General features: G+C 44.7%; 2 protein-coding genes across 3 annotated transcripts; one reads left to right on the top strand and one right to left on the bottom strand.

Annotated features, from left to right (window-relative positions):
• Nucleotides 1-73,033: 73,033 nt before the first annotated feature.
• FN1 (fibronectin 1) lies at nucleotides 73,034-120,521 on the top strand (the record flags this gene model as incomplete). Its single annotated transcript, XM_079539385.1, is given in 46 exon segments — nucleotides 73,034-73,196; nucleotides 73,358-73,486; nucleotides 74,876-75,013; nucleotides 76,736-76,867; nucleotides 76,952-77,089; nucleotides 78,662-78,820; nucleotides 80,035-80,235; nucleotides 80,718-80,897; nucleotides 82,396-82,572; nucleotides 83,406-83,558; nucleotides 85,372-85,500; nucleotides 86,924-87,067; nucleotides 89,085-89,206; nucleotides 90,332-90,509; nucleotides 90,642-90,818; nucleotides 92,014-92,142; nucleotides 92,248-92,337; nucleotides 92,862-93,056; nucleotides 94,443-94,715; nucleotides 97,767-98,033; nucleotides 99,462-99,556; nucleotides 99,796-99,964; nucleotides 100,225-100,311; nucleotides 100,879-101,070; nucleotides 102,148-102,420; nucleotides 103,432-103,614; nucleotides 104,585-104,674; nucleotides 105,070-105,339; nucleotides 105,515-105,631; nucleotides 106,059-106,223; nucleotides 106,885-107,040; nucleotides 107,817-107,930; nucleotides 109,405-109,674; nucleotides 111,210-111,397; nucleotides 112,417-112,504; nucleotides 112,681-112,860; nucleotides 113,390-113,479; nucleotides 113,689-113,873; nucleotides 114,700-114,781; nucleotides 115,603-116,069; nucleotides 116,605-116,743; nucleotides 118,182-118,346; nucleotides 118,955-119,080; nucleotides 119,628-119,734; nucleotides 119,974-120,084; nucleotides 120,447-120,521. Coding segments are annotated over 46 exon segments (7,458 nt in total).
• Nucleotides 120,522-125,212: 4,691 nt separating this feature from the next.
• Nucleotides 125,213-142,003, bottom strand: ATIC (5-aminoimidazole-4-carboxamide ribonucleotide formyltransferase/IMP cyclohydrolase; the record flags this gene model as incomplete). 2 transcript variants are annotated; one of them, XM_079538754.1, is made up of 16 exons in its annotated part: nucleotides 125,213-125,332; nucleotides 125,690-125,845; nucleotides 126,576-126,758; nucleotides 130,814-130,906; nucleotides 131,673-131,801; nucleotides 132,842-132,931; nucleotides 133,745-133,830; nucleotides 134,420-134,527; nucleotides 134,679-134,804; nucleotides 136,045-136,201; nucleotides 136,318-136,469; nucleotides 138,393-138,481; nucleotides 140,331-140,397; nucleotides 141,264-141,340; nucleotides 141,718-141,844; nucleotides 141,982-142,003. In XM_079538754.1, the coding sequence occupies 16 exons, from the start codon at nucleotides 142,001-142,003 to the stop codon at nucleotides 125,213-125,215; spliced, it is 1,782 nt and encodes a 593-aa protein (XP_079394880.1). The 2 variants fall into 2 exon arrangements, with proteins under 2 accessions (XP_079394880.1, XP_079394881.1); XM_079538755.1 differs by lacking the exon at nucleotides 130,814-130,906.
• Nucleotides 142,004-144,179: the final 2,176 nt, after the last annotated feature.

Here is a 144,179-nt window from a genome sequence, read left to right as displayed (position 1 = left end):
CCTACAATAGATGGCAGAGGTATGAAATTATCTCAGCTGTCATCAAAGGACCCCCAGCAGCAGAAGCAAACAGGTGTTCCACCACAGCCGAGCAAATGGTGTTCTGGGGAGGTGCATGGCACACTGTAAAGCACAAAAGAAGGTAGAGGGGATGAGCTGCTGGCCTGTGGGCTGTTTATCAGCCTTGCTCTCACTTTTCTCATGCAGCTCTGTGGGAGGCATTTCTGTGGGACGTGGTAATAAGAGCTGGGAAGTTTTTCCACCCTTTTTTCTTTTTTTTTTCAATGCTTTGCTCTTGCTGTAAATCCCAGAGACCAGATGTCTCATATTAAAGAAAGAATAACTCATTTAACTTCTCTTTGGGGACCTACTGGGGAAGGAAGGGAGAAAGAGCTCGTTCTTTTTGAAATGAGAATTCAATTGAGGCGTAGTGGATAAATAGTAGGCAGAGGCCAAGCACGTCGTTGATAGAAAAGAGGATAACTGTACAGTGAGGTTGGTCACCACAGGAGTTGAAGCTGTTTTCTGAAAATGACTTTCATTGGGTCAAGCTCTGTAGTTTACCTGCATTAGAATCTCTCCCCAGGCCACTCCTACTCAGCATCCACCAGTAAAATGTGCTCTCAGCTTACCTAGCCAGTTCCAGGGATTTTTGTATCTTTTCAGCTTCCTCCAAGCGTGCTGAATTAAAACACATCCCATATGCCGTGGATTGAAGAGAGCTGCAGAGCAGCACTCCCTTGTCCCTGCCTATACGAGCAGATGCCATGCAGATGGAACTGTGCCCTGCGATGCTCCTGAAGCCATCCTATGCCTAGAAGAGATCCAAGCTTGGTTTTCCCAAGGACTTTTATCACAGAAAGCTTCCTTCGCACCTCCTGCATTTCCAGACCCCTCTCTGGAGCAGCCTTGCATGGAGCAGGGCATGACATCGTGAGGGATGATGTAACTTCATCCATGCAGCTGCCTTGGCTCTCACAGCAGCAAACCATGGCAGTGCGCTGCAGTGCCTGCTGATTACAGACACGTTAGTCATCCTGCTGTTATTTGGGCTTCTGTGTCTGGCCGGCTTCATCTGCTGGTCCTTGTAACTCATTGACAACATAAGCCATCATCTCACACAGCAAATCCCCGTGGTTAGCAAAGTAGGACCCCAAACCCCAATTTGAGTTTCTCGCTGTTACTTTGTGCAGATGCCATTATTCGTGGAAGAAGCGGCGCACAGACATTCATCCCCTTCACAGTGCTTGGAGAATGGGATATGGATATCACCGACTTCCAGCTGGGGCACTGAGATCACTGCCCACAAATCCCAGAGGTGCTTAGCCCAACTACAACCCACAGGACATCCATTCCCCACTCACCACAGCCATGAGACAGACCTAAAAAAACAAGGCTGAGAGCAGAAAAGACAAAACCCTCAAAAACTTCACTGTGTTATGGGAAGGGAGCAAGACCTCAGGCATTTTGGTGTCCTAGTGGACAGCTGGTATGTCCTGAAGACTACAGCTCATGCTGCAGAAAAAGGAAACAAGGGCAATGATCCATACCAATCTGACACAGCAAACCGTTCCCTAGGCTTCTGTGCTGGTGATGGGCATAAGCACAAGCAGTGAGGGATCAAACCAAGCAGCTTCCCACTTGGAATCCATTAGGTATGGAAACAACAGGGAAGAGGCACAGGAAAACCCTGTAGATAGCAAAGATCACAGAATCACAGCATCATCTAGCTTTAAATTAATTTCAAAAACAAATTTTAACAGCAGATAGAGGGAGACTTTCTGTGCTGCCATGGTAAGCAAACGACAAGAGTAATGATGGAAGCAGAGCATCCAGCCTTCCAACACCAACACGCTGGTGGGACTCCATGCAATTGCCTGGATCGAGGTAATGGGATGGACAGGTTACTTCAATGCCAAAATCAGCCACGGTCAAAAAAGATATGCAGTGAGAGGAAGGCAAACAATCAAATGAGAGTGCAGGGGTACCATTATGCATCATTAGCATGATCACACAAATAGGCTGCAGCACATTTCAGGAAGAATTAGTTCCTGCACTGTTGGGCAGTAACAACTACAAGGCACCACAGATTACTGCTGAGCTCCAGGTAACAAGGCTTTCCAAGAAGAAGCACCTAAAATAACCCTAACAACAAGTCTTGAAAAACATCAATTCGTTCTCCCTAGTGCCTGGAAGTGTCACAGGGCAGAGCTGAGCACTTCACAAACACAGGTTTTTGGGATCACTGAGAATATGGGAGATGTAGACGTCTTGTGTGGGTTGGACTTACAGTACTCAGGACCATAAACACACTTTCTCCAGAAGAAACACACCAGCTCTTCCTCTCTGTTTTCCTTAGATGTCTACAGAAGCTCTGCCACCAGAAAGAACATCTGCCAATACCAAAGCAAGGGCATTTCAGTGCCTGGTGGCACTGACACATGGTAAAGCAGAGATTGCTGCAGCTACAGAAGGGTAGAACAGCTGAAGAATCACCACATGTTCCATGCAGGGCTTCTTTTAGTCTTCTAACTATGGTATCCTCAACCAAGGAGCCTCTTTCCTCCACCTCTACTGGAGACATGAAATGTCATCCACACCATTAGGCTTCATCAGTCCCCACTGGGAGAGAGGAACAGAGAACCAAGTGAGTCATTAAGTTTCAGTCCTGCCAGCAGGATGGCCATGAAAAATTATACTGAAGAAGGGTTTTCATTGGCACTGCTGACTCGTTAAATGCTTATAGTGTAATTGTTAATGGGAAAATGGCTGTTTTTTAAAAAGGCAGAACACCAAAACACACCAAACACAAAATTACTCCATACAACACTGATAAACTCCAGATATTTCTGCAAATTATTTATGCTGGAATTGGCTTTTCTGCTAAAACTTGTCGCAGGGATCAGGTATTCTGTGTCCTCAAAAGAAAGATTATACCAGAAGCTTGTTTTTAATTAAAGGGTGAGCAAAAAAACCCTGACTGCTGTCTGCTGCAGAGGCCATTAACATAAAATAGACATGGTCAGAACTTTTTCTTGGAATATCCCGTGTGGCATAAAATGACAAACTCAATGGATGCTTGGGTGAGCTTGCTTTTTAATTTCATTTGGCCCTAGGAAACCTGAAGTTTTTAGCCAAAAATCGTTTGGCTAAAAAAGCAATAAAGCATTTGTGCAATCTGTGAATGATTTTTTTAATTATTATTATTATATTTTTTTTACATTCTGGTATTTTGATTGGACCTAATGAGAACATAACAGAAAATGATTCTTAACATTAACTCTACCCATGAGCTCCTTAAATCTTTCCTTCTCTTTCCTTGCCAGAATTGAGGGCCAGACAACAGTCCTGTTTGATTTACTGAAACAGAAATAGGAGGACTGTGGCTGGCAAGCTCTTTGTGTAGGCTGATGTGGGAAATTCACAGCGTGTGTATGGCACAGTCGTGCTCCATGAAGCACAGGAGGTTGGTGTGCAGCTCTGGGTTCCAAACCACAGGTGCTATTCCTTAAGGTATCTCTTCTGGGGTGCTACTGCTGCACGTCCCTCTGCTGCACAGGTGCAGATGAAGAATCCCAAGTGGGTTTGAGAGTGGTCTAGGCACAACCCGTTGGTCATATAGAGTAATCACAGAGAGAATATCGACCCCATTACCCAAACCCTAGAGGAACTGGTTTGAGCACCTGAACCCTCCGTACAGCACGTAGCTTGAAACCACTCTGCCACACAAGCACTGCTTTGTAACATATGGAGAAGTGTGGGTTCCTTGGTGTTTGTCTCAGCCAGAACCATCAGCTCCTGATGGCCACCTAAGTGATGCTACCAGGGCAGCAGGGGAAATTTGTCATATTCAGAAAACATGCTATAATTAGAAATGGGTTAAAAACAGCTGGACGGACCTCATTGCTTGTTTTTTGTTTGCTTTTGCAAAACCAATACCAAGAATGGTTTGGCTTCAGGCCTCATTTCTGAGCTCATAATATTCATGGGTGGATCTGGGACTGGAGAAATGGTTCCTGTTAAGAGCTGTCGGCAGAAAAATAGCAAACTATTACCCGTTTCAACATGCTTTCACATTTGTATAGCTGAACCCTCTCTGACCATCATCACGTGTCACTACTGGTTTGAAAATTAAATGACTGAATCAATCTGTGCTGGATTATCCCCTCCGCATTCAGACTGGGACTCTGCAGAAGATGCACCTGCTCCTCATCCTGGGATCAGCAGCTCTGCAAGGTATTTGCAGAGTGGCCTGGGACCAACAAATATAGTTGACAGGAAACTCTGTTCAGGTGTGAATATGGGGCTTTGATCACACAGGATAAAGTCACCTCCCTGCTCAGCTGGGAAATATTGATGATAGGTGGACGGTTGGACTGGATGATCTTAGAGGTCTTTTCCATCCTTGGCGATTCTATGATTCTAAGATGACAGAAAGAGGATTTAGTGGAGCTGGTAATTCCTGTCTCCTTTCCTCTCTGCTACTCACATCTGTACATGTCTTCCTGTAGATGAGTGTCTGACCAAAGCACTGCCAAGTTTTTTCAAAAGATAACACCACTGAGCTCAAAGGTGTTGCTTGAGCCACATCTACATGACCTGACATTCATACGAGCCCCCATATTTCAGGAGCCATATAAGTCACTAGTTAATGTGGAGGAAGACAGTTTTAAGCACTGTTACTGCTGCAGAATTTATTAAAGGTCCTGCAATCTCAAACTAATCCAAGAAAATACTTAGTCACAAATTTATCTTCCACACCACTCACATCCGTTGGTCTACGTCTGCATCAACGCAAAGCTTTATGAAGAATTAACCAATAAAAAGCCCAGTGTTTCTCAGTGTATTAGCTTTTATGGAAAACGACTCCCAGCTGTTTGCCATTTTGCCATTGTAGCATCAAGTGATGGAACATTACTATTCAGTGTTGCCTCGGGTCTTATCACTCTCACAGTCAGACACCTTTTTAATGGTTTTTTTTGTATGGAAACATTGAAGTCTTACCACAAGCACGGTCTTGTTTTCAGTCATTTGCTGTTCTTCCCAAGCATTGGTTTCAGCTAAAAGATCTCCTTCTCCCTAAAGCACATGTACAGGCTGATCTACAAAGAAATAATCTACCAGCACAGCTACTGCTACAGAGAAGCAGTGGCACAAACACCGGCACATTTCAGTCATCAGCAAGACTGAACCCAGATTTATGGGGATCATACCAGGGTGTAAAAAGGTATTTCAGCCTGCAAGCCAGTCATTCCTTTGTGATCCCTCCAGCCAGGGTGTGAATTCTTGTCAAATGAAGTGATTTCCAGTCCTACATCCTGTCCACAGTGTTGCAGCAAAGCATCTTTCTTTGCACAGAGACACAAACAAGCTGTTGCAAGCTCTCTGGCTTAACTGGAGATGGGAGATTCAGTCAACTTTCTGTGTGCATGAAGCACTTCGTATATTTCAACTCCATCAGGAAACAGAGTTGAAACTCATTCAGGCAGTGACTGTTGCCAATATGCTGCACGCTTTGTCGCACTGTCTCTAACTTCTTATTTATTGCATTTTACTTGGACTCTGGGGCTAAAAGTGACCTTTTTGTAACTATAGCAAGCAAACGTCATCAACTCTTCTCTCCTCCCATTTAATCAGCAAGTTGTGCTATCAGTGGTGTTAGACCAAGTGTTTGCAGCTGCAACTCAGCCAGAGGTATGCTGATTTTCACTAAGGATCGAATAGCTCCATGTTCCTTTGCTTGCTCAAGCAAAGCTACAAAGCCTTAGCTGTGATTCTGCCAGCTTTCATCGGCTACATTGGTCAAGACTGGACTCTTCCTGGATGAGAGCTTTCCAAGAAAAATGCAGTGAGGAGCCAGCCCTCAGCACAGTTCATGGGCACGGTGTTGTCTGAGGAGCCACGTTTCTGATGTGGTCGTACCTAGGCATGGGTTCAGGATTGACTCAAAGGGAAGAATACCATCTCCTGAATCACCAATAGAGCTTCCTGCAAACCTTGAGGTTTCCTGGCTGTGCATCAGAAGAGATCGCTGTTCCTTCTGACATCCGTGTTTATCCTGGGTAGTTTTCCACTACACCAGACATGGTGGATTTTTCTCATTGGAGCAAGACAGACAGTGACCCACCTATTTGTGTGGACATACGATGTGCCAAAGGCCTGGTGTCCCTCCAATGCACACTCAGGTGAGGAACATGGCAATGGATCACCTGCTCTAGCTGACCCTGCCCAAGAGGGAAGGTAGGACTTGATGATCTCCAGAGGTCCCTTCCAACCCCATCAGTCTGAGTTCCTAAACTCGGCATGAGAGAATCTGCCTTCCTTCATTACACTGCCCTAGCTGATCTTTTCCATTCATTGGGAGGTTGCAACAACCCCTAAGTTCTTGAAGGTCCTCAGGAGACATAAAATCTCTCAAGAACCCTGAACTGAAGATGAAAAAAAAACCGGCATGTCTTCTTGCATATGCCCTAGACTTCATAATTATGCTCAGTAGAGATAAAGGAGCTTCTTTTGTTATCTCCTTTACCTGAAACTGATTATTTCCCTGACCGCAGAGTTGGAATACAGTTTCCAGCCTTCTCTCCAGGGTAATTTGGTGCTTCTAGAAGCCTGGATACTTCCTTAAGCCTGTGTGGATTCGTCCACCCAGCCAGATGAATGCCGGGTGGTCATGAGTCAATGCTGCCTTGTTGCTACCTCTGATGGTGCAAGACCAGTCATGTGTGACACAGCTACACTGTCCTGTCTGTCCTCCTCTTGCTGCAAGGATCTGGGATGGAGAAAGCTAGGAAAGGGATGGCTTCCAGAGAAGCACAAAGAAAGCAATTTCTAGGTGTCCAGACTTCAGGGAGGAAGCTTAGAGGGATGAAAATCAGAAATTGTGTCTGACCTGCACAGTGCCTGAGAGAGAATATGAGTGGGCTACCGGCCCCACGAGATGGGCAGCGTGTAGGTCATAAAGCAGGAAACTGTTTGGAAAGAGGTAAGCAGAAATTACATGGGAAAGCACCTTAGTAGGAAAGCTCTGATAAGGACTCAAGGGACAAACAGATGTAATGTTTGCAAATGTTTGCTTCTCCCAGGTGCTTGTTGTTAGAAAGCATTATTCCAGTAAAGGAAAAGTAACGGCAAATAGAGGCAAGGGAACAACATAAGGTGGTGCAAGTCTTGTAAGTCTTAGAGCTAGCAACAAAGTTGAGTTTCATACTGTGAAAATCTGGGCTTCCTGAGATAATTCCACAGCAATATCTGGTAAGGGAAACAGCAAATCTGGTCTGCTGACCAGCTGAACTGATCCTGTGCTGGAGAGATCTGCAAGTCCAGATCATATCTAATCCTTAAACCAATTTCCTTTCATTTCCATCCTGTAAAAGACATTGCAGCCAACTTTCACGTGCTTCAGTTCTTCTTCAGTTCAGCAGGGACTCTGCTCCCCTTTCATAGAATCATAGAATATCCTGAGTTGGAAGAGACCCAAGAGGATCACTGAGTCCAGCTTTGTCCACTTAGAGCAAAATGGCACATTCCTATGTTTTGCTAAAGCCAGAGGGGGCTCCTTTACTCCTACACCTTCACCTTGTCCATCACCAGGCCAACAAGCCTCTGTGGGTGGGAAACACCCTTCCTTTCCACCTAAGCCACCATTAACGAGACCAACACCCTGGGACTGACCTGGGACATACTATTCAAGATCGTATTCTTGAATGAAGAGAGGAATATGAACCCTGATGGAAGCGGTTATACTTTAACACACATTTCCTCTGCAGCCTTTCTGCTCCATCTCTTTGTTTTCAAAGCAAAACAATGTGACCTTGCCAGTATTTCCAATAAAACAGATTCAGTGTCCTGAGCTGTGCAAAATTCACAGATCATTCAGCTACAGAGTGGTTTTGGCCATGCCAAGGTCCCATTCTCGTGCCAAGCCCATGACGGGACTGAGGCTGGGCAGTGGTTCCAATGGAAAACACTTGCCTGGGCTGCGGTGCTGTCTGGGCATCTCTCAGGCTGTGTTCATTTCCCACCTGTGAGGTGGGAAAACACTGCTGTCTGTACTTTGTGAACAGGAGAAATCAGGCGGAGAAAGGTCACTGAAGAGCCTTGCGTGCCCCAGTCCAGCCACTTACGCAGAAGGGCTTCCTTCCTCTTTTCTTTGCACTGTTTAGAGCTGACCTGGGGGAAAAGGGCACTGCTCCAGACAGTCTGACAGCACCCCAAACATCACAGCTGGGTGCATCTTCGGCTCTGCTGTTTATTAATAAGTCCAAATGCTCCTATGGCGCTTTATCCTCCTGCCCTGGGTCATCATCATCGAAAAAGGAGCTGAAATGCTCACATGTGGCTATGGCTTCCTGCTCCAGCTCCCCTTTCAGGGCCTCCCACTCCTTTTGCAGAGCCTTCAAGGGCTGTTAGGATTCTACCCGGAGGCTCTGCGGAGCACAACAGGTCTGGTGCAGGCATTAGTAACCCTAGAGCCTCTGCCTCCTACCGCAGGCAGGTATCGAAAGGAGGTAAAGAAGCATTGCTACATGTCAGGGCTCCTGCTTGTGTACTATATATTGTGTTCTCCAGCATCTCTATCCAACAAGGGTGTATAAAACTGCGTTTTCACACATCTCTGCTACATCCTCTCATGCACTCAGCATTTCCAAGCTTTACGTGCCATGGGAACACAGCAAGACTCGGGGCTGGAAACTGCTTTTAAAAACAAAGCCTGGAAGCACAGCTGATTTTGTATCTGCACCACTTCAGAGGTGCCAGAGCACAAAAATGAGCTCAGAGGATCAGACCAACAACTGAGCATTCCAGCTTCCCCAGTTCATTCCAGTAGGTAGTTCTGCACAGTTCCAACCTATAATCAGCTGCGTCCGTAGGCTATGAAGAAACAAATGCTGCATTTTTTCCCCCTAAGAATACAACACCAAAACTGCCCCTTCTTTTTCTTTCGCCAGCTTCTGCATCTGTTAAACAAAGTACTTTATGGACATGCAAAAACAGAAATTCATTGCTTGGGTGTAACTAGCTGCTACTTAAGGAATTATATAATAACTTGCAGTGAAAGAGAGCCTCCCAGAAAACGAAAGTTTCTGCAAAGCCCTTTTGTTCAGTGGAAACTCGTTTAAAACTTGATTTATGGCACGCTGGAATGTAAAGCTTGGGATGAGATTAATGGTCTGTTTTCTGGTTACGTCACCTTCATGGATTGTCAAGACAAGCCTACACTGAAATCACAAAGGAAATCGTGGTTATGGTCCCCTGTTAAAACACTGCTCTGACTGCTGTTTCTAAGTAACTCAACTGGATAACATAACAGATAGGCTTCATGAGAAATGCTCTTGGAATTTCCACTGTATTAGTAGAGCGAGCTGCAGCAATGTTTTACATTACAGGTACAGGCCATATATTTTTAAATACATCAAACATGACTCATTCCTCAGTTCATGCTCGGATTGGCTGAGAGAACATTTTTCCCCCATTTTGGACTGTATTTTTTTGTGGATTTGAGCACTATAGCAACCATTTTTAGTACGCTTAGGTTGCAAGTAAATCAGACAGCACTCAGCTCCACAACATGTTGTTGTGAGATTCCTTAACTAGACAGGGGACTCCATCAGCCATCATAACACAGAGATATTGCACAGAGAGCTGTGGCCGCCCCATCCCTGGAGGTGCCCAAGGCCAGGTTGGATGGGGCCATGGGCAGCCTGAGCTGGTGGCGAGCAACCAGCCCATGGCAGGGGGTGGAACTAGATGATCTGCAAGGTCCCTTCCAACCCAAACCATCCTGTGATTCTATGATTACATGCAAGTATGGAACAGTACAACTGCTGGACACTCTTTAGTACCAGACCTGCAAAGACCGTATGCAGCCCCCGAGGGCTCCAGCGTGCACCCAGAGGCAGATTGAATTCCATGCTCCCAGGAAGGTGGCCCCAAGCCAGCAGATAAATAGCTGAGTAAATACAAGGTGCAGGGAACAACAGTTCAGGTGCAACCAACCAACGCAGATAGCAGAGCAATTGGATTTGGCTCCGTTTCCACACAGTTTCAGTCCCTGGGGATGTCTAGTTCAGAAAGCAAATTTCTTTACAATGAAATGTATTTGGCAGCCCGGCTGCAAATCAAGTTCATCTTCAGGGCAAAGGAAAGAAAACACCTCCAAACCTTGCTAAGTAGTTGCTGTGTAATTTACGTCAAATTATTGGTCGCTAGGAGGAATAGATCCAGATTTGCCTACATTTACTACAGAAAAAAGATATTTCCTTTAGCCCAGCAGAGCTCCTATTCATTCTGCCAAATGTCTGATAAACGACCTTTGGGGGTCTTTGTCCTTAGGGGTTTTGTTTCTTTAACAGCCTTGTTTAAACCAAGGAGAAGAATAATAGCCAACTAAGGCTGAGCCATTTGTGGAGCTCTTGGATGTCCAATAAAACCAGAGTATTTAAGGCCATAAACATCTCAGATTTTTAAATCTCCAGAGGGGAAGGTGTGAGAAAGCCCAATAAAATCAGAAAAGTTGATACTTCGTGAAGATACAAACCACCAAAAAATAGAAAAGGAAATGAAAACAAACTTTAAACTATCTGGCACCGTAAATAAAAAAAAAAAAAGTTTTAAAACTACTTTTAGGGTTTCTGGTGAACTAGCACTACTTCCTATTCTACTACAGAGAGTTGACATGCAAGCAGGAGATAGGAGTATCAGGAGTTAGTAGCACTGCACAAATTCCTATAGAAGCATTGACACTTGCTGCATCTCAGATCTTCTCTGAAGGAATTATAGGATCCTCCTGAATAAATGGAAGCCTACTATAAATACAATCTTGTCTTTAAAGGAATGGCAAACGGATGCATTTTTCCAACAGCCAGCTCTCCAAAAGGATGGAGCTTTGTACCACGAGAGCCCCTACACTATCTAGCACTGATGTATTTTCTTTGCGTGGGTTGAAAGTACGCAGTAAAGCAGCACAAAGGTAATTAAGACTCTAACTGAAAGCCAGCACATTTATGGGCCCTAGTAGATGTTTTTCAGTAGTTCACAGGGCTTATCATGAAATTAAGTGTTTGTTGAACTGAGACCGTTCACTGGATGGGGTTTTTATTCTGCTTTTATAGATCATTTTTCTAATGTCAGAAGTTATAATTAATGTAAAACCGCTGTGCTGCAGTGCAGGATCCCATATCTCTGCTTGGGCAGAAGGGCTGGGGTGCGGAACGAAGCCCAGAGAACATCCACACACTCTGCTGGTACAGAAACCCCTCATCTTGGGGCCTTCTGAAACATCAAACCGGTATGGTAGGAGCTGAGGAACCACAAGGGTTCTGTGCTTACAGCAAGCTGGAAGCTGCCAAAGCATAAAAGGTCACCCTGTTTCCGACACGAGCAGGAGACAGAGCCACTGCATCGCTCTGAGCAGGAGGAAGTCGGTCTTTGGATAACCGTTAACAGGAGCTCAGTGTTAGCCAAACAAGCCCTCTCCCCACCCTGTCCTCCGAAACGCCACGCTAGTGCAAACCCCAGCAATGAGTAGAGTTAGTGGGATATATGGCTGACGAGCCTTTGGTACTCTTCCCTATTGCCTCCACTTTGCTTGGCATACAGCCCTACATAGTACAGCACTCCATGGATCTGATGCCCTGTGATGGACAGGAGCCTTTACTGAGCAATGCCCTAAGGCCATAGTAAAGACTATGAACACATGTTAGCTTTGTGTTATGCATTTATGCGTCACTGTGATATCTGGAAACCTTTGAAGATTTCAGCAGGTGGATCACATTATATTGATTACAAACTTGAAAAACAAATGCAGTTTTTTAAGCTCGTTTTCTTTCCAACTTCAATTTCCTAGCTCTCACCTAGAGATAAATCTTACAGCATGCTGCCTTGAGTGGCAAGTCACTAGGAGCTAGTGGAAGACAGATGGGTATGCATGGAGAACTAGCAGGAAAAGCTGCAGGGCTACCTACTATAGCACACAGCAAGCAATACACCTGGATTCAGGAAGTCACATCAGCTACTTTTACAGATCTAACAACTGTTTCCTACCAAATAACACAGGGTACAAATATAACAAATATTAACTGGGTACAAATATAACATCAAAGATGTTATATACCTGCTGATCTACGAGGCTGTGTGCAGATGGTCGGATGAAGCTTTGGAATTTTTGGTTGCTCTTACTTTGGTCAAGAAAAGCCATGGGGACACAAGACACGGCCAGCTTTGAAAGACAAGGTAAAAGATTCATCTGAAGCATGCATAGTTCTTGAACTTGTGGGTCCTTTTGGAAAGGCCAACTAAATTACCTCCTCTGCAGCATGATTCTGTTCTGAAAATAAAGGAAAGATACCACAGGCAGGCCAGTCTATGTAAAGAAATTCAGTTAAAAGCAGAAGACCTGCAGATGCACTTATGATAAACGTTCTTTCTGTTAGATGTATCTGGTATATCTCAGGTTAGATGTGGCCAGGGATTTATTTGCAATTGTCTCAGATTGATTTGGTGCCTAATTTCTACACTACCTTAATCTCTTTACTTATCTTTCTTTATGATTTCAATGCAATCCCCTGATTTTTATTCTTTTTTCATCCTTAATAAAAAGTAGAAAATTCCCAGCCTTTAAGTTCCTGCTGCTCAGCTCCAGACATTGCTGCTGCACGCTTCACGCATTAACGTACAGCTGGCTTCATCCACAAGCCTCAGTGCGTTCTGTAGCGTAACAGGGCCAGATTCAGATCTGGTGCAAACAGCTGGGGCTCCATTCACACTACATGGAGCTCAGCCTTCTCGTGAGTGTCGCTTTGTATGGAAAGCCTTCAAAATCTACAGCAGATGGAAAAAAAAAAAAAAAAAGAGAAGTTTCCTCCTACTTCTTCCAACTTCAACAAGTTGCATTTTTTTTTTTTCATTCATAAGCACCGGAGCTATTAATAAAATTTGCTGAATGAGAACGGTTAACCCCCAAAAGTGACACATACGTTACGCTCTGCCAGCCAACATGACAACAGTCAAAACAGAAATCGGCCTTTCGGTACATCAGCACGTAAAGCTGTCTGCAGTTTCCAGAAAAAAATATCAGACTATGTCCTATCAGCTGCAGACAGATGAGTCACTGGCAAGCTGGAGGCGAGCAGACCTAAAGTCACCTCCAGCCTGCAAAACACTTCCCGTCTTCAGTAAGAAGTGCCGGAGGATTCCGTCAATGAAGCGAAATGCCAGGCAAGCAGATGTGTGGTGTGAGCACACTGGGTTCCTGTCCTCTTCCAGGGCACTGGGGGTGGGGTGGTGAGGAGCAGGGGTCAAAGGGAAGGTGGGTTTCTCCTGCAAGATTTGCCCCTGAGCACGAGAATGAATAGCCAGCCGTACCAAGGAAGACACTGGATGATACATAAATGATTGGGGCTGGAAAGTGAGAAAGACTTGGTCTGGTTGGGTTTCTTTCTCTGATTTCATCAAGTAACATGGAGCACAAGTCTTATGAGGAGAAACTGAGGGAATTGGGATTTTCAGTCCAGAGAAGAGGAGGCTCAGGAGAGACCTTATTGCTCTATAGCTTCCCAAAAGGAGGTTGCAGTGAGGTGGGGGTCAGCCTCTTCTCCAAGAGGAAAATTACTCCCATTGCTACATTGCCCTCTTTCTTATAGGCTTTAAAGCAAAAAGGATGGCATAACCTCAGGTTGCTCCTTTCTGCTGGACCCCAGTTGCACCCCATTGCTATCCAGGTCTCACCCCATCAGCAGCTCGGCCCCATAGCAGCCATCTAGCTGCGGTGCTTCCAGGGTGGAGCAGGTAGGGCACAGCTCCCAGCTCCTGGAAAAACATCTCTGAAGGTTTGGCTGGTTGGCCAGCTTTCCAGCAGATCCACACCCAGCTGCAGATGGGCAGAGCTTCAGGGCAAACCAATGCCCAGCCTAAGGATGGGGGGAGAAGGGCTGGAAGCAGGGTACACTGCAGGGCAAGAAGAGAAACGTGGCATCTGCACCACAGCCAGGTGAGCTCAGGGCTTGTGTTGGTGTCAACGTGCTGCTCACATGGCAAGTTTGGAGCTGTTGGCATAAGCCTGAATTTCTGTTGGGCTTTTGACGTGGAAGTTATTTCCTCTGGACAGCTTGCCATGCTCAGAAACATCTGCCCAGGCAGGCGAGGAGGGGCCAGCAGTGATGTGAGGGCATTACCTTCTCCAAAGGCTGGCAAGAGGGAGAAGGGCTGAGCAGCTCCACAGTCTACAGGGGAGGGAGAGGTCACATACCGAAAGAGGAATGTCTGCTACCCTTCATTTAAAGCTTGAGGCACAGGGAGGTATTTTTTTCACCCTGAGATGATTCCAAGTTCAAAAAAGCCAGATGCAATCCCTAGGTTTAAAACATGAATCAAATCTGAGTACTGGTGTTTGTGCAAAGGACCTCTTTTGGTGATCACATCCCAGATGGTGGTTCAGTCCTGCTTCGACTCTCCGGGAGTCACTAATTACCTCACATGTCTCCCATGCAAAGAACCTTCCCTATCACCTGGAGATGAGAGGACAAGAACAGAATGAAAATGATCAAAATGAATTTCCTTTCCTGTAAAAGGTTTCTTGTTTCAGGAGCTTTTGGTGGCTTTTTGCCATAACGCGAGCAAAGCTGGGGAGGCTCACCATCCCCAACAAACCTTTTCCCTGCCATCTTTCAGCTTCCTGGGCTCTCAGTGAAGCTGAAGGCATTCAAAGAGCCCTACAGACCGGAGTTATGCTTCTCCGCACGTGGATTTGTTATCATTCCCCTCTTGGCTGAAGGGATTTCCCCACAAGGCTCAGGTGCCAAATGGATGAGTAAGGAGCAGGGTACTGGTTTCTCTGTTCCTGTGGGGTTGTCTGGCCACATTGGCTCACCTCTGGCCACAGGGTTGCAGAAAATGGGGTAAAAAACAAAAAAAGTGACCAGAGCATCTTTTGCATGCACTGCTGGCCCCCCACAGCCACACCGTGCCCTTTGCCAACGGTCAAGTTCCAGAAAGGAAAAAAAATCCATCTTTCTCCCTGTGAAAAGCATCATCTCACACAAAATTGTCTTTAGCCAAAATACAATTTCTTGACCAAAAGAAAGCAAATATTGAGCTGGGTTTTTTCCTGTCCCTCAGCCAGGTGAGAGAGGGAAATTCCCTGTCTTAACTCAGACCCTAGCATGGTGAGGGATTTGCCCTAAAGCTTTAATGCTGGGGCACACACATTGCCCAATGTTTCTACTTTCTAATAACAGAAATACTTTGAGAGCTGTAATGGTCATCTCTGTGTAGTGTTAACAACACCTAAAGAAGAATTCTATATAGGAAGAGAGGCAGGGAATGCTAATGGTGTAAAGCTTTAAGCAAAGATAGAAATACTTCATTAAATACCACGTGCCAAATGCTGTAGTGCCAGTGGACCTTTGCCAAGCAGGAACTGGCTCTGTGTGCTCCTTTGTCCATTTCCAAAGTTCCTTTAAGCCTTATTCAGGCCTTGTTTCAAGATATTCCAAGGAGGTGTAAGATAGCAATGCTTCTATTAAATATTTATGAAGACCATTAGAGTGTCAAGAAATAAATACGCTTGTTCCAGTCCAGCAAAGTACTTACAAAGAATTTAACATCTAAATAAAAAGGTGTTTTGGTAAAGCAAATTTAAAAATCATTACTTCCTTTGTCCACAGCCTATTATTTTCATTAGCAGCTTATTCTCTATCTACAGCTCCATCAAACAACAGAATCTCCCCACTCAACTAGATGAGCTCCCAGCAAGGGATATGCATTTAAAGTCCCTTCAAATACCTCACAGTTAGCAGGACCCAAGCCAAGCTACTCCATACGATTGCCTTCCTCGCTAATGTAACTGCAAAGCAGACCAGAGACTTCACGTGCCTGCTCAAGTTAAAACTAGAAAATAGACCAGATATATTTTGGATGCCATATATAACAATAATCAATTATCAGAGTAAAGGATCGGTGCCAAACCTATGAAGTCACCCGTGTCTGTTAATATGTTATTAACACCAAGCTCCTCTCATTTTAACTCCTAGCCTATTAGTAAGGCCACCACTGTTTGCTGCAAGCCAGGTGTGAATCTCAATGTGGTTTTCAGCAGCAAATTCCAAGAAGCCATAAAGACGTACCAAGATCAGCAAGACCCCTGTGGAGCAGGAGGATCGATCCCACACGGGGCAGAGGCCGTGAGCACAGCTGAAGGGTGGCCATCCCTGTAGTTAATAGCATAAGCATACAATCACCGCTCACTCACCGGGAGCACAGGTACACCTACTCAGTTTGAGCATTCAGGTGGACGCAGACCTCTGTCTAGACATACATCCAAATAGGGCAGGTGGAGGCAACACACGTCCAAGAAGAATGTGGGTGGCAGCAGGAGACAGCGAAGGGAGCAGCGTTCGACAGCACAGCAGATGGCTGGGCTTTCCGTTTTCTGACCGATGCCAGACAGCCTCAGGGGGATTTTACTTGGCAGACAATCCTTCTCCTTGGTCTTGCTTGAGGCCACATCCATCACAAGCCTGTGTACCATTTGCTATCCGCTGTCAAGCTTAGAAATGCAGCAACACAGGCACGTACCAATGAATCCATTTTAGCAGAGACCTGGCTGTAACAGATAACGTAGGGATAAATGCAGCTTACCCCTAAACTGTGGGGTTTCCTCACCGGAAAAAATCGATGGATGCTTAACTAATTGGAGCCTCATCTCCTTGTTGAGGAGTCAAGAGGAGAAATAGCACAGACACAGCCAGACAGGGCACAGCAGGTCAGATGGTCAGCTACATCCATCAGTATTCAATTTCCCAAAAGAATTCAAACCTGCTCAAGTTATTTGAGGTTTCATGATCACGGAGAGAAAGGAGTTCGCAGTTAGTGTGCAACAAGAGAATCTTTCATTCTCGTCCCACATTCAAGCAGGACAGATGGTCTCATGCAGCACTGAAAGCTCAGGCTGGGCAGATCTCAAGCCATTGCTTAGTTTAGGATTTACCCATCAAGATACAACTTCACAGCAAACCCTTCCTGGATCATTGCAGCAAAGCATCCATCCACCCAGATGGACATCTGCCTAGCCCACAGAGCTGTTCAAACAGCACTGCTGGAAAAGTGAGCATCCCAGAAGTCTCCAGTCAACTTTTTTAGACTTATTGGTAAGTCCTGAGTCTCCCAAATGCTTTATTAATTAGAAAAAAAAAATAAATGACTCTGCAAACAGCCATTTGAAAGAGGCAACGCTGTGTCAGTGACCAAAGGAAATGGCAGGTCTCTTGCTAGTTAAAGTAATTACGCAGCTTGTTTGTGAAAAAGTTTCCCTGCCAAAGGAAACAATTTTTAATAAATTTTCTTTAAGAGGCCACTTTTTAATAATCACTATATAAAACAAGCTGGGAATATAGGCCCACTAAAATCAGATATAGAACTCAATATTGAAGTAAAAACAAACAGTGAGCTGAACGTGGTAAACCTTCCCCTTCTGTGTTCCCAGACCCCACAGAGCCGTCTTGCTGTGCGGTGCCTTTGCTATGCTTTCAGGAGTTCCCATCCCCACTAAAACCTGGCTGCAGACTAACCTAAGAGCTGAACAAGCCAAGCTGTCCAATGTTAGCAAGCCCTGTGGCTTCTTGCCAGATTAGCTGGGTCTTTAGCTCTCATCTCATTTCCCTTCTTTTCTCCCAGCCCTTGCGTGTCTCATTCTATTCTGAAAGAAACAAAATGTGGAACAGTCCTTACACATAAACTCAAGGCCCAGCATGGCAAAAACACACAGGTACAAAAAACCCCAACTCATTGTTTCGTGCTCATCAAGCAAATCTCCATGAGTGCTGAGATACACCTGAGGACTTGTCACCAAATAGAAGTACAGAGGTCTGGACAATAGTGAACAGGTTCCCACTTGCCCTACAGGCAGTGCTCCCCTGGGACGGCCTGTAAAGGTGCACACATGCAATGCAACCTCAGCCTTGCTTCAGCACCTTGTGTGGCTGTGTAGTGATTTCAGCGGGGACAATTAGAATAAGGCAAACTGGAGTAGCAAAGGAGGTTTTTTTACTGACCAAAATACTGCGGATGTACAGCGGTGTGACTCCCCCCATTCTTTTCCCTCCCCTTTTATTAAGCCTCCCAGTGCTTCATGCTACTAAATTCACCAGGTCATCTATCAACAGATGCTAGGGCAAAGCCATCCCACTTGAGTCAGCCTCAACTATTGCCCATGAAAAAGTGTGAACACATTGTATTTGCTTTAAACTCAAGTAGAGGGAAATTTTAAGTATAGACAAGCTTACTCTTCTTCCATCCATCACCCTACTTGTGTTTCAACAACACGTTTGTTCCACAAACACTGACACTGAGATTTCTTACTGGACCCATGTATTTCAGTTAATCTATCCATGCATGCATCTGTATGCTGATGTAGGATAACCCTAGTTTCCCACTTTGAAAAACGTGAGCTGAGATGCTATAGCAGTCATCAAGAAAGCAAGCTGGGGGACCTGCACTTCCATAGATGCAGAGCTCATGGCAGGAGCTGATGCCCTCTACATGCACCTGAGACTCCAGGAGGAACCATGCCTCCTTTGAAGTAGGCTTACAGCTGTGCAAATAATTACATTTTGGTTTGCTGGCCGAACATGAAAACATGCTATTTTGTTTCAGATCCATCCAAAACGCATTAAATTTGAGTACACCAAAAAACAGGATTCATACACTCCCTTTCTGGAGTCAAACAAAACATCGCATTCAGCCCAAAAAGATAAAACACTATTTTCAATGTACAATTTTAGCCAGCAACACTAAAATATACATGACAGAAACAAAACAGCTTCATCTGAAGGGCTTGCAAATCAGTGTGCAAGGGTATGGCACCTTCCAGAAAGTGTCAGAGTGAAAATGTTGGCTTCGGCGCCTTCTGTAATGTAAGAGCTGGGATTAGGTGAGAACACACTTCTCACCTTCTCTTCGGGTGGGATTACTCTCTCCTGCTGCTAGAAGTGCTCCATCCACAGACAGAGTCCCTAATTGCAAAGATAGCACCCTTCTGAGCTCCGTTTGGCCAAGGAGATCACAGAAGCCAGTGGGAGCCCAAGTAAGTGAGAACCTGGGGAAGGATCAGGGCTAGTCTGGACAGGTAAAAGATGAGAGAATGAGAAAAAGCACTTGGTTTGTACTGCAAAAACAATTTCTCTTCCCTGGGCGCTGCCGTTATCCCAAATAATGCTGCATGTAAGTCTCCTTAAAATAGATTGCCTATAAAGTGCAACTGGCACACTTTGGCAAAGCAAAGCTGTACCAAACAGAGGACTGGTTTAAAAATGCTTGGCTGTTGCCAAGAATATTTCACCAAATCGGACCGGGCGCTTGGCCAAGCTCTTGCTGTTCCAGATGAGTTAATGTTCAACTCTATTTGGGAGTGACTCAGTGCAGAGCCACGCTCCAGGCTCAGCTCAGGGGGTGGAGGAAGCAGGCTGGTCCAATAGTGACATGCAGTCAGCAGGAGTCTATGTATTGTACTGAATGGCCTCAGACCCAGACCTGGCTGTGTTTGTACTCCCAGCACACGCTTCTTTTCCTCACTGATATTCCAGTGCTGCTTACAAAGCCAAGGAGACCTTCCCCAAACCTTCCTCTATCGTCTCCTACATTTAGCTCGGAGATCTGAAATCAAATCTCTCCCACCTGTCTTTGAGTTCTTTTCTCTTTTATAGCATGGGATTGTCCCCAAGATTAAATACAAAGTTTTTCAGTCTCTGCAGACCTAAGTCAAAAAGTGAGAGTGAGATTATTTAATTGCTCATCTTCCATTCAAATCAAAGTTCCAATGTCATATTGGAAGTCACTTCTCTTTACTGTTGTTACATTTATAATTATCAGTCTGTTATCTGCCTTACATGTTCAACAGAACGAAGAAGAGACATCATGGAAGCCCATACTAAAAAAAAACTTAGGGACATGGCTGTTTAGAAACTGGTGATTTAAGGTCTAACTGCCACCCAGCTCCTGATGGTAGTTGAGGACTGGAGATAAATAGTCTTGTACACAACAGGGCCCAAGGCAAACGTGATGCATTAGAGAAGCAGAAGGAACAAGATGGAAGATAAGGCTCAACTGAAAGAGGTCAGGAAAGAAGCCATGACTCCAGACAGCAGCTCAGTCATCCTTTGGGCAGGAGTTACCCTGGTTTACGATGCCAGCAGGAGCTCTAAGCCCAAATTTTGTGCTGCTGAAGGGATGTGAGGCTGAGTTTGCATTCAGATTTTCACTTTGTCCAAATATGACAGGCTGATCTTGCCATCATCATGATGCATACTGGGGTATGCTTCACTCCTTTAACTGAAAGTCTAATCAAGTCTCACAGCAACAAACACCATAGAAGTAAATGTGCCTGTGGTTCTTGGAAACCTAACAAAGTTAAGCTTCCTAACAGCACAACACAAGCAACTAGGAAATTATTCAATGCATTGTGGCGTTTATTAATATTAGATCACCCATACTCACTGGCTGCTTTTCTCTTCTGAGCAGCCATCAGAGATTTACTTCCTTCCAGATGATTTCTCCCTTTGTGAGTCAGAAGAGACCTACATCAAAGTCACCTCCTGGAAAAATACAGTAAAAAGGGAAAAAACCCAATCCTTAAATTGCTCCTTTTCAGCAGTCTGAGTTAATAGCTTTCAAGAGAGAAGCAGTATAGCTCAACAGACAAGGCTTCCTTTCTGTCACAGAAGAGGCAAGACAGACTTAAAACTGTGTTTGCATCCCCTTCTAGACAGAAGGTTGCTTTTCTTTTCCAAACAAGATGTACACCTGGCCTGCCTTCATGGACCCAGTGCTGATACTGTCACACTTCAGTCCTCTGAAAAAAATCCACATTGCTTTTCCTAGCATATCAAGGCAGCCTACAACCCCAAGTCAACAACTTGAGTCATTGCTCAGCCTTTGAAAACCCAGAAGGAGCTGCAGATGACAACACCTGACCACAGCCTGCTAGCACCATTACTCATGATGGTTTGCCATGACTTCAGCAGTGAAACTGCTGATCAGTTTTCTGCTAAACAGGGCGAAAGTCCTATACTGCCCATTTACAGCTTCCTCCATAAATCCTGCTTCTGTCAGGGCTCGAGATGTCCATCAACATCAGCACGAGTTGGATCAGGCCTGAAGCAACTACAAATGTAAGCTTTCTTTGCTTCTAAAAGGACTTGGGAGCTTCTGCGCATGGAATTTTGCACTTCTGGATCCAAGCTCATCAGCCTTGCGCTCCATTTCTGTAAGATTTCAGAAATGTTCCAGGGAGTTTCTATGCAGCCTTTCTAGGGCTTGCACTTATGTAAGTTACCTTTACATCCAGATGCTAAAGAAATAAGCACCATAAATAAATAGATCCGCAAATTTTATTTCACTTCAGCATGTTATTCACTTTTAAGTGGCTCAGACAGCAGAAGGCCATAATCACAATTATGATATACTTCCCTCAACTGATAGATCACAGCTCTGATTTTTATTAGGTTGACTAAGCCATTTGCAGGGGATTTCACTTTATTAAGGCAGGAAATCTGCCAGCACACGTCTGGGTTCACACTGAAAGCTGCATGTCCATGTCATGTATTTACATAGGGCCTGTGAGCCTGGTGAAGCTTGGAAAGGAGTCTTTCCAAGGACTTCGCAGATTTTGAGCTCAGCTTCAAGCACATGAGAAAACTACTGCCATTCATGTTGTTCTTGGAACATCTCTTTTCCATAATATCAATCACAGAGAAACATTTATTTGGCCCATCCGCAGCACTGTAGCTCAAGGTTCATCCCCACCTTCCTGTTTCCTTCTACACCAGTGGCAATTAAATATAAGTAGGACATCATCATCTTCTGAAGTATAGTTAATGCCTTTCACAAAGCAACGGCTCCATCACAGCCCCCAGATTAAGGGGGTTCATTTTACAAACCCAAGAGAGTTCAGGCTGCCATCCAAAAAGGTGATCCATGCACAGTAGTGCATTTCCATGAATGCCAAACACGCTGAAGTTACAGCTAACGCAGTGTTTCCATAAGGACTCCCTATAACCACTCTCCATAAACACAAAGATGAATCACTCTGCACAATGAGACACTGCAGTGTAAACACAGTAAAGTTTATGTGAAGATGTGCACGAAGGTCATACACAGCACAGCTGCTAATTAGTGTGTATTAATCAGAGACACATGTACTTCTCACAAGCAGCACATTTCACCTAACTGTGAGTGGGCATGTCTATTCACGTGAATATTGGCAGAACATGATCCTAAATGTATTATTTACAGTAAGTGGATACTTCAACGAGTGATTTTTCTGCATTTCAAATTCTCATTAAAAAAATCCCATCATAAGCTAAAATGCTGACAACTCCCCAAATACTAAAAGTGGGATTCTCACCTTCATTTAAATGGGACTCCTGTGCGTAAGCAAATAGAAAGACAGAAGAGGAGTTTTGTTCCTTGATCTGTTGGTCAGATAGCAAGAAGCAAAACCAACACATTAGTTCAGATTAAGGCTGGAATCTGGATTGCAGAATGCAAGAAAGCATGTGGAAAATGGAGAAGGGAACAGAAGACCACAGGCTGAGGGTCTGCTGCACAGCCAAGCTATCTACAGATTCCTCAGAGGGCTGCTACAAGTAGAGCTCAAGCAAGACATCAGATGCCTCCATTAAGTCTTAAAGCACGAGAGCTCTGATGTAGTCAAGCTGTTTGTAAGCTAGCAGAAGCTCCTGGTCTCATTGGATCAGTGTATCATGGTGTCATCTTGACGTGCTTGAGGAACATTTACTCTGAAAATTTAAATAGAGAAGGTTAATGTCATTTTGTCCTCATAAGGACCTCCAGGGTCAATCCTTCCCACATTTTATAACAAAGGGTCTGGATTTGCAGTTAATTCCCATCAGTCCAAGAAGCAATTTACAGAACTCAAGACATGTAGGATCTCAATGCACGTAGTCAAGCTATAAGCTGCTTATAGCAAAAGCATGCTCTGTTGCAGCACACACAGCCTGTTCATCCAGACACTCCAAATGATATGTTACCTTGATGATTAATAAAAGGCACTCAACCCCTCTTTGATTCACAGACCTGCACAAACACTACATCCTCAATTCCATAAAAGACATATCCTGAAAGTGTTGCACGTCAGGCTATCTCGATAGGCAAGAGAGAATATTTTTGGGCAGGAATCATAACTCTTCTCTGACTGCTAACATCTGTTTGCTAAAGCCTACAGAACTTCCCTGGAGTTTTGAGGTTTAAAAACATTGCTTGAAGATGACATACTAAATATTACGAAAATGTGCTTTACGATCCACACCCAAAACCCCCCAAAGAACATTTCATATTTTCAGACTTGGGTCAACAAAACTTTTGGACTGTTTTTAGTTCCTTAAATGATGGGTGTTAAATTAAAAATGAGCCCAACTACCAGAGTTGAGAGGGACCTAGACAGCCATAAACCCACAAGGCCAACTTTGAACTAGATTATGATGGGAAAATAGTGGTTACATCCAACACCACCACCCTATTGAGAACTGGAATCACTTGTAAACACGCTCGGAGTCACCACATATAGGTAAACAAACATTAGAAGGATATTTCCCATCTCAGACACCCTTGAAAGGTCCACAGTGACATGGTATACTTCAGTAAGGTGTCATCATTCAGATGAGTGCTTAATTCAATTTTCAGGATAGTTACATCTAATGAGTGGGTAGCACTTCCTGCAGCCATCACTTCTTCTCCTAGATAGGGATTTACTGACACTGACCTTCCAGAATTTTTCAGCACCGAATTTGCTATGTTTTCTCATTTTCCTCCTTCCCGCAGCATCAATCCTCTCCACAGCTGTGACATGGTAGCTTCCCCCACAACCCTTCCACCCTTCGTTAGCTTTTTCTCACTGAATGTCTTGCTCAGATAGGTGAATCAGCCATTCCAAAGCTCCCAAGTAGGAACTTGCATGCCTACAAATCCAGGGTTGTGCAAGTCCTAGTGAAGAAGGAGGCCTCCACGTGTGCTAGAGAAGTAGCCAGAGAAAGGTACTCCCTCCTGCCAATAAAACAGGGCATGGAGGAAATAGGCATGCACATCTATTTAGATACAGGTAATTCCTTCTTTGGAAAGATGCATAAGGATACACACTCCTACGCATATTAAGGAGAAGAAGAGATGTCCAAGTATCTCTTGAAATCTAGCCCTCATCTTCTGAAAAACAAAGCCCAGGATACAGAGGCTAAAAATCCAAATGGCTCATAATCCTCTCATCCCAGGCTAATTCCACAGAACTGCAGCTGGCATTCCAGCCTTAGCCTATTGAAATGGGAAAGTTTTGCCTGTCTTGGAGGACTGGCTTAATCACAGGTCAGAACACGAGACCATCCAAGCCCAGCAACCTCTCTCCAAGAGCCAGCTACATAAGCAAGCACACGAGGACAGGCATTTAGCACCACCTCCCACTATTCTCTATGTTTTTTTGGCTCGGAATTCCTGAGCCTTTGTTTTTAGCAACTCCCAAGAAACCCTCTTTTCAACAATTTCTAACACCTTTTTTGGATTTCAGTAGTTGTCTGGCAATGACTTCCACACTTGACTCACGCGTTATGACAAGATACCTCCTCTCACTCACCACTGTCAGGAATTTAACTAATAATTTGATGTTTCTACTGTTGGAATCACAGGAGAACAAGCCTTTCTTACTGACCTTCTCACTGCAGGTCATGAAGCTAAAGAGAGTTTCTTCTTGTTCCTATCTCCCACAGTGAAAGTAGTAACACTCCTACCTCTTGCACAAAAGGCATTCCAGAGCATTTACCTATTTTGTCTCTGTGTATTTTTTTTACTTCAGGGTCTCCAGTTTTGTATGCAGTCCTGAAGTGAAGTACATTCTGAGGACCTACACCTTGCCACAGGCTCATTTTAATTTTTCCCTTATCCAAGTGATTCCTCAACGCAATTTAAGTTTTTCTTCCCCCAGCTGACTTCATTTGCACATGATCACCTACCCTGGGCAGGACTTTTAGGGACATAGTTAAAGGGCAATATCAGTGGTAGGTGGGTAGTTGGACTAAGTGATCTTAGAGGTCTTTTCCAACATCAGTGATTCCATGATCTGTTTTACCTAAGAAAATGGCTTTCAAAACATTCCCACTCGTAAGAAGCAAGACTTGCACATGTGCTGAAATAAAAGGTCACAGAGGGAAAACTCCCACATCAACCAAGGCAGTATGGTACTCTAAAGTGATGGTTCCTCTCCAAGCTCAGGATTTAACAGAGCAAGCCTAATTTATTATCTCAAGACCTAGATGTGAAAATAGTCATAGCAGTCAGACACCATCCAAAGGACAGAGCACTATTTCAACCCTTTAAGCAGGCAATGAGCAAACATCAGCTTGGCTGTAATGTATGTTTATACAGGTATAATGTATATGTTTACATATACGCAGACTTTTTTCCTACTAAAGTTGATTTGAACTTTATTTTTAGGGCAGCAGACAGCCACAGATGAGAAGGCCTGTTCTTTGGCTGGGATCCAGCCTTGCACATTATCAGAATCTGAAATGCTGATGAGCATTTCAGTTACTATTACAGTTACTCTATTACAGTGAACTCCAGACCACTCTGCTGTGCCAGCTCCCTGAAACAGCAGCCAAAGAGCACTCAACGTAACACTGTTCATAAAAGATGAAAGGAGAATTAAAATACCTTTTAAAGCATCTCTCCAAGATCACTTTCAGGATCCAGTACACTAGAAACTGGCAGCAGGGAGGTATTAACATTTGTAGGTGGTACAGAGAGATCAGAACCAGACCCTTAATGAAGTCAGCTCACGCTGGTACAGCTCAGCATCATCTCCAGTGCTCTGCAGGGTTTCTCACATAACGATGTCTCAGCAATCTTCATACCAGACCTAAGTAGTACGGCCTGCCTAGACAGAGCAGCTAAGTACTGGGCTGAGGTCCTTGCTTGGCTCTCAGCTCTGCTGTAGGCATGCCCTTTGGGCACTGATCTCCACAGGTACTTTGCACACCTTTGTATTTTCACATTTGAGGCAGACTCTACAAGCGTGGATCTTAGATTCACCTGGAGTTTCCCTGCTGTAAAATGGACCCAATTTCTCTTATTCTCCTCCGATTCTCTCTTGACCTTGCCTGGTTGGAGCAAAACTTTTCGAGTGGGAAGTACACTCAACTCTTAAACTCAGACTTCCATATTAACTTAGCTACCAAAAAAGAAATCATCAGTATGTTCAGAATGCAGTAACTGCTTTAACAATAGGCAGCGACATAAAGCATTAAATTAAACTAGCACAGATAGTCAAAATAAAACATGTTGTTCTAAGTAAACAAACCATTCTCGTTCCTGTTTCGAGACCTCTGAAATCCACTCTGTTATTAAGCCCATTTGTTGCTGTTTCTTACTGCCAGTTATTTTCCTAAGCATTCATTTGGTGAATGCCAAAACCCATCACTTCTTCCTATTCAGCACTGAAGTCTAAGCACAATGCTTGAGTATTTTCAGTCTGTTTTGATTCTTCACATTCTGCTCAACTGCTAAATAGACACTACAGCAAGTTAAAAATTCAGAAGAACAGTTGATTAAAAAAAAAAAAGACTCCACAGTGTGAATTTTAAAGGCAAAATTCTCATTTTGACTAGACTGTCAAAGAACGGAAAACAAGCACCCCACAGAAGTGGGCTCCCTTTTCCAACTATAGAAGAGTTCTGATAGCATGTTTTTTGTCAGTGACCATCTTCCACTCCCTGTCAGTACCTATTTCTCATATCCTTTTCCCTATCAGAGTAAACTGGACCAGTTCGATGTCGGTGCCTTCAGTTCTGGCAGCCCATATGTAAGTGACTGAACCATCACCAAATGGATGCCTTTAAAGATTGCTGAGCACACAGCCAGCTCTGCAGTCCTTCATCCTCACTCCCAAACCCCAGCAAGTGAAAAAAAATCCTGCTGCAACCAGAACAACAGATAGAAAGGGAAAATAAATCCTTCGGCTTCCCTGGGTACACTATGTGTAAGTAAGACAACTTCCTCATTATCTGACACTGGAAAGCCTGGGTACCAGGTCACTGCTGGCCTTCACAGCTCTAAAAAGCTGCACAGCACCCAAGTTATAGAAATCTTCCAGGTACCAATTAATGTACTTTCTCTATTCATCTGCTACCTTTGAACAATCTTGCTTCCATTCTGATTTTTGTCAGGACCTCAAGTGATGCAATGCTTCTTGTCCATAGGTAAGAAGACTAAAGGGGATCAGCCTCCCCCCAAAAAGCATCTGATTTGAAAAGTGAGCAAAAAACCTTTTCCAGCTAAGTGCTGAGCATAATCCTCTTAACTCGGTGCTTTGGAACACATTGGCTTCCCTAGCTGCCCTCACAGTTTTCATTCACGAGACTAAACACCACAAAGCATGCTTGGTGCAGCTGTACAGACTGCCTTGTCTCCAGCTCATCTTCAGTCACCTTCATCCTTTCCTTAAGAAAGACTGCCTGAGTTCCCTGCAAGGCACAGGGATGGAGAAGGGAGGCAGCTTCCATCAGCCGTACTCCTGAAGCAGGAGGGACCAACATGCTACAAACCAACTGCAGACACCCAGCTTCAGGTTAGTTCTTCCACAGCTCACATACAATACACTGAATGCATTCACCGTAATTGAACACTGCTGCTTCAGCTTAGCATGTAATTACATACCTAAGAGGCCACAGAAAAGGAGGGGGTTACCCTCTTGCACCCACAGGGAGAAGAGCCCATTTCTTTCACTAAGTTACAGCAGCAGGTTAGGCTGTTTTACTAAGAATATCTTCCCCAATTCCATTTCCAGTCCTATTGACAGGAATTCCTGAAACTTCATCCCAGCACCAAGACAGCCATCAAGCACAATAAATATTAACTTTAATAAAATCTAAAAACTGGGTCTGTCTAGACAGGAAAGGATGAGTAATCAAGCTCTCCAATCAATCCAGCTGCATAGGTTTGTGAGGGTATTTGTTTTAGCCAGCATCCCACTTCTTACTGGCAAGTTCTACCTTATTGCTGATACTCCTATTATTCAGCTTAATTTTCTAACCTCAGGCTTATGAGACCCCTTACAAGAGGTTTTGTCACTTCCAACTGTCAATGCCTTCCAGCTTTGCACAGCTCCCATTTCTACTGGGCCAGAGAACAGAGAAAACCTTTATAAATAGTTAAACTCCAATCTGATGACCTGTCTAAACACATACCTTGTGCAAACGTAATACTATTGAAGTCAATAGGGCCATCGTATGAATAAGCCCATGCATTTAAACACTGTGTGGTTACAAATCTAAGACAGCCACAAATGATAGTTAAAAAAAACAAACAAGCAGTGATCTTTAACTGCCACCGACCAGTGTTGGGGAGAGCTGTGGTGGTGGTAGTAGTAGAAAGTCACTAATGAGTTTTGTAAGATCAATAAATTGATGAGGCTTGGCTAAAATGGCCAGTTGGGCTCTGCTTCGAATCACTGGTGGCTAGAGGTCCCAGGCTACTGAAGGAAGGGTTTTCAGCTGACAGCAGCACATTATCAATGCCTTTTCAATCTTACAAGTCCGCTTATGTTGAGCACTAATTGGTAGATACTGGCAGTGCATGCATTATAACCTAAAAGCCATATTCTAAATGGACAAGGCAAAGGAAAATCAGAGGCAGCCACATCAGATGAGGGTCATGCAACATAGCTGTGCTCTTCCTCACTAATTCAGATTCTAAGTCGTTAGGGCTCTCAGCGTGACAGCCATTAAAATGTAACAGAAACAGACTGAGCAAAAACAAGGAGCCAAATGAGTGTAAGGCATGAATTGCTCTTTGTACAGAAAGTGAGAATTTTAAGTAGTTGCTGAATTCCTTGGACTAAGCTCACCACTGCAGTCAGGAACCCCGTGCCATGCTTCAGTCTGTGGGAGCTGCTTCTACACACAAGATTTCATATAGGAGATTAGGTGGATCACCCAAAGTCATTAACTGTTCTTCTCTTGGAAGCAGTGTGCTCTAATACTTCAAAACTCAACAAAATGTAATGACATCCTCTGGGCAAAGGGAGCCTCAGCTTGAAAACACTCAAGCTGAAACTCAGTATTTTTTAAGTAATTTAAGTACTAGTCTCAGGGCACACAGCACACAAGAGATTTTAATCTGCTGGATGCTGTTTCCAAATTTCACCTAAGTCACCCCATTTGCGGCCATCTTTGCTGGCTCCCTCCAGCTAGAGACAGAAAACATTGGTCTGAAAGAAGTAGGCAACGCTTCCAGGACTGCTAAAACACCTCCCCAGATCAAAAGGCTCAGCAGCTTCCAACAGCTTTGGTTCCCAGAAAGGGACTGTCAGAGTGGGTGGCCAGTTGGTCGAACTGCTCAGAAAGTGAAACCATTGCAATTCTCTCCACAGAAACGTATCTATATGTGTATATTACATAATACAGGAACTCTTGTGTAAGATGATGATCTTCCAAGGGTCTTTTCCAACCTAAATGATCATATGATTTTACAAGTTCCAACACTTTTCCCCCTATTACTTGTGGAATCAGACTACTCAGATCTGCAGATATTTGGGCAGCATCCCAGTTCCCCCAAACTTTCCGTACAACGAAGCCTTTGTCTGAGAATTCATTACCAAGTTGATTATTAATTGCACATAACACTCCCACGCAGCAGTGCCAGTTACTCAGCTGAGGTGTAGAACAGTGACCAAGGGCAGAGGTGACCAACTACAGCTCCCTTGCCTCTCTCACATCCAAGCTGTCTGACAAGCATGAAAAAACCCACAAGCAAATTCATGTTTGCCCACCTACCTACGTGGGCTTCAGCACACTGTGGGATAATATTGCACTTGCCAAATACCAGTTTGGCTGATTGCTTTCTTCACAGTATTCCACAATCTCCTTTTAGCTCCTTTGGAGGAGTCCAGTTTTGCTCTTTGAAAAGGATTTTGGCTTTGATAAGCAGAGGAAATAATGATAAAGCCCATCTCTGTTTTTATCTGAGGCTTATGTGTTTCAGTCTGCGGTAGATTTGAAGCCAGTGAGTTGTTTTGTATAGCAAAGGTGTTGGGGTTTTTTTTAGCCAAGGCAATTTTAGGCTCTACTTGAATGGGATTCAAGATAAGAATAGCTAGCAGAAATGAATGGTCAGATAAAAAGCTTTGTCTGGAGGGTTTCCAATACTGCCACCTATGCAGACTGAACCCTGGCACAAAATCTGGAAAAATAGCTGGCTTGGATTTCTCATATGTTCCCTTAGCACTGTGGGAAGCCTATAACTATAGCAAGTACTATTATCATTTCTGCTTTAAATACAGCATCCAGCCCAGTTTAGTTATGTCTGTCGTGATAAACGACGGCTCAAAATGTACGCTTATACCCCAGCTTTGGCAAGGAGAATACCTGGTAGATGTAAAGGATGTCACACCACAGGTGTGAAAGCCAGCACCAACATTCAGCTGATATCTTCATCAGGCAGTGGCTCCCACAACAGCTAACAAACATACAGCATACATCACCCTACAGACTGCTCACTATACTCCCAATGTCTTCCAGACAAATGACATTTTAACCAGTGAGCCAGATGCTCCAGTTGTTGCACTTAAAGAATTGTTGCTACATCCCATACTGTTTCTGCATCTTCTTCCCCCATGCATATATACATCATGTGGCTTCCTTTAGGGAGATCCTCTTCAAAAAAATATTTGTCAATGCAAGAAGCAGCTTATTCCTCACCACTCAGAGCAAGAGGCTTGATAAAAAGTCAGCTCATTTATAGTTTCATTTTATTCCAGTGGCTTTTCATGCCATGTCCCTAGATAACACTACAGTAACGGCTGCCTTATATGCCTACTATAACAAATTGATGAGATTGACACCTCTGCTGCTTCCAACATCTCATCTGTGGTATCCTGTGTCTTCAAGGATCAACAGCCACGGTGATGCAAGAGAAATTTTCAAGGTAACTAAAGAGACTTAAAGGGCCCATGTAGGGAATGGGACACATCAGCTTCACTGAGTGCATCAAGCTTTAAGTAAGATGCACTGAAATACTGAGAAAGCAGACCTGGAGTGATGCCTACATGACAGCATGGATGAAGTGGTATCTTAGTAGGGGCACTGAGGTACCCACACATAGCATTAGGACAATAGGGCCATGTGGCCAGTACTGGAACATTGCTGTGGTCTGAAGGTGAGTTGGGGAGGCAAGTACACAAAGTCAACTACATCTTGACTTTCTGCATATAAGCACAGTCAATATTTTAATCAGAGACTAGACTGGGAAGCAGGGGAAATGAAAGATACATTGCACAGAGGCACAACTTCCAACACTTACACCACTTAAAGCAAGTGTTAAAAATAGGCAGTTCATACCCACACAAGTCTAGCTCCAGAGTTGGATGAGTAGAAGTGGAACTAGGTTTCCTGTTCAGTCCATTAAGGTTACACATCTAAATGAACTGAAGCTTGTGCAAAAGCAAGGCAGTATTTACACAAAGAGTTTGGGTTCAAAATTCTTGAGTTTAAAGGTGAAAAGCTGCCTGCTGGGTTAGACTCACAGCTCTTTACACAGTATAGGTAGCATAAGAGGGATCTGTCCAATGACCCTACGTAGAAGCATACAGAAATGATACATCATGAAACCTCAAGAAGGTCTCCAGTTTCAACACGTGCATTATATCGATATATGGAGACATCTACCAACTATTTCAGCTTTCCCCAAAAAATACACCATGAAAGTGATTACAGCTGACAAGACCTCTCCATCATATTTTCAACAGCACAGTCACAACTGATGTTTTTGTCTACACTTAACATGCAGAGCAAGGCTCACCGGTAGGTTCTGGTGACCTTGCACTGTTCTGGCACTAAAAGTGTTCATAGCACTACTGTAACACCTCTTTGCTAATGGAGAGAAAACAGCCAAAATAGACTACTAGGCTAGCTGAGATTATGTTACACAAAAAAAAGAGAATGGAAAATTGCTGGATAATGAAAAAAGTTCATGATAAATAGGAAAAAGCAGTAAAAAAGTCAATATTAGATAACCAAATCAACTACAGAACTGAAATACCAATGTATCAGCACTGAAAGTTTACTTCTGATAGAAAAGAATAATTGCTGGAAGTTATTGGTTGAGCAGCTGCCTGTGCAATTAGGCACCTCTAGGCACCTAGCTAGAAATTGTGGAGCAAAGGACAAAGAGCTTTAGAATGGCTTGGGTTGGAAAGGAGCTTAAGTATCATTGAGCTCCAACCCCCCCCCAAGGGCTGGTTGCCACCCTGCCAGCTGCCCATGATCCCATCCAAGCTGGCCATGAACATCTGTTGGGATGGGGCACCCACAGCTTCTCTGAGCAGCTACACCAGGGCCTCATCACTCATGGAGTAAAGAATTTCTTCCTAACATTTAACCTACATCTCCCCTCTTTTAGTTTAAAGACGTTCCCCTAGACTTACCACTACCAGACTGTGTGAAAATCAACTCTCCTCCTCGTAAGCTCCCTCCAAGTACTGGAGGGCCACTATAAGGTCTCCCCTGAGCCTCCCCTCCTCAAAGAGCTACTCCAGGTCCTTAAAGCAACACTTGGGATTGTTTTTGTTTCAGGGCTAGCTTTCTGAAAAATACATGCAACCTTTAAAGGCTCTTATGACTTAGAAGATTAATTGATTCTTAATACATCTGCAGTTTTAGTTCTGCTATGTTGTATGAATACTTAGAGAAAACTTAGTTCACTTTGCTCATCAGCACTTCGGAACCTTCTTCCAAAGAACACAATTACTTTGGAGTGCTATGTCTGATCTAGTTTAAAGGTCAGTGAATGTTAGGCATAATCACAGCTAAAAATAAATTCTAAGCATGGCCCACAGCTCAAAAAAACATAGTAACTCCACCTAAAAACAGAGTCCTATCAGAATTTAGCATGCTTGCACTTCAAATCCCTACGAACAAGCTAGAGGAAAGAACTAGCCCTTCATGAAGAGAACTGGCTGTATGCAGAGACACGGTGAGATGCTACGAAGATTAGAGCTGGAAAGGCTACAGCATGTCCTCTTCCCCACCAGCAATACAGAAATACCCCATATACTTCCATGCATGCAGCTGCATCAATTCCTACGCAAAGAGAAGCAGGAAAAAACTGATCAACTCAAATAAGCAGGCCCTGCAGCTGCTCACAACCATACTTTACAGCACCATGAGTGCATTATAGCAGATGCAGGCAATAAGCAGAAAGCATCCATAATGCCTACAAGCAAAAGAAACCACAGCCATTTTCATTTACTGACCTCTGGCTATTCAGCACATCTGAAATACTGCCAGTCATCAGGATTCACAGTTGCTTTACAGCTCCCTAATTTATAAAGAGCTCAGCAAGATGTGAAAGTGGTCAAGGATTTATCAAAAACTTACACAGTAGCCTTTCATCACTAGCCTCTCAACTTCATAGCTGCTTTTTTTATATACCTTCACAGATCTTTCCTTTGTCCCACTGAAGTCACTGAACACTGTCTTTTCATTATGTAATAGCTGGTCTTTAATTAGTCTGAAGTGACTCCACACCTATGTGCTACCAGATGGATGTGGCACTGAGAACTCCTAACCCACCTCAACACCTTCAGCAGGTTTCACCGTAGCACTTGCTTTCAGGACCCCATTCCCCACACGTGCACATCCACCATGCCCAGGATGGACAAGGGGAAGGTCCAAGCAGCTGGCTGCCCTGCAGCAGCAGTCAGACAGGGAGTGGCAGCAGAATCTCCCCCAGCATGCACATCCCTGTCTGCAGCTCAGGGAGGAAACGGCTGGAGCCTCTGGGCTGACACACCAGCCTTTCTGCCTGAGCCACAGCATGGACAGGAGTCCATTCTTCAGCCTGTGTATTTAAAGTCTCGGTAAATAACTACTCAGCGGATGGTTTTTGCAAACATACTAATGATATTTTCATCAAAGACCACTTCTACAGAAATAGATGAAGGAGGAAAAACACTTCATTCAGAGTGTTTCATGGAAGCTCTATTAGCTGGCCTTTCACAGTAACGATAACAGCATCCTGGAGACAGACAGGTCTGGTGGGGCAGGTCTGTCCCTGTTCAACTAGCACAGGTGCAGGAGCTTGTGCCCTAGGTAGACTTTGCTTCAGAATAGCCCACTGGGAAGGAATTCTGGGTGGTCTCTTTTGCATTCGGAGAATTTTCCTCTAGTTCTGCAGTCAGTACACTGTCCTTAGGTCTGCCTGCCACAGCAGGCAAGGGAAAGCAGCGGGAAAGGAAGGATCCAGTCAGGCAGCACTCAGTGGTGTTCATACCAGGATCTTGCTCGTAGTTTCTAAAAAAGCCTCTCTGAAAGAGGAACCCCAGAAAGTCAGTTGTCTATTGTGTTCATTGCCACTAATGCCTCGTGTCCCACTCGTTTTGGAGTAAGGACTCAGGCTTAGCTTTCTACCTTCATCACTCCAAGGATGCTTTGCTTCAGTGCAATTCAGTTGAAGAGGGCCACCACTAAAAAGCTCCCTGGAAGTTCCACAGAAGTTCCACCAAGAAGGAACATCGCTTTAAGTCCAGTAGCATGGGCTTGGCTTCACAGGTTGGCTCTTCAGACACGGCTAAATGCTCCCGGCTTTGTAAATTACAAGTGACATTTACAATAGACACCCACAAGTGTTCATATCACATATATTGTGGGTTAAAGCTACAAGCATAACAAGGCTTCCCTGGGTTGCAAGCAGCTGCCACACCACCAGGCAAGGCTTTCTCACCTTTAAAGAGGTCTTAAACTGACCATAAAAAAAAAAAAAAAAGGATATTTTTCCAACACACCACCTCCATACCCTGAAATCACTGACATTAATGTATTACGTATCAGACAAAGACAAGCCTGTGAACTGTACAGTTGACCCTACCTCCTTCCACGATAAGATAAGGTAATAGATTTGCAAGTATACAACAGCTAAGCTGAAGTAAAGTACTGCACAATGAACACCTGTTTGCTTTTTTGTGCGCCCTCTCAATGCCTAAGGAGGAAGTCCTCTGACCTCTCAGTTTGTTGCTGTGAAACACAAATTGTTTTATGTACTTAAAAGTCAGTGGGGGTGAAGAGGCACATTCAGGTCCAGGCAGTGACCAACAGTTTCTTGTAGCTGGGCGAAGTTACAAGTGCTGTTTGTTGGTTCATGCCCTACAGAACCCATCAAGGCAATTAGGCATAAGGTAGCCTTCGACCACATATGTACTTCGCCATGTGGTTCTTGTATGTAAGAACTTGCCTTGATTAATACATCAAGTAGAGTTGCCTTCTTCTGGGAAGCAATGAGAATCTGCTTAAGAAAGTGTTTCTGAGAAACAGGGGGCCAAAGCTTTTCTGCTGGCCCCACTCCACTGCAGCCAGAGCCCAGAAGATATTGCAGCCATACATTCCTAGAGCATGACTGCTCAGAAGTCTCTCCCAGAGGGGAACAAGAGAAACATTCTGATTAACAACTAATTAGAAAGGGTATCTGGTCAGAAAACAACATTCAGCCACCTAGTTATCGCATAAATATAGTCATCTTTCCCAAATCATCAGCACTGCAATCTCAGAAACCTCTGAACTTTAGAGGAACTGGGAAAGAGAGAAAGAAACAAAGGGATGGGAGGTGCTCTTAAGTGGGGAAGTTTGTTTTCCTCAAAGCTAATATTTATGAGAACAAAGTGATCATTGTTTCATTCAGTTTAAGCACCAGATAAAAGGATTTTTAACAGTGATGTTCCATGAAGAAATTGCTAACACAACCAAATTGGCATGACCAGTTAATTGCAAGAAACAAAACGCTTTAAAATTAGCGCTGCCAATTAGCACACAATACCCTCTTAGTCAAAGTGCAGCAACTGACCACGTCAGTCCTGCTGCTCCCTGGTAGGAAATGGCGTGAGCTGAATTCACCTCCCTGGCTCCAGCAGAGCGGTGTCATTTCCAGACAGAGCAGGACATTCCCAGTACTACCAGTTATTTTCAGTGCCTGGCTCGTATCTTAACTACAGTGTTGTGTTAACAACTCTCCTGCAATTAAATTGCGTGGTATTCAGGTAAAATCCAACCCCACCTCTGAACTATTCAAGCCTCATTCTAGTCCCCAGGAGGGACAAACATTCATAGCATCTAACAGCCAGCTTGCCAAGTGAGAACCAAGAAGCGTTCCAGCAAAGATACGTGAGGACTGAAGGTAGCCATCCACAGCCCTGTGGCCTCGAGGATTCAGGATAGACCCATGGATTATGACACCTTGTTCCTCAAATCTGTGCTGTCCTTCAAAAGGAAGAGGCTCTAGACAAAGATGTAACTGGAAACAGAATGTCATAAAATGAATTGAACAACTTCTACTTTTCAGTAGAAATTTAGTAGCATTTTTTAAAAAAGACTTGAGATTTAAGAGGGGCAACCTATTCTGCTGGAATTGTGAACAAAAATAGTTCTCCCTATTTGAAATGAGGGAAGATAAGCCAAGCATTAAGATTTACTGCTAAACTAAGTTTCCTTCTTCCACTGACCACTGAATTTCCATCACTACAGAGTTGAATTCATGCTAAGCTGCTTTTGCTTCAAATCAACCCAGATATCAAGTCTCTCAGCCTACAATACCTACCTTGCAAAGCATCTAATCTCATCTTCACTACCTCAAAACTGGGATCAACTGTAGTTGGATGGAGGCTAAGCAAGATGAGATTCATTTCTCAGTTCAGAGAAAAGTTCTTTGGATGAACTTAGGTATTTTCAAGACAACTCCTGTATCCTCAACCAGATGGGCAGATTGCTTCCATAGGCTGTACCACATTGTAGCTCTGTGCAGCCTGGTCTGATGGTTGGCGACCCTGCGCATAGCAGGGGGTTGAAACTAGATGAGCATTGGGGTCCTTTTCTACCCAGGCCATTCTAGGATTCTATGACTCTCAGAGAGCTGCCCTCAATGTAAGAGTTTATTCACTCCCTGTTCTCCTAGACAAATGCATTTTCTCTTTATATTTAAAAGTCCCCTAAAAACTGAAACAATTACAAAGCTTTCCTGCAGAGCCATTTCACCAAGTTTCACCTCACTCAAGTCTTCTGCTCTGCAATCCAAAGACACTAAAGCCTCCCAGACAAGACCTCATTTCCAAGCCTATCTAAGCAACACTTCAGCAGCTCCTCTGCTTGCTCCCCAGATTAGAAATTCAGTTTAAGGACTGAAAAGTAATGGAGACTGAAATCGAGGCTTCGCTTTAATCTGATACTGCATTCATTGGATATGTTATTTGACAATGGCATTTGACCACACTAAAAACTGTCAAGCTAAACTCTGACCTCCCAGCCACATCTTATCACAACTGAAATCAAAGTCAGTTAAGCTGATGCCAATCTGGAAGTCTGCCACAACAAAACAGAAGTGGTTTCAGATTTGAGGTCCCGGCGTTGTATCATCACACGACTTACTTGTAACTTCCCATTGATGGCTTTGTTTCTCACATGCAAAGCCTGATCACACCTGAAGATATCATGCAGGTTTTTCTTAATCATCCTCATTAAAAGGTTTTGCAAGCCAGTAGGTTAGACAGCATCCTATATCACCTGTGAGCTCTCATCCTCCCAGACTCAGATCAATTAGAAGACAGCTGAGAGATAATACCCTATAGATTCCAAGTGTACTCATGGTACACAAGTGTACTACCACAATAGTTCTTCTCAAAAATGTGGGGATCTGGAAAGTGGATGCTGCTCTTGCACATGGACCATTGATATCCTGATGGAAAAGGACATGGTGAGGAGAGACACTGCCCTGCAAGAGGGATGTAACAGCTGCATGGCACCCTGGGAATCCAAACGTTTTGAAGCTGTGGCAGACAGCTTAATCCACCGTAGTCACAAAAAAAGACATTTGCCATCAGAAAAGTCATTTGCATTCAGGAACTCCCACGGCCCAGCTGTCTGAATGGTACAGCAGTCTCTGCCGTGCTCACCTTGTTCCATCAAGATCTGATGCAGCTTGCTGTAGGACCATGCTGGCACAGAATGCTGCGCTGCAGCAAACTGAGCAGCACAGCTCCTTTTTCACAGCCCAGGCAGCAGAAAACTGGAGGGGTGGAAGAGCCATACACAGCTATTTAGCCCACCTGCTGACAGAGTTTTCTTTGGAAGTAGTATATCTAGGCAGCAACTCTGACAGCACTTACTGAAAGAACATGCTATTTTCCCTCTTAATTAAGAGCTGAGCATCAAACAGGGATTTATCATTACAGAGCTGCTATAAATAAAGGCTACATGCTTGGAATGTGGCAAGAGCACAATTCATCTACCAGAAGTGCTACAAGAAAGGCCTGTCTGCCGTGAAAACACAAAACAAATGAGTGCAGTTACTGCATTTAGCACATGGAAGTAACCCACCATGTAACCAGGGGTTCTGCAGCATCCTTCATGAAGCCTAATCCCGAGTCCTTCCCTGATTATTTCATATAGTGGTTGGAGGGGACTGTAAAGATCACCCAGCTCCAGCCCCCTTTCCTGGGCAGGGTGTGCAGACTACCATCATGCTGTCCAACCTGACCTTAAACATCTCCAGGGATGGAGCACCCACAGCTTGTCCAGGTAATTTGTTCCAATGTCATTATTTATTATTTAGGTGGACATTAATTTGGACTCACCCATACCAGTGATCACAGTACAGAACTGATCTTTGAAATTGAAGCAACAGTTTGAGAGTATTCAGAAAACAGTGAAGACAGATGCATGTGCAGTATGAACTATTTTACCTACTGTCCCCACATGAGCGTGGAAGCATCCTCACGCTAATTATTAGCTTTGGAATCTAAAAGAGAAAGTGCAGGCTTCAACTACAGCTTTTGCTCAGCTTATATCACTTGCAGGGAGTTCTTGGTGGGAACTCCCAGATACTGTGAGTGAGAAGTTACAGTTACAGCTCATTTGCTCCATGAATAGTGAGTAATAGTCAAAGCTCTACAATAATAGCACATACCAAGTACGTTGATTATACAGGATTTTAGAACTGAGGTCCTTTAGTCATTAAGGATCTGATAACAAACAGTGTACTTTACACCCAGGTGAAAGAGGAAGAACATTTGGAGATTGGGGAAGAAAAGCAAGAAGCTTTGAAATAGGACAAGAAGGGGTTTTCTAGAACAAATGGAAGAACAAGAGAAACACTGGCTGGAAGAGAGCAAGGAGAAGTGACTGGAAGAGATTAAAGTGGATTTACCATTTCCCAACAGCATCCCTACTGGAAATTCACTGTTTATCCACAGGGACAAGGGATTACTTGACCACAGCTGAATATAAATTCAAATCTTAATGGAGTACTTGCAAAAAAGCAAGTTCTAAAAAAGCAAGACAACTCAGGTTTTCCTACTTGTCTCCTTAAGTAAATTTGCCTTCTAAAGAACGAACCCTCTGGACTACTTACTGAAAGCATGGATTATTCCTTGAAACATTCAGAGCCATAGGAAGACTCTGAACTCAGTATTTAATGGCCAGTTTGAGAACAAATACCAGGATATAACAGAGGAGAGCAGCATTCAGGGGATAGGCAGCTACATCGCAAGGTCTTAAGCAAGGGTGACTCAGGCTTGTGAAGCAGGACAAAAGGAATTACAGGATTAAATCAACACTGATGGTCACCCAGGAGCAAAAGAACTTGTGTGCAGAGCATGAATTCTCATCTGTAGAAATAAGATGCTCTTCCAGTCACACAAATCCAGATACCCACCTTTTCCTCTATATTAAACTATTGCCCCAAAGTAGAAATAACAAGAAGGACTGATAACTGTACAGTTATTCTTGCTGTTCCTTAGGGTATGTTGTGTTTATACATCAGAAGATTCAGGGGGTTATTTTGGAAATAGTACTTCAAAAGGGGTGAAGTGTTTTTTTCCTGCAGGAAATCCATCATATCCAAGTGGAGTTTGAGATGAACCATTTCTTGAGCATATCTAGGGAACTCAAATTCTTTCTAATCAATGTAAAACGGTACTGAAGACCCAAACAAAATTGCAGTGAAACAAAATGGCTAGTTTGCAATGTGCACTGTCAGAAATACACATGCCCATCACGGGATACGTGGGGAAAGAATACTGTGGTTATATATGATTCTGCATGTGTGTATTTGCTGCCTTTAGAAGAAACTTCATATATTCTCCATCATATCATCCCCACTTTTAGGGTCACTGTGCAATGATCCCCTCCCCAGTGAGGATCACATGCTCTCTGAGCTGGAGACATTAAATGTAAATGGGCCTCCCTCTTCACTTCATTATGTTTGATTTACAGCTGTTCCACAAATCCTGTATATTAGCATTCCTAAATTGTCAGTCACATATCTATACATAGTCAATAAGCTTCTGAGGTAATTTATATTTGTTGCTGTTTGGATGTGTCGAGGAGGAGATTGTGCCAGATCCAACGGAATCCACCATCTGGTCACAGCCAACAGCAACTCTGGAGGCACGGAGATGGTTGGGCCGAAGGAGAATCCCACTGCACCCTCCAGTCTTTGATTGCCATAAACACTTGACACTTCTGCATTCGGCACGTCTTGATAAATTGTTATGTGAACATACACCAAAGTATTGCATATGATTTGGTTTCAGAAATATTCCAGAAGAAACTGTCTTTCCTTCTCCAAGCATCCTATTAATAAGACTTCAACATACAGGCTGTCTCCAGAGGGAGATCCCTTCTTCCTCCTGAGGATATCTGGGCATTGTGCAGCATCATGCTCGTGCACTGCTTCCAAACTCATCCCAGCCCAACGCACGGCACCTTTTTTGCAAGCACTCTTAGTGCAGTCTTTCATCTGAGTTCACTTTTACTAAAGTAACATTTTGCCTTTCATGCAGTTCTCTTGAGAACTCCAGTTTCCAAGGCTTTCTATTTGTAAGTCTTTCATTAGAACAGAATTTCAAAACACCAGGACTTCCCAAATGAGAAGAACTCACTACTGCCCACTAAGGTCTAACACTGTAGCACACATCCCAGATAAAAGTTACCTTGAAGGTGACAAGGCATTCCTTGAGCCTTCAGGACTGCCTCTTGCAAAACTGCAGTCTGAAGGGTAACTACAGACACTGGGGTGGATGACTGCATCGTGCACTCCAGATATAAAATTTTTGCTCATGTTTACTTACGACATTCGTAAGAACTGCACTGTTGATAAAACACTTACCATGGAAGAGTATCTAAGATCAAGTGGATAAAAGTAGCATAGTCCATGAATGACAGCGGATTTAAAGCTGCTCAGTTCTCCAGTCACGCTATTTCCAGGCACATATTAAGCACAACTATACAAACCCCATTTATCATCGCCTTAAAGTGCATTGCTTTAATTTCTCTCCTGTCCAAAAAACCTTACCTACAATTACTTCGTGAAATATCTAAGCATAGCACAGAGGAAGAATTGAGACAGGCTTCTATTTAGTTTGACACGCAGTGCTGCTTTCTGCCTAATAGTTTGCCTGATGGCATTTAGTTTGCTTTGCTGTTTGTATGTTTCTCTCTTAGCAACAAGGAAAAAAAAAATAGTGCTTTTTAACTATAGGCAACTGTACAATCAAAACCAGAGAAGAGAGCAGGATATCTGAAACTACTTCTAACAAATCATTTACACTGAGCTACAAACTGAAGGCATACCTTTAACTTTGAAGGAATGCAGTTGTGTGAGCACAAAAAAAGCATTCGGAATCATGATTTGTACAGAAGCTTTCTTCCCAAAGAGCTTCACATGTGGAGCAGATTCAAATCCCAAGAAACGCCTGGGAATTGTTGTTCATAGGAATATTCCCAATTCAGTGAGATTATTCATTTATTTTAAATTAGTCACTACTTCACTTGCAGAAGCGAGCCTGCATTAAAAAGATTTCTTACATACTGCTGAAATAAAGACAAGATGAAATTTGGCAGCTCTACTCCATTGGAAGAAAAGTAATAAAGCCATCATCTTTGAGTAAGAGTTCAAGGAAGAGACAAAGGCAGCTTGTATAAGACAGAGTTAAAACATGACCAGGCCTGGAGCTTACATCACTGGTTTGAGGACCCCAGCACCTCTTGCAGATAAAGGCATCGTGCAGTAAAGCTCAGAGAGCTAGAAGGGATCACTGCAATATTTCATAGCCTGGAGACTGCAGAATAAACTGGAAGGGGCAAGTTTTCACTGAAGATGAGGTATTACCTTACAGCTGGAGGAAAAAAACCTCAATCTTATCCCACAAAGGTGAGTCTGATTTATGGCCTGTCAAATGCATTTCATGCAGCCTCCAGGTCTTCTGAGCACTTCACAACAGACCGGTGCTGTCAGCTGTCACCAGCTGCTCAAAGCCAATGAGCAGCCCTGATCTCAGATATTGCAAACATACTCATTAATGGTGAAGAATTAAGAAAATATGATCAACTTCACTTTTTCAGCACAGTCGGGAAGTCAAAGAGCTGTGAGCTGGCAGCACGCCTTCATTGGTTTGGAGTGACTTCAGTGGACTCATAGCAAGGTAGAAAACAGGAATTAAACAAGAGGCTTCTCAGAGCATTGAGCTCTTCAAATTCCTTCTCCTTAATCTCCATTACTGTATAACTAGCTGCTGTTTGAGTTTTCTGTGGGAGGGGGAAGCTGGCTCTTATCAGATGGGGCAAGTCAAGGGTCAGAGCAAGAACTCAGCACTGCTTAAGCCTCCCTCCAGTTTTCTTCCCTCCACCATCTGTATGTTAATCACAGCCGGAATATTGCCCAGAGGTAAGAGCCAAGCTCCCCTGCAGCTCTAGGAACAAAAAGGCGCAAGATTATGATCTGAAAACAAGATGGGGGATGCAGGTGTTATTCACTGCAACACTTTGGAAGGTCAGCAAGGCTCTAGCAGGACCAGCCATATGCTAAGTGATTCTGCTGACAGTCAGGATAGCCCTTCCTGTTTTTGTATAACATCAGGTGTCAATGGCTGCCCACCTCCATCGGGCTTTCTGAACACCACAGCATCGCCACTATGCGCTGACATCAATCAAACCCTGGAGCTGCAAGCTAGTTGTGTATATTTTGCATTGAACTGCATGAGACCAGTTTGCTGGTATTTTAAGATCTGCCTTCCCAATGCCCTGCTGAGACAAGCAGGTGCCTTTGTGCTGTCCCAGGCTTAGCACTCAGGTGCGTTTAAGTATTTGTGCATTGTGCCACACACTGGCTGTGTCCATGTGGCTCACACTCAGAGTTGTCCATTGAGAATCTGACCCAGAGATTCTGAGGGCTCAATGGGCTCAAGCCCACAGGAGAACTATGTGGATTTGAACTATACATGCTTATGGGAAGTGGCAGGCTCTGAATGGCTGGCATCTCTTTGAGTTTACAAGGAATGTTGTTATTTTGGGTCTTGTCACATCCAGGTGACTTTGAAACCAAGCCTCTCCAGTTCATACCACCTCTAGCAGGCCTAGTAGGACCCTGTTTAGGTGAGCCCAGCGTCAACGCCACCTATCAAGAACAAGGGGACACTAGCAGACAGAACAGCCTATCCAGAACATTGAAGCATACATTTACTGGAGGAATGTAAAGAAATTAAAGTTGAGGTTGGGTTAATATAAAGATAAGATCCCTCCAAACATACCACTCCCCATGTTACACTCCCTCAAAGCAGTTACAACAGCTGGGTATGGTCAGTCTGGTAAGCAGCTATACCTCATCCCCTCTTAATGCATCCTGGAAGTGATCTGGTCAGGGAAGAATTTGAGACAGGAAGGCAAAGAACAGGCAGCACAAGAACTGGCTCCACAAACTACGGCCAGTCTTTGAGTTCATTCTGGGGGCTTTGGTAATGGAAGGGACTTCAAAAACCATCTGGTCCCAGCACCTCCCAGCACCCTGCTGTGAGGCAGGATCGCCAGCCACTGAATCAGGCAGCAGATCAGGCAGCACAGGGCCCCATCCAACTTGGCCTTAAATACCTCCAGGGACAAGGTGTCCACAGCTCTCTGGGCAGCTGTGCTAGCACCTAATGCCCTATCCAGTACACAGATACTCTGTGAAAGAATCATCTTAGGCTGCCATGGAAAGCCATACGAAGGAGCCTCATGGGGGCAAGGCTCCTGCCAATTAATGCTTTGCTTGCCATAGGACTGAATGTACAAGTCTTGGTGTCAACAGGAATATAGCTAAGTCAACCTTTAAGTTAGTTACATAGTCTGAGGTCCTTACATAGCAAAGCCAAATGCAGTTTAAGGGAAAGTTCAACAGAAAGTATTACATTTGGGCAGACAGAAAACATGATATATATATATATACATATAACTTCTCTGGTACCAAATAAGCCTCTTCATCACAAAATGTGAGCTGTTAGTATGTGTGGGAGCAGCCTTTTAAGCAAAGAACATGAAGCTTTAAAAATAAACTGTCTGCATATCTCAATTAGATAGCTGAAAGAGAACCAGCCAGATGAATCAGAAGTTGTTTGAAAAATGCTTCCAGGACTTACCATCGACAAGGCTGACAACATTTTGGTTTCTTTAAATGATTGCATGGCGATTTGAAGGAAAGACAGCCTATAAAAAGAATTCACAGAGAAAAGTAAACACTCCACCCTAATAGGAAGTCTCTCATCCCTTTGGATCAGACATTCTGTTACGGTTTCAAGCCTGAATATCAAATCCAGCATCAGAATATGTCCAAGCCTAACATCTACCAGACACAATCTGAGCACCACGGAACAGGGTATTGATTCTAAGCAGTGTCCTCACCAAAGAAAGGAGTGCTCTGGTTTTCACTTCCATAAGCTCCTGATAAGATGCACTGGAACTTTTCATATTCATCCTATTGAACATTTCCCCCTTTGGGGGAACACTTAACACCTTTGGGGCACTCCTGTTGATGTACCTGCCATTTATTTCCACTGTTGAGCCCACTGTGGGTTACACAGCTCACTGCACGTTCAAGGTGATGATTAATTTACAGCTGTAACAACAAATGTTTCCCCCAGCAGTAGTAAAGATAAGTCACTTCAGATTGCACAGGGCAGTGACAGTAAGAACACACTTGTACCAGTCAGGTAAATACTCTGTACCAGTCATCTAAACTCTCAGATAAGCTTCTTCACCTCAGATACCAACAATTTCTAGAACAGAACGGGTCAAACTTTTTGGAGGTTCACTAACACTGAAACTGAACATCCCCTCCCATTTCCTCATTTGGAATGGGGCAAGACTACTTTTAGCTTGAAGACTGTGTGAGAGTCTCCAAGTCTTTCCAAGAAAAAGAAATAGGAGAAAAACAAAAAAATCACCTTCATTAACAAACATACATTACTAGAACACGATAACATTGCACAGAGACTGCCAGAGCCAGATCCTCATTAGTTCTTCGACGAGCAGAACCAACCTGCCTTCTGAAATGGGTACATTCACAGTCATGAGGCCAATTGTCTTTTGCCCAAAGAGTTACTTCACACTTTCGGTAACTGGCTTCACATATACTTGAGAAAACAGTCTTAAGTTTCAAAGACTTAAAGTAGGAAGAAGTGGCTTGTCAGATGAGTAGACCAGCATGCGTTGCATGAATGTTAAGATAACAAACCACCATTACACCACTTAGAAATAATATTTATCTACTGAAGTTCTGTCTGCTGCAAAGTCACCCATTTTGAACAGTTTGAAAAGGTACTAAATTAGAGTCAAATGCTTAAATACACATCTTTATCTACAAGGAATTTGCGTGAGAGTTTTGCTCTTAGCAAGAGCTGATGAATGAGGAATTAGCCTGGCACCGAGTGAACTGTGAGTGATGTGACCATTTAAGGCTTGATCTAAACAGGTTCTGGCCATTTATGACTCCATTCAGTACACTCAGACACTTGCATCCACTCTTGCAAGACCAGTCCCTATAAGCCTTGGTGCCATTTCTTTTGGAGATCTGAACCCATTCAGAGCCAGGCAAGCGCTAGTCCTTTGAACAAGGGAAAGTGCTTGAGTAGCAGAGGACTGGCATCACTTGCTACCTCACCCTCAGAGTTACCACACAGTACTCATTTCAGGGCAAAAAAAGGTAAAGGATGCTATGTTTCTGTACAAGTATCATCAGGGGTGTTGGTTATTGGAAGCACTCCAGCCTTACTTTTGTAACACATAGTTCCATAGCAGACACAGGACACTGGCTTGTAAAGCAAGATTTCAAGTCTAGCTCTGGGTTTGCAACTCACATTGTTACTAAAAAAAAAAAAAAAAAAAAAAAAAACCAAACCAAAAAACAGACTTTTCTCCCTCTGCTTCAATATCTCTTATCTATTTCAAGCTCCTTTGGAAAAGCCAGGGACAGGGAGGATACAGCTCATGGTTTATTCATATGACCCAGAGGTAGAGGATTTAGCCCCACACACTGACCAACAAGACATCAGTGAGATGCATTAGAGTTGCCTTCCATTTGTTTGAAAAGCCTGGCATCAGCAAGAAAGCAGGTGATGAACATTGCTTTAGGTGATAAACTTCCCTGGGTAAGAAATCCCCTCAGCATGCTGTTCCCAGTGCAGAACTGTGATCTTAGCTTTCTAGGGACTGCAGGGAAAAACAAGACTAGCCCCAAACTGCTCCAATTTGTGCTAGTAACCAGGCTAAGTCATGCAATACTGCCTCAAACACAAGGAGGGACACAAAGATCTCTTCTGCTCCCACTCCGTTTACATTTTCGTCACTATTAACTGTTTCTTGTCTGGGGGTACTCAAAAGATCCAGTCTTCTATGAAAGTCCCTGAGTGCCGTAAGGCGAGCCATAGGGGAAGACGACCAGTGTAGATGAGCCAGGAATTACTGTTGAGACTCAGAGAGAAAGAGTCTACATCCTCTGGAAGAAGGGACAGGCTACTTGGGGAGACTACAAAGAAGTAGCTAAGGTATGCAGGGAGGAAGTTAGGAAGGCGAAAGCCCAACTTGAGCTCAGGTTGGCCTTTGCAGTAAAAGACAATAAAAAATCCTTTTATAAATATATCAATGGCAAAAGAAGAACCAAAGATAATTCTCATCCTATACTTGATGCAGCAGGGAATGTGGCCACTGAGGACAAGGAGAGAGCTGAGGTCCTCAATGCCTTCTTTACATCTGCCTTTAATAGCCAGATCAGTTATCCTCTGGGTTCTTTATGCCCCAATCTGGAAGTCTGGGACGCTGCTCAGAATATGCCCCAGCAATTCCAGTGGAGACAGTCAGAGAGCTCCTCCTCCATCTGGACTGCCACATCCATGGGACCAGATGGGCTGCACCCTCGGGTGCTGAGGGAGCTGGCGGGGGTGATTGCCAAGCCCCTCTCGGCCATCTATCAGCGCTCCAGGGTAACTGGGGAGGTCCCAGAGGATTGGAGGCTTGCTGATGTGACTCCCATCTTCAAGAAGGGCCGTAAGGAGGATCCGGGGAACTATAGGCCTGTCAGCCTGACCTCAGTACCAGGGAAAGTTATGGAGCAAATCATCTTGGATGAGATTGCACAGCATGTGCACAGTGTCCAGGGGATCAGGCCCAGCCAGTCTGGTAGATGAGGGAAGGGCTGTTGATGTAGTCTTCCTAGACTTCAGCAAAGCCTTTGACATGGTCACTCACAGGCTTCTTCTAGGGAAACTGGCTGCCTGTGGTTTGAACAGATATACACTTCTTTGGGTAAGGAACTGGCTACAGAGCCATGGTGAATGAAATCCAGCTGGCAACCTGTTTCAAGTGGTGTCCCCCAGGGGTCAGTAATGGGGCCCACCTTGTTTAATATCTTTATTGATGACCTAGATGAGGGCATTGAGTGTACCCTCAGTATGTCTGCAGATGACACCAAGCCGGGAGGGGATGTCGATCTGTCTGAGGGTAGGGAGGCCCTTTAGAGGGATTTGGATAGGCTGGACTGCTGGGCTGAGGTGAAGGGGATGAGGTTCAACAAGGCCAATTGTCAGGTCCTGCACTTTGGGCACAACAACCCCATGCAGCGCTATAGGCTTGGGGATAAGTGGCTGGATGAGCACGAAGAAGAGAAGGACCTGGGGGTGTTGGTTGATGCTCGGCTGAACATGAGTCAACAGTGTGCCCAGGAGAGCCAACAGCATCCTGGCCTGCATCAGAAATAGCGTGGCCAGCAGGAGCAGGGAGGTGATCATCCCCCTCTACTCAGCACTGGTGAGGCCGCACCTCAAGTACTGTGTTTAGTTTTGGGCTCCTCACTACAGGAAAGATGTTGAGGTCCCGCAGCATGTCCAGAGAAGGGCAATGAAATTGGTGAGAGGTCTGGAGCAAAAGTCTTATGAGAAGTGGCTGAGGGAGCTGGGATCGTTCAGTCTTGGAGAAGAGGCGGCTCAGGGAAGACCTCATTGCACTCTGCAACTTCCTGAAGGGAGGCTGTGGTGAAGAGGGATTTGGCCTCTTCTCCCAGGCAATGGAGTAATGGCTGCAAGTTGTATCAGAGGAGGTTTAGATTAGACATAAGGAAGAACTTTTTCTCTCAGAGAGTGGTCAGGCACTGGAATGGCTGCCCAGAGAGGTGGTGGAGTCGCCGTCCCTGGCAGCGTTCAAGAGGCGTCTGGACGATGTACTGCGTGATGTGGTTTAGTGCTTGTGGTGGCAATGGTGATGAGGAGACGGTTGGACTAGATGATCTTATAGGTCGTTTCCAACCTTGTGATTCTATGACAGCATCCTCAATAGGCTTCATTCCCTCAAATTGAGGTGTCATTTGGGAGCCAGCAAAGGTATTTACTTTATCAAACCCTACATGCAACTCCCAGAGAAAGCTGTCTAAGGGGGAAGAAACCTTTCCACTAACACCAAGCAGAAAACAGCACATTTCTTGGCCAAAGAGACAGATACACCCTACAGAATATTTTGAACCAATGAAGGCATCACATCTTCAGCCGTGACTCAAAATGGCTGTATGGCAGCAGGAGCATTTTTGCAGACTCAGTATCCTGCCTTCTCCATACTTACCAGAAGTGCCAGCACTCATGATTTTCCAGTCAACACAGCTGTAACATTTGTTTGCTCTTCCCCTATCAAGATGCCTTGGAACAAAGGCAGCTGCTCTGGGATGAGCTGACAGCCAGAGGCTTTGTCCTGCAGCCAGGTAGGATTCCAAGATTAAAAGCAGATGTCACCTCACCAAATAGCTACTGGAGAAGACTTCTAAAGGGAGCAATCTACAGCTTCTCTTCTGCCACAAACTTGTAATGGGTTCCTGTGAACTTCCCCTAGCATTATGATCTATTGTCATCAGCCACACAGGTATGTGTTTATGAAAGTCATTCCTGGAGTAACATTTAGAGCAAGATTTGGTATTTCCCTCACCCTGTCATTCTGAGTTGCCTTGTAGGTGTTGGACAGACAATTCGCAGTTAAAGACATACAAATGGACACTTGAATATTACTGAAAGCCTCCAAGTCAGTTCTCAGCCCAGAGTTTTGTTTCAGCAGTTAAATTACCCTCTCCAAGTTTTTGGAGTAAAAAAATAATTGTATTTCAATAAAAGGGAAGGCTTTTCAAACAGTGTTTTGAGATACACATGTACCACACTATACCTAAAAATGTTCCCAGTGAAAGCATTCTTCTGAAAGAAAACCCTTTCTCTCCAGTTGCTTATAGTGAGAAAGCTACGGTCATGTCAGCATTTTGCCAAAATAATTTGAGTACGTTAAAGCACTACGTGGAATCTTTGTCAGCAGATTTCCTACCCCATCTGCTCTCAAGACCCAGTTGTCATTGCAAGCCTGTGTTGAGGAGGAGTCTGAATTAGAGCCATTACCACCAGCAGTGAGCATCTCAGCATTAATAAGAAGGCACTGGTTTCACCAGCAAGTTTTCAGCTTTACATCCCTTGAATGTCACCCCAGCTTCTCTTTCTTGCCTTTTGCTTTAACCCCATTTTTGGGCAGCTACCCCACCTAATCATGTTTTCACATGCACAGGTGGTGAAGGAAAACTTACACCTGTAACACATCACTTGTAACAGCTCCAACCCCAGTTTCTACCAGTCATACTCTGGGATGGTAATTATTTTGCTAACCCCTCCACTGAAGCCATGAGCATTTCCCATAGGTGTTTCAGCCAGGTAAGGAGAAACTATCTATGAGAAATACAAAATCCATGCCCTGGGAGAAGGCGCCGAAATAATTTTCTAAGCAATTAAAAATAGCTAAACAAATTGAAGGCCTTGATGTACATGACAAAATCCCTTGTCTTTCCTACCATATCCTACGCTGTGTTCTAATGAGAAGGAAGATATTTACAAGACAATGCTTTGCTTTCCTCCATCGTCAAGTCAGAGGTGGGCTTTCCTTATTTATATACATTCTCCCCACACTTCCTGACTTCATATCATGCTCTTACAACTTTCCATCAGCACAGAAATTGTGCAATCTCCAATTCAATGGGATGATACTCTAGCCAGCTAGCATCTGTGCTGAAGAACCTCCAGTGTCTCAAACCAGGCCAAGCTCTCAGCTAGTTAGGAGTTACTAATATCTCCTCCTATCAAGCTACAGTCTCCCTAAATTGTTGGCCAAGCGGTTGTTTGGATAGCATAAACCTGATAATCCTCCACCACCATCCTGGCAGCCTGTCAGAGGGTTCCTTTCAGCACAGCAGAGAACAGCAGGCCGAAGCCCTTAAGGCGCTCATAGTCACAGTTGACTTAAAGGCAAGCATTTGGATTTGCATGTAATAAAAGTAACAGCCCTTGATATTTCAGCTTAAATAGGTGAAACCCAGCGGGGCCATTTGTTTCATGCATCATTGCTTGATCTCTTGACAGCATCCTTTTCTCTTACTCTTAAAGAATGGCTCTGACAATTGAGCAATAATCACTTGATGCTGATGCTTAGCAGAAGGCTAAGGAACAGACTTGCCCCAAGTTATCAACAAAACCTGCAAAGAACGTGGTTCACATATCCAGGAGCCCCCAGCATCAGTACCTGGCTTTTAGGAACTAGCATACAGGAAAGAATACATTTTGTAATGGACACAACCAAGAGCACCAGAAAACCTTCCCACTTAGGTTGGTTATAAGACTAGAAAACAATGAAGTGAAATTTTAAGGTCCTTGGGGAGGGAGAAGTTAGCAGTACCAGCATCACCCACATTTTGAAGAAATTCTCCAGGACTACAGTTTTCCCAAGCCATTATCTATTTCAGTTTAGCATACACTGTTCCCAACACAGACTCTTGCTAACAATAACAGAAATAAGTAGTGGTGTTTTAGAAGGATACCTTCCCCTGCCTGTCCCCTAGGGATAAGGAACATAAGAAGGTGGGTCTGTGTGGGGAAGAGAGCAGCTAGGAAAGGATTTCTCTAACACTTAACTGCTTGCAGCTGCTATCTGCACTGTACTCCATAAACAAGCCAGGCTTTGTCTCTGGCTGCATTGCTGTGCAACATCCAGCAAGAAGGGAAATATCACTGTCTAGACCCCCTTACAAAAGGACCTTCAGTATTTTCTGCAGGAATATTTGCACTTCTCTGAATAAGAAAACAAGTCATACCATTTTCCCCCATATAAGAATGAAGAAACTGTTTTAAAAAGCACTGAAATTAAGGTAACTGACAGAATAAACCACTTTTTCACTGCCTACATGTTTTCTTAGCTGAAATTTGCTTCCTTGTCCTAAGAGTTGCAAAACTGAAACAAAGTCTTTTTTTAGGACAAGGTATATTTATTTTCCTTTGTTTTTAACAGGAAGCTTTTCAACACTGCATACCTGTCTGAAGTGCTCAGGAAGATGTACTCTAACAACCACACAAAAAGAGGAAAAAACCAGTATTTGTGTTGCTGTTTATCACAGGTATTATGGGCCATATCCCAGATCTGTCAGCATTTGGATCAGCATCTCTTCTCCATGGTTGTTCACCATCCATTAATTCATTTCCCAGGAGGTATCTGTACTATGAACAGCCCTGGTTTTCTCCACATGACAACATGGAGAGCTCTTTCAGAAAGCTTGAATTCCTACTGCTGCTTCTTGCTACTTGTTTGCTTATCAGCTCCAAGATAGATCACCTTCCCTGTAAAACAACGTGGGCTTGAGGAAGTCTGGCATTTTCCATTAGATCACTGCTTTGGCTAGAAGTTTCCAGCCAGCTTTCCTTCACCCCAGACCTTTTACAGGTAAATGACCACAATGGGAAGGGGCTTTCCATTTCAAATCATGCTCCTCATCCAATTCAGAAGTTATGTTTAACAACCCATCCTATTTGCTTTCAATCCAGATTATTTATCTTTCCAAAGAACTAGATTAGAAATAAGTTTCTTTCTATTACTATCTCAACCCATTTTAAAACTGATTTCAATCACCACTCAGTTGAAGGAAGCATATTGCAAAACCAAGTCATAATTCTGGAACCAACAGCTCTCATTTATGAAAGAAAACAGCAAAACAGTCAGCTCCTCCAAGTTACCGGTCCAGGAGAATCCTATCTCTTACATATATGTAATCAGGCATGGATCAGGAACACCCTAGTAGAGCATCCTACTGCTACAAGGAAGGGTGATAAGAAAGGAAAAATGGAAGTCTTAAGTATTTGTAGATTCTCTGTGGATCATGGAAGTTTTCAAGGTTTGCTTGCCTTTAATCTTCACACAAGAGTGATACAGGCAGAGTTTGCTGTAAGAACAGCCAAAGGAAGGCAGCATCCACAGAAGGACGCTGAAAGAAAACACATCCACACATCTGTAACAATGGCTGCTTCCAAAAGAACCATAGGAAGTCATATGGCAAGACAACTGAAGCCAGTGACTCATCTGGTGTGATGTGCAGTGGTACAAATCAGCAATTAAGTTCTGCTGACTTAGAGAAACTGGTGCATTCTGTCTAATGAGAGTGCACAGAAAAGTCTACTAAGTCAGCTCTCCTGAAGGCCACCAAGAGCCTGCCTGCTTCTCCACACCTTATGGAAGGGTCTGTTGTTTCAACAACACACCCTGCACCCCAGAAAAGAAGTTTGAAATTTACAGCAGAAAGGCACTTGCTCTCTAGTGCAATTAAACCATTACAGGTCCTAGTCAGCAAAAGAGACACTTTAGAACCCCATTTGTCACACATCTTACAGACCAGGAAAAACAAATGCCTATTAAAAAGAAAGCCACTAATACTTATCATCCTTAACGAATCTCACAACATTTCACTTTCCTTAAGACTCCAAACTTCTGCATACCATCTCAGAAAAAACTGAACTTACCAAACTGATGAAAGAGCTCTGTGGCCATGCAGCAGTCCTTCACAAGAAGCCCCAGCACCAAGAAATGCCCTCCCTTCCATGCAAACACTTTGCCTGTGCCTTCACCAGGTGCTCCATCACCACTTCAAGCCCTGACCTAACAGCTCCCCTACACCTGCTTTGGAACAGAGTGACATAAAGCATAAAAATCACAGTTCTCAATATTGGACTGCTCTGTCAGAAATAGCTGACTTTCCTTTTGATGATTGCAGAACTTGCAAACAACTTGAAAGGATGTTCCACCTTAATTCAGCAGATAGATTTGGGCTGAGGAGTTGTAGCATTGGACTGACAGATCAATACGTGTAGGAGGGGGCTCCTGGAGGTCATCTGGTGCAGCCTGTCCCCTCTTCTGACAGCAGACAGCTTTGGTCAGGCTGTCCACAGCCTTGTCTGGGCAAGTTATGAATGTATCCAAAGCCGCTTGTGTTATTCCAAGAAACACAGAGGGACTTCCAAGTTAATCTAGGAAGTCAGCAGAATAAACTGGTTGACGGGAAGGCAGAGGGAAATGAAACATGTATATGAAGGCCAATCTTATTCTATCACTCCTACCCTGCATAATGGTCATGAAATTGTTTTCTGACAGTTCATAGATTAGTGGAGTTCCTGTGGCACGTCAGGTCTGGGCCTCCATACTTTTATAATATGAGAATCTCCAAAGATCTCTACTGTGCCATCAACACTTTTAATTTTACCATTCATCTCAATGTATTTGGCACTTTTCTTAACAGCTCAGCTTCTAGAGACACAGAGCTGTGAGACAACATCGACTTTTACAGCAAAAAAAGCCCTGCTAGACTGTAGAGAAAAGCAGAACAGAGACCCTTACAAATTCAAAGGCCACGAGTCAAGAGCGCTCCCCATTAATTTTATCCGTTCAACACGCAGTGAAAGCTGCTTTGCTACTGAGCCACATCGGATGTGTGGATTCTCAATCATTTCCCCATTAGCAAAGCTTTCATAACATCCCTCCTGGGCACGTTCAGACCCACTCACGCCTGAACTCACTCTTCAATCTTTCCTTTCAGTCACAAGATCTCTCTCTCTCCTACTCAACAACTTATTGCCAAGATGCTTACAGGAACATAATTATCTCTGACATTTCTCCCCTGCTGGTGAAGTTGGTTGGCATCAGTCAGTGGGTTCAGAAGTTGAGGCGAGAGGAGTATGGTCCTGTAAGGGAACAAATTTTAGGCAACGCAGCTAAAACGACCTTACCATTTGTAAACCATGCTCACTGATCTCAGAGACCTGACTTCTCTCTAAGTGTCTGTGCTTGTGAGGTAGCAAAGCTAAAACCGTGAGCAGAATTTATCACACAGAGTGTCAAATGTGAAACGTATTACAGTTTAACATTATGGCCTGTGTATATAGAGAGATAATGTCAAGTTCTGTGCTAGGAAGTGGGAGGCACAGAAAGCAGCTGCTGAGAGCATGACTACTTATTTAATATATTAAGTACAGACATGCCATAAAAGCAGACATTTCCATGTACTACTGAATTAAAAAATAAATATTATGGTGATTTATCTATTGGTTTCCTGTTGCTAAAGAGTTTCTTGTCCCCAGCTTTCCAAGGAAGTAGCATTTTGTAAGCAGCTATGTAAGTCTAGCTGCTGTGTCATGTTTTAAAATGACTTTTTTCAGCTCTGCTGGGCTCACCACCTATTTGTCTCTGCAAAAACGCTCTCCTTTTCTCTCTGCTGCTACTGCCCTTTGTGTCTGAATGATGTCTCACTGTGCAGAGTGAGTCTTTCCTCTGGTCACCTTACTCTTTTTATGAATAAGACCCTACTTGCTTCTGTGGAGCACCAGCTAATTAAGCTCTCTGTTTCATCTCCTGTGCTTGGAAAGTAAGGTATTGTTACCTGGGATTGTCTGTTGATTATTTTTTTTCCTTCCAGCAATTCTGTCCATCTTCACCAACCGAAGCGTTTAGCATTTGTCCTTACCTTGACCCTGCCTTGTAACAGACAAATCCTCAAATCCCTGCTTTCAGAAACTTGTGCCAATCCCAGATCCACGAACAGAGCGATCCCAAGCTGCAAGAAATGGGAGTAAATCTCTCTTATTTTCAGACACATTGACTGGTTTTGTACTCTTAAATATTCATCCAGCATTTAATCCAATTAAGTGTCCCTCCCTGGATTTTCGGGTTCTCTAGAGTGTTCATCTCATCCTACTGCTCTGATCTCATACTAACTTAGTCCCGCAGAGACTCATCTGATTCCTCTCATTTGTACTTCTGCTCTCCCTCATTCATGCCGTCGGAGGATTGCTATTCCATTGGTGTGGGTACATCCCTTCTGGATGATATCCACTGTTATTGAATCACTTCCTTTGTAAGAAACTCTTTTTCTAATCAGTCTTTGTAAGAAGTGATGGTAAAACATTTTACAATGTTAAGAAGACCCATAGGAGGAAAAAAAATAAGGTTTTGTGACTGTTTCTGAATGAGCTTGTGCTATTCTGCAAAGGCTCCACTTAGAAATCACGTTAATGAAAATGCCCAACTTCATAAAGCCAGTTTTTAAGACTTGGTGTTCAAGTGTAAATGAATGGATTCCAGCCTTAGAATAGCAAGTGGGCTGTGTAAACAGCTTCTGACCTGCTAAATTACATGGCATTGTTTTTAACTGAATGATTAAAACACTCCAACACCCACAAAAAACTTCCAAAACAGCTAAATAAATGCTTTCAGAGAGTGCCACACTTTTTCCTTTCTATATTTGACACCTGCTCTTTTTCATGAATATATTTAAAAATATATGGCTGGACAGATGTTTGCAGAAAACAAAGAGAAAAGGTCATAAAACCCATTGAAACAAAATCAGCCCTGCTTTGAGCTGGAGAAGTGGCTCGTGATTTCCTTTAGAGAATAAACAGATCCATCTATCTTTATCAGAGAGTTACAGGCAGCATTGGTTGCACACTGTCTTTTGAGCAGAGTGAAGGCCAGCATAGCTGTGCAACACCAAACTGCCACTGAGGGAAGGGAGACTGCAGAGAAAAGCACTAGAACAGAAAGGCCAGAAAGCTTGCTAAAAGCAAAGGGCATCATTAATGGGAAAACAAAGCGAGACGAAACAAAAAACCATTCTATTAGACATTCTCTAGTATCTGAGGCAGCAGTGATCACTTTGGTCTTATCGTAGCATCACAAGGCTTGAAATGGTGAACAAGAACTGTAACGCAGAGTAATTTGTAACGAGTCATAAGAAAGTCCTTGCCTTGAAGTATTTACTGCTTCGGCATGGAAGGCAAGAGGCACAGAAGCATCAAAGAGTTGTTGCAAAAGGTATGGGTGCAAGTGCTCCCCAGTCTCTTTATTTTCTTGGTGTATAATATCTCTGTGGCACTGAAGAACTGTTGATAAGCCTGAAGTCTTAAGGGCTATTTTGTAAACCCATCGGCCCAGTTTCTTGCTGGTGGTACCTTCTTATTAATAAGGCAGCAGGAAGGAGGTAAGGAGAGGCTATCCCCATACACAGGAGGGGCCTGATCTACTCGCATTCCTGTGCTTAAAGGGATTAAAGTCATACAACACAATCGAGTCCAAGAATAACAACAAAATAAAGGGCTACAGAGTGGAGTGGGGACATTTTGGAAAAAAATGAATCAAACTTCAGGTTGCTCCAGGGCACTATACGTGCCCCAGCATAGGATACACGCATGGTCCTCTGCCCGCAACACCGACCAGAGGTTAAAAATAATCAGCAGCACTGCGTCATACTGTTGTGCTGGGCAATCAGACACCTCTGTAAAAGGAACCTTTCAAAGCTACGATGCTGATTTGCAGCAGTCCTGTCTGAGGGGTGAACAAAGATCACTTCAGAGATGTCCCAGCTGAAAACAAGGAAAGTGAATTCATTCCATGGACATCATCTCCATCAAGTGCAACGCGTGCACACTGGAACAGCTCTGTGCAAGCAAACTCCCACCAGCTGAACACCTTGACACTAAATACCTGACTTCAGTGAAAAAAGATTGAAGGGAGCTTTGGTATTCATATGTCTAGCACGAAAGAAATCCTTCTTTGTACCTATACACAGCAACAATCCTCCAGTGCAACAACTATGGCCAACCCAGGGTTGTGTCAACAAATGACTCAGAAGAGGAGGAGGAGAGGATGGAAAAACAGGCCAAAGAAAGGCACGACTGCTGGAAGAAAAGCAAACAAAAAACAGCAGTCAAAGCAGCTGTGTTCTGGGGGGAGAGTACACAACTTGGAAATAAGTGAAATTAAGGAGAAATTCACCTTTCATACTTCCTAATATTTAAAACAAGCTGGTGTCACATTCTCAAAGGCGGCAGGGGAATGAAAGACATACTTTGAGATAATTAAGCAAGCATGGGATGATTAAGAAGTTAAAGTTTTTCTCCTTCCAATCCAAACCAACATCACCACCACCCCAGCTCAGAGCACATTCCATCCTTATTTTTCAAACCAGCCCACCCCTGACCTGCTGGCTGCTTCCCGGAGCAGGGAATACAGCAGGTTTAGCAAGTAACCTGGCCAGGCATGTGACCGTGCACAAAATGCAACAGGAGCCGATATACCCCACGCAGGTATTTACAATCAGAAGTATAGAGGGAGGCAGCCCTATCCTGCATGTTAAAATTCGTATTTAATACAGCGTGGAATCACAGAGAACTGAAGACTGTGAAAAAAAAAATAGGGGTAGGTGTTTGTTTTCATCTGGTGCTCTCCTGGGAGACACAAAAGAAGCAATTAACAGACATCATGGATATAGTTGTGCAGAGAGGTGAAGTTAGAGGATTAGTACAGACCTGTGCTTGAGCTAATAGACCTGCGATCCATCTTTCACATCAGTATCTGAAAAGAGAAACAGATTCTTAAAAGGCATCCAAGCCACTGCGCAGCGCTTTTGATGACTGTCACCTAATGACAGTGACACAGAATGAAATTCACTGGTGATGTAGTGTGTATTGATGGAAAAGAATCCCATTCCTTCTTGCAGGAGGCATCATTCCAAACTTTGACTGTATCACACCATTAAAAACCCCATCACACTTGCCACAAGAGTAGGAGTGATAGCCCACAGCTCTGGCTCAGTTTCAAATGGGATTTCGCCTACTTGTAATTGCACTTGTGGTTTCAACCAGGAAAGTTGCTGTTTCCTTTTGTTCTCGTAAGTGCTGTGTGTATGGATGTTGTGCAGATATGCTGCTTCACTCCTCCTGAGTAATTATTTCCCTTGAATAAGTATTTCCACTGACTAATTATCCTAGTGAACAATTCAAAGCCCTCCAGGATCTCATAGGACAAAGATGGCTGACCAAAGTCCTGATAATCTGTTCCTCCAAACATTGGATTAGTAAAGAAAAGCTTAATGTAGGAAAAAAAAAAAAAACAAAAAAAACACCCCAAACTGTAGAGGACAATATGTGAAATCCACTAAATACCTGGGGGTTTAATTTTGCATCATTCTGCTTGCTGTGACCCCTCCACTGATACTTCTGCGCAGCTCAAAATGCTGTCTGTCACCTTAAGCTTTTGCAAATCCTTCAGTCAACTGTAGGAGTGAGACATGCTGTCTTTGTCCCTCACAGCCCAGTATAGCCTCTGTTATATCCTCCAAAACTGAAAGTTAGGACACACAATTCAAAGGGAGCAGGGAATGATGCTACAGTGTAGCTTTAGAGACTGGACAAAGCATGATCTCATGGCCAGAGGTGGCTGGGGTGAGTCAGGTGATGGAGGTTTTATCACCACAGCATCCTGGTACAAAAGAACCCCGCAGGATTCCTGGAGTCCAATTCTGGAATTCTGGTCTCTACAGGGGAGAACACTGATAGAAGTTCATAGAATCACAGAATCCTTCAGGCAGGAAAAGACCACTAAGATCACAAGTCCAAGTGTCCCCACCACACCCCCTAACCATGTCAATACAACGTCTGCCCTTTTCCTCAACACTTCCAGGGATGCTGATTCCACCACCACCCTGGACATCCTGTTCCAATACCTCACCGCTGTTTTGGAGAAGAAAGCTTTCCTAATATCCAACCTGAGTGTTCTTGCAAGTGAAAGCTGTCACCCCATGGAGGATCTGCCAACCAGTCCCTCACTCTTCATGGCTGCAATACGGAGGATGGCCAAACCAGCCGCGCTTCTGGATCTATGCTTTAAAGTCTGTTGATGGAAGAACACCATCGACCCTCGGTATACTGACAGGAAGGCAGAAACAGACACAACAGGTTAGGAACACTGAGTGAGTGAGAAAAAAACTGATTTACACAAGTGAGAAAACAATTGCCTTCTCAACCTGCCTGCCGGCAATGGATTTTTCCACGAGGCTGCGGTTCTAGGGGCTGCCAGCATGTGTCTGTGAAGCTCTTCCAACAGGATTCACTGCAGCTTGTTTTCAAAACACGTACATATACACAAGCACATGTACACAAGGCACTTAAAGGGCAGCTTGCATTAGAAGCAGAATTGCTGCTTTCTCCAGAAAGAAAGGAATTCTTGTTGGATGTTGTTCCATCTGTTACTCTGTACGTAAACTTTGTATATTTATCGGGATGTTACATCCACAGTAGTCAGAATGTATGGAAAAAAAGCAGCACTTGCCACATATTCTGGTTTCCACTTCTCTTCTGCCACTGCACTTTATCAGCATATCCCGCATAAATGCCCCTGTTCATTTACAAGGACTGTAAACAAATCACTTCTCTGATCTCTTTCGAAATCCAAGAGAAGGAATAGATAAGGTAGGATAAGGATTGTTTTAAATAAGAGTACGTTCAGAATTTCTTCGGTCCCGAATGTTCGTCTTTCAGGGACTGACTTTAGACTGAATGTTCAAATTATTCCAGTTAAAACACGGTTCTCAAGTATAGATGTCAAGAAGAAGATGAACCTAATTAGAAAATGTTTCTGGCCAAAAGTCACAAAAACTTCCAAGAATTTCAAGGGTGGTGTCAGAGTCTACAATGACTTTGACGTTAGATCTGAAATCTGATAGAGACAAGTAGTGGTTGCCCTAGGATAAAGGGAGCCTGTGTGGTTTGGCAGCAACAACTCTAGCAAAGAACTAAGGGGTAATGGAAATTTCAGATTAAAAACAATCAACTGCTGTTGGAGAAAAAAAAAAAAAGTCTCATTTTAAGCTACATTAGTGGGGAAACACTTATTATATAGAAGGCAACACTCAGAGGACAAGTTCCATGCTCTGCTTGATCACTGTGATGCCACCACTGCTACGGTGCTCCAGTGTTTCAACAAGTTGGCAAGAGGCTGGGAAGAGGCTCAAAGGGAGCAGTAAGAAAGCTTTAAAAGGTGATCAGGTACGAAAACTGAAGAGACTGAAGGATCTGCTGTGCAAGTTTTTATGAATCTAAGTACACTAGAGACACTGAATGCTCTTTATCTTCTGTACAGTAATCTATTAAAAACAAGCTAGCGTGTGTTTGCATACTGACACATTAGCAGACTAAGTGGCTGACTTAAAGATCTGCAGAGCTGACATCTCTTCCATCTCTTCGTTCACTTATTCTCCCTGATGTCATTCCCACTTACAACATCCAGAACAGTTTTGATGGTTCCTTAATAGACCTTGCAGGAAACTATCTTTGCATTAACAGATCTCCTTCTCAAGTTCCCTCACTACTGTTTTTCAAGTCAGTATCAGGATAATAGAAACCTTTGTGGATATCACACTGATTTACAATCTGTGCCTTCCAGAGAAATGGTTAAGATGCTCAGCCTGAGGTTCCTACAAATGCACTTTTTCCTCCAGCTTGGTCTTTTGCCATAATATGTCGCAAACAATCCTAAGTTTCAAAGTCCTCCTTGACCCAATATCCAAAAATGCCTTGGTGTGGAAGTATGTTTCCAAATTGCTTATATTTGTCCTTTTAATTCCCCAGATCGTCTTGACAGCCTGTAGTATTTTTCAGATGCCATGTACGTGCACATAGGTAAGCACACTCTCTGTTAGAAGAAATCAGACTTGCTCTCAGGAAAAGTTTTCCCAAGATCTAGTTGTCTACAAGTATTAGATGCAAGCTGTGTTAGAAACTGCCCACCCGAGCAGCATGGAGCAGTAATACATCTGTTAGCAGATAAGAACAAACACCTTCTTTCTGTATTTTGCAGTCATAAAATCCACTGCTTCCCTCTCAGGGTCCACTACAGCAAAAGGGAGCATTTGCTAAAAATGTCACAGCCTTAATTCTAAGTTTTGCAATCCAATATAGCAGCAATTTTATTTGGAGAGGCATCTGGATTTTATTACATTCGTACACAGTTGGTAGGAGTTTGGAAGAGGAGAGAGATAAAAAATGCTCTCTTTGGAATATTTCAAACCAGAAGCATTTGTCATGCTCAGCATACCCTTATAACATAACAAGGGGGTTTAGGGTGACTCTGCAGTTCACTGCAGAGCTATTGCTACCACAGTGAGTTATTGTATTTATATTTTCATTGCCTCTGGAAACTTGCAAATGGTGACAGGTGAAAAGCTTCCTTTCTTCTTTGTGGGATCGCGTATTTGCTTGAAGCCTCACTCAGATTCCCTCTCAGCAGGAGGGACTGAGGACTGATTTCTGTCATCCCCATGCAGTTATGGCCATCAGTGGAGTTTTTCCCTTATAAAAATCTTTCTTTTGGGAAACTTTCACTCTCACGCTTGTGAAGCTATCACTCTTTCTGGATGTCAGAAAGCATTACCTCCCAGAGATGAATCTTTTCTTTAAGCACCTGGCTTATATTCTACTTAATAAAGAATACCTGGTTAGAATTAGATATACAAACAAGAATATGCTTATCTAAGAAGTACCCAGTGACAGTCATAGTGACAGTGTTTGCACTGGTGAGAATGTCAGCCAGGTATCACACAGGCGTGCTCAGTAGGATGCGAAGGTGTCATCTTAACAGGGAAAGACCATTGACACAGTCTACCTAGACTTCAGCAAAGCCTTTGCCACTGTCTCCCACAGTTCTCTTTGAGAAGCTGGCATCTCATGGCTTGGACAGGTACACTCTTTGCAGGGTTAAGAAATGGCTGATGGCCAGGCCCAGAGGATGGTGGTGAATGGAGTTACATCCTGCTGGCAACCAGTCATGAATGATGCTCCCCAGAGGTCGGTATTGATGCCTGTCCTGTTCAATATCCTTACTGATGATTTGGACGACGTTCACCCTCAGTAAGTATGGGACATTCATTTTATCTTCGTATACTTTCTGGTTTCAAATGTTATGATTTGGGAACTTTATCAAGTGCATGCAACATTAGAGAAGCACCGAAGTGTGTGGTGAATGCACTGGCATATCCTTCCACCCCTAAAAAATGCAGTAATGCACATAGCAGTAATAAATAAACAGATTCCTGGAAGAACTCAGTGGCATTGAAACCTGCTTGTGGCACTCAAGGAAAACTGCAAATTAATCACTTAAGATCATACCGAGGATGATTAGGCTCAGGCCATTCCCTTCACCAGCTTGGATACATGCACCACTGTTGGAAGACACGTTTTCGGTACTCGAGGACCGGATCTAAAAAGCCCTTTAGTAACACTCATAAAAACCAGCTCTTAGCATAAATACACAAATATTAACTCATGATGTCTCACTGATTCTTGGTATAAACCCACGCAGACAACTGTAGCTCTCCTGGGAGAGGACTTTGAACAACATGTTTAAATCATGGGAGTGATATCCTCAGCTGCCAAAGGCTTTAAGACCGTTTTCATCATTAATCAGGCATAACAGAAGGATCCATAATGTCCTTGCAAATTGTCTCCTGGTGTTGGTTTCAATATGAAATCATCAGATGGGCTGCATTCTCCAGTGGGTCCATAGCTGTTCCTTGCCTTCAAAAGGCTGCATTGCCTCCAAGGACAACGAGAACTCTTACTAATGGGAGAGAGCTTAATCAGTATATTCATAACAAATACGGCATTGTGGCTTTCACTTCTTGTTTTTTGTTGATTTTTAATTAATTTTGACATTTATACATAAAATAGTTGGTTTTCAAAAGGCCACTTGGAAACCCTCTTGTGGATTACCTCATCTAAGCACATATTTTTTGTGTGCATATTTGTAATTGCTTGAAGGTTTTCCAAACATGTCCTAAAGTCTCGCTACAGTTTTAAAACACAATTTGAAGGGATTTTGGTTATGACATTTAAAAGAGAAGAAAAGAATTTTGCACAATAACGGTGCTTGGACTTTGTGATGGACACAAGAGATTGGAAAAATACTTAGGCCTGCATTCCATGAAAGGTCACATGGATTTAAGGATAGAAATGCACCTCGTGGACTTAGAGACATGTGTGTACAGTATACATGTTTTTGGGGGATTGATGTGATCTCCTCAAAAGCTGATTGCTTTTTATAGTTTCAAATGTGACTTTCCATAAGGAAAGCAGAATTTCTAATGGTTTTAAAGCATCCATCCTTCCCTGAGAGGTTAGACAAAAAGAAAAGCATTTAAGAAATCAGGAGACCAAGCCTGCTCACAAAGAAACCAAGGTCAGAAATGGTCTCATTTCAACGGAACAGAATCTAGCAGTAAAATTTCTACTTTCCTCTTCAATATTACTCTTCCTTTCCTTTTCTTCTCATGTGTCTACCATAGCTCTCGTCTCCCCAGAAGCTGTGATCTGCTGCCAAGATTTGTTCTGCTCTCTGTGTTATTTATGACCCTGTCGTGCAGCTTATCCATCCACGCTTTCCCAGTGGCCGGGCTGAGGATACTGATGTACTGAAGTGCTGCTCACAGAGTGCAGGGGGGCGGGCTCTGGAGGGACAAAGCACAGCCCTAGTTCTATTCAGGTGACAGCTGAGGTTAATCAAACGGTGGAATTATGGCAGTGAGTAAAGCAAGAGGCTTTAATTAATCTTTGAAAGATCGGGATTAGAATTTCTTTGTCTTAAATATTTTTTTGCTCTGCACAGATGCTCCATCTTCTGAAAAAATATCCTATCAAAGTTATGTTCTCCTCCTTACCTTCTTGTTTTCTCCTTCAGGTCTTTCCATATGAGAAATGTCTCAGGCTGTTATATTTGCCAGAGGAAAAAAGAGTAACTTTTAGAAGCTACGTTCCAGAAGAGACTGTCCAAAACATTATCCAAAGACAGCAAATGTACATACATCCTTTACAGTCTCCATTTCCACATCCCTAACTACCTATGAAACAACATAAGAAGAGTGAAGAGTCAGCCAGGAGAGAAACGCTCTGTGTAGGATTTACTTTCAGTGTTACACGTGACGTCTCTGATTACAAACTAATTGAAGAGACATTCTGTCAAAAACTTGCCCTTTATTTAACGGGGATATAATCTGCATTTGATACTAACGCACTGTATGGAAAATATGAATGCTGTTCCTGGAAAGTAAGTTATGATCTCTCTCCAAATTGTGAGTAAATTTAGAGAGTATAATCAAATGCAGAAGTAATGCGTATCTGCAGACTCTAAAGATTCTACCTGCTTCTACAGATCTTTCAGTTCAGCTACAGACAGCAAGTGTGTTTAAACGAATTTAGCCACATTAATACCCCAATTAGATGATGCATATTTAAGTGATGTTTGTTTTAATTTCTGCATGATCTGGCTAAGGAAGAATGTGTCTTCAATAAATACGGCTGGCTTGGGACATATTCAATGAGAACAAATGCCAGATGCATCATCAAGAGCTTTGGGATATTTGTTTTTAGCATATGACCACAAGATGTGATGCATCTTAGCAAAACTTCCTACTTCACTCAACAATTATGCTCAGCTCTTTTGGTGTTGAAAGAAGCCATTCTGGACAGCATAATGGGAAACTTTCCTCCTTAGACTTGTGTCAAGCTACTTCAGGTTTTCTTTCCTCTGAAACCCCCTTTTTGCTTCTGTTTCTGTTAATATTTATCCCACTCAGAACATAGAATCCTGGAATGGCCTGGGTTGAAAAGGACCACAGTGCTCATCCAGTTCCAACCCCCTGCTATGTGCAGGGTCGCCAACCAGCAGACCAGGCTGCCCAGAGCCACATCCAGCCTGGCCTTGAATGCCTGCAGGGATGGGGCATCCACAAGCTCTTTGGGCAAAAACCATCCTTAGATCAATGTGCTAACAAGCCCAGATGCTGCTCCTTTTACCTGCCTAAGTGTCTATCCAGTGACTGCTCCTGTGCCTGTCCAGGAGACGTGGAGGCAGGGAAGTGTGGGTTAAATTATGAGACCATCCCATTCCAACACACCAGTCAGAGGTGCTTGCTGGGCTTAGGAAGAGACTTCTGTAGGGATATGTCAGAATTGCTTCCTTTCTGAGCTATGATGGACAATCTGGAAAACACACTGAAGCTTTGAAGTAGTACCTAAGCACTTGTAGGAGGTGAGAGGAGTTTCTGAAGCACTGGATGTCACTCCTTGCTCTGGGCAAAGCAATTCATTTTCACTTTTGAGATCCTAGCAGTTCTCTCGTAACGTATCTGCTAAACCAGCTGTATACATATCAGTGGCTAAATGCTATCAGCAACAAAACGTTTGCTTGCATATAGAAGCACCTGTGCCTTGGCAGTATGAGCTCGATGCAGATGGCAGAAATATTATATAAAACAGTTCATGGAACAATTATCTACTTACTGTTACTGCAATAATTCATCATTTCAAGAATGAGGATCACTTTAAATTCCACACATAGCATTAGAAAGGTAAAAGAAATAAGCGGCGACTGTTGGAAAGCATCAGCTGCAGATCTGTATGACTTCATGGATATATAGTTCAGTACAGGCTAAAAATATGAATTCCAAGGCAGTCCAAAAGGCAAAGCAACCCCAAAACCAGAACAAGGACTATAATCAAAAAACACATGCAGACCATTAACAGTTTTGAATGCCAGCAAAAATAAAAAATAAAAAAGTCCAGCTCACTATAATCAACATTTGAAAGAAAGGAGTTGCTCGGAGGATTAATGACAGAGCAGAAATTGTGTGAGTCAGTACAGAAAGTCCTATACATGAGATCCAGCATTCAAACAGAGAAAATGGAGAAACGAACTGGATCCAGTACCATAAGTCACCATGCTTGTTCAAGAAAGCCAGAGAAGTAGCTTGACTTGGAGACTTGTTTTGCAAAGCCTCTGAGACAAGGTCGGCTAAGCTTAGGTTAGCATGCCTCTAACAGAAGATATAGATTAACGAGGCAGAAGTCACAACAAATTGGGCAGGAGCAACCTTCTGGCTCCCTTTCTTTATGTGCAAGCAAATCAGCAGTTGTAAAATAAAAAAATAATCTAAGCACACTTAGGTTTTAACACAGAGCTGCACCAGAAACAGCCAAGCAGTGACTCCTTGGCTCTGAGAGAGCTCTGAATTCCTTGCACCGACCTGAAGTTAGCCACACACCAATCCACTGTGAGTGAGTGGAATTGACTGACAATGATACTCCAGCCCTGCTTCACTAACATTTCTTGTTAGAAGCAAGATAATGCAGCTTTGTCTTCCAGAAAGCGTTTGAGTAAGTCAGAAAGAGCCCTTCTTCCTCATTCTGGGCCTCTCTCTGGGCTGGATTCCCACCTACAGAAGAGAAATAGTTGGGAAGTCCCACAGGAGAAGTGACACTATTGCTGGGCCACAGGAAACGACCAAGTTAAAACAAATAAACCAGAACCAGGGAGCATCTTGCTATCCGGGAGATCTGGAATAGCAGAGGGGAGAGGGTGGAAGAAGAGGGAAAAAGAAAACGACAATGAAGGCAGGGAGCAGACCCAAGATCTTCCCCAGAAGCTGGAAAGTAGAAAAAGCAGCCAACAAGAACTCCTGGTTAGGGCTGAAAAACAAGTGAAAGTGAGAGCTTTTCTCATCCTAGACTGCAGCCAAAAAACCAGGTTACCAACAGTAAAAGAAAAAATTAAAAAACAAAACAAAACACACAAAACCCTTCAAAATTGGCAGCAGAGAACTATCCACGCTCCTTGGCTCCATGTATGGCTGGGTGGAAGGGGTAAGAAGGAAACAGGGGACAAAGTGCAGCTTGGAGCCAAAATATTTTCCTTCTGAATGCTGCTAGCTCAGTGCCTCTGTGACTCTCAAATTCAACCCGTTACGCACTCCCCCATATAATCATCATAATAAATAGCTGTTTGCTTGCTCAATGTATTCAACTTCCTTGCAGCAGGCCAAGCTCAACCCAGCACTAGCATTTCTTTCTGGGTTTTAACCAGGCTCGCCTAAAACCAAAGAAGCGTTGGTGTGATTTGTTGAGAAAGAATAAAAGCAAATGCACTCAAACCCCACAGTTTGTGGCTAAGTTCACCTCATGCTGTTGCTGGTGATATCACCATTACTTAACTTTTTTTAGGGCTTTCAAGATTGCTGTGGAAAAAGGAAGGGTTTCAATTCTTCTGCTGGGCTTTAAGGGAGACACAAGTTATTCCAATAACATTGTCCTTCCATTAAAAGAGAAAATCAATTGTTATTCAAAGATGAAATTGTTGTTAGAGTTCTGTAATGGCAAAGTAAAGGCAGCCACCATAATTAGGAGCCTTCCCCCGTTGCCAAAAACAGTGGGATTTTGGCCAAAACACAAAGATTGCAAAGAAAATAACAGCCATGAGAAACTATGCTTTTCCAGCTGTCGTAACTTCTTTCCCTCCTTCATCCATGCCTTACATGTATAGGTTTGCACAGGATCGTGGCCTCTCAGCAATCCTCTCTTTGGTGCGTTTTGTCCCAGTAGCCCCACTTCTGAGCCTTTTCAAGTTCTCTCATTTTTGATCTGGGAAAAAGCTGCAAGATCCCATTTCCTTCCACGTGAGGAGCATGACAAGTTGGAGGAAGATAGCAGGAGTGTCACTCATTCTCTACAGCAGTCTCTGGGGACATCTTACCTCTAAAAGCAGGAAAATAAGTGAGACAAGCAGCCAATTAGAGGAGGATTTCCTTCAAGTGGAGTAGACATCAACTGCAGAGATGGAACATCCCTCACTAAAACAAGACTGTTCCAATGCTGCCGAAAATAACATCTCTTTCAAGAGCTGGCAACACCACACTTCCTTTCCCAAGCCACATTCAGCAGTACTCATAGCTCATCCTGAAAGTGCAATCATATTTCCCGAGATGCTCTGAGAAGTTCCCCAGAAGTGCTACAGAAAATCCCCAGCAGGGGTTGACACTGGGATTTTCAAAGATTTAGGCAACTTGAATAGGATTTGAGTATCTTTGAAAATGTCTTCTTAGCATCTGAAAGCATTATCGGGACCCTCAAATGATCAAGTACCTGGAGTACTGTGTCTAGATGTGGAGTCCTCAGGAGAGACAAGGACCTGTTGGATACTGTCCAGAGGAGGGCCAGTAGGATGATCCGAGGGCAGGCTGAGAGCTGGAGCTTTCAGCATGGAGAAGACAAGGCTCTGTGGGGACCTGAGAGAAGCCTTTCAGTATCTAAATGGAGGCTACAAGAACTCTTTAATGGGGTCTGCTGTGACAGAACAAGGGGAAATGGTTTCAGACAAAAAGAGGGGAGATTTAGACTGGATACAAGAAAGAAGTTTTTTTATGGTAAGAGCACTGGCACAGGTTGCTCAGGGAGGTGGTAGATACCTCCTCCCCAGAGAGACATTTGAGGTCAAGCTGAACGGGGCTCTGAGCACCTGACGGAGCTGTAGGGGCCCCTGTTCATTGCAGGGGAGTTGGACTAGATGGCCTTTAAGGGTCCCTTCCAACTCAGATGATTCTATAGAGAAGAAAAAGCACAGGAGAGCCTTTTCAAAAAGAGTGTTAATGCACTGGCACAGGATGCCCAGGGAAGTGGTAGAGTCACCACCCCTGGAGGTGTTCAAGAAACATGGGCACGCGACACTAGGATTTGGTGGGTATGGTGGGTATGGGTTGACAATGGGCTAGATGATCTTAGACATCTTTTCCAACCTTGATGATTCTGTGATGCTACAATAAGTTTTCAGCTCTTCTAAAGCTGGTATGAGCAAGCATAAGCTTGCTCTGTGGATGAGGGTCTGTCGTGCGCTGCTTGTCTGCCACATGGTCACAGGCCTCACAGAAATTCTCATTTTCCTTGAAGTGCTGGCATCGGGAAGCACATCAGGCTCTCAGCTACCATTCTTGTATTGCTTCATATGTGATGTAAATCCTCCTTGCAGAATCAGAAAAACAAACTGAAACTTCAAAAGAAGCCTTGTAACTGAAAGAGAATGAAAATCTTGAATCCTGCCCTTGGGCTCCTTACCTGATTTTCCAGGGACAGAGTCGTGAATGGTTAAATGCCTGGAGCTGACTGTTCTGCAGAACCAACTGCAAAGCAAGAGCCATAGCTATGAACTTCTCACCACTGGTAAACTACAGTAGTTCAGGTGACCAAGCAGAGTAACATAATCCACAGACAGCTACAGGAAGGAAATGCGTTTTCTGTGTTGATGACACCGAACGTTTAGTTATGAAAGACTGGGGAGGAGGGAGAAGAGCAGGGAATTTCCATCGAGAGTGCCAAGATGTAATGAATGCCATGTTAGGGACCATTTATACACGATGAAATTCATTCCTACGCCGAGAGCTGGCATAAAGTTACATACCACTGAGTTTGCTGGTAAGCAGCAGAAGGAATGAATTTCATTTAAGGAGTGATGTTCCAGATTCCTGGATGCGACTCGCAGGACGGCTGCACTCAGGAGTGAATGAAGCACTGTGCAGCAGAACCTCAGCAAGCCTTGAAATGAATTCTGCTCTGACCTAACTCAAACCACAGACTTGAAATTCTGATGATTCAGAAATTTTCAGCTCGCACCAGGAGTTCTTGCAAAATATTTGGAAACTGCAGGAAGCGTTTAATGGTCTCCCTATGTGAAGGAAAGGAATCCTGACCTGTTGTCTTTATGATTCCTGTTCTTATGAGTGATAATTTTAGAAGGAGATAATTAAGCCCATGTGGCCATTATTCTAAGGTTGCTAAAAGAATAACAAGTGACCTGGCTTGGTGCTTTCTGCGCTATCAGGACTTGCAGGAGAATGCTTTCAGGGCCAGACCGTCCTCCCAGGCATATCCACAGCCCCCCAAGCCTTGTGTGCAGTAGAGGAAATTAAGCCAATCCACTGGAGAAGCTTATCTGCAGAGCAATACATGGAACAAGAGAAGTCAGGACCTTATAAGGACATGTGCCTTTTCTAGCCAAGAGTGAAAAGTTAGGATTTCAAAGAAGACCAAGAACATGAATCAGAATTGAATCAGAATATCCATGGCTAAAGCAGAGGTTTAGAACGTCCTTGCTCCTTATTGGGATGCAAAAAGCATGGAAAGGTTGTTATAAATTCAGGGTGATCTCATCTTAAGAAAGACTTCAGGTGAATCTTTCTTTCATTGCTGTTAGCTCAAGGGATGAACGAACAGAAGGACAGACAAAAGAGTCACATCCATTTCCCAAAATAACTTAAGAGGCATCTCAGAAAGTCTAACAGCATGCAATATAATGACTACTGCATGGTTGTGTCATAATTACTGTCAGAGATTCCTTTAGAAGTGAAACCAGACTGTTTCAAATTTTGTTGAAATACGACTCCTTGGATTATTTCTGGCTGCTAATAAATGATGGCTGTGCAAGAAACTAATTTGAGAATCACTGAAAATTATTACTTTGTTTTGTACGCTTCCAGTAATGTTTTCTTAAATAAGATTCTCACATTTGTTCCTCTATTTGTGTAAGCAGTGCTGTGGTAAGCATTAGACACAGTCACACACTTGTTAACACTATTTCTCAGTCTTCAGACTGAATAGCGTTTTCATTTTTGTGTAAGCACTCACATTGTCCTGGAAGACTTAGGTGCAATGCAGGATGACAAAAGACATAAATGAGGTCAACGCTTGACCATGCAGAGTGTATCCAGTATATACACACTATGAATGCCATTATAAAAATAGTTTCTAAAAGCAGCAGGCTGGAAATTGGGTCACTAAAAGCAGCATGCTGGAAATGGATCTAGAAGTTGCATCTCTTTGGAACAGTGACCCTTTCCTTATGCTTGAGGAGAGCTGGTAGGTGGCACGTACCCGGGCCTTCAGAGGTCAGAAACACCCCAAAGTGCCCTTTGGTTCTGTTTGTACAGCACCTAGCACCAAGGGGGAGTCTTCCTCCACAGGGAAGACAGCTGGTTGCACCCACATGTTTGTTTGTTCCACCACAGCCAGTTCATTCTGGGTTACCTTCCACTTTAAGAGTATCTCCTGGAGTGATTTTTCTTTACCATAATCCTCCTGGGCTTGAAGGCTCCTCATCACCTTTTCCTTCATCACATCAGTTGTGCTTAATTAGCAGCTCTCAGCAGTGGGACTTGCTCACACACCCTGTCCATAAGCAGCACATCCCAGTTAGAAACGATCATACCTTCTCTCAGTGTTCTTCTCAGGGTGGGTTCATCAAGAATTCCAGAGCTGCTTTAAGCTGTCATTACAGGACAACACTTCCTATCTCCAGTCTCAAAAAAGCAGGAAAAATCTCTGAAAGCAGGTTCTCATGATGATGATGCGTTCCATTTCTAAAGCTCTCCCTTGCTATGGTGGCACTGGTTATGTGATTATTTGGAGGGGTAATGTGTCTCTGACAGCTAAAAAAATGCAACACGGTAGATTTAAAAATAAAAATTAGACAAGATGGGAATTGGCTCACCACAGCTCACCTCAATCGCCAGGTCACGTTTCAATTTCCAGGAAGCTTTCAGCAGGGAAGCTTGCGTTAAAGAACCTGTGGACATTTGTCATGGAGAGGAGTAGAAATTTCTTTGAGAACACACAACCTGCCATTCCAACTCAGGGCTTTCTGGGAACAAAGCATGTTCTGGGGATGTGCTGCCTATTGAACATCTTCATCCCTATTGAACATCTTCATCCCAAGCAGATTATGACTTGCTTTTCAGTGCAAATCATACAATCAGCATGCTTTAAGAGGAAGCTATTTCGAGCTCGGTGCCCATTTTGGTGAAGAACTTTCATGGAGATTCAGGAATGTTCAGCGCAAGACAGTACTTCATGTCCACGTTTGTCAGAGTTGTTTCAATAGGTTGGGAACCAGAGGAATGTTCAGTGCAAGACATGTTTGTCAGAGTTGTTTCATTAGGTTGGGAACCAGAGCGGACTATTAGATCAGTAACCCCTTTGTAAAGACAGAGGGTATCACGAAAACAGTCAGCAGAACAATCTTTCTATATGATCTGAGCTTGAGCTCTGGTCCAAGCAGTGCACCAGGACAGGGTGTGCTGTAGTAGTGCCATGCGGTGCCCTCCCCACCAGCAGCTTCCTGCCTTTAGGGCCACAGTTGCACACTCTGCTTTGGGACTTCCCTTCGAAGCAGGGAAAAGAGACACTCCTTAACGCAGGAGAGATGGCAGTGGGAACGAGACGGGCAAAAGAGCGTGACAAAGTTTGTATGCAACTTGCTCAAGTGAGATTGTAACGGCGAAGACCCCGTGTAGTTCAAAGGGGTGTAAAAACCTGGCTCTAACAAAAGAAAGGCTCTCAAAAAGAGGGGGGGGGAAGCCATTTTGTCAGCGCAAACGCCCCGCAAAACGGCACGGCCGCTCCCCCTCTCCGCACCCCGACCCTTTGTGGCTGCCGGCGGGGCAGCGCCTCGTTCTGCTCGGTGGGGCGGTGGCGGTCTCCGTCCGTCCCCCGGCGGCTGCGAGGGCCAATGGGCTCCGGGGCGGCGGCGGCCGCTCACCCCCCCGCGCCGCCCGTCCTATATAGCGCCCGGGCGGCGGCGCTGCCCCGACCGTCGGGCTGCTTGCGAGCGGTCCCGTTCCCCATTCAGATCTCGGCGCCGATCCCCGCGCCGTTCTCCGAGCCGTGCCGAGGATGCCGGGCCGCGGCGGTTTGCGGCTGGCGCTGCTCGCCCTCTGCCTGGGGGCGGCGGCGGCGGCGGCTGCGGGAGGGGGCGAAAGGCAGCGGCGCGGAGGGAAGAACCGGCGGCAGGCGCAGACCGCCTCGGTGCCGCAAGCCACCCCCGCGCAGGGCAAGCGTGAGTACCGGCACGGGCTGCGGGGCTGGAGCGGGGGCTGGCCAGCTCCGTGTCCCCGACGCGGGTGGGGGTCCGCGGTGCTGCTTGGGCTGGTCGTGCCCTGCCCGCGCCCTCGGTGAGACCAAACTTTGCTTTCTTTCTCCTCCCACCCCCCTCCGCAGAGACCTGCTTTGACAATGGACGGTACTACCAGATAAACCAGCAGTGGGAGCGCATTTACCTGGGGAACACGTTGGTCTGTACCTGCTACGGTGGAAGCAGAGGGTTTAACTGCGAAAGCAAACCCGAACGTAAGTTGGTGTTTTAGCTGCAGTGGCTTTTGGTGCAGATTGAGTTACAGCGAGCAGTCCGGGTTTGTAGCTGGAGTTTGGTCCTTAGGGTCAGCTAACGGATCTACTCTCAATTACACTGAAGATCTGGCTTGGGATTTTAAGAAATGCTTTTCATTAGAGATGGGCCTGCCACCAGAACCCCAAGCCAAACATCACTCATCTCTCTGGAGGATTGGATCTAAACATTAACTTTGGAGCCAACCTCTTCCTTATAATGAACTGAACCGACTCCGCTCGCACGGGGAAGCTCAAATCTGGAGTCGCTTTGCAGCTCTGGCTCCGTGCAGTTTGATCGCTTCACCCCAACTTCTCATAGCTGTGCGGTGTCGTCAGCCTGTTTAAAAATATTTCAGCTTACAACTTTCCACAGCCCCCCAGCCTGTGCTGTGAGCGTTCCATCATTGAGTGTAAAATGAGATTGTTTAGTCTTCTGCAGTAAAAGTTTAGGTAACTGAAAAAACTTTAAACGCGACGTCTGCTGGAAGATGCGTCTCTCTGGAATACAGCGTGGTTTAGGTAATCAGATGCGTGCTATCTGTATTTGGTCTCGAGCCATTGGTTTGCTGTAATTCCTTTATCTTGCTCTGGAGATGCAAGAGAGAAACTGGCTTCCTGGCTGATAACGTTCATGTAAGACAGATGGGAGCATCTCAGAGATCTGTTAGGCGAGACTTGAGTAAAGCACTGCTAGGGTATTTCAAGGAGTGCTCGGTCCCCTTGCTCCTCCATTAAAAAAGAGTTTATTCTACATTTTCTTCCTCTCCAGGTATTCCCAAGTTTTACGTTTCCAAAGTCCAGTAGCGCACTTAGCTTCATTTGTCTGGTAGTGAGGTCCACAACATTGTTCTGTTGGAGACCTCAAGTTGTTTGACAGCGCTGCTACAACCCTTCGGTAATCACATAGGCTTGGGCAAGTGTGAACAGGTCACAAGCGGGCCCCTTTGACTTCGGCGGGGCTGCTGCAGAATTCAGGATTAATGCACTCAAAAGAAGTGGATTAGCATGTCAAAACCCACAGCTTCTGGGGAATACTTGCTCCCCTCTGAGTACTGTACTGTTGCACTTCAAACAGTTGGGGTTGATTCTTTAGGGCGTGCCAGCCCAAGTGCCATGCTCAACCCCTGGCTCACTGTGGGAGGGAAGCTGTGGTTGTTCAGCGGCATGGAGACCCTGAGGGGGTTAATTTTGCCCCAGTTCCTTTCTGTTGTTCCACCTCAAGAAGAAAGAGGAGGCTGATACTCCCCCAGCAAAAGAGAGCGTCCATGTGAGGAGGTGAAGAACATGCATTTTTGTTGACAGTACAGTTACTAAAGTGGTTTCATGAAGTTCATTTTTCTTCTTTTATAGCTGAAGAGACTTGCTTTGACAAATACACTGGATCCACTTACCGAGTAGGGGAGACTTATGAGCGCCCCAAGGACTCCATGATCTGGGACTGTACTTGCATTGGAGCTGGACGTGGGAGAATCAGCTGCACCATTGCCAGTATGTAACCAAGAGCCTGTTACTAGAGCTCATTCCTTTTTGTCACATTTTCCAGAGCCATTTTCACAATTCTTCCAGTGCCTATTAGCTAGAGTTAGGGGGATTTGATCCAGAGCGCATTAAAATCTTGTAAGTGAAAGTCCTTGCCCCATGTATGTACACTTTAAAAACCAAACTCCTCATCTGCTTAAGAGGTGTAAAGTCCTATGTGTAAAAACAGGCCAGGATGACTGCTAGTGTCCAGCCATACATGTTAGTACATTTAATATACACAGGAATGTCTTGCATCTTCGCAGACACATTTTTCCAGTCAAAATATACTTGCATAAACATCAGGGTCTAGTCTGCTATCGAGTCGAAATTACCCTGTAAACATTAATAGGGATATTCAAAATATTGAGCACTTGGAAGCCATTCTCTTTAGCCTCTAAAAACATCATGCCAGCCCTGGTCTCAAAGGGAACAAGGGCTTGATATCCGTTGAGTCAGCTCTGTGCTTCTGCAATTTTATTTTTACCTGTCTGCCCCATGCTTGTTTCTTTCTGCACAGCTTTCCCTTTCACATCTGTCTCTGTCTGGAAATCCTTTCCGTATTGAGTCACTGAATTGTTCACAATTTCCCTTCAGTTCATAATTAGACTTTCTCTGAGTGCACATGAAGTTTTCTGTGTGTCAGGTCCTTTAGTCTGAGATTTCAAAGTCCCTTAGGCACCTTTGGAAAAAGTCTTTCTTACAGCTATTCAGTTTCTTGTTTAAGACACAGTGCTGAGCCCAACAGCATTGCCACAAAGGGCTCAAAAGTCAGCCATCATCATAGCATGGAAAGAAATGCATCAAATATAGCTGGAGCCCTTTGGAATGTACTGGCATTTTATTGAGCAGGGATGATAAGTGTTGTAAGAAAAGAAAGAGTCAGTAAGGAAATTGCAAACATAAGAGCAGTCTCATTTCTTCATCATCAGCCTGGTTTAGGGCTCACTGGAGAGTCTCATTGACTGCGACTGGTTTGGAATCAATCTTTACAACTCTTAGATTGCCTGCTTTCATAAATGAGCCAATGAAACATTTTAGTGGCTTCTAATAAACGACCAGACGTGTGCTTCTTTCCTTGGAAGAGGATCTTGTTTGCTAACTGCTGTTCACTGCATTTCCCTTCCGGGGCCTAAGCTGAGCAGTGGGACCCAAACACCTCAGGCCCACGAGGTGTGAGTAGACTGGGAATTGGCCTTTTGGGGGCAGGATTTTTAAACCCAGGAGGAGCAATGTCACCAGGGCATTACCTTTTCCTCCGCACGCTGGCCTGGCTGCCGCATGCCTCATGCTGTGTGAGGATAGCTGTCAGTGTGCGTCTCCCTGTCTGCACAAGATGGAGGCGAACCCTCATGAGGATGAGGCGTCTCCTCAGGCCCTGCTAGCCCCGTTTCAGCAGTCAGTCTTGTCTGTGGTTTGAAACCTGGCAGTGCTTACCTGAGGAGAGAGTACAGGGCTTGGGTGGGCTGAGGTGGCGCCAAGGGAAAAATGGCGCCCTCTGAGGAAAAGGGCGGCCGCCATTTTGCAGCATGAAAGAGGCAGCCGTGATCGGCCCTTCTCCTCACCTTCTTCCTCCTTCCTTCACCTCTGCCGTGATCAAACCTTTTCCTATTCCCCGTGAAGGCCCCACGTCCCCGTGGTGCTGGCTGTGGCGGTGCTCCTCACCTCAGCTCCCCTCTCTCCCACCCTCAGATCGCTGCCATGAGGGCGGCAAGTCCTACAAGATCGGCGATACCTGGCGTCGGCCTCACGAGACGGGCGGCTATTTGCTGGAGTGCGTGTGCCTGGGCAACGGCAAGGGCGAGTGGACCTGCAAGCCCTTGGGTACGTGATGGCTTTGTCCTCCCTCAGCTGGGCTGTCTCCGGTTCCATAGGGGGCACAAACACTGACCCTTTTTTCTTCCTCAGCCGAGAGGTGCTATGATAACACGGCCGGGACGTCCTATGTGGTGGGCGAGACCTGGGAGAAGCCCTACCAGGGCTGGATGATGGTGGACTGCACCTGCCTGGGGGAGGGCAGCGGCCGCATCACCTGCACCTCCAGAAGTAAGATGAACCACATTACTGTCGATATGCTGTTGCTTTAGCACTTGCAAAGCGGACTGGCCTTGTAAAATCCAAAGTCTCGCTGCTTTGCCTGGCTTCTGCTTGAATTTTGCCTGGAACGGGCTCTGCTGTGGAGCTGTCAGTTTACAGCAGGCTCCTCAAGAGAAGTTGAACTTTGTACCTTCCACCTCTGTTGGGCAAGTTTTGAGGAGCTCTTTAAATTGCCTCCCATTCAGTTGCCTTGGGAAACACAGATAATAGCTTTCTGCTGATGTAAACAGCAGACCTGTAAGGAACTAAAACTCTGAGGAGGCCTGGGATTAAAACTGAGTATCTGGAGAGCCTTGGTTGAGAAACAAGCCATAAAAACCAGACCAGCCTTCCCAATATCAAGTCTGTTAGAACACATGGGGAAATATCATTAGCTGTCAAACAGGAACGAATAAAACAGAATGCGTTGTTTGTGAATTTGAGGAGATATTATGACTAATAAAAATGATTTGGCAGTATCTTTCCTCCCATAACTCAGGTCTGCATTGCTGTGTTGTAGGGAAATTGTAATATAATGACCTGTTCATTTTTCATTTTATTTCTCGAATGTCATTAAATATGTAAATTTTAATCTGCGTATGTTAGATGATAGCTGCAGCCCAGAAAGTGTCATTATGCTTCAGAATACATGCTGTTAGGTATCTTTTACGGCCAGAGTTTCCTAGAATCACTGCTGAATTCTGAGGGGACATTTCAGCTTTTCATTGTCTAATTGGAAAATCTGGATATCTGTAAGACAGGTTGCATCCCCAGCCCCTTTCCCACACACACATTTGCTGAATTACTTTCTGAATACTTGACACCAATTTTGTGATAAATTACTCAGTTTTTGGTCATTTTAAGCAATGAATTAATAACGTGTTCTCCACGTTGATATTTTATTCTGAGTGCTGTTTTAGTGGCAGGCTGGGGTGATGCATACGTCCTTCCACAGTTCTTCATAAATCCATGTGCATTGATCCGTGATTATATTTGAGCCACTGTATCAAGTTCTCCTTGAATGAGAGCATAAAACACGGTAATGGAAGAGGTAGTTGATCCTTGTGTATCTGGCATCCAGACAAAAGTAGTTTGTTACATTGTCCTTTGAACCTGTTTATTCAATTCAGTGGGGGCTGCGAGTTAATAAAGACAACGGGGAGATTTAGGAAGTCTGATATTGCTGTTCTGACGTGAGCAGCTGGTATTAACTTTACTGACAGCTTTCCAAACACTTCTTTTGGAAAAAGTGGTATTTAACATGTTGCCCTCCAATAGGTTCTGGTTTATTCCTGCTGAGCAAGGCATTGAAACAAGTTGATTTATTTTTACCATCAGGATTTTTGTGGTCTCTCAGCCTATGCAGTTTAACACAGGTTTTAGAGTATATAGGGCTTGTAATAGTGGGCTGCAAGAAAGGTTGGCTCTCAATAAAGGCTTTAAACTATCGGCACGTTCGATGGTGTTGATGTTTCAGTACTATCAATGGCACAGTGAAGCCATCCAATGCAGAAATATCTAATAATCATGTTCCTTGTACAGATAGGTGCAATGACCAAGACACCAAGACTTCCTACAGAATTGGAGACACTTGGAGCAAGAAGGACAACCGGGGGAACTTGCTTCAGTGCATCTGTACTGGTAACGGCAGAGGTGAATGGAAATGCGAAAGGCACACATCCCTGCATACAACTAGCACTGGTAAGTGGGACATGGAGCAAAGTAGGGTCAGGAGCAATGAATGGCATGCTTGAAGTGGCTAGGAGATTGTGCTGAATTGCAGTGTCCTACCTTTGGCATGTAGCAAACTTGTCAGAGAAAGACCAGCAGCACAGAGGGTTAGAATTCAGGAGATGCTCCTTGTTTGTGTGTGTGTAGGTAAAATTAATTACACTTGGCTTCCTTGCACAGCTGGGGCTTGCACATACAGATGTGATTGCCTGCACAATCACTGTGCAGTAAATCACATGTAGAACTGTGCATCTACAGGAAATATCTACTAGCTTTGTTTTAAAAACACGGCATTTTGAGTTAGTGTTTGAACTTCATGTATTTGCCTCAGGGTAACTGCCTTGAAATGCCCTTAATTTAAACTCCACTGAGACCATCTGGTTTCTTTGACAAGATAAATGCATCTACTAATGGTTAGGCTTTAAAAAACAGAAATGCCAAAGTATGTATACAGTGCAGTTTAGTGCACATAGATAGTTTGTAATTTTGGTATGAAATATTACCTGCTTTATAGATAATCTATTTCCTGCCCAAGGCTTAACAAAGTCTTTACCTTCTAAGTTCTTTTTGCCATTTTCTTCTGGTGTCTGCAGTAAAGCTTCTGTTTTTCTACAGAAATGACACTGACATTTTCTTGATTAATGACTTTTAACTCATTAGCACCAGCAGGTTAGCTTCAAACTCTCAGAAGGTACGAACTTCAAAAGGCGTATCACTTCAATGGTGTCAGTGTTCTGCTTGCTGCACCTCAGCAGACCTGAATTTGTGAAGACTGCTGTGGGAATCTTTAGCAAAAACATCCATAGTGTAGGCAGACAGCCAGTGTTACTTTTCTTCTTCAGTGAAAAAATCAAAATGAATCCTGCCCTTGTTTGTTTGGCTTTTTTTGTGTTCTCTCCCTGCTGTATCAGTAGTTCTTTGTTGTCTGAGCAGTTGGCCATCTTAATCCTTTCTAAAGCAACTCAAAGGTGGTAGAAACCAGAGGCTATCGTTAGCAGGAGAGAGGGTTGTTCTTTTAATTTTGAAGTTTACCAAATGGAATAATTAAAATGTGTCTAGGGAGGTCAAGAGTGATGTCTTCAATCTGATGCAGCGCGCAAGAGTTTGTCTCAGCATTTAATTGAAGCATTCTGTTCTTCAGCTCTGCATGTGACGTCTCACTTCTCTCCCATGTTCTACTGCAGGATCTGGCTCTCCCAGCTTCACAAATGTACAGACAGCGTTGTACCAGCCTCAGCCTCAACAGCCCCAACCTCAGCCACATGGCCACTGTGTAACTGATAACGGAGTGGTGTATTCTGTGGGTATGCAGTGGCTGAAGACGCAGGGCAGCCAACAAATGCTTTGTACTTGTCTGGGCAATGGAGTCAGCTGCCAGGAAATAGGTATGAGTTTTTGTTCAGTGCCTGTTCTGTCCAGTGAGATCTGTGGTTTTGTTTTGATGGGGAGTCTCTTTGTATGCGTATCATAGGTCTGCTAAAGAGGAAAAAGATGAAAAATACTGGAAAAAGATGCGAGAGGTGAAGAAATAAATAGTTGCTTTGGTTACTTGCAGCCTGATTCTGTAGGGCAGAAATATTTCCCAGTGAGTTATATATATAACACTGCTGAGGCCCATGGGGAACAGCATTCATAATTTTATTCAAACCAAGCTGCAGTAATATATGTTTAGAAAAGAATGTAGAGGAATGACACAGCTGTGGGACTAAGTCTTCTCTTGGTGTGTATTGGCCCAAGTCCATGGCAGTCATTGTGGGTTCATAGCAGCCAGTGATTTGACCCAGAGGGGCTGTTGCTGTTTTAGAGCCCTAAGATTTGGGGATTGCTTTAAGCTGGAGTCTAATCCTGTACTTTGTTTATTTCAAAGCTGTGACCCAAACATATGGTGGCAATTCTGATGGAGAACCCTGTGTTCTGCCTTTCACCTACAACGGGAGGACTTTCTACTCCTGCACCACTGAAGGCCGCACAGATGGGCACCTCTGGTGCAGCACCACTTCCAACTTTGAGCAGGACAGGAGATACTCCTTCTGTACTGAGCAGAATGGTGAGTCCTTCTCAGAGGGTCTTCACATGCATGTGGCCTTCGTGGAGGAAGGAACAAAAGCATGTAGCTGTCTGAACAGTCCAGGCAGTTTGGAGGGACTCGAGGCATGGTTTAACAGCAAGGCAGTTACGTGAATGGAGGGCTGTCTGGACACAGAGCATTTTTACACTCTTGGCATCGTTGGAGGGTTCTCAGAGTGACGCAGGTGTAGCCTTTGAGTCATGTCCTCTGTTCTTCAGGCTGACCATAGAGCATGAATACTTAGTCAAGACAGAGCTTTGGCTCGAAGGATATGTGGACTTTGTCTCTACTTGGCTGAATTGCTACAGCATTGCCCATATTAGGTTGCAGAGAAGAGGGTATCCATAGAGTACAACTTGTGCAGTTCTCTGTCACTGCCTCGCTAGTGACTATCTGGCCAGGTTGCCATATATAGCAGCAATCTTAATGTGATTTGTGATTGCTGTGATCAAAAGCTGGTGTATGACTAACGCAGCAGCATTCCTGCATCTGTGGATGGTCAGTGTTCCCTTTACAGCGCAAATCTACCTGTGTGGTTGTACTTCCTGGAAAGCCCATCAGGCATCTGTGGAGCAGTATCCAGGCAGGCTTCTCTGCAGTCTGACCTTAGAGAGAATTTTTCACATTCCAACACAAAATTACTGCTTCTTACGCTGTACAGACTTTTAAACTGCTCTTCTACCTCATTTTTTTTTAATGACAAGCCTTTCTGCACAGCACATACAATACTCTTTCTTTTTGAAAAACAAAAGAAACCCAACAAATACAAAGCTAAAAAACCTGGTCCCTTGTCCACATATGGACATGCACGCACATTCTTGCTTTAACGAGGCTTCTTGTGGTATTCTGTGGGGATTAAGAAATATTGATATAGCTAAAAACCTCAGCAAATGCCTCCTTGTTTTCTATTATTTATAAACCAGAGTTGTACAACAGATGAATAGTTTACATAGATTAGAGCCCTCTTTCCACTGATGGTTGCAAAACACGAAGCTTTCAACCTGCTGAGAGTTTCTGACTTGTCCTGTTGCTCATAAATGAATTGTAACCCTTTCCTGACATCCAGGATTTTTCTTTAAGCCAAAGGGCACAGTTGAGTAATAGTCTCAGTGAGATAATACAGATATGCTGAGAACTGTGGGGTTATTTGATTCTCTAGACTTTGGTACAAAGGGTCTGCAAAGCCACTTCCCAAACACTGTGAGCTTTAGTTTTCCATATTCCCCAGGAAATCCCATGGCTGAGTCCAGCAACTCTTTCCAAAGCAATGTTTGAACTGAACTGACCTCGTGCAAGGCTTATATTTCCAGATCTGAATTAATTAAATCCAATAAAAGAGGCTAGTGAAGAATACCATACAGAGTACACATGGGAAAAACAGTGCTAGCGGTTTGTTTTTAAAGCTGTTCTCTGCATGCTATGGGAGCTCTCCCATAGCAGTAGGTTTGATTTGCATCTGTTTCCTTTTCATCTCCAGTTTTGGTCCAGACACGTGGTGGCAATTCCAATGGTGCTCTGTGCCACTTCCCTTTCCTGTACAACAACCGCAACTATACCGACTGTACTTCTGAGGGACGGAGAGACAACATGAAGTGGTGTGGAACCACTGAGAACTATGATGCTGACCAGAAATTTGGCTTCTGCCCTATGGCTGGTAAGAATGAGAACCGTAAAGGGATTATAATTGCTTGCACGTAGCTCTTTGAGCTGGAAAGTAAGGAGCTTTCTGTCATTGGTCAGTTACTGATGACTTCCAGTGAGCTTGCATCCGGGCCCAAAAACCTTGAAGGAATTTTTGAAGCTTTTTGTCCTGTTTTCCTCCCAGCTAATCACTTCTAGTGAGGACTCAGGAAAAGGCTATTTTTGTTCCTCATTTGCTGCAAGCTAGGCATGTTTTTCAGCTGGTGCAGAGTGTTGTAAGTCCATTAAGAAACATTGAACTATGTTGCTTGATAGCAAGTGATTTTTTTTTTATCATGCATCTGCCAAAGCTTCTCCTTCATGGCTCATCACTTCCTCTTACCTGATGTGTGGTTAGGAATATGTCTGCACTATGTTGTGGTCCATTTCTCCAGTCCATGCACATCTCTGATCTCCCAACACGTGCGAGTTCTGAAATGAAAGGCGTTGTGATTAACGGCAGTGCAGCATCTGAGCTCTTAAACAGCTTGATGAACACTCAGCTCTTCCAATGGCTATGTTCATATAACAGCAGACCTGTAATGAGAGCTGATCGTTTCACACAGCACCCTTTGAATGCCATACAGAATCTCTGTTGACTTTCAAGTGCAAATTAAATGAATGAACCCCTGCAAGGGAATCTACACTCATCATCATCCTGCAAAAATGATATTTGAAATTTCATAGATGCCTACGACGCTCTTGTTAAGATGCAGAAACCAATACATGGCATGCAAATGATATAAGCCCTCAGTGCCTTGTTAACTATGACCTCATGAAGTGTTTTCTTGCTTTCTTCCCAACCAGCCCATGAGGAAATCTGCACCACCAATGATGGTATCATGTATCGTGTTGGGGACCAGTGGGATAAACAACACGACATGGGCCACATGATGAGGTGTACCTGCGTAGGAAATGGCCGTGGAGAGTGGACTTGCATTGCATACTCCCAACTCAGAGGTGCTGCTTTTCGTGTTGGTGTCACTGCTTTGGTCTAAGCGCTGGGGATACAGAAGAAATAGGTTTTCTTTCCCATCACGGGGAATTCAAGCCCAGACTCAGTTTTATATTACTCATCTTTTCTGTGGAATCCAAAGGGAATCAGAGGGGATGTGTAAAGCTCTTGTCTTGATTCCATGCTGTGAAAGTACCATTTCAGCCTTTGTAGGCTAGCAAGCCAGGAAAAACGTTGACTAGTTGGATCAGTATCTAGCTCTACCTATTGTCTATTGTTAGCAGTCAGTGCCACTGAGACTTTAAAGGGATCTCAGCAGAAACCTCTCAAGAACAGACACAACCCCAGATTAGTCTAAAGTTTGAATGCAGAACCATCCTGTATTATCGTTCTGCAGTGAAATGCTCGGTTCCTCTGCTGGATGAATCCCTTTACGAGCTAATCTATATGAAAAGTTGGCAGGACAGCACTGACATTACTCTTATTTACTTGTTTAAATAAGAGGCCCGAGTGGAGAAGTGCTGAAGCAATACCAAAAAAAGACTTAAAAGCACAGATATTTGATCATCCTTCAGCTAGCTCACGGCATTGGCTTGGTATCTGGAAAAGGCAGGGGGGTTGCTGACAAGCAGCCAAGAAAAAACTCTTAATACCACTGCTGAAATGGGATGTAATTTATAGGGAAAGGTCCATTCAAGGGCTTTAGGAGGGTTTTTTATGTGTCTCCTTCAGAATGATGAGAAATGCGCTGCTAGAAGTTTTTCTGGTCTGTGAAACTGCTGTTTGCTTCTCAAGTTTAATGGGTCTTTCTTGTTGACGATGACATGGATATTGGTTTTTTTTCAAAAGGCAAAGGTTATCTAAGTAGAACTTTTAAAGCATAGCAACTGGAGGAGGTCCTTAGCCCCCATTGGTGGATGTGACCCGTGTTTGGTTTATCCTGACGCCATGCTTGTGTTGTGGGAAAGTATGACGGGGAAAGAAGGCCTGGGATTAACTGAGTCACTTCCCCAAGGACAGATGGTCTGTGACTGAATCCAGAACTGAACTTGGGTCTCTTGGGTCCTGGTTAACAAAACAACATGCTTCTGGGGTGGTTTTATCATTTGTTTTGTCTTTGTGCTCCTTGCTGTGATTAGGCTGGCTTCAGGAATTCTGGGCCGTGTCACAGGTTGACATATCTCCATTAAACCTAATAATTAGCATGGAGTCTGGTTACTGTGCTTTGAGGGAGTAGTAGATTAGTAGGCACCATTAGCATCTTGTATATATAATAGTCTTTCAAGCTTCGGTCTTCAGCTAACTACGAGGTATAGCAGAGAGATGCTTATGATGTTTTCCTGTTGCATATTTGTAGCTCAGCTTGACATTTTCTGAATTTGGAGTAGCCCTTTCCTTCTTGTGCAGTTCTAATGATTTCAGACAGTACTTAACAAAGTTTTCCAATCTAGACTTCCCCAAGAGATAGTAGTGAAGGAGTGTGATGCTTTACATTCTTTCACGTGTGGAATCTGTTGTAAGGCAGTTTCATAGTGAGTAATGGGTTCTGCTTTGGACTGAATCCTATGGACCTTTTTTTCTGCAAGTGGTACTTGTTTGCACGCCGCTGATAAATGAACTCAGGAGCAGTGAGGTGTATGCAGCACTAATCTGCCATGATCACAGATACCAGAAGGGCTCCGTTTTGCATGGATGGAGCTTGTCAGGGTTACTCTCTGCAAGCTGATCAAGAGGAGGGAAATACGTGCCAAGCAGAAGGATTTTGTCTTACTGCTTAAAGCTGTTGCTGACAAAACATCTCTGCTCTTTCTCAAACAGATCAGTGCATCGTGGATGGTATCACCTATGATGTGAACCAGACGTTCCACAAGCGTCACGATGAGGGGCACATGCTGAACTGCACGTGCTTTGGCCAAGGCCGCGGGAGATGGAAGTGCGATCCCGTTGGTAAGTCACAGCTGTCCCCACTTGCACAGCCCGTGTTTGACAAGAACTGACTGCAGTGTGGTGAAACTGGTGTGTGAACGTGGACTCGGCCTTTGCCAGTTTCCTGCCTTCTGTTGCACAACTGTGAACGTAGGAGTAATGCTGTGTTTGTTGGAGGCATGCAAGATGGCATTCGTGGTTTTCGGGAAGTAAGCTTGTGTTATCAGACATGCCCTACAAGAATTCCATCATGCAGCATGTCTTTTAAAATATACCACTCTTCAAGCTGAGGTAACAGGGCGCCTGAACCCCAGACTGGGCTGAATTGGCTGGAGTCTGGTACCTTGTGCTGTTAACAGGCAGGGTGCTCAGATTGAGTACTGATAAATCAATGTGCAGGGAGCTGGTGATGCTAGGTGCGGTTTTTCTCTATCTTGAAGTCTTTAGGTCTCCTATTGAACTGAGAGAAGAACATGAACGGCGTATATTCACTTACCTCAGACTAAATTGATTTTTTTTTTTTTGGATGCCCTTTGTTCTGGCAAAGAAAGCAAGCTCAGGATGAGAACATGTGCTAATAGCACTCTGGAGGTTAGCTAAAACCATCATGGCTCTGTGCAGGAATGAAGAGATTCCATCTTTTCTGCCTCTCCTCTTCTCTAGTGAATCAGGGTTGGAAGATAAGATATGACTGTTTGACTTGCAATTACTGGATCTAGGGAACCTGGGGCTATTGCCAGGAAAATCTGTTAGCAAGTAGCAGTGGTTAAAATCTATACAATTTTACTGGAAGAATTTGGATTGTCAAGTCCCTGAAAATCAGTACTTTGAAAGAAGGGGAGATGATTTCAGTTCTCTGTAAAGGTGAAATTGGTTTAATTTTGATGCTTTTCTCTAAACAAGACTCCTGTTAACTAAGGAAGCATAACATTAGTTCTCACTGAAAACTTGCATGGAGCCAGAGACACGGGCAGGGGTCAGACTAGAAAGAGTACTGAAGCATTGCTACAACATGGTATTCCCACTAGCTTAAGTAGATTTCAGATTTGTTTTGTCCTTCTTCAGTTTACAAGATGATAAACCTAGAATGACTTGTGAATATTAATGGATCACTTCAGACGTACATATGACTGAATGGTGCTTAAGCTAGTGGAGATTTTGCCACTGATTTCCTGGAGAGCAGCACAGTTTAGCTTTGGATTAAAGAACTCAGTTGACTGAAGCCGCCTGATACTTGTCTTCAAGCATGCAGATACGTATCAGGAACCTTGATTCCAGATTCAGTTTGTTGCCATTTACTCTTCATGCAGCAATATTTGTAAATAAACGTGGTTGCATTTTCTGTCAGAAGATTTCTTCTGACCTACTCTTCCGTTTGATGTAGGTTTTTCACAATAGTTTTGATATATCACACAGTGGTTACCTGTCTATTTTGTGCCTTTAGATCAGTGCCAGGATTCTGAAACCCGTACCTTCTACCAAATTGGAGATTCCTGGGAGAAGTACGTCCATGGTGTCAGATACCAGTGCTATTGCTATGGTCGTGGTATTGGAGAGTGGCACTGCCAGCCTCTGCAAGCCTATGCTGGTAAGAAACCCAACAGATGGCTCTTCTGCTAAGACATAAGGAGAGCAATCTCTCTATCCCTGACCTGTTCAGGTTCCTGTACATTATTGTACATAGTTGTCAAGTCCTATTAAGTGGAAGTGATATTCACTGTGTATCAAAGAAACAAGAATTTTATTTCTGTAGTTTTCCAGGCCTGCTTATGGTTTATAATCTGCAGGTACTTCCAACCTTAGGGAGGTATTCTTTAACTGCTCAAGAGATCCTTTTGGTTTCCTTTTTAAACAGAACGTTTTCCCCCCACCTTCTTGGCAGACACAAATAGGTGTTATGATTATAAAGAGAGTGCCAGATTGTTAACAGCTTTTCCTGAGGCCAGGCTTAGCTGAAAGCATGACTATCACACAACAGCTTTGCTTTTCATCACCTCTTAGTGCTTAGCAGTGTCACATCTGTAACCTTCAGATTCTGCTGCTTAAAACTTGCATCTACAGCCTTTCCTTTTACACTCACTACAGTAGCAAAATCCACCAAACAATGGAGTGTTTTCCCTGATCAATGCCCTGAAGAAATCAAATACTTGAACTTTGTTTGCCTGCTCAGTTCCAGGAGGTCTTCATATAGATGGGCAATGCCTCTGTCAGTTGGGCTGTTCTTTTCCAGTTCTCTGAAACAAGGGGAACCTCTTCGCCTGCCTGTTTCAAGTTGCACCTGTCGTTGCCTCCATCTGAAAAAGATGGAATATTAATGTTGCATTGCTCCTACTCTGTTGGGAGGAAGCTGTGATCTTGTCATGGGTTCCCTAACACGTTTCTAAGCTTATGTGTGGAGGAACTGCTTAAGAATTGCATGTACCAGCTTCTGTGCGAGCTGATTCTCTGTTCTTGTGCCAGGATAGATTTAGAAGTATCCGTCCACACAGTAACTGCAATGTATTTATCTCGTAAGTGCCCTATAACAGCAGAAAGGGAATTTGAACCTCAAGAGAAGGGACTACCCCTTTTCTTATTGCCTTGTTTCTGGCTTACTGGCTGTATGGCAGTAAGACACCTGGCAGGCAGACCTAGGAGCTGCTTTTCTTTGGGGCAGTGAACTAAGAATGGCGCGAATAGGAAGCAGGCTGCTTCTACTCTTATTTCCCCTCCTCCCCCCCCCCTCAGTTTCTTATTCAGGATTGCTGAGCTTCATTGACTCTTGTCAGACTGCTTAAACAAACATCCCCTTGAGCTATGTGAAATATGCATGCCTCCAGACTGGAGACCAGGGATTTAGGCTTTCTATAGACACAAGAGTGACTGCAAATGTGTAAATAAACCAAATCTAATGTTTCTGAATGTAGCTTTGGGGTTAGGGGAGCTTTGAAATTCTGTGTGGGCACAGGTTTATTTGCCTGGAAGTCCTGTTAAATATGTAGCAGGTATATATGTCACACAGTTGTCCAAATAAATTATAAATAGAAATGCTGGGAGTGAGGGAAGGCTGTAGGTATTTAATGGCTGAAACAGCACACTTTGTTGCAGATTCCATGCTGCTCTGTGATGGGATTTTCTGAGAACTAACCCAAGTGCAGTGTTGCTGAGTGTTCAGTGAAACCTCCCCAGCAGGGCAGGGAGGTACTGAAAAGAGAACCAACAAATCCTAAAACCTTTTCTTCTCAGTTAGAGAGCCTTGTGAAGAGGTTTTGATGGAGCCCGATCTAACTAAATGTGTTAATGAGAAGTTGGCAGCCTTAAGTGTTAGAGCCCTGCTGAACTTGTATGTTCATGAGCTTATGGACCTGATCCTTTTTGTATGTTGAGTCGTTCCAATTCACTACTTCATGACACAGGAAATGAACCCAAACAGCAATTGCTGACTTCTCCACAGAATGTATTCTAATTCATCCATTTTCTAGCTGAAACCATTAAAGAGAGAAATACAGTCTGACTGGTTTTCCACGTATTAAGTAGTATGCAACCCATGCCTTTTTTGTGACTGAACAACAAATGTGGAAGAAAACCATCTCAGTTATGTTAAGAATGGCAAATTTGTGTTTCAGGAGCAACTGGACCTGTTCAGGTGATCATTACAGAGAGTACGAATCAGCCAAACTCCCACCCCATCCAGTGGAATGCTCCCAAAACATCTCACATCAGCAAGTACATTCTGCGCTGGAGACCGGTGAGTGCTCCATTCAGCTGGACCTGTAGATACATTCAGAGCTCCAGGAATCCACAGCTCCAGGCTTTTCCTTGGAGAGTGCTCTTACTGTAGAGTGCTAATTCACTGTCCTTGTCCTGCTGAGGTCAACTGTTAACAACCTGTGCTGTATAAACACTTGATGTTTTCCTGCCCAAACATTACTACTGGTCACCGTGCTTGTGTAGTGTCATATTAACAAGAGCACTTGTTAAGACAACTTTATGTCCTTCCTCACTTTAAGCAATGTAAACCCTTGCAAAAGCTTTCTCAGTGTGTTAGTGCAGAGATGAGAACTACAATATGTTACGTGCTGTTAATGAGCAGGTAATGAGTCGGATACAAAGATAATAATAGCTAGGAGAGAATTAAATAATTAGTCATCTCCCATCTTCTGCAGTGTCTAAGCAAAGCTGGTTAACCACTGCTTGTTGGCTCGTTCATCCCTCAGGAATAATTCGTTCTGATGAATGATACAGTTAATATTACAGTTCCCCAGAGTATAGCTTCACAAAAGACCACTTAATGATTAAGTACACTAGTACCTCAGTGCTGCCTGTGATTAAGAGAACAATAAAGGCCTTGATCCAAAGCCATTAAAAGCACTCGAGTATTTTACTAACTGCAGTGTATCTTGGATCAAGGCCTGAAAGAAATGGACTTTAATGCACTGGAATACAAACCTCAGAGGATGAAGCATTATTATAGGGCTTCCCATAAAGATCAAGCATAGGGAAGAAGGGACAAACTTTTTGGTATATTCTTTTCAGACGATGGCTTGGAGTTCTCTTGTGAACAAATTTCAGATAAGGATTTCTCAGCCATTCTCATGCCTTCCTGTCTTTTTGATAGAAAAATGATTTTAGTTTATACGTTACAAAGTTCATTTTAAAGGAAAAAAAGTTCAAAGCTAGATTGCTTTTTGATTTACCCCAGTTGAATTTATAATCACCCAAGAAGTTATTGTCTCTGCTTCCTGGCACACCTTTCTGCTTTCTCTCTGTTCATGAGGCATTCAAGTCATACAGACCTTGAGTCACTAGATAGGCCTGCTTGCAGGCCATGGAGTCTTTCAGTGTATATCAACAGGTATCCTTGTTCTTGCAGAAAAACTCTGGAAGGCACTGGAAGGAAGCTACTATCCCTGGTCACCTGAACTCCTACACCATCTCGGGCCTGAAGCCTGGTGTGGTGTATGAAGGACAGCTTATCAGTGTTCAACAGCATGGACCCAAAGAAGTCACACGCTTTGATTTTACCACAACTAGCACTACAGCAGTGACAAGTGAGTTGAACAGTGGGACTGGACTGGCATCCAGAGAAACCTGCCATCCTTCTGCGAGAACTATAGGCTACTTCCTGCATCCCAGTTAACACAGTGGCAACGGTTAACCAGACCTCTTTGTTCTCTTTTCAGGCAACACTGTTTCAGGAGAGACAACTCTTCTTCCTCCCATGGTTGCTACTTCAGAGTCAGTCACCGAAATCACAGCCAGCAGCTTTGTTGTCTCTTGGGTTTCTGCTTCTGACACAGTTTCTGGATTCCGTGTTGAGTATGAACTGAGCGAGGAGGGTGATGAGCCACAGTATCTTGGTGAGACAGTATTTGAGTCTATTAGATCCGAGCGTCACTCACAGCATCACTGTTTTCTGTAACAGTCAATATAGCTGGTGTAAATAGTGAGGATCTTGCTGTCCTTCAGTTAAGGTGTGACAGTGGAGGGCTAGCATGGGTTACAAACTCAACTACTTGACTGTTCTTTGTCCACCGATGGCCATAAGGTCAAGCCCAAAGAAAAGTGGAAGAAGGCATGTATATAGCTACACCCCCTCAGAATACTCTTGTGGGACTCACTGAGCCAGAGGTGGTACATTTGTAAAAGCTGTGTGTAGATGTATTCTTTTCAGCATTTTTTATTTATCTATTAATTTATTCTAAACTTACCTAAACTTACTAGCTTCTAGTGAAGGCAGATGAGGAGAGACCCAAATCTTTGAGCTTACCACCTGGCTAACTTCCTTGTTGTTTTTTTTGTCCGTGCATCAAAACTGAAAACAATCTTTCCCAAATCCCCTCTTGGTTACTCATGATCTCAGGGATGGCTGTCCCAGACACTCTGTTGTTTAGTTTGGATCAGATCTTACTAGGCTTTGATAATGTGATAACTTAGCTAAGCCAGGAAGCTTGTTAAAAGCACTGGACTTAGACCCGGGAAGTGGATTCACTTTTACTACATCTGATAGGAAGCCTCTCTCACCATACGTAACTTCATCTTAACCTCTTTTTCCTAATTTCCTGTCTTAACAATCATAATAGCAGCATCTCACAAGGATTTGATGTTACTGTAGCTACTAGGACATGTGCATTTGGTGGAAGAACAGCATGAGAAAAAGAAGAGTACTCCTCTGACCTTAGTAATTCTCCCTTGCCTGCTGCCTTCTGAACTCAAAGATTTGGACTCGTGAGCTTACACTAGGACTGCCAGTGCCATCACCACCCTTCTTGTCTGTACACTCCAGCTGCCCAGACAGCTGAGCTATGTTATGAAGTGGTTCCTGAGCATATCTGTCTACAGATAGAGGCCTTCAGGCAAATGGAAGCACTTCCCAGTTTCCCATCAGATGTTTTCCACGTAACTTCCCTGCTGTGAACTGAGGCTACAGCGCAGAGCAATTTTTTTACTTCAGGAAGATGATTCAGCCCAGATTAGAACAGAATTCTCTGTCATTTGATAAGAAAGCAACAAGGCAACATTTCTAAGGCAGTGTTTATTTCCTACCTCTTTTAGATCTTCCAAGCACAGCCACTTCTGTCAACATCCCTGATTTGCTTCCTGGTCGCAAGTATATCGTTAATGTCTATCAGATCTCTGAAGAAGGCGAGCAGAATCTGATCCTGTCTACTTCACAGACAACGGGTATGTGTGGGTGGGTGTAACTGCACTTCAGAAGCTGTTTTTGTTTGCTCTGGTCATTTGATACGTTGCATCCTTACACTTGTTGCCCTGCTGTCTTTTAAACAGCTCCTGATGCACCTCCTGAGCACAACGTGGAAAGCGTTGATGACACGTCAATTGTCATTAGCTGGAGCAGACCACAGGCTCCAATCACAGGTATGTCTAATTGGAGCCTGCCTATTTCACAGTGCTGATAGAATCTGAAACCTAAGTAGAAAGGAAAATGAACTGCAAAACAACAGGTTAGTGCCTTCTGCCCAGGTTCAGAGGCCAGCTGGAAGGCATGCAGAAAATTTAGCTTTTGTATTCAAGCAATTAAGGGATGTAAAATCATTCGTCTTGCATCTGTGTTGGGGGAAAGAAAAATCAAGCCTTGTTACTTTCTCTAACTGTCATACAGACCATGCCATAACAAACATGAACAATATGGACCCTAAGTCCATACATCAAGAGTTACAAATTTTGATGCAGGTCAGATGATGTGATGTAGGTCATTATGATCCCATGATTTGTAGGTGGGACTCAGCAAAAGCAAGCTATGGGTGCTAAAGAAGTTCAGGACTGGCTTTGTGAAACCTCTGTAAAGACATTTGTTTTGTTCTCTTTTCTGTCATTTCTTGTGCTGGCTTACTGATTACACCTGACAACTATATGCATACTTCTTTTTATTCTTTTTTTAGGCTACAGAATTGTCTACACACCCTCTGTGGAAGGCAGCAGCACAGAGCTCAACTTGCCTGACACTGCTACCTCTGTAACACTCAGTGACCTGATGCCAGGTGTTCAGTACAACATCAGCATCTATGCAGTGGAGGAACATCAGGAGAGTACTCCTGTCTTCATCCAGCAGGAAACCACAGGCGTCCCACGCACAGGTAGTGGCCAGAAGACCAGTCAGTACCCTAACCCAAATGGCAGTGCAAGCTCTCATTACTCTAACTGAATGAGTGTTGCTGCTCAGTCCTTATGTGGACTTTTAATTTTGCTTTTGTTGTGTTGGTTTTTTTAATTGCAAATGTCAGACACTGAAGTTCTGTGGTAAAGTCATACTTATGAATTGGCACAGTCAAGCCACTGCTCTGCATTAGGAGTGTTAGATTTCTTCAAGGTGAAGCTGTGGGCAGGTCAAAAGGTTGGTCTTGCATTGTGTCTATAGGAAAAACTGATCTCTCTTTTCTAAGTTGTCTATGGGGATTCTGCTGAGAGATCTTATGACTCTGGTAAATCATTTTGCCTCAGTACTTGGCCTACAGATGTTTAAGGTTATATACTCAGACACAACAACACAAATCTAAATAGTTCACCTGACTTCTCCATCTCCTTTCCAGTCCTAACAGTTATTTTCCATCACAGCCTGTGGAGATTGCTCAGCAGTGGTTGATGTGCCAAAATAACACCGTACAATCTAAAACTGAGGGAGCCACATTAAAAAATAAAACAGTGGTTTCAGAGTTCTTAACTATCAATTGGGCTGAATAGCCAAGCCAAAAGAAAAGGCAGTGAAAAAATTGGGATCTGATGTGGTAACAGTGGAATGTGATGGTCCTGCAAGTTGCAAGCATATGTGTTGGCAGATGGGAGCTTACCAGGAAGGAACTCAGCTCATTGGCTGTGGTTTGGCATCTGTGTCTTCTCAAAATGTGTGTTGGTTAACCTTAGGGTATTATCACTCCTAATCTAAAGAGACTTAATTTGAGTGTAGGAATTCAGGGGTGCAGTACTGTTGGCCAATGCAGAGGGAACTGAATTTTGTCTTCGACTACAGTAAAGCCAGATCAGCCCCTGTACTAGTTTAATTATAAAAGATAGGTTTATAAGTTAATTGTAGACATTCAGAACATGCTGCAGATTTTCAGAACTGTCTCCTAATTTTAAAAGGAGGATCTTGTGTCCAGCCTCTGGAGTTGGTCTGTTGTTGTTGCTCTTGTTAGTTTATTGTTTCTCAAGCTTCTGCTTCTGCATATATTTGACATGCTAGCACGTTACATTTGGTTTCCAGTTCTTTTGATGACAGCAAGATTCTTTCTGCGACTGAGGACATCAAGTAGTTAAAGCTATGAGGTGACATTCTGAATTGTAATCTGCTTGAATGTTGCCAGGGAACGTGTGTGCATATGTTCAAAGGAAGGTTACCATGACATCTTTTTGTTTGGTAAATACTCTTGGGCTATCCATTGTTCAGTCAGAATGCACTTCTTTTCCCGTGTGACCCCCATTTGCTAAGGATCGCCTCTAACGCCGTTCTGCCTCTTTCTTTTCAGATGAAGTTCCTTCTCCCAAAGATCTGCAGTTTGTGGAGGTTACCGACGTCAAGGTCACCATCATGTGGACCCCACCCCAGAGCCAAGTGTCCGGCTATCGGGTGGAAGCAATCCCTGTCAATCGCCCTGGCCAGCACGGCCAGAGATTGCCCATTACTAGAAGCTCTTTTGCTGAAGTCATTGACCTGCTCCCAGGAACGACCTATCTCTTCAAGATCTTTGCTGTGAACCAGGGCAGGGAGAGCAAACCTTTGACTGGAGAGCAAACCACCAGTAAGTTCCTTTCTTCGGTGCTTTTCTCAGCCTTTTGAGATGCTTATACCTCTGTCGCTTAGAGAAATAATATAAACAGAGCATTTAAATTGCAACAGTTGTAGCCCAGGAGGTACACTGTAACTAGGATGACAGGGCAGGGAATTCATTCAGTCAAACAGTGGTCTCTTCAGCAGATTTATCCTCCTCCAGGGCTTTCCAATGGGAGTTTAACTCTCGTGGCACTTGAAAACAATTTCGAATGGCTGAAATTCAACTTTTTTATTACTGGCTGAGAATTGATGGGCCCTGCAGTTCTTTTACTGTGCAGATCACAGCCTGTGATTTTTTTTTTTTTTTTTTTGGAGAATACCTTAGGGCAGATTTCAGCATGACACAGGAGCCTTGCTGAGACTGCTCTGAAAAATCCCTCTCTCCTTTCTGACAGCTGCGTGCCTATTCTGCCTATTCGGCTCCACTGTCTTTGGAAGGAATTCTTCATACACATGTGAGGGCAGGTCATGTAATTGAAAGGACTGCATCTTAGCTTTGCCAGGTCAGGTCTGGCTTTCCATAGCCTGTCTCAGCACCCCAGAGATTCTGCTGTCATCCCAGTTGAACCTAGTGAACTGGCTTATAAGGATCTCAGCAGGCAGCTCAGATGGAATCTGGGACCTGGTTTATTTGAAAAGATCCTGTTTACTGGGCAGTATAAGGGGTAACCTGGTGATTGTGCTGTTCTGCATCTGGGTCACATTATTCCAAGGGCCAGAATTCAGCTATGCACATTGGCTGCTGTTCTGACACTTTTTGGTAATGAGAGCAGCTTTTGAGAATCCAGCCTGACTCCTCTGAAGAAGTAAGGAAAGGAAATGAAGTTATCTGAACATAGTCATACTGTAGGGGAAATATTATTTACTTACATTTATGAAGTTAGGAACCATGAATAGTGCCTCTCCCTTCTACCATCTCCCTTGGCTATGCAGGGAGAATAGAATCCTTATGTTTGTCCTTTGATGTAGGTATGTGACTGTAGTGTCACACAGATGGTGGGAACAGCTTCTCTCCTCTTTAAAACAAGTCTTTCAAAAGAAAGGATACAACTTAGGAGTCCGAGCTCTCTTGTAAGCACATGGAATCATAGAATCACCAGGACTGGTAAAGACCTCCGAGATCATCCAGTCCAACAGTCCATCTGCCACCAATATTTCTCACTAACCCTCAGCACAACATCTAAACATTGTAGAACAAGAAGAGCTCAGTTCCCATTTAGATCTGTGAACTTTTTGTCGTTGCTCTCAGGAGCCTTGGTTAGGTGTAGAGCCTCTGTTAGAGGTGTACATCAGAGCATAGACATGAGATTCAGGCAGCACAGGGCTAGTAACACGGCTGGAATCCTTTTCCATAGGCCACGATCATCCACTTAACTGTTTTGCCTAAACCACATTTCAGAAAGTATTCATGTAAATTGCATCCTGTAATCACGAGTCCTGGGAAACATTGGGAGTTCCCAAGGAAAACCCTGCAGCAAAAATCTCTTCCCACAGTGTAAACGTGATTCTTTTCTTGGCCTTCTGGCAAAGAGCAGCCTGCAAACAAACTCAAGTGTGTGTGTGGCTTTTTACTTTAATATGGGGAGAGGAAATGATAGAAGCCTAACAGAGCTGGCAAATTAAACTGTGCAGGAAGAAACTGAGTGTAGATGACAAATGGATAAAGATACAGTCCCTGTCAGATGGGACAGAACACAGGTCTAGATACTAAGATAAGGCTGAATCTTCACCTGTTGGTTGGAGATGGGTCTAGAGAGAGTCACACTCATTCTTTCTCCATTTGAAATATTTTCCCCATCTTTGGAAGAAGGGAGTCCTGGCTTCCTTTTCTCTCCCTCTTCAAGAAAAAGAAAAAAAAAAAGAGAGAAAATAAGTAGGTAGAGAAACAAAAAGGCAAAAACTGCTTTTCACTGAATCAACAGGAAGGTGGGGAAAACATCAGTTTTATCACAAGAATGTTGTCTACTTGAGGACCAGTGGGGGTAGGAAGCTTCTGCCATCAAAAAAAAGAGCACTGATGGAGCCTCTCTTTATTGGCCTCAGTTTCAACCTGGGACTAGGAAAAGTGTGGAAGCTTGCTGCCTAGCTCCCCATAACTCTTTGCCACATTGCCTGCTGTGTGCCAATGAATTGCTTAAGTATGATTCCTCCCCTGGGTCTCATTCTGTCCCAAGAGCTGCTCAGCCCGAGGTAGGGACGTCTTTGCCACTCACTGGGGACTCTCATGCAGTGCTTAAGAAGCTATGGCACTTCAAGCTTGTTTATGTAGTTCTCTGGGTTAGCAGTCTCAGCAGCTTCCCAGAGGTAGTGATAAAATAGTGGAGGAAGCCTGATAAGAGCTATTGCACAAGCCCCATGGGAGTGATGAGCATGCTTAAAATTGTTGTGTGGTCAGTTCCACAGCTTGATTAGTTTTAAGGAGAGCTAGGAACTGGTTTTCTCCAGAAAGTTGCTGACTTGATTATTTTATCATCAAAATGACAAGGCAGGGGTGCTGCTTAGTTTTGGGAAGGGCTTTTGAGCAGGGCAGGGAGTAGGACTGGGCAAAGATTTGAAAACATAAATCTTTTTGAACCAAAAAAAAAAAAAAAAAAAGAGTTGAAGTTAGGTTTCTGTGCTAATGCTGGTGTTTCTAAATTGAACTGATTTGTTTAAAAAATGCTCAGCATTCGTGAGAAACTATGGAAATTCCTGAGAGCTGCTGGGTTCATCTGTCTCGCCTCGGCTATGAGCCTGACTTCCCCCGTGGGATGGCATGAATGGCAGCAGCCCAAATCAGGGCAGCCAAGAGCAGAATAGGTGCAGATTACTGGCTGGTATCGAGGCATGGATATAGTTGTCAGTTCTACTTCCAGCTCCCTCCTTCTCTCTTCCTTGCTGCTAACACTCTCCAAGTGAGAGTTATAGGCTCAACAGCTTCACTTTACACCCATGCCTCAACACAAGGTGATGAATGTGCTTTGGGGTGAAGTAGGGGAAAGCTGGAAAACTGAAGCATGTTGTGCTTTTTCCTCCCCAGAGCTCGATGCCCCCACCAACCTGAGGTTCATCAACACCACAGAGCATTCCGTGCTGGTGTTGTGGACGCGGCCCCGTGCTATCATCTCAGGATACAGACTGACTGCAGGTCCCACGAGGGGAGGTCAGCCACGGACATACAATGTGGGCCCTTCTGCCACTAAGTACCTCCTCAGGAACCTGCAGCCTGGCACTGAGTACACGGTGTACCTCGTGGCAGTTAAAGAAGACTTGCAGAGTGCCAGAGAGACTGGAGTCTTCACGACGTGTAAGTATAACGGGCACGTATTCCTCTTCACTAATGCCCTGGCCCTTCTTCAGAACTGAAGCCTTGTGCTGGAAGTGGCTGTTGTGAATTGGTTTAGAGAGGAACCCTTTTGAAGTAGCATTCCAGCAGAACTGCTTGGGAAGTATTCCCTGTTCTTCTCACTGAACTATTTGGCAGTAAGAGAGTTATTGGCATCAAAAAGCTTCCAGTAAAACATATTCCAGCACAAGTGAAAACTTACTATTGGTACCTCAGTTAACTGAATGACAAAGGAGTGTAATTTTAGGTGCTCCTTCCTGTTGTTTGGGTTTGGCATGGCTAATCAAGGAAAGCAAATTGCTCCCTTAAAGTAGGTAGGGAATAATTAATCTGTGATTTGTGTGAAGCTGAAGGCAGTCATTTCTCAAGACCAACAGTGCTGTCTAAGGCAGCTCAAGAGCAGCTACATAACTGACATAACATAAAGAGTTCATGCTGTTGATACATAGTTATTTCATTGCAGTCTCTTATGCTTGTGCTGCTTGCATGGAAGAAATACTCAGCAAATGTTGGATGTTGAGGCAGTTGTATAGGAACTCACATGTGCTTCTAGAATGAACAAGTAGATTTATTTTTAAATAATGAAAAAGTAGTCGTACAGACTAACAAAATTCAGTCATCCAAGCCCAGAACCACATCCTCTTTTCAAAAGGGAATGTGGTTTCTTTTATAACAACGTGAAGTTAAGACAAGGGTTTAAACTTATCACCGCAGCAACACTGTTGACCTTGGCAGTGTGTTTTTTTGCTGACAGACAGTTTTATCTATAAATATTTCTCAATTACATTGTCTGTCTTCGATGAACGCTCCCTTTGAGTCCTAGCTGATGTGAGTGAAACCATTCCAGTTTCAGACCATACGTGAATAAACCAAGTCTCTTCGTTATTAATGAGGTCAGTTCAGATTAAACTCATTGGAGTTACTTAGACTGACTCTGAGATGTGTGAAACTTTGGCTTCTGTGTGATGCTCCTGACAGATATCAATGAGACCACAGAATCCTCTAATTGGCTTTGTGCTTCCTATTACTTGAAAAGGACTGAAGGTGTTGGTGAGGGATGAGAAGGTCCTTGCTGGGACAGCTGGAGGGCAGACAAGGGTGTAGTGTGGTGCTGATCGAACGACGTATGGTGGCTAAAGGGAAGAAACCTGCTTTCTGAAGAACACTTCAGATATCATGCCAACCAGTATTCACTAAGCTGGGGTTGGATGGACAGAAGGAGGACTTACAGAGGTCATCTCCCAGATCCCTCCCAAACCACTGGCTTTTCCAAATAATGCAGTTCAGCATCTTATTAGATAGATTTAGCTATTTGGACTGCCATAGGTCAGGTTTTCTAACTATTCATCACTGCAGCAGCTAGATTTCATCTCTTAATTCTCTTCACAGATCAGCCTGTTGGCTCCGTTCCTCCTTTTAACACAGAAGTGACTGAGACTTCAATCGTCATCACCTGGACACCTGCCCCAAGAATTGGTTTCAAGGTAGGAGAAACCAAAGTGCCATGTTCCTTTTCCTCTTTCTTCATTATGACTGGGAGGACTGATTACGGCTAGGGGTACAAAGCAACTCAGCTTGAGCTCTGGGTATCTAAAACAAGTGACAGGATTAGTGGTTGGGATGGAGAATACGGACCCATGCTGGGTGACAAGACAAAATGATGATAACTCCATGGGATAGGAGTGCTTAAGACTGAAAAGAAAGCTTTGCTTCTTCTCTGCAGCTTGGTGTGCGCCCAAGCCAAGGTGGAGAGGCTCCCCGTGAGGTCATCTCTGATTCTGGTAGCATTGTGATATCTGGCCTGACCCCTGGTGTGGAGTATACCTACAGCCTCACAGTCCTGATGGACGGCCAGGAGAGAGAGACCCCAATCATCAGGAGAGTGACCACACGTAAGACACGCTTGCTTTTCTGCAGCTATTTCTTCTTCCACTTGCTTCTTCTGCACTCCTCAGATGAATATCTGTCTTCAGGAAGTCTCTTGTGGGGTTTTTTGATGCACAGGAGACTGTAGAGCTAGCTTATAGGGTCACAACTTCAGAAGTCTTAGCTAGTTCTGAAGAATGAGAATAAAATCTGGGAAGAAGGGATGCTGAGGGAGCTAGCATGATTCTCAAAGCCAGAAATAACTCATGGATCTGAATGCTTACAGCACTGTCTCCACCAACCAACCTGCGCCTGGAGCCCAATCCTGATACTGGAATCCTGATAGTCTCCTGGGATAGAAGCACAACTCCAGGTAACTGTATGACCTCATGCTGATCTTGAAACCTCTGTTGTACCAGGATGGTAACACTTATCCTATAGTGCCTTGCAGTTCACTGTTCATGGGAGGCTTGGTACCAAGACATTTTGGGGGGAAAAAAATCTGGTTATATTCAAAGATATAATTCACAGTTAAGTATAGGTTGCTATAGGACCTATATTCATGACTTGTGTTCTATATAAAATGGTATTTTGGAGTGTAAAAACATTTAAATACTTCAGCTGTTTAAGGGATTTGAAGGATTTGGTCGAATACCTCGACTGGTGTGAAAACAGGAAAGCAAACTAGACCTAAAAAAATACTTCTGACAGTGGAGAATGAGCTCATGTCACTGAGAATATGCATGGGATTTCTGAAAGTGTTCAAGATGAATTCTTTTCCCACAGAAGCTGATGGGAGCTGTGCAGTTGTTTTCCACAAAATAAGGGTTGAAAGGCTTTTGAAAACTCTCAGATGCATCTCTTCTTGATGTGTCGTGAGATTTTCAGCTCGGGAAGGTCTCAGAGGGACCTGAAATAATGCTGGATATCTGTATTTCAGGCATCAGCGGCTACCGAGTGACCACTGCTCCTACAGATGGGCAGCAGGGCTCTACCTTGGAGGAAGTAGTAGGTGCAGATCAGACCTCCTGCACCTTTGAGAACCTAAACCCTGGTGTGGAGTACAATGTCAGCGTTTACGCAGTCAAAGATGACCAGGAGAGCATCCCCATCTCCAAAACCGTCACGCAAGGTAATGAAGGCATTGTTAGCCACTCGGAGTTGAGCCACACTGTAGGTCTCCCAGCTAATATCATGGCATAGGGCAGTAGGAGAAGTTTAATGCCCATCTCCCTAGGTGGTCTCGTTTCGTTTTTGTTTGTGAGGGCTCTGTTTGTGTGTTTTTGTTTCTGTTCAGCCCTGCAGTGATGCCAGCTGCTGTGTTTGCTTGCTCTTGCAACGCTGCTTTAAGATGTCTGTTCTTCACTGAAGTACTGTTTGCAATCTTGAAGTGAACTAATACTGCAATACTGCATAATGAAAGCAGTGATGGCTTTAGCCCTTTGCCATCTTCTGGTGCAAGAAAGAGCTAAGAATGTATGTCTCTGGCTTTCAGCACTCTTTAAAGGTGATATGGTACATGCATTCTGTGCAGATTAACAATGATTTTACAGAAAATTGGCTTTTTTTGGCATCTATCCTGTAAAATAAGTTGGTTTTTTTTCTCCCAGCAGAACGTTAAAATAGAATGTAACCACTGTTATGGCATAGGCCAATATAGTCCCTTCAGATGGGTTGATGCCTATATGATCCCAGACTTAACATTTGAACGAGGCAAAAAATCTGTCAATCAGTAATATTTCAGAGGAGCTTGTTTTGTTTATGTTTTAATAGACTTTATTATCCTGTTTTAACTTGGGAAAGAAAAAAGGGTATGTTCTATGTTTCAATTCATTCAAAGGATGGTTCTTTGTCTCTTCATTGTTTGAAGTAAACTCGGTGGAAGTTAAGTGCCCAGCCTGTTCCAGGCCTTTTTGGAAATAGTATGTCTGCAATGCATTGCCCTGGTGGATCTGGGTCCAGGTTTCAGCTTCTGTCTGCTCAGAGAGGCAGCTGAAGACTGCGTGGAAGTACAATATAAAGAGCAAAAAATACCCTATCCCCAAAATTCCGCTTCTCCAGCCAAACCCCAAGAGAAACTTTTCATATCACCACAATTGCTTCTACATTTCTGTCGATGTTAATTGTGATGAACACTGCTTTTTTCTCCCTTGTCTTTCTTTTGCCTCCGTGTGTCTTCGCCCTTCCTGTTTGCTCTTTAACTCATTAGAGGTGCCCCAACTCACTGACCTAAGCTTTGTTGACATAACTGACTCGAGCATCGGCCTGAGGTGGACCCCGTTAAATGCCTCCACCATTATTGGGTACCGCATCACAGTAGTTGCGGCAGGAGAAAGTGTCCCTATTTTTGAAGACTTTGTGGACTCCTCAGTAGGATACTACACAGTGACAGGCCTGGAGCCGGGCATTGATTACGACATCAGTGTAATCACACTCATTAATGGCGGAGAGAGCGCCCCTACCACTCTGACACAGCAAACGGGTGAATGTTGATCATTTCTGTGTTTTGTGGCACGGACGGTGTGTCATGCTGTCACTGGCTGTCGGGACCGTGGGGCTTTGTCCAAAGAGGAGTCGAGCCGCACGCTGAGGGAAAGGCAAAAGGCAAGCAGACCCAGCTCATTCCTTTTTCTAAATGGCTGCTGGGATGGATATGCACCAGTCAGCTTTCTGATTTGAAGGCTTGCCAGGCTCAGTCACGTTCTGCTATTCAGATTTCTGGCGTGCAGGTGGAACTGAGACATACATATTCACCGGACTTCTAAGCTGCACTTCCCCAAAATAAAAGTGCCAAAGCGTGGAGCAGTTCAGCACGCACCCTCCACTTTATCCCTAGCCTATTGGAGCTTCAGCAGCCCGTTTCAGTGGTGGCCCCACTCTTTCCACAACGCCCCGAAAGGATGCAGGTGAAACACCGCTCCCTGAGCACATGCCATTGACAGCCATGTCACACCGTCGAGGGTCTCTGTAGTGCATGGGCAGAAGGCGAGCTGGAAACTGGTTCTTGCATGAAATCCTATTGTGTTGGAAAATCCTGAGGCTGTAAATCCCTCAACGCAAGTAGAAGTAGAGTTGTAAGAAATTAGTGGTATACCCTCTTCTCTCCTACGTGTGCATGTATGAATTCTAGATGAGATGACTTTTCCATCTGTAAGCTGCTGTATGGCAACTTTAAACCTTTCTTGGCTCTACATCTGTAATATGAAATCCAGCTGCAAGAAGCACGTTACTGAAACTTGCTATCTTGTTTTCAAATTAGTCCCACGAGGTATATTGAAAGTACTGGGAAATGCCAGGAAGCTAAAGGAGCCTGACAGCAGTACAGGCATACTTTTCTCTTAACTGTAGTGGAACCAACTGTAGTTTAGAAGTCCGTTTGCATGGGTCTGACACAGTAGTTTGTTATGCATGAGATACTTTCTCTGGTTTCCTTGTCTCGATCAGCTTTTACGTACTGTAGAAGATTAAGATCTATTTGTTCTTTCCCGTGTAGCTGTGCCTCCTCCCACTGATCTCCGCTTCACTAATGTGGGGCCTGATACCATGAGGGTGACATGGACTGCACCAACTTCCATCGTGCTGAGCAGTTTCTTGGTGCGCTACTCACCTGTGAAGAAGGAGGAGGACGTTGCAGAGCTGACAATTTCACCCTCAGACAACGTGGTGGTCTTAACAAGTAAGAAGGTTACATTCAGAAGACAAATATAGGACACCCCTTATATGCAGAAATCGCATAAGGGAAGGCAAAAGGAACTGCTCCAAGTAGAGCTGGCTGGATTCTCAGCTCATTTAAACAGATGTCAGAGTAGCCTCATGCAAACTTACAGCGAGTGAATTTTGGCCACTAGCTTTAACCAGGTTAAAACCAAACCACAGGAGCGTTTTCCCATCAGTCCAAGGACAGTCATGAATCAGAGTATGGAGCAATTGCTTTGATTTACAGCCTGGTTAGGTATTAAGAGTAAATACCTATTGCTCTCCTAGTTTGCCAAAGATGTCAAGGGCTTGTAGTGCGGGAGGCCCAGGGGGATGACCAGAATGTGCAAAAGGTCGTTGCTCCTTGGGCTCTGTGTGTCAGAAAAATAAATACTGTTTGGGAACTTTACAGAACATGACAAAAAATCCTGGCCAGTTTTCAAAAAGTGGACATTAGTTTTGGTGTTTGTGTTTGCTTTTTTGTGTTTTGTTGTTGTTTGTTTGTTTTTGCTGGTGCAGAAGCTAGGTTTTATTTGAAGTTTTTCCCCATCCTGCAAGCAGGTTTGTTGAGTGAAAGACAATACGTGCTTTCAGAATACGGGACCAGGTGGGAACCTTGTGTGAGTTAAAATAGCTGTGTTAGAAATCCTTGGCCCTATCCCAGTTTGTATCAGATAGAACTTTGCTGTGGCATGTGACTAGATACCAGGAAGGACCCCGATGAAAACACATTGCTTCAAGCCAGTCCCCATAGAAAGATAACAACATTTGTAGTAACTGTAATGCCACAAAAAAAGCTGATTCAAGTTTATCCTGGAGGCTCAGATCTTCCACCAGTTAAAACTTGAATACCTCCCTTAAGAAACACTGTTAAAATTGCACCAGTTTGTTAAGTGACTACTACCATTAGTAAAGAAGTTTGTCTAAATCCCTTTATTTAAACTCCACAGATCTGCTTCCTGGTACTGAGTATCTGGTGAGAGTCTACAGTGTTTCTGAGCAACATGAGAGTGCGCCTTTGTCTGGAATCCAGAAAACAGGTACTAGACAAAACCTGAGATACACATGTAATTAGTGTGGTCATTCAAATGTCCATTCACTTTATCTTGCTGCTCTTGTTTGTCCGTGCTCATCTTACTAACAAATCATCAGCTATACATTAAAGAGCAATGCGGATCTATATTATGGGAAGCACTAGGAAATCTAACATCCAATGCCTGAGAGCCAGATCTGCTGGTCATTAATAAAGCTTTGTAGGCCCTGGTGTGAGCGTACCAATCGTGTGTGGATGACGGTGAGCTTAGGCAGAGCCTATTGCATCTGTCACTGAGCCTCTCTTGTTTGCTAAGTGTAACAGAGCTTGCTGGTCATGTGTGCTGCCTGCGTAAGAGCAGATGTTAAGACATATCTCAACACGTCTCTTTGAAACACCTAGGGCTCGATTCCCCCACTGGCCTTGACTTCTCAGATATAACCGCTAACTCCTTCACCGTCCACTGGATCGCTCCTCGCGCCACCATTACGGGCTATAAGATTCGGCATCACCCAGAGCACGGCGTTGGCAGACCCAAGGAGGACCGTGTGCCCCCATCACGGAACTCCATCACCCTCACCAACTTGCTCCCAGGGACAGAGTACGTGGTCAGCATCATCGCCGTCAACGGCAGGGAGGAGAGCGTGCCCTTGGTTGGCCAGCAAACAACCGGTAAGCCTTGAGGGATGGGTCAGCTGACTTAGTGTTATCATGAGGATTCTGGTGTTCTCTAATGGATAGACCAGATCTTCTCTGCCAGCTGGTGAAACTGTGCTCGTGAGCAAAGGCTCTGTGGTACTGAGGTACAGCATTAGCTGTATCTAAACTCTCATCTCTGTTTTTCCAGTGTCAGATGTTCCAAGGGACCTGGAAGTCAACCCTACCAGCCCAACCAGCCTCGAGATCTCTTGGGATGCTCCTGCAGTGACAGTCAGATACTACCGGATCACTTATGGTGAAACAGGTGAGGGCAGGTGGCCGTGGCAGTTGTGGACCAGCAGCTGTAGTTTGAGGCCATTGGAAAGCTACAACAAATAGCAAAGGCAGGTTTGACTGCAGCAGACAAAAAATTCCATTCTTATCTCTGAGATTCTTTCATCACGTCTAGAGAATATTGTCAAACACAAGGTTTATTTTTACAGGGTAGTAAATGACCTTTATCTTCCTCTGGAAAAAAAAAAGAGAACATCTTAGAGGTGGTGCTCTATGCACATTTCATGTTTTTTCCTTGGGTTGGACTGAAAAAGAATTTGACCCCAAACTCCCCAAAATCAATCAATCAATATTCTGTCTTCCCTTGGATGCATATACAATAGTCCTGTATTTTTATAATGATGTATATTTGAAGAGATCCAAAGATTGCATTTCTCTTTCCACCCCATTTTCTTCAGGTGGAAATAGCCCTGTGCAGGAGTTCACAGTGCCTGGCACCATGTCTCGTGCTACCATCACTGGCCTCAAACCCGGCGTGGACTACACCATCACTGTGTATGCTGTAACTGGTCGTGGAGACAGCCCTGCCAGCAGCAAGCCTGTTACTGTCACCTACAAAACAGGTGAGGTCTCCTTATACAACCAAAAAGCACGCTCCAAAAAACCCTACAACTTTAATATAGCTAACTCCCATAAAATTGCATTAATAAACCCCAGTTTCTTTTCCAAGTCACGGCCTGTGTTCTAAGCTCGTCATTTTCAGCAGAGCTGCGTGTTGTGGTGGCCCAGCATGATAATGAGATGATGCAAAAGGGCACCGTGGACTTGGACTTTTGGAGGAGGGAGGCCAAATGGAATCCAGATGGAGATGCAAGCAGTATGTAACTGCTCGCTGTGGAGTTGGGCTCTCATATCAAGAGTGCCTGTTGGCTCAGCTCTGGTGCTTCTGGTGCTCTGCGATCCCAGTAAGCCCTGGATTTCTTACTCCAGGACTCTCTCCTCACTCTTGGTGTGGACCTAGCCTACTGCTAGATAAAGGCATCTAGTAAGCTTTGAAACAACAGAAAAGCTCAAGTAACCTTCGCGTGAGTTTCACTCATCACCCACACAGCATGGATACGACCTTTTTGCTCTGCTGGTATGAGGGATAAATAGCTGTTTGTGTTTTCTGCTTTAAGAAATGCAGCCTAGAAAAGGAAAAGCAGAACACAGTTCAGTGAGGAAGTAACCATGGATGGAAGGTTTCCTGTAGCAGTGTACTCAAAACCTATTTTTCTTGCCCAGAAATAGACACACCATCCCAGATGCAAGTTACTGATGTCCAGGACAACAGCATCAGCATCAGATGGCTCCCTTCATCATCCCCAGTCACAGGGTATCGGGTGACAGCTGTCCCCAAGAAAGGGCATGGACCCACGAAAACCAAGAATGTTCCTCCAGGTAAGAGTACACAAAATCTCTTTCCACAGATCTGTAAGGAACGCAAGACTTGGGGATTACTATCAGGCACTGGACATAAACTCCAAACCAGACTTATCCTGCTTGAACCTTTGTTGCTTTCCTGCTGGCTTCAATTGAGTCTCATAAAGGGGAAGCTAGGATACATTTTTGCCTTGAAAGCTTTACACTTCTGTGATGCTGCTCTGCTGCAAAGGTTTGTTCTTGGCAACCTCTGTACCTCTGAGAAGCACCTGGATTTCAAGGGAATGCTACTGAATTTTCTAGCATCCTGCAAAACATCATCCAAAGTCCTGCTCAGGGTCATATTATGGGGCACTTACTTACAGTGTGTGACCGAGTCCATGCTTCAGGTTTGACCTCGTGTAAAGAGGGCCAGGCAGCTCTCAGGTTGCTCTCAGGAAAACAGGCAGTGGGTTTGATGGGATTGGCAGAGATTAGCTCTGAGGGTTGCTTGTGAAGCATTTAGTCAGTCCTACCTCAGAAAACAGAGAAAACAGCTCTGCTCTTGCTTTTTCTACAGTGTTAATCTTTTAGCTGTGGGGCCTTTGGGCAGGAGCAAATTGCAGGTGCCTTGTCCTGAACTGCTGGAGATCCGTACTGCGAGAAGTTAAACCTGATGCATCAAACTTACCTCATTTTAGTGATGTTCAGTCACGAAATGGCCAATACAGACCCTTTGTTTGCAAGCGCTTAGAGGGAAATGCTCTGCAGCTTTGTGTGGGTGCAGAAGTTCTAACACTGTTCTTTCCTGCCAGATCAAACACAAGTCACTATTGAAGGCCTGCAGCCCACGGTTGAGTATATGGTCAGTGTCTACGCTCAGAATCAGAACGGAGAGAGCCTCCCCTTGGTCGAGACAGCTGTCACCAGTATGTATTTCACTTGGGGGTAACACAACAAATGTTACCTTGTGATGTCTGAATTCACTGAGCCGTGTCACGTCCCCGGTGAAACCAGGTGGCAGCTCCCCAGTTCCCAGGAGGATGCAAGGTGGCCTGCCCTGTGTTAAGTACCACGCATCTAATAGCAGATGCTGGCAGACATGCAGTCCTTCTCCCCACCCCCACAAAATGCTGCGCTTCTGATTTTCTTTCACTAAAGCTGCAGTCTTTTTGGGCTTTGTTTGCCTTCAGCCAATCAGTGGGAAAAATGTGCAGAGATTTCTTGCGTTGAGCTAGGTGGCAGAGGTGATTGCTGTTAAGGGACTGGGCAGTTTTTGGAAGCATTTGCCTCCAGTGTAAATCCCTATGCCTCTGGGGTAGGGATTTCCACGTCCACTATTCCTTTGCTCAGGTTCGTGTTCAAAACCACAGCTCAACCCCAAATAGTTACAGAGCTGTCCTAAAGACAGCAGACATTCTCTGAAACTTCTCAGAGGTGGGAAAGGAGCTCACATCAATTTCAAGCTCAAAAGCTCCTGGAAAACACATCATCTTTGCCAACTAGAAAACACAGGAAATTCAGAACTAGCGTAACACAGCAAATGAAAAAATTGGAATCCTGTAGGAAAGGGTGATTTAGGTCTGATGTAAAAGTTTTCCAAATCTTCCCATAATGAATGGGCATTGCTCTGCTGTAGACTTCTGTGGAGCACGGCTCTCTCACTTTGCAGTCTAGCACTGAGCTCTGATCTTAATAGCAAAATCCAATGAACTGGTCTTGCTGGGAAGCGTGAGTATCACGCAGTTGCACCTGTGGACATTCCCTGTGCACTCAGTGCAAAGCTGAGAAGTTTGCTTTTTTGTTTGTAATTGATTTAAAAATACAATTTACTGGGTAATTTGCTTTCTTGATTGTGTGTTAATTGGATATTAATTTATGAAAGAGAAGAGTGGGACTGATTCTCCTCAGTCTGGTGCTTTGCACAGCAGCTTAGAATAGTGAAAAGCAAATGCAGCATGAATCCCAGCTTTTCAAGCCGGGTGGCTTGTCTGCCTGCTTCAAGCATGAGGTACTGCTTGCTGGCTCTGGTAGAAACAGGTCTAATGGCCATACGTTTTGTTCTCTTGATCACTTTCAGCTTGCTGAATGCTGCTGGAGTTGTCTAAAAGGGGTAGATCCAGGTACAGAACGTGTCCTGCCTGCTTTGAAGGTGGTGATGGAAGTTCTCGTGGGTTCAACAAGGCTGAGACTGCCATCCTGCTGTCTGGCACTAGCAAATTGTCAGCCTTGCTCTGCACAGCTCTAAGCACATGTGCAAGGTGCAGCACAAAGGAGAATCAAGTGCCCTCTGCCCCGTGCAAAACCAAAAACTGCTTTGCATGTAATAGAGATGCTTTTTATTTTCCTCACCCACGACCTGCTTTTTATCACTTAACCTCTTACCATTAATTTGCCTAACAGACATTGACCGCCCTAAAGGACTAACATTCACTGAGGTGGATGTTGATTCCATCAAAATTGCTTGGGAAAGCCCGCAGGGGCAAGTCACCAGGTACAGGGTGACCTACTCAAGCCCTGAGGATGGAATCCATGAGCTATTGCCGGCCCCAGGTGGCGAAGAAGACACTGCTGAGCTGCATGGCCTCAGGCCAGGTTCTGAGTACACTATCAATATCGTTGCCATATACGATGACATGGAGAGCCTGCCCCTCACTGGGACCCAGTCCACAGGTACACCTTTAACTACACTGCCCAGCGGGCCACGGCAGCAGCAGCTTCTGCCCTGCTGGGTAAAGCAGCTGGTGCTCCGCGCTGGGGAAGCAGCCAGCGGGATGCGATTGCCCCCGAGAGGTGGCTTGGTTGGTGCTGGAGAGCTGGCTGCCTGCACAGTCAGCCTGTGTGTGCCCTGGAGAAGGCAGAGAGGCTCCTCCACTCCAAGGTCTCACAGAGCCTCTGGGTCATTCATTGGCACTGCCCTAAAGCCCGCGGCGCACGTGGATGCGCACACCATGCAGCCACATCACCTCTGCAAGAAAAGGGTTTGCATTCCCTTATATGCCAGTCTGGTTTAGCTCTATGTAGAATACGTTTTAAAAAGGAAAAGGAAACTATTTCTTGAGATGAAGTGACATCCAGCAATAAGGAATTCAGTTTAAAGCTGGCAGCACTGCCTGACGTGTCTTGGTAGCACCTTTGTAATAAAGGTGTCCCATTCATTTGTGGGTGAAAAGTTGGCACAAATAATTTCAGAGGTGTAATGAAGGCAGTGTTAGCTAGCGTACAAATGGCTGTACTAAACTGGAGGAAAGTGCTGTAAGGATTGAAGCAGCTGGCTGACTACCTGCCAAAAATGCAAATAGGGTCATTTTTAAAGCCCACTCTGTGGTTTAAGTTTTGTGGGCTGTTCAGAAGCATATATGAAGTCATTAAAGACTTTCCATTGGCTCTTATGGCCTTGAGATTGAGGTCTGTTTCAGCAAAGCAGCAAGGGAGAATCATCTTTTATTTCCAGTCCATAAAACTAGGAAAAACTTCACAGCAACATGCTAATAGCAGGCACTATTGTAAGGTCTATTTTTACCTGTTTACAGCCTGAGGATTACAAACAGTAAGGCAAGAAAATGTTGCAGTGGATGTGCTTCTGTTATGCAGGCATTTGTTTTTAAAGGTAACAGATACATTAGCTCACAAACTGCCTCTGTCGTGATGAGCCTTATGGCCACCACAGCTCTGCTTTTCCATTGCCTTGCTCTCTGTGTAGTAATTTACACTTGTGTAAGTGGCTGTGAAATGCTTCCCCTCTGCATTTGGCAGTATTTTTTGTCCTCTTTGCAATCCCTGAGCCTGCTTCCTACCTACTTGTGAAAATCATCAGTCACATTGTAGAAATGGACAGGGATGGGCAAGTGAAGCAGGACTAAACCGTTAGCTGTGAGATGAAAAGCAGAGATGGGCAGAAGAATGAAAACAAACAGGCCTGCTACAGATGTAAGCACCTCCCAGAGCGTTCACCTTATATCACAGCCGGTGCTGTTGCTCACCTAACTTCAGGGTTGAAGCAACGAGATCTCCTTATTTTTCCAGAAAAGAAACCTACACACCTAACCCCTTCCACAGTGCTCTGCGCCCGTGCTTGCAAAAGGCACGCTGCTTTCCCACTGCCGTATTTCAGGCCTAAAACAGCCTCGTGTTCAGGAGAGAATGCTGTTTTGTCTGAGGCTGCCACCTTCTTCAAGCTAACCACGTGCCAATCCTGATTTCTGCAGCAATTCCACCTCCGACCAACCTCAAGTTCACTCAGGTGACTCCTACCAGTCTTACCGTCAACTGGAACGCGCCAAACGTTCGTCTCACTGGCTACAGGGTCAGAGTGAACCCCAAAGAGAAGACCGGCCCGATGAAAGAGATCAACCTTTCTCCAGACAGCACATCTGCTGTCGTGTCAGGATTAATGGTAACTCTTTTTCTTGGCGTGATGCACACTGGGTTGTAGGAAGGAAACGTTGAGAAGCCGAAGCGATTTCAAATTCCTGGGTTCCTCATTACAGCTCCTAAGGGTCTGACTCTGTTTGAAGTCTGACCAGCCATCAGCTGTAACTGCTAGTTAGCATAGTTCTTAGAATGCAAGGAATTGGATCTGCACTCTTTCCCCTGCCTCATTTTGCACAGAGGGTGGATGCTTAAATCAAATGCAGATAATCAGGCTCGCAATCGAACAGTGACCCACTCAGATGCCTTTACTCATCTTTCACAAAAGCAGTCAGATAAAAGTGACCTAATGCAGTGATTTTCAAGCTGTGATACAGGAGCTCCGGCCATCCTGTCTATTTCTAAGACATCTGCAAAGTGTAAGTAAGGAATGAGAGTCTTTTATGGGTATGCTTAAATATGCTATATAGCCATCTTCTCCACGGGAAATATTTCAGTAGTTTGTGTACTGGAAAGAGCTTGAAAATCACTGCTTCTGTGGTTCCTGCTATCTTAAAAAGCTGCTCGTCTGTTTTCAGGGAGTTTTATGAATCATTTTGAAAAGCGAGCCTTGAAATACATCCTAATTTAAGTGGTCTCCTGATCAGGTGCAGCTGAGGACTAAAGACCGTGCTTAAAGCTGTAACTCTCACCATTCTCCTTTCTTTACAGCAAGAGAGTTATCATAGCAAATGGCATTCATTAACCCCAGGAAAATGAGGATATGAATTCTCTTTTCCTGAAGAGGGAGTTTTGAAGCTCAGAGATCCCAAAATGGGGGATGACAAACTTCTTTCTCAGCTCCTGGCTGCGTGTGCACACTGCTCATACTCTCAGTAGCAATGTTAGCAGGATCCACATCTCTTACTACAGGTGGAAATCATTAGAATCATCCCACCAACCCTCACTGATTTATTTTAAGGTTTCATACTTTAATTGGCTCCGCCGAACAAAGACGTTTCCCAGTGTCCTTGCTGTAACATGGTGTAACTGTGTCTCTTCCAGGTGGCAACCAAGTATGAAGTGAGTGTGTATGCCCTGAAGGACTCTCTGACCAGCCGACCTGCCCAGGGGGTGGTGACCACTCTTGAAAGTAAGTGGTGATCCTCCCCAAGTGACCATTTCATTTTGTGATGGGCAGAGAGGCCCAGAGACAGATTTTGACTTGTCAGAAGCAGAGCTCTCTGCTAAGCTCTAGCAAAAGCTTTCACAAAGACTTTGTTGGTAAATCCCCATGGTACTGATGGTGACCCTTTCCTTCTGGTGCAGATGTCAGTCCCCCTCGCAGAGCCCGTGTGACAGATGCCACAGAGACGACCATCACCATTACCTGGAGAACCAAGACTGAGACAATCACTGGCTTCCAAATTGATGCCATCCCAGCAGCAAGTGGTCAGAACCCCATCCAGAGGACCATCAGCCCCGACGTTAGGGCTTACACTATCACTGGTAAGTGAGATGCTTCAGCAGACAGGGACTTCCAGGGTTGTCAGTGACTATGCTGGGTTCTTATTTGGTAGTAGAACTGCCTTGATGGGGATAATAGAGGGGGAAAAAAAAAAGATGGGAAAAAAAAAAATGGAGTCATGGCGTCAAGTCTCCAAGAAGTTGTTGAAGGGAACTCTGGTGCCTGTTTTAGATGGTTTCCTCAGATGAGTGTTACAACAAATAAAATGCAGAATCATAGAATGGCTGGGTTGAAAAGTGCCACAGTGCTCATCCAGTTTCAACCTCCCTGCTAAGTGCAGGGTTGCCAACCCCCAGACCAGGCTGTGCAGAGCCACATCCTGCTTGGCCTTGAATGCCTCCAGGGATGGGGCATCCACAGCCTCCTCGGGCAACCTGTTCCAGTTTGGAGAACCCCCACCTTTGCCACTGTGGAGAACCTTCAGGACTAACCAGAGCAGCCCCTGGTGCATTGCAGTGTACTTCCTGCTTCTGCAAGAAAGGCTGACCCTTTGTTTCAACTCCATTCTAGGCTTGCAACCTGGCAATGACTACAAGATCTACCTTTACACCCTGAATGAGAATGCCCGCAGCTCTCCAGTAGTGATTGATGCTTCCACAGGTGATGATACTGTCTGATTCTCTGCACGTGCTAACACACAGCAATTGCCTCGGGTCAGGCAGAAGTTGTGTATATCTGACTGCATGCAATCCTGTGTCTCATAGCAACGTGTTTTACTCCTGAGCGTGTAAAAGACCTTAGAATACACAACTTGCATAAAGATGTTTGCCTTTTACTGCATCTGACTCTCTTCCTTTGTTTCCACCTAGCCATCGATGCTCCTTCCAACCTGCGCTTCCTTACAACCACGAGCAACTCCCTCCTGGCCACCTGGCAGCCTCCACGAGCCAAGATCACGGGCTACATCATCAGATATGAGAAACCTGGCTCACCAGCCAAGGAGCTTCTGCCTCGCCCTCGGCCCGGCGCCACTGAGGCTACTATTACAGGTTTGTGTCTCAGCTTTCTCTGGGAGCTCCTCATTTTAAATGCTTAAGATTTGCCTTCTTTTTGTGACTGGGTGGGATCTAAGGTGCAACAAGAGGTAGGTATGGCTGTAGTGTGGGTAGGTGTGTTCTGGATTGAGTGCTGGGGGGAGCAGATTGAACAGAACTTGAATTTCTCCCCCCATGTAGGTACAGGCAGATAGCTGAGAGCTGTTTAGCTCCATCCTCTCCAAATGGAATTAGACCAGCTCATGCAGCTGGGTGACCACAGTAAAGGACAGCATTACTGCATGAAAGGAACCAAGGAATTACTCCCTGTCCACAGCAGAAAGATCTCATCTTTGTTCCTGCTTGGTTTTTGGGGGCAGTACAAAGAGTCCAGGCTCCTGTTCCTCAGAATGAGTTGAAATGTGACCATGTCAGCAGGGACTGCAGTCACAAAACCTGAGCGTTCAGAATGACTGATGAGGTGCCAGAGCCTTGGGCTTTTTTCACGTGCGTGGAAAACAGCTGTGGCACCAGGGGGAAGAAATGTCAGTCGTTTGTTCAGATCTGATTAGAGAATGGTATTGTATTTGTAGGACAGGTGTGCTCTTACAAAACACTATCTTGCATTAGAAAGTACAGTAAAAGAGCAAAGAATCGTAGCAAATACCCCAAGCTGGAAGAGACCAAGGATTGAGTGTAAGGATCGAGTCCAGCTCATCACTCCATGCAGGACTACCCAAAGATCAGACCACATGACTGCTCTTTCTCTTAGCTGACCACTATTGCATTTTATCATTAGGCTGTCAAACATAAAATTGTTTTTATGTCTTTTCCCTAGGCTTAGAACCAGGAACTGAATACACCATCTACATCATTGCTGTGAAGAACAATCAAAAGAGTGAACCGCTGGTTGGCCGAAAAAGGACAGGTAAAACAAAGCTGTGGATTGTTGAGTGCTAGCAGGACATGTTTTCCTTTTGGGGAGTACCCTCTTAAGACTGAAATAATGACAGTTTGTAAAATATCCTGCTCACACCTTTCAGCCATTCTTTTTGAGTCAAATAGGCTTTGTAAGGAGGATTTTCTTCTGAGGGTGCAAGAGGTAGGATTCCTAAGTTACCTGAAAGACATTCAAATGTGTTTGAATGTTAAGAATGGAACATGCTTGGCATCGGATTCTTGCCTGGGTACCTGATTGACAGTTAAGGTTAATGCTCATATTTCCTTCTAGTTTATCCTGCCATCAAAGGCAGAATCAATTAATTGGTTGCCTGTTGCACTTCTCTTACTCCAACTCCTCCACCATGTGAGATGGAGACCTGCAGCAAAGCAAAATACTAGCTGGACATCCACATGCAATCTCAGGCCTAGCTTCTCACTGCATTTGGGTGGTTATCTTAACACAATAACAACAGAATCTCTCTTTTAATTACATCTCTTCAATTTGATCGTTGAGAGCTTCCGTGGGATGCGGTGTTGAAAACTCTTACTCAGCTGAATGAAAAATTCATACCAACACATTTCTTATGCCTGCTGTATGAAAGAAATATATTTATACGACATATAAAAACATAGAGATAGATAAATCAGTACATTCATAATAGAATGAGATCCTAAAAAGTGTGTTTCATCTTGGGACAATAGCTAATCTTTGCCTGGATCAGTGTACAGCATCCACTCTAGCTGCTGAATTTGCTACTGTTAATTTGCCACGCTTTGCTTTACGGCTTCTAACCTTTCTTTGGCTAGATGATCTGCCCACGTTGATTACTGGACCTCACCCCAACCAGCCCGACATTCTGGACGTGCCTTCTGTTGATGAGGGGACCCCTTACCTCACAAACAATCGGTATGACAATGGAAACGGCATCCAACTTCCAGGCACTTCAGGGCACCCGCAGACAATAGGACACCAAGGTCAGCAAGTCTTCTTGGAGGAGCATGGCTACAGGAGGCCTGTACCCACCACGGCGACTCCCCTTAGGCCTGGGTCGAGACGGCAGCCACCAAATGTAGATGAAGCCATTGAAATCCCAGGCTACCAAGTGCCAATCATAGTGGAGCCTTCGTACCCCCACTCCCGTGGGCCCAGGCGCAACGACACCACTGGCCAAGAAGCTCTTTCCCAGACAACCATCTCCTGGAGGCCTTTGCTGGAGAGCACCGAGTACATCATCTCGTGCCAACCGGTCAGCCAGGACGAAGATACTTTGCAGGTAACTGAACCGTCCTTCCCTGGGTCTCCGGCTTTTTGTTGTGTTAAGGAGGTGGCAGTCTGAGTTGGCTCAGTCTTAGTAATGTGTAGCAGAGAGCAGGAAGGATGAACACCTCTCTAGTAATTCACAGAGAAAAGGGAATTACAAGCTACAGGAGAAAAGTGCCAGAACAGAAAGCCTTTGAAAAGCTTAGTTAGCATCAACTTTTTGCCAGGGAAGGGAGTACGCAGGGAGACAACTGGGAGTTTGCTCCAGAGTTACAAAGTCATTAGTGCTGCTACTCCATGACAGAGATTTCCTTAGCCCATCTCAGTTTTTTCTTGGTTTGTCTCCCTGAAATGGCAATAACAATATAACAGTCCATAGCAGTGAAGTTTAACTCGGTGTTCGAATGTCCAAGGGGAGCGAGCTGGCTGCATCGCAGCACAGAGCACAGCAGTCGGTCTAGGCACCATGTCTTTCCTGTGAGTGGGTTGACACCTGAAGAGTGATCACTTCTTCGTGAGACGTGACGTGGCATTGCCTGTTCTTGCAGTTCAGGGTTCCTGGCACTTCCTCCAGCGCCACGCTCACCGGCCTCACCAGAGGGGCCACCTACAACATCATAGTGGAAGCCCTGAAGGATCACCGGAGACAAAAGGTGTTGGAAGAGGTGGTCACGGTTGGCAATACTGGTAAGTGAAAGTTTTACAGAGTTCAGGTGAACCTTTGCTGTACTTGCCTTGCTTTCTTTACTCCAGCTTGGGCGCCATGTGGGTTGCCCTGAGACTAGGGAAACTTGTGCAGACGTGGAGAATTTGTAGCAGGATAGTGGGACAAGTGATTTGCGAGTCCCATCAGTTGTGGCTAACCAGCTCACACTGATTGTGTGACGTAGAGCTGTTCTGACCTGTTGTCTAATCATGAACAATGTGCTTTGAGGCGCTAGACCCTCCTCAAAGGCCTGTGGTGGAGAGAAAGCAAGAGATCTGGTGTCTGCTGCTCTCACAGGAAGCCAGGGATCATGCTGGCATTGCAGATTCCAGCCCACCAGGGAAAACTTGCTATCACAAGGACAAGGCATGCTGAAGGGAAGATGCTGGAAGATAACTGCTCTAACAGTCATTCGCCACTGCTTTTGTGCTGGTTATCCAGCAGCACCAGCAGACGGTCCTGAAGGTCTGGCAGTGGGGCAGACTGCCTGCAGAGATGCTGATTAAGCACAGACAGGCAGCACTTAGACCAGCCACAAGTACGTGTGGGCAGAGGCAGCCCTTGCCACAGCTGGGAAGCCTGGAGCCCACACACACCCTGCGGGACCCAGGCTTTGCTTTTAGCCACACAGGGATCTGGTCAACAGCCCTCCCTCCTTTGTTCTCATTCTGTGGGTACTTTAAGGTCAAAAAGAAGAGGGTAAGATGGGGAAAAAAAGGAAATGAAGAATTTAAGGATTTACGCTGTTCACCTCATAAAGTTCTCCATGCATCTCCCTGCTGTCCCCATTTCCTTGGGAAATAAGGCTGTTTTTCCCCTTCCAGCAGCCCAGCTGCCTTCAGTCTGTCACTGACTGAATCTTGCCTCTGATCTTGACTCTTGTCTCTGTACCAATGGTTGTAAAACACCTTTTTGCTGAAGGCACACATGTAGGGTGGAGATCTGTCTATCCAGCGGCGTGGCTGTAAGTCTCTTTCCACCCTCCCACCCTGCCATGAACTACAGCCTGAAACACCTCCAGAAAGCAACCGTGCAGCCACCAACCTCCTGCCTTTTTCCCCCAGCCTCTCACAGCACATTTCTCATAAACAGACTAAGTCAGGTTGCAGCTCTTCACCAGCCGACACAAAATCTCACATGTGCTTGAAACCTGGCAAATCAAAATGAAAATAGCCTTCATGTCAGCTTTTTTATTTAATTTTTTTTTATCATTTCACTGCTCTGACACATGCAAATGGAAAATAAACGCCAGGGAGGCTGAACTGCTGACAGAGCCATCAAATGCCCATGGGGTAGTTCCATTACTAGCAGGATATTCAATGGGCAAAAAACACCCACATGTATTCAGTGAAAATCGTTCTGCCTTTCAGTGGCTGCGATTGCTGTGCGTGATGCCTGTTTCTTCCCTTTTCATTCCAGTGTCTGAAGGACTAAACCAGCCGACTGATGACACCTGCTATGATACTTACACTGGCTCCTTCTATTCCATCGGCGAGGAGTGGGAGCGATTATCTGAAACGGGCTTTAAACTCTGGTGCCAGTGCTTGGGCTTTGGCAGTGGTCACTTCAGATGCGATTCCTCTAGTGAGTAGCTTGCTTCTCACCCCCACCCCCCATCCCACGACAACCAGAGCACTAAAGGCATGTTTGACAGCACCCACCTGATCAAAACATGATGCAAACAGAACAAAAGCCTGGTGGAGTGCTTCAACACAGCACATACCAAATTCATTTAAACTGTGCTCTCACACTGCACAGTAAGCTGGGCAAACAGGGCATTTCTGTGATGTGCATAGATGCAGAAGAGCAACTGCATGAGATGTTTGTTTTATAGGAGTAACATTTATATTTAATTACCTGATACACGTGATTGAATTTCTGCAGTCTCTGTCATAGTTCTGCTGGGTGTTTGCTCAAAAAAAAAACAAACCAACCCAAAGTGCATTTAAAACATTTTTCTCTCTACCTTGAATCTGTTAAATTCCCTTTCATTTCTTTTCCTTTCCGACTGCCATCACCACCAATCTTTGTCACATCCTACCTACAGTAGGACGTCTCCCCCTTGAGATTTAGATGAGCTGAAGAGATGCTCTCCTGCCCCTCCTGAGCCAACATCAAGCTGTTCTCCTCCCACTCTGTCACTGCACCTGTGGGATAATACCTGCCTCTCTTGTTCCCTCTTGCCTTTTCAGAGTGGTGCCATGATAATGGTGTGAACTACAAGATTGGGGAGAAGTGGGACCGACAGGGAGAAAATGGCCAGATGATGAGCTGCACCTGCCTTGGGAATGGAAAAGGAGAATTCAAGTGTGAACCTCGTAAGTCTCTTGATTTGAGAAGCTTAATCATCCATCTCAGGGCTCTTCCATTCACTTTTGGCACTGCCGTGGTGGCATGCAGAGTATCAGTACATCTGATTTGGGTTTTGGAGGTATTCCACCTGCATGGTGACTGATTGAATCTACTCTCACAGGAACTGAAAGCACGGGCCTCACAGTCTCATGCTTGAAAAAGTAATTCTCTTCTGTTAGATGCTGTGTGCACTAACCTGAACTGCCCTCAGCCCTGCAGCCATGCAAGAGGTCTGTCAGCACACTAAATGGTGTAGGTTACTCACAGGATGTTTTTGCAGGGCTTGGCACCTGAAGATCCTTTAGACAAGGCAGCATGCATTAACTAAATTGCTTTTGTCAGGCAGATACTCTCATGGTCTAGTTGACAGTGTCTGGAGAGCTACAGAAATGATGGATTTTCCCTGTGCCAGCCTGTGAGCCCCTGGTCAAATAAACACTGGCTGGAGGCTCCTGCTCCGATCGCCACGCCGAGCTCAGGCCACGCAGCTGAGCTCTGCCTGTTTCTCCACAGATGAGACCACGTGCTACGACGATGGGAAGATGTACCAAGTTGGAGAGCAGTGGCAGAAGGAATATTTCGGGGCCATCTGCTCCTGCACTTGTTATGGAGGACAGCAGGTAGGCGGGAGGGCCTTGGCACCCTGAGGATGAGGAAAGGGGAGGCTGCGCTGCGGTGCAATCTTAGGAGTGTTGGGTTTGGGGTCGGGTGGTGGCTTAATGCTCAGGGCAAAACAGGCCTGTGTAAGAAGAAAACTCATCAGTAGGGGTGTTCAAGGGGCTTGGACTCGCTGGAGCTGTACGAATGCTGGCAGCTCCATCGTATCGGTGTCACCTCACCACACATGCTCTCCCCATAGGGCTGGCGTTGTGACAACTGCCGCAGGCCCAGTGTGGAAGTGGCCCCCGAAGGCTCAGCTGGCCACACCTACCCCCAGTTCACACAGAGATACCACCAGGCCACCAACACCGTGAGTACACCTTCCTTACCACCTCCCTTCCTGCGGGGCTGGGCTGGGGCGCTGGCAGAGGGGCTCTGGGCAGGGCGTGAGGGGTGAGAGTAGCACACAGCTTTGTGCCTGATCGAGAGCCGTGGCACAGCTGTGATGAGCAAAGCACCACTCTGTGCAGTGCAGGACGCACGCTCGAGCTCACACTTTCACACCGGTGGGACTCAGTGGCACTGGGAGGTGCCTGCATGCTCCGGCTGAGGCGTAGTGCACGTAGTTCTTAGTTGTCACCTAATGCTGCAAGCCAGCTTTGTGCTGGGAGCACCTCCGACAGTGTCTGCCCTGACGGGACAAGGCTAACTGCTTTCCTTCCCTCCCGACAGAACGTCAACTGCCCCATTGAGTGTTTCATGCCCCTAGATGTACAGGCAGACACACAACATCCACGGGGAAAGTAACATCCAGCAAGACTTCTTGCGGCAATGGCAACAGACAAACCAAAGCATAAATACCTATCTGCCACGATTACCATCCAAACTGGAGTGATGCTAGCAAAACTGCATCTTTGAGAATGGCCCTTTTGCTCCGGAGCCATTTTCCCAGCTTAAGCTCAACTCACAGCTTCTCCAAGCGCCACTCTTGGAGTGTTTCAGACTTTTCTCACGATTGGTAGCAATGGTCTCGTTCTTGCTCAAAGTGTTGAATGCCAGTCAGTATTTACAAATTTAAAGGGGGTAAAAAAAAAAAAGCAAAAAAAAAAAAGGGAGGGTGGTGGGGGGAGATACTGAATCACAAACTGGTGGGGGATCAGAACGTCAAGGGGGAGGGAGAGAGTTAGAAGTGGAAGGTTCCCATTCTATGCAAACAACATTTGAGTCCAACATTCTCAACTTTTAGAGATAGGAAAGTCCACCAAACACTTCTGCTTTCACATAAGCGTGCAGCCAGCAGTAAGATAGGAACAGCAAATCCAATCACTGTGATATTTAAAATATGCACAGTCCTGATTCTTTCTCCATGATCCTAGTATTTTTCTAGCTGTATCTTTGTATCTCATGCTGTTATTTATCAGTTTTGTTCCCCTGACCTTCAAGTGTTTTTATATGGGAATAAAATGGATTGAAGACACTTAGTAGGCAGTTGACAAAGAGGAATTTGGTGTAATTATGATCAGTGATTATTTTTATACTGTAAGTGCCAAAGCTTTACTACTGTGGAAAAGAAAAAAAAACAACTCTTTTAATAAAAAGATCTACAAACCAGGCATGCAGTTGAAGCGCTTCTCTTTGCTGCCGTGGAATCTAGGAAGAAGACCAATATTCTGATCTGGAGTAACATTGCCTTGAAACAAGATGGAGCAAACACCTCAGTGAAATGTAACGTATACCTCGAGAGAATACTTGCAGAGCAGCTTGTTAACTAAAGGCTTCCAGCTGCACCCCTGCCCCATAGGCTGAGAGCCCCGCTCACTATGCATGCCTTGCTGCAGGATGCAGCGGCCAGCTTTGTGGGAACAGGTGGAGGAGAGAGAAAGCTGGGGGGGGGGAAAGGAAAGGCAGTGCTGCTTTGGGCATGAAGGAGGCGAAAGAGAGGGTCCTCGCTCCAGCCAGACACTTTCAAGACCTAAAAAATCAAAATAGCTGAAATCAAGCATGGTCTCAGTATTTGAGGTGCCAAAATGGATGAGTTCACATGGAGTTCACATCTGTGAAGTTTGTTCTTGGCCACATCGCTGCCCCTGCTGCACTTCTTCCCCTAGAGATGGGAAAGACCACAACTCCCTGCTCTCTGCAATGGAGGATGACTTGTGACTGTCTAAAGGGCTTCTTTGGGGGCTGTTGCACTGTTCTTTCAAATCTCAACTACTCCATTACGTGTGCAATGTGGTAGATAGCAAAACTCCCTACCAGTTTACATACCAGCAACATACCACCATGGGCAGTGCTGTAAAGAAAGTCATAGAAATCCTTTTGTTACCTCTGCAGAAAGCCTCAAAGCCAGACAGCACCTCGCTCTGTGCAGATCTCAAGTCTACCATGCTTAAACCTTGGGGTGAGGGCTATAAAAACTCCTGTTAAAGCACTTTATAAAACAAAAACAACCAATCATCTTGATGACGATGGACAAAATGAGCACTAAGTCGCTTTAGCTTTTGCTGCTATCCCTGCAAAAACTTTGTACAGCCATTGCAATGCAGAACATTAAAGGCTCTTGCCATGATTCCTCGGCCACGTTCCTCACTTGGCTCCAACGGCGCTGTATTGCTCAAGTCATGCATTTCTCTGGATTGAATAAAGCATAGCATGGAAACAGAATCTGGCTTCTTGACACGAGAAACACACACGGCAGTTGCTTTCACAGATTGCTATCTCTAGAGCAGCCAAAACGTTTGCAAATAGGAAGATGAATGCAGGAGAAATCAGTGCTATCCCAGTAATCAATTTTCAAGGGTTAAATGATTATCTAAAACACATGCAAAGTAGAAGTGGCATAGAGAGATGCAGAAGAACACTTTTATGTTGAACCAGACTTCTTTCAATTTGTCTTTCTCAAGGGAGGGTTATGTATTTTGGACCAGAGGTGAGTTGCCAAAATCCCTGCTCACTGTGCCATGAAGAAACGCATTCCAGAGGCACGCAGGAGCCATGCTGAAGTTGTAGCCCATTTGATCTCCTCACTGTAATGGCAAAACAGCACAAACAGAGTAAATATTACAGCATGAAATGCTTTAAAAAATGCATTTGCCCAACCCCTCCGTAGAGGTTTGTACTTTGAAAAACACGAGGGTTCACACTGCTAGTAGAATTTAACATGGATAGCCACCAGCTGAGCACAGGGAAAGCAGAAACTTGTGAGATCCCAAACATCAGCCCTGCTTCCTTTATTCTCCAAAGGATCAGCCACAGAACCAACTGCAGATTTTGAAGGTTCTCATGCTTCAGCCAAGTCGTAGTGCATCAAGTGACTGGAGCACCCTGCACCTGCAAGGAGCCCCAGCAGGCTGAAGGGAAAGGTTGAGCCCCTGCTGCTCCCCCAGCTGAGAATGCTTCCTCCCTGCTGTTTGCTTCAATCCTTCTAGCTGTTCTGGCTGCCAGCACGGACCTGCCAAGGGCAAGGTGCCATATGGCAATGGTGTGAAGCAGAGCTGTCAGCAGCCTGCTCTTCAAACATCAAGTGCAGGGACCAGACCCATCTCCTGTGAGAACAGACGTGCTCTCTGCTGTGGGAAATGGATGCGAAGCAGAGCTGGGGAGGTAGCTTAGAATCACTGCAGGTATCCATTCAGCTAGCAGATGAGCACAGCTCGTAAGGAATACATCAGAAGGGGAGCTGGCTAGATGCTCATTATCAGCCTCAGTACTTTAGAAGGTCGGGATAAAGAACAGGCCAGTGGATTCTGAGGGACACTCGTGGCACAGTATGCACCGGCTGCGATCCAAACAGTGACAGAAAAGGCACGTTGGAAGTGGAAGAGAAAGTCTCAATCTCAACTTTTTAGAAGTATATACTAATAAAAACCACAAGGACTCCGACCACTGCTATTCCACAGGAAGCAATGGCGTAGCAAGCAGTCACACTGGCTAGAGCTGGGGTTAGCACAGCCAGCAAGGGAGCTTTAGAACATTGAGTAATGCACTGTTTTTATTCTGGGCTACTGTCTTAATCTGGAAGTCTCAAGCTTCTCAGCTTTGCTCAGTTCTGGATAAGAGAGGCAGGGCTGCAGCTCAAGGAGGCGTCACACACTTTGAAGGCATCTCAGTAAACCCCAAAGGGTTTTTCTCTGCTAACCTTCACATTCCAGCCAAGACTTGAGTGTTGCTGTGATGGTGCAAGGAGAAGACAAGGTAAGGCAAGGTGAGGAAGGTGGCTAGGTGACAGCATGCACACATACAGCTCTGCACACGTGTGCAAATGCTTGACAAAGGTGATCTTCCCCCATGCCAAAGGACAGCAATGAGAAGCCTTTGTCAAACAGTGCTTGTTCCTTGCATTGGAGCAGCACAACCTGAGAGTGAAACCCCAGGTCCTGTGTCTGACCACCCCACAGGCAGCCCTTATTGTCACAGAGTCACCACCTCAAGTAAATCATCCATGCCCACAGCCGTGGCAAGGCAGCAGCAGGAGCAGCAGGACCCGACCTTCCCCTCTCCCAGGTCCTTCTTACCTGTGTGCCCCTACATTAGCTTTAGCAAAAGGAACAGATGTGGACATCCCTCCCCGTACCACTGGAGATCAAAGCTGTGACAGATTGGTTTATTGCAACGCTGTGGGTTGCTCCTTGCCAAAACCGAACAGATTTTATAAAATGGAACCAAAAGATCCCTTTGAAATGGTCACTGACTGCCAGCAAAAACGTGCCTGAACTGTTACTTCACTCATCTCAACTCTGCTCCAGATTTTCACTGGTTTTCTAATCAGATTTCAAATAGGTTTAATACAAACTGTGCAGAGTGGAGAATGGAAGCAGCTCCGGGCAAGTTGCTTCCCGCATGCCCGTGGTCTGAACTCTGAACTGAGCTCTGTGCCTGGGAACAAGCACGACAAACTTGCAGGAATGAGCTCCGCCACCTTTAAGACACCCACCTGATGCTGCCTCCAGCCAAAAGCTCATCTAGGGCAGGGCTGAGCACTGCACTTGCATAAACGATCCACTTTCCTCACCCCACAACGGATCAGATGCACCTGGAAAAAAAAAGTACGTGCTAATTCCAAAGCAGTGGCTCAGTCCAGTTGACAACCCAGACTTTTATGCATTTATTTAATATGCTGGCCACAAGCCAAGCTGACACCATTCCAATGGCCTTCTAATGAACTGGTGAAGTCAGCGCACAATGTATGCCCTAAGATTTACTTCAAAAATAAACCTCAGGACACGGTATTTGCACGACACAAGACACTCTTCATACAGCTAAGAACCATGTGTTTATTTGTAAGAGATATGTAGAAACGTAGGAAAGACTCTTCTACATTAGAGGTCAAGCACCTGCACTATTATCCTCTGCTAGCGCAGGGAAAGGTCTTGTCTGCAGATCTTACAAATACATGCTAAATAAAATACAGATTGCAGTTGCCTCCTCGAGCTGGTGATGCTTCAGTCACTGCTGGTGAGACTGTGACCAAACGGGGGCCACAACAGCCCACAGGAAGCTCAGTGATGGAACAGCCGAAGGTTGGTGTGGATAAGAGTTATTCCCAGCTCATTGCAAGCTTCAATCACAACCTCGTCAGCAGCAGAGCCAGATGGGGCAGCGATGAACTGAACTCCACTCTGAACAAAGACAGAGATAAGCAGAGGGATTAGAGGACTGAAACTGCCCTGAAAAGGAACTGGCAGCCTCAGTTCTTCATTAACATCTCACTCCAAGCACTGAAAAAAAGCACAGCCTCCACTGCCCAAAGCAATTCAAAGAGGAGTTCCTCACGTGAGCGCTCAGCTCTTTTCATCCTAAACCAACAACCCCAGCAATGGCAAGATAATCACCATCCACATGAGGCCAGTAACCACACCACCACCCTGCCCAGGACACAGCACCCTCAGCACAGAGCAGAGGCATTCCCCAGAGCTGTGCACTGCGCTCAAGCAGGAAGCCCAGCCACGATGAGACCTTACCCGATGAGACCTTACCCGTTTGGCTCTGTCAACATTATCCCTAAAAGGGAAGAACGCATCGGAGCTGAGGGAGACAGCAGTCAGCTTGGCAATCCACTGCTTCTTCTCAGCTTCTGTCAGCTGTGCGGGCACCTCTTCAAACATGGCCTGCCACTTCACCAGGTCCTCATCCTGGAGGAATGAGAAATGCCAGCTCAGCCCCAAGGCACCAGCTGCTGGCAGTACCCAGCAGGGGCACGTCGGGATGAACGTCCCTCTGACCCACTGCAGCTGCGGTTTCTGCTCCCACAGCTCTGCTGCTGACAACCTCACACCAGAAATTTGACAATCCCAAGCGATGCTGGGAAGGCGCTGCCAATGTCAGCTCTTCCTGCATCCTTTAAACACCTCCTCCTCCCCTCTGCACCCCAAAATTCAAGGATCTCCTCCAAGATGCTCTGTTCAGCCTGCCTGCAGAGTGCTGCTCTGTGTCAATGCCAGCACACACCACCTGGGTGCAGAGGATGACTTCACAAATGGCAAACAGCAGAGCAGCTTGGTTTGTGATTCACCTTCTGAACAGCACTGGCGTTCTTATCCCCTTAAACCAGCAGCCACTCTGAGATGATTCATTCAGTCCCCAGTCCAGCTCTTGGCTTTCAATACTTAAAAAGGGCATGCTATTTTCTTGTCTCACTTGCACTGAGGAGGTCAAAGCGATTCCGGGAATCCAAAATGCCACAGAAGCAAACAGCAAAGCGCCAGGAGGAACAGCCAGCAGGCACGATGGGGCAGGGAGAACTTAAAAACTGAGGCTTTAACTCTGCCTCAACACCAGGGGCAAACATCCAAAGACACCAAGCTGCACACCAACGTGCACAGCATGTTCCAGGACCTCAGGACCATCGGGGAACCCTCTTACCTCTCCAATGGTGCCAGTGACGTACTGATCGATGGCGTTGGAGATCTCTGCTCTCTTCACTCCTGCTCTGAACTTCATGGAGAGCACACGTGGGTGGTGCCGCAGCCACCAGCTGTTGGCCTTGTCACCAGCCAGGCGTGTGCAGTGGATGCGGGACTGCTGGCCTGCCCCGATGCCAATGACCTGAAGAGTGCACACAAAGCACCATCACACCCCCACTTCAGAGCAATTAGCAAAGACCTCCCACAGATTAGTTGCTCCTTATTGGATCCGAGAGAAAGCATAGGTAATCAGCAAGGAAGACAAGGAAAACAACTGCATCCCCAGTCCCATCCCCTGGATATAGGGACAGACAACCTTGAAGCCATGTGCCACAGCCCAAAGCACAATGCAAACGAGCCCTGGCATCTTATCTAGGTGAGTGCAAGCTTGCACTGGAGGCAAAGCCAACTCTTAGAGCGCTGACACTACTGAAAATTAAATGTTGCTGGGGAGTCTTTGTTACTGGACACTGGCAGTACAACACCAGCTTCACTCTCCTCAGGAATCAGGGAAACTTAGTACTGTCAGGGTCAGCATATTATGCTTTCATACCTCATTACATTCAAGTCTGGAGCCAGACCAGGCAATGCTGTGCGTCTGTGGCAAGCTCTCACGCTCCCCTTCAGCCAAGATGAAACGATCAGTGCGTAAACACAGCTACTGAGCTGGGGGTCTGCCTGCTGCTCCTCAGCCCTCTGCCACAAGAGCATGCCAGGCACACAAATACACCATCTAGTCACACCGTGGCTGTCAAACCTCAGGCTGGTAGTTTTCCTTCCACAGATTTCAGAGGTTCTGCTTCCCAAAAAAAAGAGCTCCTGCCATTTCGTACCAGAGATCTGTCAGAAAGCAAGACTCTCTTCCATAATTTCCCGCCCCTACGAGGCCAGAGCTGAACTGTTCACCAGACTGCTCGCACGGGGTATCACTCCAGGGATGCTGTGTTGAAGCCAGCACTTCTGGCCACCACCTCAGAGTTTCCAGCTCAGGCTGCAGCAGATGGTAAAGCTATAAGTCAAGCACTGCCCTCAAAGGAATGAATCATTTGTCTTTAATTAATCAAGGCACAGTGACTTCACCTCTTACCAGAACCATAAAAACATGCTGCTGGATGCTGTTCCCCCAAGGAACAAATGAAAGAGTTGGGCTGCTATCTAATATCATCTGCTCAGCTGTAACTAAACAATCACCAGCACTTAGTAAACTCATAAGGATATTAAATAGATTCTGTGCTCCTCATGGCTTAGGGACACGTTCCCCCCCAGCAAACACTCCTTGATGTCTAACCTGAGCTTCTCACACTCCATCTGTTTGACCTTCAAACTTGCATGGGATTTTGCATCTCAAGGGAGCTCAGTGCCAGCTGCACACAGCTGCATGGTCTCATCAGTGGAGGCTCTTCTTCCCTACACATCCAAGAGGGATTACAATCATCACACAGCACACACCTTAACTCACATAGCCTTTAAGTGTGGGCTTAGCAAGGCAGTTCAGGCCAGCAAAAAAGTTCATAGCTGGGGTTGCAGACCAAGGAGAGTCCCAGACAGTATTTTGGCTAAAGGATGCATCCTGTAAGTTACACACTTTGGCTCAAAGCAAAGCCAAACATGTCCCATAAGTGGAATACGTGGCATGGAAAGCATGGAGTGGATCAGATGGGTAATGCCCAAAGAAACTCTGCAAAATGATGCAGGTTAGCCTGAATTTGGTCAGATTTATTCTGATGAATGAGTGAAAACAGAAGTCCTGAACATACCTGGAATTATAAAATCAAATAAAGGGCTTCACAATTGAGAAGGCAATGCGGCACTGGTGGAGAACAGTACACTAAACTAACAGGTTTGGTTTATCCTACTGTGCAGAGAACAAAGAAAGAATAATTTTGAATTGCCAAAGTCAAATAGTATGACTGGAGAAAGTGTAAGCCAGCACGTTGCAGACTTGGGCTCAGCTGCACTGAAAGTCAGACAAAAGGAGTGGAAGTGTTTATTGCAATTAGTGGCAGTTGACTTCCTGCAAATTAAGTGACACTCAGGCCCATTAATGCTTCCTCCCACTCCAGCCTTCCCTAGGACTCATTAACACCAAGCCCCAGCTGGAGCCGTAGTGAAGCCAGGCTGTCAAAAAGGCTCTGGTTATCTGATGCAAGGGAGTGTTGGAACAGAACAGAAACAGTGCAAAGCTGAAACAACCCCTGGAAAAACAAAAGCAACGGAACTGAAAGAACACTGGATTCCCCCAGCGTGGCTCACATAACCTCAATAAGCCACATCCTGGAAATGGATTTGAACTGGAAATTACTTCTTGTTCCCCACTCTCGATTCCTGCTATTTTCTTTTGCACCCAAATATTCCTGAGCACAGCTGGTGTCACATCACAGTAGGAGATATCATCAGCAGTTAATTCTGCACAGCATCACCACAACAAACCTGAACTTACCAGCATCTTAAGACTCTTTTTCTGTGGACATCATTTCCTGCCCATCTTGGGAACAACAGTCTCACCGCTGAACAGCCTCAAGAGGCTTTTTTGACATTTCAAACCTGGGAGGCAGCTGCAATCTGAGCTCCTCCATCATCGCCTGCAGCATGCTACACTGCTATTTCTGCATTTGGACTCTTAGAAGTCTCATTAGGAAGACATTAAGCTTTGATTTGAACACAGATCTGCCACTCTTGTTGAGTAAGTGACTGGAATGGCTGCTGACCTTTACAAGACAGACTGCAGCATACAAACCTCTCCTCTTTGCCTTTCCTGTCACATATACAGCAAACCAAGACAATGTACGTTAATACTTGACTGAAATACATCCCTGCAAATACACAAAGCATCCATGAAGCAAGGCTGCTTACACCCCTGCCTGCCCACGCTGCCTTCCACGCCTCCCTCATGCCTTCTTCCTTCCATATGGCACACGCATTACCACACACACACTGCAGAAGCAGCTGCAGCAACATGGTAAGTCTAGATTTAGCAAAGCACTAAGGAAACTGCTGCTGTGTTAAGGGAAAAGGAGCAAAGATAGTGTCACCTTTGTTCTGGGGCCATGAGAATTAATGCTCTTGAGGACAGAGATCCATTCAAGAGCAAGAAAAAAAACAGAAAGGAAAAGGAAAGAAAAATGCCAGGTCTCCTGAGAGGTGTTTTCAAGAGCCATGCAGCACGTGAGCCTAAAAAATACTGTGAGGCAGTGCTGCAGTGTTTCCAGGCTGTAAAAACAATCTGACACATGCAGATGTAAGAACAGCACTGCAGTTCATTCACAGTCTGTTACCTGAAACACATCGATCATTTGCTTGATGCATCTTGATAACTTATGAGACCACCAGCATTCTTTGGCTTCTATTTCTGAATCATTATGATTTTTAAATAACCTGAGTTATGGAAAAGTTGTCGTGGAGAGCACAGAGCCAGCTGAACAACAGCATTACAAGCATGAGCCTCTGGGCCAAAATAAAATAATAATAACTTTCAACACGTTTACAATAACTTTTGGTTTACTGACTTGAACTGAACACCTAGTGATGACTTAGGACTTCAGAATTCAAGATCAGTATCCCACATCTGATAACACCCCCCTGAATTCCAACATCCATTGTAAGCTCTTAAAAACCAAGAAGCACAGAAGATTTCTGATGTCCACAGGGTGTTAGAATGAAAATAAAATAAAGCTCCGACCCATCAGGACAGTCAGAATCCAGCTGTGAAAGCTACTGTCACTTCCTAAGGCTTTAAACAGACCACAGCATATGCACATGCCCTCACAAAACGATTAAAGGCAGAACAGTTACAAAGAAATGACTCAAGGCCTAACTAGCAGAAGCACGTAAGTGCTTTTCCAACCCTATCATTGAAAGAGCCAGCCTTGTCATTATCATGAAAAAAATATGTTAGGTTTAGGTTTTGAAGCTACTTTAAGAGAAACACGCTTAGCTACTGTTCTGTTCCAGGGCAGTTCATCTGTATTTCATAGAACCATAGAAGGGCCAGGGTTGGAAAGGACCACAATGATGATTGTCAGGTTTCAACCCCCTGCTATGTGCAGGGTCACCAACCACCAGACCAGGCTGCCCAGAGCCACATCCAGCCTGGGATATTTGTTTCATAGCTTCCTCTGTGCTAAATGATTTAAAACCCTGTGCCTGACCAAAGCACTCTGATCAGCTTGGCTTGGAAGCGCAGTCTGGTTTGGTTACCTGCCCATCCTTGGCGTAGCACACTGAGTTGGACTGGGTGTATTTGACAGCAATGCTGGCAACAATCAGGTCTCGGACAGCAGACTCAGGCAGCTGAAACAAAAATGCCACTGTCAATCTCACTGACTCAATCTTACCAGGTCCAGATCATTCTATCAGCAGCCCTCATCCTGCAAAGCCTTCTGGATTTGCTTCCTGCCCTCAGAAGTGCTCACAGGCCAAAAGCTGAGCATATACTCACCTGTGCACAGCACCATAATACCAGCTCATGAAATCTGCATCAAAAGATGATTCAAGTACACTCCATTGCTGATTTATTAATATGATTTTTATTACCTCAAGGTCTGAGCTTGCTTCTGATCCTGTGACTAATAACGTACTCGTTAACATCTGTTTTTTTAATGAGAACAGTGAGACACTGGAATAACTAATAGTTATCTGATGATGTGGACCCTAAGTGATGAGCAACATCAGGAAGGCCTGAGTTTATGCACTGTATATAAGAGGGGGAACAACACAGTGAGTCAGAGTGGCATCACAGTGGATGCCTAGAACACACCGTCTCACCCTAAGAACTGAAACAAGGTGACTTCTCAGAAATAAGAAATATAAATATTTTGGTAGTCTGAAATAAAGTACAGGGCCCAGCTTCTCTTATTTACACAGGAATTGAAACAAAAACAAACTACCCTGGTTTGCCCAAGCATTTTTGGCCAAAAAGCTTGCTGCATTGTTTTATAGAAAGCTTCATGTCGTTAAAATGCAAGAGCTCTTAAAATACAACAGGGCTGACTTCCTTGATGAAAGCACATCATGGAGCTCTACCAGTTTTTTAGCTCCTTTATCTTCTAAGACTTACAGTTTTATTCTTTGTAACAACGTTCTTGAACAAGGACTGGTCAATGACAGCATTGTTCCTCTTCTGCATGAGCTGCAATCCATAGAGGGTTCGAATCTCATTGTCATCTGGCTCATAATTAGGGTCCATCTAAAAGCCAACAGACGGGGCAATAAAACACTGAGCTCTTCAAAGCTCCAGTAATAGCTTAGGTTGGAACATTCTCAAAAGAATCCAGAAGTGAACTGTTCAGAGAAAGCAGTGTTAGAACATCAGGAGGAGTTAGAATTAATTGGAGCACTAAGGTCTCAACAGCAGGAGGTGACAATGAAAGGGTGAAGGGGGGTAGAGCAGTTTACATGCTGATATACAACCACCCGTGTCGAAAGCCAACAGATCTACAAAGCCTTCCCATCTTTCACAGAAAGGTGAAAGCATCCACACACACAGCAAAGTCAGAAATATTTTGAGGAGAGTTCCTATGCACCTGAATGTACGACTCCCAAAGCCTTCAACATCAAACCAGTGCACACGATTATTTCCAGAGATGCACTTCCTTGGGGAACACCCATAGAAGCTTGCAGCACAGTTAAGCCACACAAAAGTATGGGGCCAAGTTAAATGGAACTCTTAAACTCTTAAACTGCATTAAGGTCTACCCAAGCACAGGTGATTTAGAGTTCTGACAGCCCCTGTTCAGCTAACTGAGACATGAAAGAAACCAGGTTAAGGCTACTAGCTCCAAATACAACCATGTACACACTTGGTATGGTTTTGCTAATCCCTTGAAGTTACTTCAGATCAACTCTCCTTAGTACCCCTGTTCAGACAGGCCCTAAAGCTACAGACTTAACCAATATAACCTCATCCTTGCCAAGCTAATTGAATTCAGGAGGTAATCAGCTGCCAAGATTGTCTGCAATTTCATTCCTTCCTTGCCTGAAGCTCCGGAGCCATCTTCTACAGTTCCCTTGGTAGCAAGGCTACAATTGCAATTTCAGCTAAGCCTTGGATTTTCTTCCTGTAATGTTAATGTTCTGTACTCAGATTCAGGCAGAAGTAGGATGTGTTTGGCTTACACTGCAGGGAAGTCTGGACTCCCTGGTCCAGATAGCTGTGAGTGCTATGCAGACACTAACATCTGGTACAGGGAGAGCACTGCAGGGCTGGAGGGCAGCAGGACTACAAACCTGGAGGACACAGTAAGCACCATTCTTCTTTTTGGAAAGGATTTTGAGAGCTTCTTCCTCATAGCCAGGAGCTACCACACCATCAGATACCTGCAACACAGAGATCTCAGCACCTATGTCAAAAAGAGAGGGGCTAACACTGCAAACTCTCCCTGCCATATCCAGAAAGGCAAAGGTTTGCCTCTCAGAGGTCTCTAAGTACTATATAGTACTGAAGGCATTACTACAGCATCTTTTTCACTCCTTGAAACAGGAAACAGCAGTGATGTTCAGCCCATTGCAGGAGTTAGGAGAAAAAAAACCCAAAACCTCTCTTTATACACAACAGAATTGATAACTAATGTACTCTTCTAGGGGTAAAACTACCTACGTGTGACATCCTCACTTCTCAGCTCCAACATGCCTAAAACATAATTATATATATTATAGTTATTTCAACAGTGATCCTCTTGATGACAGAAAGTCAACAAAACACTGCCTTAACAGTGTTGAAGATGAGTTTACATTAATCAGTGCCACGAAGCATGAAGTTTAAACGTATTTCGTTCCTATCCTCATCACCTAACAACGATGGGTTTTTTCCTTTGTTGTTTTAATCGAGTACCAAATGTTGTCCTCACAAACACCACCTTTCATTTATTTGAAAAGAAATCTCCAATGCACAAGACAGCTTCTTGCACCGTGCTTTCTCCTCTCAAGAAAATCAGAAGCAACACATAGCAGGATGAGTGTCCTGTAAAGCATCAGCTCCCAGCACCCCAGACACTGAATCATCTGAACAGCCAATAAATGGCCTTGAGTTAAACAGGTCAAATCCAAACACAAATGGCTGCCACAACCCAACGGCTCCATCTACTGGGATGCTCCCTTTTCCCTCAAATGATTTACTGCTGCTTAACGAACCTCTCTGGAAATAATCTTAGCAGTAGGCACATCACAGATATCAGACAAGGCAATGAAGTCACCGAAAGAAGACATCCGATCAGCACCTGCAAAATGACATTTTCTAGTCATTCATCCAACTGTGGCAGAATATTTCCACAATCATACACTGGCTTTCTGTGGGCAATGACCAAAAGTGGTCCCTAAAGTAGTGAAAAATGAAGCACACGTGCCAATGTATCCTTTAACTTGACTGTACCTATGTTCACTTTGTCTTCCATAATCTGTCAGGTTTATTTTTTTTGCCACAGACAATGAGATAATTAGCAAAGTACCTCAGCTAAGCTGAGGAGGAAATTTTGATTTCTAAGTGTTTGGGTTTTTTTTGTAAGCTCTGAACTTCAAAAGTATATTAAAAAAAAATATATTGGGAAGAAACATTCCTGTTCAAGTAAGTATTCCCTAGCAGGAATCTTATCTGCAGAAGGCTGAGTGTGCTTCCAGCCTTAGCTCACTTGGACAGCAGATTCTGATATGTGGGCAGTTTGTTCATTTAGTCAGTTGCTTCTGGAGAAAAACCTAAAGAGGAGGAGTAGACTACAAAGGGGAGAGCCAGCAAAAAGCAAAACAGGCTGTTCAGAGTAGAGCCTTAAGCAGAACTCTTGGGACAGGTTAGTTTATTCCCGGGCCTCTCACCTCTGCTTCGAGCGTAGGCAGATGCCAAGGGTGTTAAGGTCTTGTGTAAATCATGCACCATGCAGACTTGTGCCTCCTCCTCGCTGAGAGGTATTCCAACAGCAGCACCTAGTGGGAAACACAAGCAGGGCACTCAAACCAGAACCCTTCCCTCGAGCCCTGCCCCTGGGGCCCTGTTAAGACACAGGTACCACTGGCAGGGCCTGCCAAAAGTCAGTCTGTTCAAAGAGAAAAGTATGGCAGCAAGGAGCCACTCTACCTGCAGGACTGACGTGTTTGAAGGAGGCTGCAGCAGGGATCCCTAATGCCTGCTTGAGTTCCTTCACCAGCTGCCAGGCGTTGAGAGCATCACACAGGTTGATAAACCCTGGAGAGCCATTCACCACTGCAAGTGTAGAGTACAAACAGATTAAAGCAGGCAAGGCCCTCTCCCTAGAGTCTGCAGAGATTGTTTCCCCACCAGGAATGGGAATTGGTACAACACTGCTCTTTAAAAATGACCCAGGCTCCTCAGCAACAGGCTAACCACCCTGGAAAGCTTCAGTGGCTAAACTAAATGCATGGCATCTCCAGTTATTGTCAAATGAACCATTCACAGCCACAAAGCTTAGAGCAAAGTGCTTGATCTGGCACAGATTTCTGACAAAAGGACCAAGAGTAAAAGTCCTTTGGAAGTCTGCTCCCAAAACCTTTTGCCCCAGCACACATAAAACTGCAAGATCAGCACTGACAAAGCAGGACTGGGATCATTTCAAAAGCTTAAACAACTCTTGTCTCTTGAAATGTAACAATACGTAGCCAGACAGATGAATGCAATATTATTCTGCTGCCAAACCCAGGAGGCAGACTTGAAAGCGAATCAGTTTCCAGTACAGGAGTAGAAAAGCCTCCTAGAAGATACAAGGCAGAGCTTCTTTTCACCGGCATTAAAAATCATCCTAAGAAAGTCTGGCAACTTTTGTTCTCTCCAAACTAGAGATTCCCCCATGGCATAAGGCTGTGGTGGGCATGCACCTGGTAAAAAGGAGAAGACAGACACCAGGCGTGTCTCAAGCCTTGCAAGTGAGACTGGTGTTCCCTGACACTGTCACCATTAGCAGCAACAGTACTCTGGAAAATTGAGGCAATAAACCCCTGCTCAAAACGGTCACAGAAGGAAAAGTAACAGAAATCATTCAAGCCTGGAGAAGAACAGCTTGATTCCTGGACAGCAACTGGGGACGTGAAAAGACTGGGCATGTACTAAATGAAGAACATGAGCAGAAAAGCATCTTGAAACAATGATGACTTTTCCTCTGCAAAACCTCAAGCTGATGTCAAACAAGAAGCCCATTACGTGGAACTGCCTGAAGCTCTTCAGTGTGGACACACCAACTTACACTCAGAGGGAACACGGAGCTCCCATTAAGTCTCATGGGGATAAGCAGACAAGCTTTTCTGTCTCACATGGCTCAACCTTCCCATCACAAACACAGTGCCCCTCAGCATAAAGTGGTTTAACATCAGATACTGCTGGGCATCCCTTGCATTAAGCACAAGATGGTATCTCAGTTCTAAAGGCACTGGCAGACATGCCTGCTCGCCCACCCACCCTCTTTTATTGCTCCCCCTTGCCAGGGCCTCACCTGTCAGGGGAAGCTTAGGCCTGGTGGTGTAGAGCTGTGCAGGACTCTGGTGAGGATTCATGCCGTACCTCAGGGGCAGCTGGGACACCCCCTTGCTGTACTCCTTCCTAAAGTAGTCAGAGATGGCTGCATCGTACTGAGCAGTGTGGGTGAAAGCCTGGGGGCAGAACGGAGGATGCTTGTCAGCTTACAAACATCAACTTCCAAACGATTCGGCGTTTCAAATGAAAGACAAAGTAGCCTTGGCCTCTGCTGTGAGCAAGCATGTCTCACCTTCAGTGCAAGGTGACGTCTGGTTTCTACTGAAGTGTCTTTGTCCTTTGATGCTGCCATCTCTTTAGCTACAGAAGAGTAGTCTGCAGGATCACACACAACTGTCACACGAGCGTGGTTCTTAGCAGCTGCCCGGAGCAAGGCAACTCCTCCTGCAAAAGAAGCATGGAGGAACAAGGCACTTCTCATCTGGACTCAGCACAACCTCAGCATACGAGGCCAAGAAGGGACATGCACCTAGCAATCACTTGTGCCAGATGGATGTGCCCACCTTCCCGGGCTCTGTTGAGAAAAGTGGCCATAACAGCATCTCAAAAACGCACGAGGCAGTCAGCTAGTATGATTCAAACCAGTGCTGAAGGTGCAAAAAAACAGCACAGCTGCAGGGATGAGAAAGTAATTGAGTCTCATGCTGTGCAGAGCACCTGGGGAAAGAACACCTTCCAGCAGCACAGCCACATCCTGAAGAGGACAGCTATCTGCACATATTGCTTACACACCATCCTCTGCAACGCAGGGCTGGGGAGGAGTCTACAGGAAGATTTATTTCTCTTCTACCAAGCAACTGAGGTTCTCAAATCTCTCTGCAAATATTAATGAATACCGTGCAGGTCCTCTGTGTGAGATAAAAGGCCATGCCTCCCCCTTAAATCTGACTCTGCACAGCGATTATAACACTTTAAATCATATAGGATACTAGGCTGTAGCAACAGAAAAGCAGAGGCTGGCATTGCTACATACAGAGCAAGTACTACTTCATAAAACATTTAATAAAGAGCTCTGCTGGGCATCGTTTGGGCTAAACTACTGCAAGAAAATTCAATCCCAATCCAATCTCATGGCACAAAACTGTGCCTGCACTGTGCACAAGCTGTCGTGCAGAGATGCTGCAGCGAAGCAAAGGCAAGTCTTTGGGGGTTAATAACCAGCACGAAGAGCAGAACTGCTGATAATACAGGCATCCGTGCTTCTAAACTCAGATCCCTAACTACCCTCCTGCACATGCAGACCCACTTCTTTCCCTGTAATGCCTTCCCAGTTCAGCCTCTTCTCTCCAAAACTGGTTTTTATTTTTATTACACTCCAAGAGGTTCTAGAAGAGATTTAATTGGCTCTCAGTAGGAAGCATGCTCTACATTCTCCTTCCTTATAGTCCCTTATGTTGAGCAGTGCACACCTCCCCCATTTACACAGCATGGCCTGCCAGCCTGTTTAAACAGCCACTTGCTATCGCTTAAAAGCAATGAGGTTTACCCAGCTATGCCTCTCAGTCTCCTCCTTGTAGCCCTCGAGCTCCTCAGCTGACTTCAGTGGAGGAGAAAAAGCCACCAGGAAAACTAATTTCCTGCATGTTCCTAGGAAGTGATGCAGAAGACAGAATTTGTGGCCCATCTTCATTCTTTCCCAGAAGGAGGCAGTTGCAATAAGAGCTGCAGATTTACTACAGTATTAGATGCTCACTACAAACTACATCATGTCAAGGTGAGATTGGCTGTCAAAAGAACTAGTTTGCAAGTTATCAGCAGGTAGTTTCTGCACACAACTTCTGCCTGACACAGAGAAGTTCTCAGTAACACGCTTCCTTCTTGAATATTCTCACAACACACCAGCAGCCTGGCTTGGTTGTCCTTAATTTACTTTCCTATGCCAACAACCATGGATGTGATGTTTTGAGCGTGTGATGAGAATAATCCTGTTGCTGTCAATATGTTCATAGATGACCTGGTAACTATTGCTAGGAGCAAGTAATCCATATGAGCTTAAGTGGCCAGCTCACCTGGAGGCCACAGACAGAAACCTCTTAGGGTACAGGATCCTTTATCTCGTTCCTTTAGTCACAGCACAGAAATTGTTCCTGTGACCATAACTTACAAAAGGAGTATAGCAAAAGCATTTTGTTCCTGCAAGAAAGCATCCTAAAGAGTAACAAACTCACTCCCTGTACTCCCACAAAATCAAACAGATGTCTGATGATTCCTTACAAGCGCGCAAGGCCTCCAAACAAAAAGGACTGAGATCACTTCAAGAACCATTAAGTTTGCCTGGAGAATAAGTTTATTCTTCCTTTAACTTACCAATGTCAATCTTTTCCACTGCTTCTGGTACAGTTACACCCGGAGAAGACACAGTCTTCACAAAGGGGTAGAGGTTACACACCACAACTCTGAGAATTAAGGAGAAATCAGGGTTACTCAGCAAGAAGTTGCATGGTCAGGCTTGACTTGATATGCACAAGGTATTATCAGTGTTTTTGTGGCGTGATCAATGTAAGATCCTACAGGCAAGGCTTTCTCCAGAAGAATGGTGGTGTACAGCCATGAAGCAAGAGGCGTTACAATGGTGAAACACCATGGGGGGTGGTATCACAGGCACATACAGGTTAGCTCTATGCATTATACAGTGTTACAGTGGTTAGTGCCACAGTTTACAGCTAGCTAAGGAAGAATTCCTTTCAATGCGTGGTCCTGTGTTCAAACGTTTTGTCATTTTGGTGCCATTTCAAAGAACTTCAGAGTGGGCTCTCAGCCCTGCTGAAAATAAGCATCAACCAACTTTCATGTAATAGCAAGCACTGCAAACAAAGCACAACCAACCAATCTGATTTTCCTCAACTTTTCCAAGAGCAGAAGACACCCTACATGCCACTTTCTGGCAGTGACATTATAATAATAATAAAAAAACACAACAATATGTGAAACCTGAGAGGTATTTAGTGCACAGCCTGCGTCCCACAACACCATCCTATGTCTCTGAATTTCTACTAAAACATCTTTTTTTTTTGCCTGTTCTGTTTCCACTACTTTCTTCTTCCCATCCATTTGTGCCCCTGACCCGTTGCAAACCATCAGCAATCTGTAGACTTTTGCTAATGCTTTTATCTGTGGAAATCAACATAATATCAAGGTTTCCGACCATGATGCGGGTAGGTAAACTTAATGCAACCATACAAAGACCCCCTCTGCTGAGGATCAGCTCCTTCTGCTTTACATAAGATGATCTAAATTATTACTTTGGATGCAAATGCATGACTTGATGTCACTCATGTAAAAACATGACTCCCCTGTAACTCAGCAGAGCCTGCCATTAAAATGCAGTGTATTCTGAACAGCTCCCACTGCAGAGTCATCTATGAGGACTCCTGTGGTTTTAAATTCCAGGTTTTCAAATTCAGCCTGGAAACCCATTCATCCTAGGCACAGGTCCTTTGAAATCATTCAAACAAAAACCACAGAGATGGACTCTGGCCTACTCACCATAGGCAATCTATACCCCTCTGTCTTGGCTACATCTACAATTTACTATGTATGATTCAACCACTTATTTCTAAACCTAACTAGTGACAGAAGTGGCTGCTCACAATCACTACATTGCTAAAATCAAGTAGTTAAAACAGTCCCAAGCTGCCCTGCATAAGAACAGCAAGTAAATGCATTCTAACAAAAAGAGGAGGAAAAAAAAATAAATCTTGTGCATGTGTTAGTGGATGAACTGTGTGACTTCATTTTCTGGCTCCAACTCTTTCTCAGGGTGGCCAAGTAAGTTTTCTGGTTTTCATCTGTTTTCTGTCTCACAAACGATGCATGTTCTTGACCTGCTTTGCACATCTAGTCTTTACTCATGTTGAAACTCAGTAAACATTATGTAAATCTCAAAGGGTATGTTTACTAAGCAAGTACTGCCATCTGATCAAACACCCAGAGCCGAGCTGAGAGGAGCTGCACCAGCTCCAGAAGCACTGAATTCAATTTTGCAGTAACAGTAATAAGGGCCCAACAACAAGTCTCAAAATTCACAGATAAAAAATTCCACGGAAAACACTTTGTAACTTTGTTTAAATTGTTTGTGCAGTGCAGAAAATCATGCTTTTAAAAACAGAACATCTCCCAAGAGGAAGAAGACCGCAGTTTTTCTGGTGTGCAGATCCCCACTGCTCCCATCCACCAGCATCCACTGATTTCCAACGTTCATTTCTGATAACTGACACATTGCATCTCACCTTCCCCAGAATTTACCTTACAAGGCTGAAATCTTGTTTGTTCATATCAGCATTATCTTCTGGAATGTTGCGAGCCAAGATGCCTAGTTACAAAAATAGCACATCCTCATTAAAATACAGAACTGATGCTGCAACAAACACTTTTTTGAATTCAGCACTTCTCTTCAGACTGTGCTTCTCAGATCCATAAGCTTTTTTACTCAAGTTCAGATGGTCCTCAGATGGTCTTCCATTTTCCTGGCTCTGTGGTTGTTCAAACTCCATATTAACAATTTTTTTGGCTTTTTTTTCCCCCCAATACAAAATTCTGGAGGATTCCAAGTGCTGAACAGCAACCTCAAAGCCATCCTTCATAAACATTCCCTTGGTAACCTGGGAATGCTAAAGCTGACAAGGAGATCATGGAGAGGAAAGAGACACCTGTCACTCATCAGCCAGCAATAAGCAAAGCTATGAAACAACTGAAGCAAGAGGCTGTGCCTCTAGTAGAGCAGCACAGGCAGCTGGCTGAGGTCTTAGAGCCAGGAAAGATCACAGCACGCAGAGATCACCCCCTAAAGACTATACTGTCATGTTCCTTCTGCTGCACATCAAATTCACCCACGGGTTAAAAATCAGTGGAGCTCTCTGCCTGAGCAGGCCTGAAATTGCCTAAACAAAGAAGTCACAAACGCATCTGCAGAGGAGCCCCATTACTTCTAGCTCCAGGGATGGAAAGCTCTAATTGCAGAGATGCCAGCAAAGGAGCAGAGGAAGTAATTCAGCCACCACACGCTTCTTCTCCACCTCGTGCATCATACCTCTCCTTTTGCTGCTAGAGCAAATCTGTATTTATTTCTCAGTTCTTCCTCACAATCCTTAAAAAAACCACATCCATCAATCTCTTCCTTCCACCCTCCCTGCCCACGGATCTCTCTTTCAGACTGGAAACACACCATGAGGAACATACCAGCATGGACTGCAGGATGAAGGGTTTTCACACGTCCTCCTAACATCTCAGGGAACCCTGTCAGGTCCGAAACGTCTCTGCTCAATGAGAAAACACACAGCATCATCAACTGAAGTACCACAACGACTTCGCCTACAGGTTCAGTGTTTAATTCGCCTTAGGGGGCATTCTGATCTACTGGAACGTTAAGATGCATCATTAAGACGCAGAAAGGTGGCAGGGAGTGCTGGATCTCTTGGGTTTATTCGGGGAGTGGAAAGTTGCCATCTTTTGCAACGCCATCCCTTGGGAATACTCGTTCCCGTGGACAGGGTAAAGCGACCATCCTTTGCTTCAGGCTTCGCTGATAACCAAGCGAGGGGGGGGGCAGTAAGTCTGAGTGTCGGACGGCAGAGGACGAGGCTCCACGTGAGGCGCAGCGGTCGCGCAGCGTGGCACGGGACCATAGGCGTACCTGACGGGCAGCCCCGCATCCCTCAGCGTTGCGGCCGTTCCTCCCGAGGCGATGAGGCCCAGACCCAAAGCGTTCAGGCTCCTAGCGAACTCCACCAGGCCCGCCTTCTCCGAGACGCTGAGCAAAGCTGAAAGGCGAAAAGGCCGCGACGTGGGAGATGAGGCCTTCAGAAACTCCGCAACTCTCAAACCCACCCCTCAGCACATAACCGCCGCGCGGCCGCCATGTTGCGCGCGCCCCCCCCCCCCCCCAGCCCAGCGTTACCGAGCTGCTGCCGGGCGGCCATGGTGCGCGTTGCGGGCGAGAAAGGGAGGAAGGAAAGGAGCGATGGAGGGCGGCCCGAGGGGATTTGGGCTCCAGCAGCAGCACCACGTGGGACCTCCGCCCCACCCCGGGTCGAGAGGGCGGGGAGGAAGAGGCAGAGCTCGGGTTAAACGTTGCCGCTTAAAGCGTTGTGCTGCAGGGCCCGCTTGGGCCCGTGCGGCTGTGTGGGGAGCTGTGCCCGCGCCGCAGCTGCAGGATGTCCTCTAGCAGCAGTTCTCAACGGCGTGCTTCGTGTTTATTATGGAATCGTGGAGTTATTCGGCTTGAACAGACCGCTAGAATCGCGCAGTCTGACCCCAGCCCGTCCCCCAATGCCACATCGTGAGTGCTTCCAGAGATGGTGACCCACTGCACCCTGTGCCAGCACAGCACCGCTCCTTCTATGAAATTATTCCTACAATCCAACCTGCACCTCCCGTGGTGCGACTTCAGGCCGTCTCCTTTCATCCTGAGTTTTGATTTGGGACTTCCACACGTGCATCTGTTGGGCTTGTATCTCCCAAGGAGCCGCTCTCTGCACGCTGGGAGCAGGCAGGCTGTGTGTTAGAAAAGAAGAAATTAATGCAAGTTTGCAGATCCTACAGTAAACTGGGAAGCGCACCCAGAAAACCAGGCTGTTGTGATTTGTGGGTCCGTAGGCTTGGGCAGTATTGTCTGTGTAAGAAAGAGTCAAGCAAGACATGCAGAACAGTAAATAAAGTTGGTATATGTATTACTCTGAGTAGCAGCTAGTGACAAGCAGTAATAAATTACTGCTCAGGAGCGCGGCTGGGGCCAAATGAAAATATACTGCTAAGTGGTACATGAGCACCATCATTATGAAAATACATACCTTGGAGAGAACTGCTGTTGTACACGGAGCGCAGAGCGGTGCAGCCGAGGTGGGCTTTGGGGATGATGAATGGACGTGAAAATGAAAGATTTGACGGGGCTCTGCTTATTTATCTGGGGTTGGAGATCAATTGCATATTCTGGGGCAGCATATTCTGGGAGATGCTAAGGACCGCTGTGCATGCTGCTTGCAAAGCAGGGTGTTTGGAGATGCTGCAGATGCAAGCAGATGGCCATGCTGGCCTATGCACGAGAGGACAGAGCTGATACTGCTTTCAGACAAACAAAAAGGCATTATCAGCATAAATAGTGGCATTCGGGATTTTTTGCTTGTCCAGCGAGTTTGCTGTCCCTCAAATCCAATCCCTTGGATTGAGGTGAGGCTCCTGTTTGCTCAGGAGCTTGCGTGGAAGGGTGGAGGTTTGAGTTTACACCGTGTACCCTTGGTCTGATGTCCAAGATGGTGTCCAAGGCTGTCCTGGCTGTGTGCTGTTGTGTATTGATATAGATGTGACAGAAGCATCCTGGTTTTGGGGTGGCCGCACCAAGAAAATAAATCATCTGCCTCCCAAAATGTTTAGTTTTGCTTTATAGAGCTTAACAAATTAACTGGGGGTGATTTCTCTTTGGTGATATTTACAGGATATTCAAATGCCTTGTGCTCTGCTCACATTCCTTTATTTATTCGATAGGAGTGATGTCTGACTGGAGTTTTTCTGGTGTTACAGGCAGATGCAGAAAGGTCGCAGGAAGAGCTGTATCTCTGGGATTTATTCAGGGAGTGGAAGGTTGTGATCTTCTGCAGAGCCATCCCTTGGTAATGCTCATTCCTGTGGACAGGGAAAAGTGACCATCCTTTGCTTCAGGCTTCACTGATAACTAAGCAAGCAGTTCACCTAACTAAGCAAGAAGTTCACCTTGAGCCAAGGCCACAGTAGCATCATACTGGAAATCACGGGAAGAGGTAAATACTACAATTATAAATACTAAATTAAGGTTATTTCTAAATTGTACCAGGCCTACATCCAGAAGAAGAAATTCAGACTTAATTAGCAATGTGCTGTGCTGTGTGAGATGCAAAAGGAGAGTAAAGTTGAATAGACACACAGAAGGGATGGTGTTCCTGGTTTTGCTGTTGTCAGGGCAATACCTTAGATTCCCTTCTTTTGAGACCACAGGGAGTAATCGCAATGCTTTCCAGCTTGGCTGTGAGTCCCTGTTTAAGCTTATTCTCTATTGTTACTTTTTTTCATGGCCAAGAGGAATGTAGAGAAAACAGGTAAATTTGGCTGTGTGTTAATTTGTTA

Source organism: Tetrao urogallus (genome assembly GCF_951394365.1).
Source record: "Tetrao urogallus genome assembly, chromosome: 8".
Taxonomy (NCBI): Eukaryota; Metazoa; Chordata; class Aves; order Galliformes; family Phasianidae; genus Tetrao; species Tetrao urogallus.
Note: the sequence above shows the minus strand (reverse complement) of the source record. Positions and strands in the feature narration are given on the sequence as shown.